This window comes from Perca fluviatilis, chromosome 6 (assembly GCF_010015445.1).
Source record: "Perca fluviatilis chromosome 6, GENO_Pfluv_1.0, whole genome shotgun sequence".
NCBI classification, from domain to species: Eukaryota; Metazoa; Chordata; class Actinopteri; order Perciformes; family Percidae; genus Perca; species Perca fluviatilis.
In genome coordinates, this window is record NC_053117.1 from 24002497 (window position 1) to 24117874 (window position 115378).

General features: G+C 39.3%; 6 protein-coding genes across 7 annotated transcripts; 3 read left to right on the plus strand and 3 right to left on the minus strand.

Moving 5' to 3' along the window:
• The first annotated feature begins 1585 nt into the window (after positions 1-1585).
• Positions 1586-10988, plus strand: rgs7bpa (regulator of G protein signaling 7 binding protein a). Of its 2 annotated transcripts, none has more exons than XM_039802040.1 (6): positions 1586-2557; positions 3582-3748; positions 8246-8376; positions 8624-8768; positions 9644-9714; positions 9932-10988. In XM_039802040.1, exons 1-6 carry the CDS (start codon positions 2408-2410, stop codon positions 10021-10023), a joined length of 756 nt encoding a protein of 251 aa, XP_039657974.1. In that variant the 5' UTR covers positions 1586-2407; the 3' UTR covers positions 10024-10988. The 2 variants fall into 2 exon arrangements, with proteins under 2 accessions (XP_039657974.1, XP_039657975.1); XM_039802041.1 differs by having other exon boundaries at positions 1589-2126.
• Positions 10989-12616: 1628 nt separating this feature from the next.
• Positions 12617-23401, minus strand: c7a (complement component 7a). The gene is made up of 18 exons (XM_039804337.1): positions 23259-23401; positions 23002-23060; positions 22809-22887; positions 22039-22180; positions 21807-21954; positions 21574-21712; positions 19422-19565; positions 19053-19296; positions 18247-18360; positions 17982-18151; positions 17623-17851; positions 16547-16718; positions 16297-16384; positions 14444-14576; positions 14176-14364; positions 13380-13476; positions 13102-13286; positions 12617-13009 (listed from the first exon to the last, which is right to left on the minus strand). The coding sequence occupies exons 1-18, from the start codon at positions 23262-23264 to the stop codon at positions 12825-12827; spliced, it is 2523 nt and encodes an 840-aa protein (XP_039660271.1). The 5' UTR covers positions 23265-23401; the 3' UTR covers positions 12617-12824.
• Positions 23402-29643: 6242 nt separating this feature from the next.
• Positions 29644-45258, minus strand: plcxd3 (phosphatidylinositol-specific phospholipase C, X domain containing 3). The gene is made up of 6 exons (XM_039804262.1): positions 45048-45258; positions 35435-35691; positions 35037-35210; positions 34404-34579; positions 33320-33421; positions 29644-32225 (listed from the first exon to the last, which is right to left on the minus strand). The coding sequence occupies exons 1-6, from the start codon at positions 45148-45150 to the stop codon at positions 32069-32071; spliced, it is 969 nt and encodes a 322-aa protein (XP_039660196.1). The 5' UTR covers positions 45151-45258; the 3' UTR covers positions 29644-32068.
• A 2188-nt stretch (positions 45259-47446) lies between these two features.
• Positions 47447-101612, minus strand: oxct1a (3-oxoacid CoA transferase 1a). Its single transcript, XM_039803775.1, has 17 exons — positions 101321-101612; positions 98923-99031; positions 98244-98334; positions 91322-91457; positions 90776-90925; positions 89948-90054; positions 89128-89188; positions 73897-74004; positions 73451-73565; positions 72961-73055; positions 72237-72285; positions 71763-71835; positions 70408-70483; positions 56916-57005; positions 55911-55991; positions 48328-48429; positions 47447-48225 (listed from the first exon to the last, which is right to left on the minus strand). The coding sequence occupies exons 1-17, from the start codon at positions 101423-101425 to the stop codon at positions 48190-48192; spliced, it is 1584 nt and encodes a 527-aa protein (XP_039659709.1). The 5' UTR covers positions 101426-101612; the 3' UTR covers positions 47447-48189.
• A 1881-nt stretch (positions 101613-103493) lies between these two features.
• c6h5orf51 (chromosome 6 C5orf51 homolog) lies at positions 103494-107693 on the plus strand. The gene is made up of 6 exons (XM_039803945.1): positions 103494-103635; positions 104587-104696; positions 105638-105784; positions 105978-106109; positions 106377-106491; positions 106618-107693. The coding sequence occupies exons 1-6, from the start codon at positions 103497-103499 to the stop codon at positions 106851-106853; spliced, it is 879 nt and encodes a 292-aa protein (XP_039659879.1). The 5' UTR covers positions 103494-103496; the 3' UTR covers positions 106854-107693.
• Positions 107694-107823: 130 nt separating this feature from the next.
• fbxo4 (F-box protein 4) lies at positions 107824-114687 on the plus strand. The gene is made up of 7 exons (XM_039803944.1): positions 107824-108073; positions 111181-111455; positions 111548-111768; positions 112139-112214; positions 112936-113108; positions 113241-113467; positions 113583-114687. Exons 1-7 carry the CDS (start codon positions 107909-107911, stop codon positions 113673-113675), a joined length of 1230 nt encoding a protein of 409 aa, XP_039659878.1. The 5' UTR covers positions 107824-107908; the 3' UTR covers positions 113676-114687.
• Positions 114688-115378: the final 691 nt, after the last annotated feature.

Consider the following 115378-nt stretch of genomic DNA (forward strand, 5'->3'; position numbering starts at 1 on the left):
TGGTAATGAAATCATGTGCTAGAGCCAAATAAATTGCTTTTTCCTGACACAATTGAAGTTGTTTAGTTGATACCTTTTTATGTGCTTTTGTTAGCTTTTCCAAAGGACTTCACTTTCATTTTCTACTTGCATCAGTGTAAAGTATGTGGGCTTCACTCAATGCATGTATTGTTCACAGTTTGGTATAACTTTACAATAACAATCAAGTGGTATGGTGTGTTGCCAGTTGGACAGCAGGCAGAGTCTCGAGCCTTGGTGGAATGACCTCTGGCTACAAATACTGGCACTTGGGACAGAAAGTGTCACCTAGATGGTCAGTAACTAGTATAGTGCAGGAAGTAAAGCAGTCCCAAAGAGATATATTTGGAGCTTACTATATGGAAAGCACACATGAGGCCCAATCGGAAACGTTTGGGGAGGATATGGAGAAAGACTTTCAATTGGCAGCACAGAAAGGCATTAGCATTTAAAATGTACTATTGTAACTATTGGCCAAGTTTAAATGTGTTTATTTGTAAAAAAAAAAATGGTATGCACATTTTGGAGTAAAAGCCATTTAAGAATAATTAATTGACATGTCATTGCTAAGAAACCAGGAGATGTGTTAGGGTGCCATCTCTTCTAAGAGATCAAGACCAAACATATGATCAGTGCAGAATCTTTCACATTTAAATAAACATAAAATTACACTGTACGTTTCCTGTGTCACTGGATGTGTGTCTCTTTGTGTTTATGCAGCTGTGTGCATCTGTGGGTGTATGTCACGTAGATGGATTTTGAAAGTCTTCCTGCATTCACAATTAAATAGTAATGCATGTTTAGAAAGAGCACTCACCATACACTGAAATGGATTCCTAATTTATTCAGAATATCTACCACATACTTTCGTCTTGTGGTTGTCAAAAGCAAGGAAGGGCAATTGTCACAGCTGAAAGCAGGCACATTCATAGCAAACTGTTGAAAGAAATGTTGAAAGAGTTTAGTTTTAGTGGTGTAACCATAGACAACAAATTATACATTTATATTCATATATACTGTATGTATTTTTTTATGCCACCGCTCTCCATTTGTGTGTGTGCATGAAGCTTCCTTCCAGTTTACAGCTTACTTCCTATTTACTTAAATTTTTTGTGGTTTTGTATTGGTCCGACTATTATGTTTTACACATAACATAACCTGGATTGCAAGATTACCCTTAGTAACTACCTTAACAACCTTAAAAATATATTTGGGTCTCTAATAAAGTAACACTTTTATGTTAAACACAATGTGTGTCTATAGGCATATGATTGCGGTTGAGAAAGGCATATGGATATAAAAATAATAATAATACCATAAAACACACTTTAAGTCACAATACAATGGGACTGCATAATTATTATAAATATACCGTAGTAGATGTGTATTTAAACTGTGATATTCAATACTAAAGTTTAAATGGACAAACATATAGTCTTTACTGCAATACTGAATTAATTTTAATGTACTCTTTTACTGTGGAGGCAAAGTGGCCAATAGCCTGAATTTCACACGTTTAGGATACAGCTCAGGGCGGGGGTCTGACTTGATGGGCCCTATTAGTATTCCCGTCCTTTGGGTGCGCAGTGTTGCCAGCCACAGAGCCACGTCAGGCCTGTAGCAACTGCTCGCCTTCTACTGCCTCTCCAAGGTTAGAGATAGGCCCGCCCGACCAGCTGGAGACACTCGAACAAACAGACCCTGGGAGCCGAATTGAGACCGCGATACCAGGAATTAAGTTTTTTTTTTTTTATCGTTTAGATTTTCTCCGGCACAGAGGAGTGTTCGCAGTGAAATTGTCAGCGGGGACATTGGTGGCGTTATTTTGTCTCTATAAGGAGATTCTGCAGCTAAGAAACGATCGTTATCGCCCGTCTTATTGGTGCTTAATGGAAACGCGCAATCATAAAAAATGGTTGCATTTGGAGAATATCCGTGAATGTGATCGTCTCCTTCCAACATCGGTGCGTCAGAGAAGACACCTCAGCTAGCTGGACTCCGGGTTGGGTGTGAAGTCTTCACTGTGCACCGTGTGCTGCTGGGGTGAAGGTGACTTGCGTCCCGCTGCAGTCAGAGCAATGCGGAGAGGAGTCGCAGACGCTCATCCGGTACTTTTTTTCTGCACTCTGAGGCTCGTCCGGGAAAATATTTGCTCCGTCTCTTACACTAGAGGGGAGGAACGTGAGAGATAGACAGAGAAATAACAGTAATCGAGATTCAACCCAGCCAGTAGTTGGCGAAGGTGAACTGAGCATATACAGAGGAGAGAATAAGGTGAACACTAAGGTGCAGGGTGGTGAGGCAGGAAGAGAGAAAGTGGTGAAGTTTGGTAGAGAAATAAGACAAAACCGTTCTGTATTAGGGCTGTTTTATTAGTGGATGTGTATGCATGAGTTCTGCATCGAATGGGCGCAAGAACCGCCCCAGATCCTCCGGGAACATCTTCCAGATTGGCAAGCCTCCTTGCCGAGACCCACAGAGGAGGGAGAGTACCGAAAGTACCCGCAAAGCCCAGCGCGCCGTGGCCGACTGCAGAATGGTAGGTTTGCGACGCGTCAATGACTGCATCGGTGCCTCTGATGTCTATGTTATTATCCCTAGCTTTCTTTGTTCTATAGGACGATCGACTATCCCGTGCATGCAGGGTGCAGAGGTGACAGCTGTTAATAGCTGCAAAAAAGACTGTAACTCAGTCTGGGAGCCTAAAAATAGATATATGCATTTGCATTGCTTTGTCGTCAGTGATGCCAAACAGATCATCTCGGCGTGCAGATTGACTGTGTGATTTGCATTTGGAGTGCTGATGATTTAGACTGATTTCAAAATTGCCCGAATTACAATATAATCTAGGTGTTCATAGCACAGATGTCCCGTGTTTTGACAGATGTTGGCAGGAATGATCATATGTAGGCTATAGCCTGCTTCACCCTTTCATTAGTGAACGTCATGGAGCCTCTCTGTTCATATAGCCTACAGGAGTGCAGCAGGATGCTATGCAGGAGTTGCACAAAATGAACGAAATATTTGTGTCCCGCAATCTCAAGCTCTGAGGTTGTGCAAACAACCAAATTTAGCATAATGGGACCCCTGTCAATAAAAGAAAAATACATTCATTTATCATCCACTTTGACTTTGCGGACAATTTTGATGGCAATGCTTCACTTTCACGTTTCTATTTCTATGGGCTTTTGACCGCATAGGTGCAAGGTTGCAAATTTTGAAATACTATTTCAATTGATGCCTATACCACAATGCACCTGCACTGGCACATTATTTGTCCTCAGTGTGTGTGTGTGTGTGTGTGTGTGTGTGTGTGTGTGTGTGTGTGTGTGTGTGTGTGTGTGTGTGTGTGTGTGTCTGTGTGTGTGTGTGTGTGTGGGGCTGACTCGTTTCATGTTGACAAGTCAATATATTGGCCAAGGATCAAGGCTATTCAACTGCAATAGCCAGAACAGGAAGCGATATTCAAGCAAATGTTGTTTGTTATATGTGTGTGGTGCTTACTTGACTAAGTCATTTAGGGAATAACTTATTTTTGTGTGATTTTATCGTCTCATTCACAGATCGTCCAAGAATTCAATACGCTTGTGGCTCTGTACCGTGAGCTGGTCATCTCCATTGGCGAAATCACTGTGGACTGTCCTTCCTTACGGGCCGAAATGTTGAAGACCCGAACTAAAGGCTGCGAAATGGCGAGAGCGGCACACCATAGTCTCTCCTTGATATCGGGGTAAGTTGGCAAAGACGCTGTCCATGGTGCTGACTATTAGTACCTCGCAAAGAGCTATCAGTGGTTCTGAAAGTGCACCAAATACGGCGCTCTGCAACACTGCTGCGCCTAAAGTTGTAAAGTAGCAAATTTTACCACTAATTTCTATAAGCATCCCCGTTTTAGGCACATGTATACTTAAGCCTAGTCCTCTACACTTCAAAGAAATCATTCAAGTGTCTGCCCCATTACTGTAAAACTAGTGAGCTTGAAGTGGGAAAAGAATTTGGGGAAAGCAGAACATGAGATCACTTTTTTTTTTAAACCATGATGGCTCTAATTGCTAGCGGTACAGCTTTACCAGGAAGCAATCACAACAACATGCTGTAACTGGCAGTTTCCCATTAGCTGGGGTCTAAAACGTTAATGCATGAAGTGAAATGCTTCTCAGAACAAAGAATTTCTGAGATAATATTATCAATAATGTGGAGCCAATAACTTTTGCATTGTTACTTTTAATGTATTGTGAGAGTGGTTTTGTGTTTTTTTTTGTGTGTGTGTGTGTGTGTGTGTGTGTGTGTGTGTGTGTGTGTGTGTGTGTGTGTGTGTGTGTGTGTTTTGTGTGCTGTGTTTCTGTTATGGCCATTTGAACATTTAGATACTAGCATGCTTTTCAACAATGGATGTTCATTGTTTTCTAGGGTACAGAATGTCTGCAAGAATCCAAAGCCTTGGCTCTTTCTTTTTAGCAAAAACAAATGATACCCTAACGAAACAGTCAATGCAAAATATATCACGATATAGGTTTGTTTATGATAGATGTTTGGGTTTAAGATAGAGAGAAAAAATGACAGAAGCCTGACATGTCTGTTGACTTGGCCTGCACTCTCCGTTGAGCACAACATCTACCCCGCATTGGTGCCAGTGGAAGAAGGGCAAAGTTAGGCTTGGGATTTGAAGGTCCTCTGTAAAGCTAAGATGCCAGCTGACTTGGAACCCTCAAACTTACTTAAATAACAATCAGACACTAAAGCCAGTGGTGAGAGAGATTTGGAGGACATTCTGCAGTGCTAACTACTTGACAAAGCCCTGGCAGCATTGGAACAATAACAGCATCAGGTTTACTCCTGGTATAGCTCATATTCCTCCTTATAACAGGCATCCACATTTGTTGGAGAACTGTGAAACCATTGAATGCTCTCCCATTAAATATTAGTCTGCCACATTTTTCATGAGGACGAGTTTAGAATATGTTAGGCTGTACTCTGCTCTGTAACCCATTTCCTGGCTAAATAATTAATCCACTTGTTATATCTCACAGCGATTTAAGAATGCATATATTTCACTGTCTGTTACATGCATGACAAAATCTTTCCATTTAATGTATGGAGGCTTTGAACCACATGTGTGTGCCACACTCCTATGGTTAGCCGGTAAGCATGTCTACTGCATTTTTCCTGTCATGCGGGGCCATGAGTCATACAACATCCATTGAACAATGCTTTAATAATATCATTTTATATAAAATTACTACTTTTTTTAATTTATGGCGTAATTATACAGCTAGATACAATTATACCTCCAAGACTACAAGTAGTATCTATTATAGTCCTGTGCTTGAATTTTCTGCTGCTGATATTGAAATAGGGACAGCGCAGCAGCTTTAGAGAGAACTCAGTTCCTACTGATAACAGCATCAACATCATTGTCATAATCATCACCAACACGTACTCTACGTCTCCTTCCCTAAAAGCTCTCCAGGCCATTTCAATGTCCGTCTCCACCACTAGAGACACAGAGCTTGAATTAGACAGCACAGATTAGTCCCCTTTAATCAAATAAAGCCAGTGTGTCTGAATGGTTTGAGTGATGTGAGGCCTCTCCAATGTGCTAGAGAAAAGCTGATAAGCAGGATAGCATTGATGACAGCTTTGCTTTAGCAACAGTACTGTAAAAGGCAGCACTTTGACAAAACAACGATGGGAAGGAGAAGCTTGCTGTTGGAAGACGGGAATGCAACAGCATGATTTGTGTGAGAAATAATTGTAACAGGTGCAAGTTTCACGCCTTTCATCACTGTCACTTTCCGCTGTGATATTACACCCACTGAATATCACCTGCTGAAGTTTCCCCTTAAACACCAGATGTATATGGTTGTGAAGCTACTGCGGTGTCTCATAAAAGCAAGTGATCAACTCTGGGTAAATGAAAAGTATTCAGATGGGGTTTTTATGTTTGAACTTCTCCAATGCATTTCATTCATACATTCTTAGACAGTTAAACATACTAAAAATGTGGACACATAACAACAATCATGCAAAATCCAGTCAGTAGCAATTTTGACCTTGTCTGCTTGTTGACATAAAGCAACAGAAACAGGTCTACAGAAATTGATAGCTCCCATTTCTTATCATTAATGCTAATTCCACAGCGTATCTCTTATCTGATGGCTTAAATTTGGTAAACTGTTTATAAGTATTTGAGTTTATAACCCCTTCTGGCATTAGCTGCTGCTATTAGTAACTGAATTGTTCAGGTTATTGGTCATATTAATGTAATCACAAGCAGGCAAAACTGTATTAAGAGGGCTGTTCTTCATTTTTGTTAATATATTTCAATGTTAGTAAGGGCTGTTAGAAGGTTATGATGTGACGTATACAAAAGTTAGACGTCAATTACGGTTTTCACCATTTTCTCTACACATGTAAGTGATCAACACATACTGCACTCAAACTTTGGCAATTTTTTCAATAATATTTCGAGACATCAATTAATCAAATAATTTAAAAAAATAAAATGGGGGGCAGTCTGTGGTATAATATTTAAGGAACTTTTATTTACTATTGTTTATTATTTTACTTTTGAAATCTTTTTAGTGGAACTGCTACTGCTAAGTAACTGAGCACAAGGCTAAACTCATGAATCAACCCAGGTGAAAAAAAAAGTATACTAAGTGTATTAAATTGTAGCATACGTGAATGTTTTTGAAGACAGACTAATCATCAGCATACTTGAAGTTTGTTAATAAATAGTTATCTTGAAGCATGCTATTTTGGAACAACTTTGTACTAAATATATTTTAGTTATAATTAAATTGTAGAAAATCACAATTTTAAGTGTATTAAGTGCAGGGTTGGGTCAGATTACTTTGAAATGTAATCCCTTACTGTTGTAATCAGTAACGTTATCAGTTGTATTACCCAAAACATTTAATGTAATCTGATTACTTTAGGATTACTCTTAGATCACTTCAATAAATATGCACCTTAAGTAAAAGACACCGTCACAGAATTTATCAATGAATTCTCATTTTATTTTTCTCTTCATTATTTCATTACATCTAAGAAATCCTTTTGTTTTCATTCAAGCATTCCTGTGTGTACTAACTAAAAACGTTATTAACTAAAAACTTTATATTTATTACTAAGTACTTTCTTTACTCTGAACATATCCGTTTCTCAGTACATATCCTCATATCAATCTGTTTAACTCTTTTCTCACATCATATTGAATGTTTTCTCATATCTCTCTCTGAACATTTCTCATAAGGAAATCAAATGAATCCCAGGATAATGTTTAGAGATCCATTAAAATAATCCAATATAACATTATGAGGGGTGAACATAACGTTTAGCCTAACCATCACTACCATGATCGATACTGATGTGGCAAATGCAAATTTAACCTTCACTAAATTATGACATAACTGAAACCATCACAAACTATCATCATTGGACCACCTGATAGCTAGTAATGTTTGAACGATGCCGAGCATGTTCCTGTAATGTTAATGTTAACGTTCAACTTACCTCCAAGTGTTTCTTCAGATTGGAAGTAGATGTTAGCACCATTGACAATACTTGCACTTTTGGTTTGCACAACTTAAACACAACATACACATTATTATTTTCCACTGTCTTTAAATCGAAATTGGGGCGATATTGCCAACTAGTAAGCGCATTTTTTTCCCAACTGAAACGGGTCTGTCTTTCGATGTCGACGGCTCCTCCAGCTTGAGTTTTGATTTGAACCTTTTTCTTGTCAAGAAACTACACAGGCAATTGGATGATAGTGATATCTAGTGGACAAACGAATGAACTGCTTGTCAAATTAAAACAGGCTATCATAAAAAAAGTTGCATTGTTTGCATGATAAAATGTAAAAAGGTAATCTCAACAATGTAACTGTAATCTGATTACACATTTTTTATTGTAATCTGGGTTGATTATAGTTACTTGATTTTTGTCATCTGATTACGTAATCCAGATTACCCAACCCTGATTAAGTGTACTGTGCTAAAGTGAAACAACTTCAGCTATACATTGTACACTTTAAGTTAAACTACTGTTAACTACTGTTTAACAGTACACAGAGACATTAAGAGGTTTTCTATGAACCTTTTTCTATAACGGGACTATGATTTTAATTTGTTTCCATAAAATTGGTGATTGTATCCGGAGTTTATTAAGTCCCAGCTAGCCAGTAACCTTGCTGTGTTCCAACTATGTGTCATTTTAGGCCGGAGGATGGGGAGATCCACCCTGAGATCTGTAGGCTATTCATCCAGCTGCAGTGCTGTCTGGAGATGTACATCACAGAGATGCTCAAATCTGTCTGCTTGCTGGGGTCCCTGCAGCTCCACAGGAAAGGTTAATACATGAATAAGCCTCATGGCATAGCTTTTGAGTTTGTGTATTTATGCATGTGTGCTAGTTTATATACAGCATGCTTTATTTCTCTTTTTAAAATTTTAATTTATTTAAAATAAACAACCAATAAAACAGAAGAAAATCACAACACTAGCAGATTTCAAAATATATGCACAGATGTAAGTATTTATTGACAGTGTTTAGTAGTGAGACGTATTTAAGGCTAGCTGCTCTCTGTTATCTTTAGGTAAGGATTCCTGTGGCCCCACCGGGGTTGACAGTAAGATAGAGGAGAGCTCAGATATCCCGATCCTGGAGGACACCTCTTCCTCCCCCACTGACTTTCCTCAGCTCTGCTGGCTGGTGGCCAATGACATAGAAAACATAGAAAGGTAGGTAGACAAAAAATGTCCTTCTGTGTGCATGTTTTTGTAGAATTCTACATGTTCCTCATTGGTCAAAGTACATGTGTCAGGAAACATAATGCAAATTATGCAATTACTATTAAAAGATTAGTGATCAATTAACATTTTGCATCATTTATCATTTCATTCACAGTACATTATTAGCAGCTAATGCTTTCTTTTAAATACACTCATACTGTATGTAGTTAAAATACTTTATTGAATTACATCAAACCCCAAGTGTTCCTCTTTCAACCTTACTAATGATGTAATGGTTGCTCCTTTACCCTTGGATTTGTTAAATATTTGATTTTATGAAATACGATTGCAAAAAAAAAGGTTTCTCTTCTGATAGGAAATCCTATAACAACTAAATTACATGCTTCTGACAATTTCCAGATATTTGTCTGTTATGCCAACCTACAGTATTTACAACCTACTAGGCAGAGTAGACACAAATGTAATGTTATGTAATGTGCCTGGTTGTTTTTGACAATTGGAACATTTTATTACACCACAGAATCACATTTTTAAAATGTTTTTTTTTTTACTTGGGATGTTTGCAAACTACTTACTAAACAACTGACACGTTTCATGTTGACAAGGCAGTATATTGGCCAAAGATTAAGTCTATTCAACTGCAATAGCCAGAACAGGAAGCGATATTCAAGCAAATGTTGTTTGTTATATATTTGTGTGTGAGTGAGTGAGTGAGTGAGTGAGTGAGTGAGTGAGTGAGTGAGTGAGTGAGTGAGTGAGTGAGTGAGTGAGTGAGTGAGTGATGAGTGAGTGAGTGAGAAAATATACCACATGATAGATGTTTCAGAAACACTACATAAAAGCCCTTATTTGTGTTATTGCAGGGATATGAGGGAGATGAAGAACCTTCTCAGTAAACTCAGGGAGACAATGCCTTTACCATTGAAGAACCAAGGTAAGATAGAAACAGAACACTTTATTAACCTTGACCCTCTTACATTCACATTCCCACACAAACCTCAACCCCATAGAGCAGTGACACTTTCAAAATCCTTTATAGGTAAAAAGTATAGAAGATTTATTTGGAAAAAGAGTGGCTTGAACCAACGCATTGCTAAATCTAGCAAAAATGTCTAACCTGGCAGTGGTCCGCTGTGTGTCCTTGTGTCTAGATGACAGCAGTTTGCTGAACCTGACTCCCTACCCACTGGTCCGACAGAGGAAGAGGAGGTTCTTTGGGCTCTGTTGCCTGGTAACCAGCTAAGGGCCCCGCCTTCGTGGGTAGGAGGCGGCAACAAAGACACCATTACCCACTGTCCTTCACCACTTGTGTCTCCCACCAATCTATTACTGCCATTTTCAAATAAATTGCCTCTTTCTCTTTTTTTTAAAGGCTGTCCATTTTATAATTTTATTTTGTAATACAAAGAACTGTAACTGCAATGTAATGAAAACAAAAGTCATGAACATATATTTTAAGATATTTTGCAACAGATTTTTCCTTTTTTGGTAAATTAAGTCTGATATCTGCTTGTCCAATATAAAAGAGAATGAGAGGCCATTTGGAATAATGTCAGTGTTCAATTACTTCCACAAACCTGAGTGAATGAAATGAGGATTCATGTTTTAAAAAAGGGAATATTATTGTCAGTTTCTGTTAGAAATAATGCAATAACTTATGAATAGACGCCAATCCGAATATTTCAGGATGGCGCATGCTAAGACAAAGTTAGTCCTTCGTATGTCTAAGCTGAGACGACAGGTTTGTGCAGAATAAGTTTGTTGTGTATTACAGTCTCTGTTTTCTGTTCCTTGCTGTTTTTTCTTCTTAATGTACTTAATTTAGTCTTCCATAAACCAAGTACCTGTATCCAACTTTAACTTTCCAGCATCAAAATGGAATATATCATACAATACTCAAAATGAAAAACTTCTTTGCACACAATATCTATCTATAAATTAAGACATTAGACTTGTATATACACACATACTCTTTACGCAATGCTCTCTTAATTATTTTCAAAGATGGTTAGCAAAGAATCTGTTGGTTGGTATAAGCAGGGAGGGTCTCTCTCTGCCTGAGGCAATCCGGTGCAGACAGAGGCCAGGCAGCATGGGTCTTGCGTATTATTGATAGTGATCAATGTTTAGCGCACAGTGAAGGTACAGTAGTCAAAGCTGATATAGGTCATTTTACATTGTTAATAAAACTTTTGTTATTGAAACTAATCAACTAGTCTCTGTAATTGTCTTGCATGTAATGCAATGAAGTGTCCACTGGGTGGAGACAAACTTTCAAAAAAGAAAATGTCAAAAAAGACACATTTAGGTATTTGAGAGGTTGAAAATTTTTTAACGTAAAACTAAATTCATTTAATGGAATGATAGTTAAAGGGTCAACTCTTCTAATTTATATTTGGGTTAAAAAAACATCCTAAACTTTGCTGTATACTATTTTGGTATTTTTTTCTGGTTTGCTATTGATTGTTCCACTCTTAAGCCTGTTTGTAGAGTAAACATTTCTATCTAGGAGGGTTAGACGGGAACAGAGATAGATGGAAATACAGAATGGGAGGGACAGAAAAGCAAGATAATCTTTTATTAAGTCCATGACAAGCATCTTTTGTTTATTTTTACAGAGGGCTGGAGAAATAGGTTGAAAAAGAGACAGAGAGAGAAAGACATCAGACAGGATTCAACTGGTCACCTACTTTTGCTGCTGGAATTAAGTATAGTTTTATCAGTAAAGGCAAAAACTTTAAAGTTTCCTCAGCATGTAGTGATCAGGGGCTGACATGGTTTATTTCATAAATCCCAATCATCCCGAAAATGGGCTGAATGTACAATACTAATTATAATTTAGAAAGCAGGTTAGGTGAATTTATAACTCTAAACTGCCTGCAGATGTGAATGTGAGCCCTTTAACAAACTGGTGACATGCCCAATGCATGCAAGGATAGAAACACCAGAACAGCACAATGGGATAAATTGATTCTATAATAGTTTTAAATAAACTGTTGTAAATTGTTCAGAATATACACATATTGTATAAATGTTTTGCTTTCCAGTGAAAACCAGATCAAATTAACCTATTTTTTAAGCTAAAAAAATTATTTCAAAAACAGAGTGTCTAAAAATGCATCTTCACAAAGCTAAAAACAGGGCTGCATTATAACCTGTAGATTCACTGTCCATCTCCCACTGACTAACAGAGAGGCTTTCGCCTAACACCGTACTGATGTTTATTTCTATTTTGTCACCATGTGTATATTTATTTAGAGTTCCTTGGACTTGGCTCATTGAGAGTTTTACCCAGTTTTACCCAGAGTTCTCTCACCCAAAAAACCTCTGTATGTCAGTTTGTGTGTTTCACGCCCTTAAGAGTGGACCATGTGTGTTAACTCTGGAGCATTTTCTAGAACCTTCCTCTCACCCACCAGCCTTTCTGTACAACACGGTGTAACTGAGGAATGCACATCTGCCAACAATAAGCATTTTGGTGTGATAAGGAGACATCAAGTAGCTGGTGTCTTCACACAGTTTCACAGGCAGATTCAGACACATGCACTCACACCGTGAGAGGGCAGCTAGCCAGAGGCTACAATACATTTTCAGCAAGGATTTGCTTGGCAGGCTGAGCGCTGTCTGGTTTAGTAAGCACATGACATCTTTTGAAATAAACTGTCTCAGGCCAGAACACAGGGCAATTAACAAAACTATTTCTTCTTTTTGCAGTGTACAAGCAGTATTTACTGTGACAGAAATATACATCTCAACATTTCTCTGGAATAATTATATTACATTATGCTTTTGGGTCATATCTCTGCCTCTCAATATGAAAAAGTACAATAATGAAGGCTGGTGTTATGCTATTTATTCCTTGTCTCAATACAGTTTTACATTATAGTTTTATACATGCATAAATGTGTACTTTTACAATGTGGTGAAGCAGTGACACTTGGTACAATACTAATTCACTGAAAAATATGAGGTTAAGTGTTAAGTGTTGAGGATTAATGTGTAAAGGAAGGTGAAGATATAAGGTCAATTCCTCCTCTTGCATCCTCAAGCAGCACAAGGCAAGATACTGACAACTGACACCTTTTGTCCCTTACATCGCTGTAGTCCTGCTTCACACTCGCTCATGGTCTGAGACGCTGCAGTCCCATCCTCCCCAACTTGAACGCATACATTTAATCCCGGGGTTAAGCAATCTGCAGAGTCCTTACAGCGACACTCGTTGGTTTGATCTTAAAGAATGGTGTGAAGACAAATAAGATCAATGACTACAAATTGCAAATACTGTTATCATGGATTGTTTGTAGCTTTGAGATGTCCCTACCGTCACAGGTCTCCCACATGTGACAGTTGGTGCAGCCTGTTGTGTTGTGCTCTGGCCACTTGCAGGTGCTGTCCTCTGCTATTGTGTAGTTCTTTCCAATACACTGCAGTGCATGCATTTTGCACACATTCAGAAGGACTGATTTTCTATTCACGAAAGTAGTGGCACACACCTCCAAAGATGAACTGGTGACAAAAATCATCATCAAACACAGTAACAAAATAATTCATCAAATCAGTCCATTTAGCAAAAAGTGATGATTGGTTGAGTAAACATACCTGCATTCAAATGGCATTTTGCAAACACATTTTCCTCTGGAAGACTTCTCCCACGGTTTACATTGCACCGAAGGAGAGGGTTGTTGTGGTGTACTGACTGTGGGATACATAGACATAATTTATCCACATTGATAACGGACTAATATCAATCAATTCAATGATAGAAATATAGTATATGAAACAGTAAAGAACAAATGAAGCTCAGCATAGGTTCATTCAGGAAGACTACTATGCTTCACATTTCTCTTTCCCATCTCCTCATCAGCTGCATTGTCAATAGCTGAATGTGGGCGTTTACTCTTTCGGTTAAACCAACCAGATTTTGCCACAATCTCTGCGAGCTATCGTGCTGTTGCATTCAAACTTTAAATCTGTCTACTCTTTGCTGCTGTCAATTGTCATTTCAGGCAAAATCGATGTGAACCTCCTCCACCCCATTCACCTCCAGTTCTCATCATTCCCAGCACCCAGGGTTCCTCCATCAGAAGCCTCGCTTCACATCACATCCATCCAGATCTTCTGGCTTCCTTTATCCCTTCATCACCTCCATCAGTGTCTAGACTCTATCGCGGGGGATATTCCTATATATCTACGGCCTCTATTCCCCTTAAAATGTAACATTGCGATGCAATCTAATCACCAAAGACTCTAACATATCAACCTGTCTCTCATGATTGAAAAGAAACGTTGAAAGTAAAATATACTGCAGTCCAATGTGTTACACAGCAGGTCCATGCCATCCATTGGACTACTTTTAATAGTCTTTTGTAGTTTTAAACCTTGAAGTAAAATGTACCTGGGCTGCATTTGATTCCTGCTGGGTCTGGTGAAAAATGCAGACTGGGGTCACAAATAATTGTTGCTTCTCCAAGTAGCTGTCTACCCACTGGACAGGACAAGGTGACTGTGTCCCCTATGGCATAGGCCTGCTGTAAAGGTGAGGCTATGACGTCTTTAGTGAGGGACTTAATGTTGCACCTTGAGACTGGGAGAAAAGTGGGACTTTAACAAAGTAACAAATTTGTTTTGATTGTAAATGTTACACTTTGGTTATGGGTATTCACCTGTGCACAGTCCAGGGCTGGTAGACCAGGATTGATTAGCAGTGCATTCTAGGGTGCTCTCACCAACAAGATAATAACCGGCAGTGCAGGTATACTCAACCTTACTACCCACAAGGTAAATGTCCTTAGGGACCTGTGGAGCATAGAGTGACAAAAAAGTGATTATGTTTAATTTTTCAGTTCTGATTTCTGTACAGAAACATCTTAAAAGGGAATAGAAATTAAGAGACAGAAATATGAATATTTCAATTAGGCTGACTGATAAAAAGTAAATTATTTAAGGAGTAACACTGAACTGTGGCCTTCTGGGTAATACTGACTGACCCAATACTGTAAAATCAATTAGTGTGATTGTAAAAACTAGTGCAGTGCACATTGAAAATGTGCCTGTTTGGAACGGGCGATTACTTGGCCTGTGGTATTGCTGCTTGTAGAATTCATCAAAACCAAATTGTAGCCTACCCCAAAATTACTTACAGAAGGACCCCAAACCACTTCAAATGCAACTCCCCTGTATACAGTACTACTAACTTACTGATTTACCTGACACAGAACGTTTCAGATTCAGAATGTTATCACAAAATATCACAATGAAAATGTGGAGTAATCAGACATTAGCATCATGGACTCATGGCAGTGCGCTACCCACCGGCCCGTTATGATCGTTAAAAAGCACATATCTGCGTTAATCACCACCAGAACCGGACCGTTTGTGTGTGTGCACAGAGAGAGAGTGCGCAGAGAGAGAGAGAGAGAGACCCTAGGTGGTACTCCTAACTTACAGATTTATCTGACAGAGAACGTTGCAGATTCAGAATTTAATCACAAAATATCACAATGAAAATGTGGAGTAATCAGACATTAGCGTCATAGCAGACATTAGCGTTATGGACTCATGGCAGTGCGCTACCCACCGGCCAGCTGCTAAACAGCACATATCTGCGTTCATCAACCACCAGAACCGGTGTGTGTGCGCGCTCGCACAGAGAGAGAGAGAGAGACGGTGTCGTCTCGTGTCGTATGAGCGCTAAACAGCACATATCTACGTTCATCAACCACCAGAACCGGACCGTTTGTGTGTGTGCACAGAGAGAGAAAGAGAGAGAGAGAGAGAGAGAGAGAGAGAGAGAGAGAGAGAGAGAGATGGTGTTGTCTCGTGTCGTATGAGGGGTCCAAGCCCGAGGCGGTAGGCCTGCTACTAACTTACAGATTTACCTGACAGAGAACGTTGCAGATTCAGAATGTAATTACAAAATATCACAATGAAAATGTGGACTAATTACTAACATTAGCGTCATGGACTCATGGCAGTGAGCTACCCACCGGCCCGTTATGAGAGCTAAACAGCACATATCTGCGAACATCAACCACCAGAACCTGTGTATGTGTGTGTGTGTGTGTGTGTGTGTGTGTGCGCGCGCGCGCAGAGAGAGAGAGAGAGAGAGAGAGAGACGGTGTAGAGTGAGTCACGACACAAACAGGTGCTCAGTCAGTGTTTGCATGCAGTGTGAGAGGGGGAGTGGCCAGCGGCTAGAGCGGCAAAAGCCAATGTGTGCTTCTTTTACCTATATATTTAACGATATCTTTTGCGTTTCTTATCCAAACAACGTTAAACTTGGCCCTGCACTTACTCGTGCCCGTAGCAAGACACCTGTCAAGTTTGAAATCCATCGGACTAACGGTTCGAGAGATATGCGCTTAACACCCACGCACACACACACCCACACACACACACTCACACACACACATCCACACACACACAGACAGACAGACGTTCCTTCAATTTATAGATAGATGATTGCAATAACTTGTTCCATAATTTACGGTAACTTCAAGTTTGTCTTCATCTTTACCAGGATGTAGCCATTGATGAGAACAGGTGGGTTTCCACACTTCTGACTTGCTGGGAGAGTTTGGTCAAAGCACTGAGGCTCCATGGTTCTGTAGAAAAATAGTTAAAAATAGGATGTTGTAGACTTGCATATTGATGAAAACCAGTGGGAAACTTCATCTTATTGTAAATTCAATGCAATGACTCCTGGTGCTTGTTACAAAAATGTTACAAAATTCATACTGCAAAATAAAACTTTAACTCTCTCTGACTTCAAGTATTGCAGGTCTTGGTCTTCACAGTCTGACGTCTCAGTGGGTTCTCCGATACATTGTAGTCCCCCGTTCTGAGGAGTGGGATTAGAGCAGGAACGACGTCTTGACCTTCGAACCCCAGAGCACGCTGACCAGGCTGACCAGCAGGCCCAACTACCGTGGATCACTCCTTAATGGGCAATAACAGAAAGAAAGAGGGAGAAAGTGAGAAATATAAAACAGTCTATGTGATATAATCCAATAAAGAGTGACTCACTTACTTAGGTACTGTATTGTAAAAAGCAAAAGAATTACCATTATTAGAGCATAAACCTACTACCTAGACAATTTGACTTAATAGGATAATATGCAGTTGTTTACTAAACAAAATTATAGACTAATACATAAATAATCTCTCTCAATCATCACTTATGTAGAAGTATGTGGCGGTGTCTGTTTCTGCAGAGACCCTGCCCTCTGCCTGTATTTCTCCTTTTTTATTTTGCTGTGTGGGACATTTATAGGCAAAGAGCCTTTGGGCCTCTTATGTGCAGCCCGTTCTCATTCCCAGGTACCTCTTCTTTTTCACGACCCTCAGAATTTCATACCAATGCACAAGTTTAACTGACACACACAGACACTTTGAAGCATTGCATTCACAAGAAATCCATCAATGTGGCACCTTCTCACCAAGGTTGAGGGGTGTTTATTTGTGGTTTGGATAGTAACTGCTGTGAAACATTCTGAAAATAATGTTTTATGCCACTGATTCACTGCTTTGTTTGGCGCTCCCTCTCTTCATTCACTCTCTAGTTCGCTCTACCACCGCTTCTCTATCTCTCCAATTCAAGCCAATTTATTATACTTAGCCATAGCCAGAAAAACACACCACTAGTTTTAGATAAGTTAAAGGAATAGTTCATGAAATGCACTTTTAAACTGAGAGTTAGATGAGAACACTGATCATATAACCCTCAGCACGAAAGCAAATAAGCCTATTTCCCAAAATGTCAAATAATTGCTTTAAACATATCAAACTACCTTAACCAAGACCAAAGTGACAATAAAAACCCTTTCTGAAATGCAACACCCACCCTGCTGACCCTCTGCTTCAGTTCCCTGCTCACAGGCCAGTCCTGTTGTGCCAGGCTTACAGATGCATGTGCATGTATCTCCATCCATGACAACCATGCCATTGTTTCTGCAGGGCCGGCAGTGGCATGTGTCACTCTCGGTAAGGTACTGTTCTATAGCCCTGCGGAGGTAGAGCCTCTTCACCCCAGCACACTGAACCTCCTTCACCAGTTCTGACAACGGACGCAGCTGCCAAAACAAGAGAGATGTGTAGGTGTTGTGATATTTAATAAGATGTCACACTAAAATGTATATAACTTAGTCCAACATTAAGTTTGTTCTTTTAAATTTAAGAGCAATTATTTTACTTTCCCCTCACCGTTTGTTTTATGACCTTTGGAAATGATCGGACAGACTCAGCCCAGTTTGAGTACATTTCCCAGTTTCTGTCCGGATCAGAGAGCCTCATGCTTTCCAGTGCTGCGATGTGTGCAATGCCTCCCCCCTGCACAGTCACCTTTTGCACATTATTGCGCCTGGAATGACCTCCTTTAAAAAGGTTTGCAGAGGATGACAAAACAATTCAGTAATATGAAGTGTTTTCATAAGCTGGTTTGTTTGTAATATTAACATAAAAATTGTACCAGTGGATGATCTTTGTGGAGAACCTCCTTTCTTGCAGTCCACATGGTAGATGGGGAATATAAGAAACCAACGTTTGGTCCTTGTACATTCATTATAGGCAGAACTTTCACTGACTTGAAAACAACAGAAAGTCAAAGGAAAAAGACAAACAAAAGTCAGTGTCAGAAATTAAGAGCAGAATTGAGGCAGCATTTTATGGATGGACTACTAATACTTCTAATAAATACTTCTAATACTTATAGTCTATACAGTAAAATATATATATATATATATATATATATATATATATATATATAAATCTACCCTTTTAATATTTAAAATCTAGTGTTAATTAGGAAAATTCTGTATGACTGCAAACAATTAGTTGTCATGTTGTGTTAAAAATAGTCTGATGCACATCTTTCAGCAGAATACATTAAATTATAGAGTAGGTTATTTGCTTTCATGAAATTATATTTCAGACATTTGATATTTTAAAATGCATTCTGATGATATATACTGGAAATTCCTGAATTGTTTTTTCTTTTAAAATGTATGTATTGCAAATACTCTTAGCTTAGCCGTGGTGTCAATTGTGAACAACATGGGCTAGTTCTATTTTTGTACTGTCAAGTTCATACATAAAACTTAAAATGACACAAAGACACAACCAGCCACCATCAGAAGAAATATGTATGTGAACCACCAGAATGTGAGGTAAAAGTACTTTGTTCCCTACATGTCACATCATGAATATTTAATATAATAAGTTTCTTTCTTCGATTTAGGCCTGTCATGAAACTGCTGATGATTTATGAATCCTCACCCATCGTTCTTTCAGTTTCTTCATCAATTTTGGCGATGATCTTAAAGGAGCCTCCAAGGCTTCCCTCAGACAGGTAATGTGTTCCAAACCTCTCTAAAACCTTCCTGTAGGCAGCGTAGTCATAGACGGATGGGAGTTTAACCAGTGCCTTCCAGAACACCTCAGATAATGGGAGGTACTGATGAGAGTTGCTCTGGAACTGAGCTACCTCTATGTCATTCTTTAAAACCAAAAGCTTTTGGGTCTGAAAGGAGTAAAATCACTGAGTAAGCTTAATTTTCTAGTTGGATTTTCCTCTTCCAATCGCATGCATTATCACAGGGATTTGCTGTCAAAGATGCAGAGATCAAATCTCTGGTTCCTACATACCTGAGTCTTGTCATGTGTCTCATGAAAGTCATAGTTTCTATATCCTGTTGTGGTCCCGGTCACTGTCTCTCTTTTGACAATGTCCTTTGCATAGTGCCATTTACTGGTGTATGTCTCATCACTGAAGTCATTCTGAGCTTTGACCTGAAACAGCACAGGTTTAACTATGTTAAATTAACTATTTAAATCAACAAATGTTTAAAAAATGAAATAAATGTGCACAGAACATGCACTAAACTGAGATGTTGAATCTTTAAAGGTATCCTGTGGAGTTTTTGACCACTAGTGCCATAGAGTAATGTTTTGACCACTAGTTTTGTGGCATTCACAGAATGACTTGCATACATACACACCACAAGACACCTGGAATAAACTGTATCTGTTTATCCGCATTAAGAAAAGATGTGATTTGATTCACCAGAGCACATCTGGAAGTGGTCTGGGTCACATTGTGACGTGTGTAAATCATTGTAAATGTAATACTGTACATACATTGTGACAACATACTTAAGAAAAAAAAATCCTCCCAGCAAGTTGAATAGGTCACCTGCGAAAAGTGATTTAGAAATGGATGATGCCTAAACTAGAAATCTAGACACACCCTAGCGGCAGCAAATGTAATTTGCAGCCAGGGTCAGTCTAGCAACTCTCCGTTGACTTGCGAGCTGGAAAAAAGTTATTCTGGTCAGGCCAATCATATCAGGTATAGAGTCGCTGGGCGGGCTTTACATAATGACGGTAGAGTTGCGACGGTTCCGCGTGAATTCCCTGCTACTTGAATACAAAGAAGATGGTTGCTGCTGCTGGCGAACAGCAGTCTTTCGAATCGGCTTTGGCCACGACTCTGAAAGACTTGGAGTTTAGCATGGAAGTCATTCTTTTTTTATAATTTTTTTGGCATTTTAGGCCTTTATTTGTATAGGACAGCTGAAGACATGAAGGGGGAAGATAGAGGGGGGAATGACATGCAGCAAAGGGCTGCAGGTCGGAGTCGAACCCGCTGCTGCTGCATCAAGGAGTAAACCTCTATATATGGGTGCCTGATCTACCAGGTGAGCTATCCAGGCGACTACTAAAGTCATTCTTAGACGTGGAAGATGTGTTCTGAGTTTTACCGACCAGATACTGCAAAAGTTTAATCTATCAACTAGGGTTGCTCTGGTTGGTTGTAGCGCTATCCTATTGCGTGCAGAGGGAATTTGAAAGACAGCCGTTTATCCCGCCCCTCGGATTGAGCCCTGAAAATGGTGAGTTCCCAGGCATCTTGATGTGGGTCTTGCTTTTTCTAACAAGTCTGCCTAACTGATTTACATATTGAGACTCAAGGATGGAGGTAATTAAAGGGTCATTAAAGTTGCTTTAAAGCGCTTTTTAGGCTACAACATTTTTTGTCACATCTTCAGCAAACATCTTCTTACTATCCGCTAGCTGCCTGTCCACTGAACACACTGTAAAAAAACGCGGTCTCTGTAGACAGCCCAGGCTCCACAAATGGCAACAAAAACAAACTGCGCCAACCTGCACAACGAAACATAAACAGTGTTCCAGCCAATAACCAACAAGGATTTGGGGTTGGGGGGTTAGTGCGCTGAAAGGAGGGGGAGGGGACGGGATGAGGAGGAGGGAGGGGCAAGCTAGCCTCCATTCTGTTTGACAATACTTCGAATGTCAACAAGAAATGACATCACCCAACATTGCTTAGAGCACCTTTTATTACCAGGTTTAAATGCAAATATGCAGATCAGATGTCATTATTCAGATATTTCCAAATACAGATCACATTTTAACACAGGGTGTAAATGGCGCCCTTGTGGATGGTTGGGTCAACTAACCTAGTGACTTCAACACCAGCGTAGTAGTTTTAGTTGCCAAAGATGAACCTCAAAAAATCATCATCACAGAACATCACAAAATGCGACGATAATGATAAATGAGCAAAAGAAGAAGAAGGCTGCAAGTTGATGTAACCAGTTCAATAGATTATAAATAGCTTTGAAAATGTTTTATCAAGTAGAAATAATGCCACGTGGTAATAGGATGTTAAGAAATGTTGAATGTAAACAAAGCTGTTCAAGAACAATCCAAACTCCACAGGGTACCTTTAAAGTAATATGTGACCAAGCGGAACAACTATGTTTCCAGAATGACCAACCATAAAGCTGTACTGGATAGTACTAAGAGGCAGTCTGTAGTGAGTGTTGTGGACACCGCTGTAGATGCTGCGACACTGTCCCCCAAAGCTCTTTGTGTTGATGACACTGCTCCTCTGCTTCCCTGACACCACATCAAACCTACAGAGGCAATAATAGTATCCCACTGGTAAGCATATGGTAGGCTACCTGCTTGTGTGTGCAAGAATGGGTACACAAAGAATTTGTCACTTGCCCGAGTCCTAGTTCTTCAATGTTTGGCGGGAGAACCGAGTTTTGACATAGGCCTGTGCGTTGATCCATGTCACAGCCACGTTCGTCGTGTCCATCCTCCTCACAGTCCTGATCTCCGTTACACTGCAGAGACTGGCTAATACACTTCCCTGTGGGTCAGAAGACAGACAGACAGCTCAGTGAATGTTATTTACAAGTATGATAATGGGAATGAACAGAGATTTATTTCTAACCCGATAAACAGCGAAACCAGTTTCCACATCCATCCTCTAGAGGGCAGCCTTGTGTGGTTTCGCAAGACCTGGTCTCAGTTCGCGCCCCATCGCAGGGGTTCCCTCCAAACTGAGCGTAGACAGCCATGGCTCGGCTTCTTGTCTGTAACCACAATGTGAAGAAATATGATAAAAAAGTATAGGCTACTAACAAGCAAATAAATAAAAACATAATCATAATTTTATAAAGTGTTACTTAAAGCTATAGTGCGTAGTTTCTGCCGCCCCCATGAGGAATTCTAAGTAATGACAACAAAACTGTCGGCGGTCCACATGATACAATCCTTCACATTACTTTTATTAAATGGTCATCATGTATGGCAATATTATAGTTAGAGTCACATTCCAATTTAAATAGATTTTTATTAATTATTAAGCATGTTCACAATAAAATAGAGGCAGCGTAAACTGAAACCCCTGTTTTTTTCTGTGAGGTAAAATTACTGTTTTTGTCAATAGATATACAGTAGCCTATATATATTCTAAATTTAGCGTACAAATACTATACTACTTTGCCGATTTTAAACCAGCTATGAACGGCATCCCTCCATGACAGCTATCAGTTCGTTTGACTAATGCTTTTTTTTCTCCGAAGGAGAGTGATACTTGTGCAAGGAATTAAACGTCATAGTCATAGCCATTGTATATGGTTTTTATATCACGGCTATGAGCCAATCAGATTGCTTGATGTGAGCTTCCCATTTTATAATACTAAAACAAATCCTTGTAACCTGCAATTTGGTGCAGCCATCACACTCTGACCAGTCACCGTATGGCCCCCACTGGCAATAAACTCTCTGGTCACAAAACCTTGGGAATGAAATTGAAATCAAATGATTCAATAAATGAAACTAAATAATCATTGCATATTTATGTCATTCATAATGTTTTTATGTTGAAACAGAAAAGCAAAAACACATGTACCCTTTGGGAGTGAACAGGAATAGCTGCCATGGCAAGGCTGCTAAAATGAGTGTAATGCTCTGAAGAAGTGAAGACAAACAGAGCGAAAGAGATGAAGAGAAAAGAAGATAAGATGCAGGGGATGAAGGGGTTTTAGGAGTAAACTGATGTAAATGCAAAAAAAACTCTAAGATGTCAGTTATACTGTATATCAAATGTGTAGAAATCGGAAATATGTGTTTGTTATTTCCCTGTTATTGAATGTAAAATCTACTTGCCTTCATGGTGAGCGAAGCGCAGCGAACAGAAGAGTCTTGAAGAGGCTTTGAGCGAGATGCTGTTTTAAATTAAGTTTTTTTTTTTTTTAGGGAGTCAACTTCTTGGAAAAACATTCCTTGGAACTCATTGGGTTTCATGCAGAAAAGGAAAGATTTGTGTGTGTGTGTGTGTGTGTGTGTGTGTGTGTGTGTGTGTGTGTGTGTGTGTGTGTGTGTGTGTGTGTGTGTGTGTGTGTGTGTGTGTGTGTGTGTGTGTGTGTCATTTGCTTTAGCGAAAAGATAATATTTGTGTAGCTACTCCTGCCAAAAAGCTCATTGTGAAACTGCAAGCAAAGTTTCCTTCTGGAGTGAGAATCTCTCATCTGCTGTTCTTCTTCTTCTGACTGTCACATTTGTTATTGAGCTGACAGCCCTTTCTCACAGCAGACACTTTTACCTGTCACAGCAGGAAAGCACAGGTGAAACTATTAACACTAAATAGTGCTGTGTTCCATTTAGGTGTGCCAGTAAGTAAGTAAGCTGTCATGCATGATACCAGTACTATTAGGCCTTTTTGACATATCACAGTAGGAAAAGCACAAATAAAAGTGTAAATAATCAAATTAATGATGGCTGAATTCCATTTAGTTTCAGAACCTGTTTACACGTAGGCCTACATGGTTATTTTTACAAACAGAGACATTTCCCTTTGTTTGTACCCTTCGTTTACACGCAAACGGAGAATTCGCCTCTGAAACCGAGTCTTTCTAAAAACTCCGGCCAGAGTGGAGATTTTTGAAATCTTCATTTGCACATTTGCATGTAAACTGAGACAAACGGAGGTTTAGGCAGCCGAAAGAGAGAAAGTGATTCGTTGCTGTTGTTGCTATTTTCGGGATTCTGATTGGCTAACGTGGGCTTGAGCTTCTCGTTGCACTGCCACCTACAGGTTTGGCATGTTCTTGGCTGCATTAACGGCATATATATACACGGGTACGTGTAAACGAACACTTTTCTGAAAACTGACAGCTGTGCACGATGTTATTTTTGAAAACGGAGAGGTTGAAATGTCCGTTTATGAAAATAGCCGGCCACGTGTAAACGTAGCATCAGGGTCCTGGTGGCTCACCTGACACACTGACATGGCTTACTGGGACACTTGAATAGAAGAGAGCCATCGTTAATGTAATTACTAACACCTATGCTTCTCTTATGGCCAGTCAAAGCCTATCAGCCTGTCTGCTGTGAGAAAAGGCTGTTCCCGAACAAGGTGAATGGAATGTCATGTTGGGTCCAGTGCCCCTTAATTTCAACCCATTGAGCACCTCCAGTACTTCTCATCCATGTTGGCTTAAAAGTTGATGCTGTTTCAAAGGTCAATCTCAATTTTTAAGCCAGCATAGACAGAATAATGGAGAGTTTGAACACAGTTTCACCACAAATGAGAAAACTCCATAAAGACTGTGGGATATTGCCAAAAGCCCCAGAACAAGCGATTAAGTGGACCTTGAGTTTTAATTGCTCCGGCAAACTGAAATCTCAAGCTCAAAGGTTTTACAGACATTGTTAACAGTTAAGCATTTATCTCACTGAACTCACATCACATGTCAAAACAATGACATTAGTTCAAACTTAACACCCTCTTTTTTAAATTTTTTAATTCTGTACAATTAGCTATGTAGCTTTTCAACTTGTCTTTTTCAATGACATATAACTATTTGTTTTATCTAAATGACTATTGTCTTTTTTATTTGTTCAGAGAGAGCTTTGCTGCAGATGAAAGCATGTATGAAGAAAAACTTTGACAGAGACACAAAATGAAAACTACTAGTATTGAGATGTGACACAGGAGGGCAATACAGATTTAAGAACCATTTTCTCTTCACTGCAGAAATGTGATTCAAGGCTGAGCAAATTTGTGGATATTGTAAATATTGTAGATTTTGGAGGAAAAACTGCATATGGTAAAGGATGTATTAAGACATTCCTAAAGGTTGAGCCGGATCATTTAAAATGTTGCACTTAATGAAATATGCATGTTAAGAGAGACAGAGAGGCTGGATGATGAAGTCCATGACAATCCGATGTAGGCTATGTCTGCAGTGACACATCTCTTACAGCCAAACTTGAGATTCTCTGCTATTTAATGAGGATGTGTTCCCATATTGGTATATCAAATCCACATCTCTGTCTAATTATGGGTATATATCTGCTGTCACAGCCAGAAAGGAGGCCAAACTGTGCATATCCATCACATACTGGCAGCTCAAGAGGAAATAACACTGAGTTTGAGTGTTTATATGAAATTATTTTCAGCAGCGGCAGGGCAGGTGAGGTTGTGTTGGTGAGCATTGATTACTGCTGCCTATCATTTATAGAAATAAGCAAGAGGCAATTTATCCTGCCCACAAATTTAGGATGTCAATAATGTACAGCTCAATTTAAAATTAGTTTCAAAACACAGAAAAGGTTATGTTTACCACTGTACAATGGCAATGAAGTTTTGGAAATGAGAATACATTTTCTGGTTCTGAATAAATAGCAGAGGCATACAATACAGAAAAAATACAAACCTCAAACAAATGCTTTGTGCCCACAATCTCAGCCCTACAGTACATTCACAGAAAAACAGAGCTCCCTCCAGGTAAGCATCATATTCGCAATTTCCAGCAATTTTAGAGCAATGCAGAAACTGCATTATATTTTCTACTTGACTGTCTTAAAGAACAAGTGCCTTCTATCTAACAATATACAGTAGTATAATTTATTATTGTACTGTACATATATCATATACAAGAAAGTGTCTAAATAACCACATTATTATAGTTCCTAATTACTGAAAGCTTTTATTTGAGTTACTGTAGTGTCTGAATGTCCTTAACTTTAAGCTTAGGTTTCTGTTAGGCTTTGCCCCATACTGCTGAAACATCTGGAAAGTGTTACCAGTGGGGCCCCCTAGAACAGAGGTTGGAACTACTCCATGTGTAGACAGCTCATTGGTTGACCTTTGTTCTTACCATACACCCCCACATCACCACGTCTTATGTTACACAATGCACGATTTCAACACATCATCACAGCATCGCAACTAAAGATACCACATTACCTCATAATACATAATACAAGTCATAATACAAATTCTAGATAATCAAAACATAAGTCATGCATACTTTGTGATTTCCTGTATTTCCAAAATGACCACCCAATGCTAAATGACTCGGCTACTATACAGCAGGGAGCCAAGTCCCAGCACCTCAGGCTACAATAACAGTTGGCTCAGACAATAGGCCACCAGACCATGCGCTCCATTAGTGCCGCTTCTGTGGGTCTCATGATGTTCAGAGGGCATCTTTGACCGCCATCTGCCCTGGAAGTTTGGTCTGCCAGAAAACGACAGGCTGTGAGGCTCCGAGAGAGACAGACTTAGTCAATAGATACGGAGCTTATGTGCTTACTCTACTCCAGAATAAACCGTATACCATATTTCAACATTTCTTTTTTCTGTCATTAAGGTGATATTTGTATCCTGATAGCCGGTTTAAACCCATATTGTATGTAACTGCAACATCCCTGGTTTGATTTCCACGGGGATCTTTGTTGCATTCCATCCCATGTTTCCTTTCTGTTTCTACCATCTGTCAATCAAGGAGAGGAATTATATTTAAAAAAAAGATAGGCTAGATAGGCTATATAAAATGTTTTGGATCTTATGAACAGTGAAATGGCCAAACTGTGAAGTCACACAGCGATTAACATAATTTAAAATGACTACATACTGTAAACCAATGTTTACCAATCTAGGGGTCTAGAGCTCTAGAGCCTGATTTTTTGTTTCTGATTTTTATCAAATATCAGTTTTTTTCTGAAATATTGGGTAATCTAAGGCATCTAAAAGCTATTTAAATTAAACTTGACATTTTTAGGACACATCACTTTTGTCACTCCTTAGTGGAAACTAAAGGATTAAATTCTCCTTTACAGGTTGAAAATGTTTTTCTATGTATTAGTCAAATATAACACTGTATAACACTGTTTTATATTTCATGAAAAGTTGACATTTTGGAAATATATGGTTTTCAGTGGAAAGTGTTGTGGTGGAGTGGAGATAGAGGACCCAAATGCAGAGAAAGAGGCAGGTAGGCAGGTGATGGTTGGAGCTCAGGGATTTATTTGTACCAAAACAGGGAGCAAACCAACGAAAGGGATCCAAAAAGCAAAGGCCAACACAAGGAGTCCAAACTAAGGCAGGCAGGCAAAAGGCCAAAATCCAAAAGTCCCCAGAGAAAAGGTTAACAAAAACCACAGGGGAGATTTCCAAAAACACATTCGACAGGATAAGACACAGGGCAAGGACACAAACAGATGCAAAATGATCTGACAGGAGACAAAGGGAACACAGAGGCTAAATACATGAGGTAATGAACAAATGAGGGACAGGTTAATCAACAAAGGTGGGAAAACACAGGAAGCAGAACTAGACATGACAAGACAGAAAACCAGACTATCAAAATAAAACAGGAAACAAAACAGAAAACAGAAAACAGAAAATCAACTAAACACAGAAATTTGACACAACACAAGGGAGAGCAGAAAACACAGGAATTAACCAAAACCTACACAATACAGAATAACCAACAAAAACATACATACAACATACAGGAAGCAACAGAAATAGCACAAAACACAAGGCAAAATGCTGAAACCATAACAGGAAAGCAGCAATCTCAAGGTATGAAGCCTGTGACAAGGGGTCACAAGTTGCTTCACATAAAGGGTCACAAGCCAAAAGGGTTTAAAATCACTTACATACTGTTGATCAAAATGAATTATTCTTCAGCAAATTATTGTGATGTCCATTTTAATATAGAGAAAGTAAAAATAGTGCCAAGGTTTTATGTAACTATATGATTTTATCTGTAACAAAGTGGTGATGATCTGTAATGAACAAGGTTGTTAAACACTAGTGGTCAGTTCTGACGGATGGCCCTTTCAGACAGCCTGACATGATTACAACAGGAACTCTCTCTTTCTGAGTGTTGGTGCCTCCCTTTGTCCATTTGCTGTTTTCATGTCTGACTGACTAAAAGAATCATTACAATTCCTAGTTTCCCTTCTGTAACCGATAATGACTCCATCTTTGTTGACTTTTAATAATAAACTGTGTATCCCGGCCTTTTATGTTGCTTTTAATGTTTCTCACTGTGATATTGTAGATTGCTGTGTAGCTTCTACTGACAGACAAATTGCCAGTGTCGTGTACCCCCTATAACTAGACACAAGCGTGCCTCGTGAAATTACTCTTCCTCCTCCTCACACTCCAAACTTTTCTGAAACTATGCATCTGGTTTCTGCCCCTATTTAAACGTCTGAATGCCATCATCCATCTCTACCTCCCACACCTCTTCCTCCTCCTCATCTATGTGTTTATCTGTGTGTGTTTGCCTGCTGTGTGTGTGTGTGTGTGTGTGTGTGTGTGTGTGTGTGTGAGTGACACAGAAAGACAGACACAAACATGCACACGCATAATCACATAATAACAATGTGCATTTGCATTTTCTCATTCCTCCAGCAAATGACTGTTTCAATAAATTTATCTTTCTTTCTTCTTTCCCTTGGAAAGCATTAATAATGACATGCAGTCCATTAATAAATGTAATAAAGCACATTAATATGCCACAAAAACCAAATACAACCCACATGATGGGAAGATTTAAAGAATCTTATCCTTATTCAAAGAAAATGAATAACTACTCAACTACTGTAATGTGCAAAGCAGTCAAAGCACTTACACTGCTGTTATACTGGGCAGCTTCCAGAGAAGTAGCCTATGTGTGCATGTGTGTGACATGACGTCAATTAACCCTGTGTTATAAGTGTAAAACGGCATATGAGAATATAGCATTTGATTTAGTGATTTGTAACAAACGGCTACATGGTTATTGTATGAGTCACTAACAGAAGGTTAGAATAACTCAACAAAATACTGATTTAGTTTTTTTACAAGACCTCGTATCTACAGTAAGATGCACATACACACACGAGCCACACTCTGTTTCCTGTTCAAGAGCAACACCTGGCTGCAGAACGGCAGATTATGAATTACAAAACACATCCTCAGTAAGGTCACCCTGAGTGCTGCCCACCCACCTCCATCCTCATCACCCTGGAAACTGGATGATTTTAGGATGCTTCTCTGCCCAGAAAGGGAATAAAAATACTGGTTTGTTAGCATAAAAGCTGAAAACCTACTTTAGATTTAGAGTACTGCAATTTAGTGATTGAATTAAATCACAATTGTATTATAATGGCTTAAATAATTATGTCTTTTAATCAAGCAACTAACTAACCAATCACAACTCAACAAGCCAGAAACTGGTAATGAAATGATATTTCACTTAGTCACTCATTAGTCATAGAAGCTTTATTTAATTTGATGTTTCCACTTAGAACAGTCATTTTTATACAAGTTGTTGTGAGTTTTACAACAGCAAAGGACTCTTTTTTACACAAGAACATAAAGGCAATGACAACAGTTTGGACCAGGGAAGAAACAAATGTTCTTACAACACAATTTGCAAGCCTTTTCAAGTCTGCTCATTTGTGTGGCTTCATTCTTCATTTGTATGGGGTAGTAGCAGTGAATCAAAAAAATGAATTAATTTGGAGATGTGTCTAAAAGGATTAAACATTTCCAGCTGAGATGCACCCATGCTTTTAAGAACAATATACAGAAAATAATTTAGTATATGCACATACCTAATGGACACTGTTGGTAAAAAAACAAAAGGTAGTATATGTAGAACAGTTTGGTTCATGCACAAAACTAAAATTATGAAAAAGAAGAAGCATTATGATAGCTCAGTTAAGGTATACATTAGGACATTATTATCAGTGACTCTGCAATAATTTAAATAATTTACAATTCATTGGCAGTATACTATTTGCAATTACAGTATGTACAAACTTTCCACGATATAAAACATTTTAACATGAAACCACACTGAAGTGAAGTAAATACTGTCTGAATTCCAAAACTTGAACTCAGCTGAACATTGAAGCGTACAATACAAAAATGACTTTCTAGCTGATACTCGGTCAATCGATCACATGAGACTTTTAAAGAAATGGCAGTTACTCACAAGACACATACATTCACAAATCCAAAGAGTTGAGTTTTCTGTTTTGGTTGTACATTACTTAACGAGACAACAATGTCTTTACAGAATACATTCTCAGTAGAAAATGCCACACTGATCATAAGGTGTGTAGATGTTTGATTTGTATGTGATTGTTTTCATGCATTATGTGTAAAACCTTGCAATAAAATATTCCCATTATCTTTCTGGGTGCCACTTCGAAGTATTTTTCCATCTTTAATGAAATACTGCAGGGTATAGAAGAAAACCCATTACACATAAATTAAAAGTGTACTAAATGATATAGCAGAAATCCAGGTATTTAGTATCGTTCAGAAACATCTAATAAGGTAGACACCAAAGAGTTACAGCTAGATATTAAACTAAACATTTATTGTATTATTTTCAAAAGTGTCAAAGCACTGTTGTCACATCAAGACCTCCTGACTTCAAATTGTGATGTTTAGCCTTTTCTGACTTGAAATACAAAGGGTCTCTGAGTGAGTGTTAAGCAACTTTATCACCTGTGATTATGAAAGACACAACACTGAGATACATCTCATGATGACTCACATATATATATATATATATAAACTGAACTACAGCAGTAAGTATAGTCGCACAGACAGATCGTGGATACACTCTTGTACCCAGATGTATTTTTATACTTGGCTATCACGAATCAGCACCCACCACAAAATCCAATACTTTTGTCACGTTTGATCCCTAACCATTAGAAATGACTAGTAGCATTGATTGCACTTCTAGCTGTCTTAAAGAAATTATTTTTTTGTAAGTACCTTGCAGCGACAGCCGATGATGGTCTTGAAATTTGAAACACACTGACATTGTTAAAACTATTGTTTAGTTTAGATGCACCAAAGATAAAGTACACATGGCGTGAATGGTACATTTTTCTCTGCTAGCCAAGCTGCACTCTTGCTCTCTATTTCTCTATGCTTTTAAATGAGTGAATCACAAAGATTTACAAAGATGTCTGATCAATGTCTGCAAGCTGACTTCAGAGGAGATTATTACTGGGAGAAAGCCCCTAGAGAGATAACTGCTGAGGAAACATATGGAAAATGGTTCATCTTCTTCTCATGTATTGGGTGAACACATTGTAATAACACTTTCTAAACACATTCTGCTCAAGGCGTTTTTCAGAAACAACCCCCAGTGATCTGACCCGGGATGCATATTGTAAATAAATAAAAAAACATCACTTTAAAAGAATCTCTGAAAAAAAACTGTCACCAGAGTACAAAAAAACTATGTACGAATACATTTAGCAGAAAGTTGATATGCTGTGAGAAATCTACCCATGGTGAAGTGATACCTGAAAACAGTTAATTTGATCAATGGACAAAGCAGTTATGTCTACAGCACAGGAAATAAAGAAAATGAACATCTCACTTGAATTAACTATTTTGATCCCCAACATAGGAAACAAAACAAAACCTCGTTCTCTGTGTGCTCCAACCAAACTAGTGTTGTTTCTTCCAATCCCAACTTCTGTTACCTAAACACTTTTTTGCCTTTTAAGCTCTCAATTCACTATAGGCCTAAATAAGGTAAAAAGAGCAGAGCAGCTCCTCTCCTGAAATAAATGCCAAAGAGAAAAGAGTGAGAGCACAGACCAAGCCTCTAGCAATAGTGGTGGTGACTGTGCTCCTTGACGCCCCCTGTGGGCTCTCAGGTGGCGTCATCTTCATCATCGTCCATGTGATAGTTGAGGGTGATGACGGCACTGATGAATTCCCCGAGCTCCACAAAGTCAGCTGTGATAATGTTGATGCCGCTTTCCCCGGGTCTCTGCGATCTGATCCACTGCATCATGCCTGGTAAGGCCCTGAGAGGACACACGAGAAACACACACAGACACATGTTAGAGGAAAGACCAAAAGGGGGAAGAAAAAAATCACAAAAGATCTAAAGAGGAGTAGAAGAAGGGATGACTCATGGTTGGCAGTTTTAACACAGAGAGGGGCACACAGTGATAAAAGATCTCTGTGACGCAGCATGGGATGTCTGCAAGCCAGACACCAGCTGTGAGAATGACACTCTGAATACTTGCTGGACATGTTTATGTGAGCCGTGCACCAGGGGGAGGGTGTAACTCCTGCAGATGCCTCGCCCAGCTTTCTGCTTGGCAAAATTCTATACGCTCGCTTTCTTGTTATGTCAAGTCCTACGCTGACAGTCTGTGTGGCAAAACAAATTGGTGGAATTTTGAAGGATGGCTACATCAAAGTAACCAAACGCCTGGTGAGAATGGCTGATAGTGGAGTTACCAAATTAATAACTCATGTCAGGAAAATGGATTGCTTGCTGCTGAGGCTTTTAACAAACTGGTGACATTAAGAGTATACAGACAAACCTGGGGGTAAATCAAGAAAAGAAAATCCTAAACCAGAACTGAGAAGGGGAGATAAAGAAAGAGGGAGGAGAAAGATGAGAAGCATTGCCACGGGTTTGTGACAGCTGTTAAAAAAACTTTAATGAGGTCAGTGTTAAACGCCAGGGGGTACCTGTAGAAACCAACATGCATGTGGATGTATTTAAAAAAGGCTAAGATGACTCACAAATGACTGTTTATGTGTGTGTGTGTGTGTGTGTGTGTGTATATGTGTGTGTGTGTGTGTGTGTGTGTGTGTGTGTGTGTGTGTGTGTGTGTGTGTGTGTGTGTGTGTGTGTGTGTGTGTGTGCACATTATTTTTTGTTTTCAGTTGTTTTGGGCAAACCATGTCATTTCTGTGGCCTCTGGTACCTAAGGTGTTGCGGTGTTTGGTGCCGTAGTGCCTGTGTATACGTTGAATAACACTGTGTGCCACCTATGGTGCTAACCTTGCATCTTTTCCAATCTTAGTGTTATACTGAACATAAACATAAAACATTTTTCCTATTATTTCTGTAAGTCTGTCACACATAAACAGTTGTACACACCTTTCAGTGATTGTCTCTCTCAGTCCGCTAGCCACGCCCTTCATCACAGTGCTGGCCTTCGGTGTTAGAACCACCTGGGAGACAAAGAAGGTCCCCTTCCTCCTGCAGGTTAAACATCAAGTATTTACAATTCATTTTTGCTGTATATTTATTAGTATTTTTTTTTTGCATTTGATCTATTTATCTATAAAGCACCTTAAGACATCGGCTGCAGAGAGGTGCAACATAAATAAATACACTTGGCCTTACTTTAGATTTAATTACTTTAAGTAGTATAGTGCGTAGTTTCTGTCGCCCCCATGAGGAATTCTAAGTAATGACAACAACACTGTCAGCGCGTCCACATGATACAAGCCTTACGTGATGGCGCACGCACCCCCACTCCTCCTCCATGCAGTTGCTAGCATTAAAAAAACATGATGGACTCTTCAGAAGAGGTAATTATCTTCACTGAAGTTTCTGCGCGGGATAGTCACCGGACGACACAATCTTCTGAACATAGCCATACTGAGAAATCCAGAGAGAGTTGTGTGGAGCTGATAGTCTTAATTAGCTTTGTAGCAACTTATTTGGCAATGGCTTGAATGTAACGGACGATTATTAATATCAAAAAGTTACGCACTAAAGTTTTAAGTTACCACAAAGAAACAAAAATATAGACAAAAAGATTTCAGATGCAAATTTATGTCAGATTCTAAGAATATGTTTTCCCATTACTGTCAGCAGTTTCCTTTAAATTCATGTATGAATGAGTTTTATAGGGGAAAGAATTTGGTTTTATCTTATTGTTGGATGGACTGCAGCAATGAGTGTCCAGACCTATAAACTTGGAAGTCTTTCCCTGACTTACTGAGTAGTGAGTGATTAAGTTACAGCCACAATATAGCACACTGACTATATACCATGCAGCCATATACCACAGATCAGCCTAGTATTGTTTACAAGTTAGCCTTTGATGTGTGTCGCATAGCCCAGATATTGTAATAACTTGTACATTTCACCCTAGATCCCATTCTCTTAGTTGGCAATTTAGTGGCAACTACAGCTTAAATTGTTAGCCATTTCTAGGTCAGTAGAGGCTGACCTGCGGTCAGTGACAGACGCCTGGAGAAACTGAACCAGCTTCTCTGGGTCGGTGGTGTTGGCCCAGGGAGAGGGCATCATCTGCCCTGGCCACAGGAAGGGCACTTCAAGGGCCATAGGGTGGTGATAGAAGACAAGCACCTGGTACTCCTTCTCCCACAGATATTGCAGAGACACCTGAGGATGGAGGGAGGTGTGTGTTCAGGGGAGCAGGAGGGAGAGATGGTAAAGGTGACGACAAAAAAAGATGGTGTGTGTTAAATAAACAAGTTCTACTCAACTTCTATGCATTAGGGCATACTATGAACAAACTAACAATGATTAGGGGTGTGATCACCATCTTTGTGCATCTCAAGAGTTCAAAACACAGCAATCACTGTTGTGCAATGCTGAGAAAACACACACACAGACGCAGACACACACATACACACACACACACACACACACACACACACACACACACACACACACACACACACACACACACACACACAATGTGTCTGATTTGTTTTCTGTTTTAATCAAGAGTTGTTAAGGTGAAAGAAGCTTTTGAAATAAATGTTTGAGGCCATCTTCTAGGTCACTTAATTCCTACTCACTGTGAAGTGTTAAATGTATTTCAATTCAACAGTACCTCCTGAGCGAAGACGACTGGGCAGAGTTTGTCTCCAAACACCTCTTTTAACATGGCCACCAGTTTCTCATGGTGCAGGTTCTGCACGCCGTAAAAGTGGTTGAAGTCCAGGAACACAACCTCTCTTGCATGAGCTGACAGGAAACTGCTGATCTGCTCAAGACCTTCTCTGACCTAAAAAACACAAATATGAACAATACACGTTCATAATTTCTTTCATGCCGTAATGATACGAAATATAGGCACACAAATGACTGTGATGTAGCCTACTTGAATGCGCTCAGTCTGCACTCTCACATTGAAATGCTGCCACATACACAGATATGTACATCACTTAGCAACCACAAGCATTGCAAAAGTATTTATCACATCAAAAACCTCCCAAACTCATTACTAACTGTGGCACTGAAGAGCCCGTGGGCGAAGAACAATTCGTTGTCGGGGTCGCGGGGCTTGGTGGAGATGCGCAGGTCGAAGAAGCGGATCCCAGCCTCCAGCTGGCTGGTGAAGTTCATAGTCTGTGTAGCTAACCACTTCCTCATTAGTTTCTTAGCCACCGTCCCAAAAACAGAAACAAAGTTCTGAACTGTTTCCGGCTGCTCGGGGCCAACTGGAGACGCCTCGTCGATGTAAAAACTGAAGGAATCATGGGAACCTGGGAAAACACAAACATGAGTCTGCATGCAGCTATATATGCAGGTTTTCTGTAGCCTATGTGGTGAGGACACAGGTGTAAGAGTGGGGTCAGTGCTGGAAAACAGCCCATTGCCATGGCAAAAACACTGACTGAATAATAGCATTCGTGGCCATAAGTTATGAACTCAGATAAAAGGAAAGGTTGTGCTCACACACACCACTGATATTTTTCATGGAGAATAGAGCTCACAGAGAACAATGTTGTGCATGTTAGTTTATATTTTCTGATAAAGCTTTTGGTACATATTTTATATAGTGCAATTGTCCATTGGTCATTTTTAACTATTTTGTACACCCGTTATGTTTTGCCTGGACATTTTGGTATGTTAGCTCAAAAAGTCTTAAACAAGTTATCTCAGTGTGAACTTTAAAGTTCATTCTTGACCTTGGAAACAGCAACTAACTTATTGTTGGCAAACATTTCAACAACATCTCATGGTCTTCCTCAGCAGATTGAGTTACTCAGTTGTTATATTGCACCTGATGCCGGTCTGATCCTAAGTTTCTGGTCTAGTCTAGTCCTCAATAACTCAATTTACAATTTCAGACCCTTGGAGATTTTCTAAACTCCTCAGAAAGGCTCATTTCTACCTTTCGCAGGTCTTCTACACTTGCAAATGTGTTTCGTATTTTCTTGTAGATAATAGGATCCTTCGATTTGTTTCATCATATTCATATAACACAATTGTTATATTCAAATGAAAATATAAAGTTTATTTCAGACAAACCTTTTCCCAAATTAATAATAATATCCTAGAGAGACATCTCTTCATCAATAAAATCAGACAGTGTTGAATGCATTTTCAATAAATCAAATAATGTTCTCTGGCTTTGACTCATCATATTTCTCAATTTTATCTCAGCTTTTTCACCCTCTTCTGAAAAAAGGACACCGCTCTACAAGTAGAATTGGATAGACCTTTAACAGACAGGGTCACTGAACTACTGCATGCATTGAAATGTACAGGCTATGAACAAGCTGACCTACCACTACAACTCTAGCACGCCAACTGTGGTGCTCATTATTGTCTCACTAAAATATAAAAAGATTCATAAATCTATTTCTTCTGCAGAAAATAGTCCTGATGAAAGCTGTTCTATAAATTATACTAAGAAACTGAAAGATATAATGTAATTTGTCAGTGCCTTTAGCCTTACAAACATATTCCCATTCACCACCATTGGAATGGCAGCAGAAATGTATATAAGCAGGTAAAATAAAACTTGAATAGATTAATACAGGTATTTTGTGAAAAAGTGTTTGAGAAAAATCCCATGCCATTAATGGCAGTAAAATATATATTGTATATATAATACAATATTTTGATGCTTTCCTATGTGACACTTGCAATTAATCATTGGTGATGTTAGGTCTGAGGGTCGTGTGCCCTTCCATGCTTGTTTGAAATGAGGCAAGAGTAAGTGTGTGTGTGTGTGTGTGTGTGTGTGTGTGTGTGTGTGTGTGTGTGTGTGTGTGTGTGTGTGTGTGTGTGTGTGTGTGTGTGTGTGTGTATGTGTGTGCACGTTATGCCAATTAGGCTGACAGTAATTCTAATATCTTGCTCCTGCTCTCATCAATGCAATCAAGTTATCATCCTCTTGTTATCTCTTCATCATGTTCCCTCAATCAAACAAACACCCTCCCCTCTTCAACCAACACACACACACACACACACACACACACACATACACACACACACACACACACACACACACACACACACACACACACACACACACACACACACACACACACACACACACACACACAGCCTAAATTGACCTTCAGCTATACTCCAGCGCCAGGTCTTCGCAGTCAGCCCAGAGAGTGACCATAAGCAGGGTAGACAGCTGAATCCTGGGGCAGGGTGGCAAACAGCATCTCTACAGGCTGAATCGTACCACCAGGGTCACAGCGTACAGAGTATGACCTTAACTAGTCGCAACAGCTGGCTATGCTGTAGTTGCAGAAAGATTTGTCTTTGGTTCTGAAGGTTGTGCAACAAAACATCATTACAATTATTTTCTCCTTTAATTGATTCAAAATGTCAAAACATGATGAAAAACACCCAATTACAACTTCTTAAAGCCCAAGGTAATTCCTTCAATTTTCTTTTTTAATTCAACCAACAGTCCAAAATCCAAAGATATTCAATTTAATATCACATAAATCAATGAAAAACATTCCTCACATTTGAGAAGCGGAAACTAGCAAATTCTTAAAAAATTATTCCATTAAATAGCTGAGGATCTTGCTGCACAATTAATAAGTATATGGTTCCTGTGATATTTATTGTCATAATATGTTAGGGAAAGAAGTGTAGCTAATATAAATTAAATTCAATAATCCAGTAGGATAATGCAACCCACTATATCTTAGCAGGTTTTAATGAAAGCTGAACACCCATATGGAATCATGTTTTTGCATTACTAACTAGCATTTCCTTGAATATGTATGACAGAATCCCTGTGCATTATGCTTTACTGCAGAGAAGAAAAATAGAGACTGAAGAACCAAACATTTTGCCACGTGTGTAGAACATCTATAAGAATCTCCAGAGAAAGCTGTGCAGAGAAGTACCTGAGCTTTGAATATGATTAAAAATAGTTTATGTTATGAAATAATTTGCAGACAACGGATTCCCATCCTTATACAACTATTAACAAATAATCTCAACACTGTGCCTCAGACTTGAATCATTTCCCTTTTTATTCTTGTCTACTGGAACTAAAACACCACATTTATTAGACAGTATAGAATGTTTACACGTTTCCTCTCTTAATATGTTTAACTGCCAGAAATTAACTAAGACTGTAATTAATACCACAGAGGTTACTAAAGGAAATCCAAATTACTGCTCCCCTCATGGCCTCAACCACACTGAACAAACATTTTCCTCTCTATCAAAAAAGACTAATTTGTTTGTAAAGATCTGCATCATAATTTATGCTTTGGGCCATAGTCAATCATTTGTAATGAGCTGCTTACTGCAAACAACATCTACACGGTATACTCTTATGCTGTTCAATAAACAATCATAACAATGTACTGCAATACCCAATCCTTGAATAACAATGGACGACAGCTTTGAACTGTGGGAACTCTTCTTCCCTCACATCAGCGGCATAAACACATCACTGGGGTAAAGAAGATGTGAGGAAAGTGGAAAGAAAGACAGAGCGCAAAAGAAAAACAGATAATGGTTTCAACAAGCTGAGATAATGACACAGCGATTCACTTGATGATGATGACGAGGTTGAGTGGTGGTGGGTGATGACTGTTCCCTTTCAGAATTGACCTGTGATAACTGAGTCATTCTGACTGAATGAGACCAGCCCATTCAGAGATACCACTGGTGGTTTGTGCCCTTTTCTCATGACAAATCATTACTGCTCACCATGGACTCCATTTTTGGAGGGAGAGGAGAGGAAATGACAAGGAAATTGGAAAGTAACAGGGTGGAGATGAGCTGATGATACTAAAAACATACATGTGCAGGATAGATATAAGCTCCAGACTCCTCCAGACTCCCCCATCTTCTCTCTTCTACACTTTCCTTGCATGGATCCTTCTGTTATGATGCTATAGAGATTCAAGTGCTGCTCCTTCCAGCCCTCTATTCTTCAAACACGAGATCAACTCGCTCCAGTCTTACTTTGTCTCCTCCTACCTTGCTAATCTCTTCCATCTTGTTCGAGTGGCAGTGCACACAAAGCACATACATTTCCGATGAGGCTGAACTATATGACTTTTAGAATCAAGATAAATGTCATCCTGCTGGAAAATCAATTAACTGCCAGTGGTGAGGCAATAGCAGCCATGTGGATAATCCATTTCTCATAATTTCTGCCCATATCTTAGATATTTTGAGAAAAGATTTACTCAAGAAAATTATAAAATTGAAAAGCTGATATGGTTTGTTATGAGTATCAGTAGCTATACCACAATATTTTGCTGTCAGTTGTAAAATCCACAGAACAGTAACAGCAGATTGGTGTCTGGTCAAACACAAGAACTTGTAAGGCTGGTTGTGACTTACAAGGGCATATCCATTACAGAAAATAGCTGTACTATTCCCACCTCTTACCACCCATTGCTTCATTAATCTAGGACAAATATCCTTTCTATCTTTGTCTTTCTCTCTCTACCAAACTATTTTCTTCTCCTTTGTTTGTTTTGAATTTCACATCCTCTGTTTTATAATGGCTTTTAAGCTGGTAGATTTCCTGCATCTCGCACTACCAGTGTTTATCCTGGCATCTAATACCATTTATCCTCCTTGTTCAGGGGCTTAAGTGGCAGCAGAATGGTCAAGTCAAGGGACTGATGGACAGATTAACTTCTCAAAGTCCTGGGCTGGCCTTTTCCTCTGCCCTGAGGGAGCCGGCAGACTGAAGATGCCTTTTCTGCAATGGATTTGTTTTATTGCCTGAGAGGCCATCTTAACTTAATACAATTGCCTTCACCCTTTCCCCCTGGCCTAAGGTATGCTATTCATTTCTTACCTCTGGGGAGGCCATAAGCTGCTACAGCCAGTTAGGAGAGGTTAGGTATGGCTCCCTTGAGCCCTCTCATGTAAACCTGACACTTTGGCTCTGTGTGGGCATTTTAGTATCTCTGAGGTAAAGTAATTTATCCCATCCAGTAGTTTGTCAGCTTTGAATGAAGACAAACAACATTTCTCTGATAGCAAATTAATTAATTTTAGGTAGATACAACCCACTGTCTAATTTTAATTAAGTACTTAATTTTTTCTGATACTAAAATAATTTGGTCACAACGCATGTGCTGATTATATCTTGGCCAAATCATTACAATAATGTATCAATTTTTTCATCATAAAACAAAAATAAAATTTGTGTATAAGGGGAATAATATGTCAGGGCAGTTTGTCTGTAGGCCTGTTTTGGAGTTGTCCTGCCTCTTAGTTGCCAAATATTCATGAATGGAGCTTTAAAAAAAACAGAAAGAAAAGGTGTGGATTATTTGATCCTCTACGACACTTAGTCAGAGAGTAAATGTAAACATTTTAGCCTGTTAAAAATAACCAGACCGTAGTTAATTAACATAAATAACATAGACCGCCAGGAATCTAGATTTACATTTAGTTAGTCACACCTGTAGGACACAGATACATGCTCATACCAGTCAGCACATACCCCACTTCATACGCCTACACCCATACTCAAAATCCAGTTTAATTAATATGGTAAGGAAACTCTGACAGCCATCCCCTTCCCTCCAGTAAAGCTTGTTTCATGGTGAGAGAACCACAGAGAAACAGGTTTACAGTATCTCTGGCAGCACACCTTTGCTGACTACCTCAGTCAGACAAACGTGCAGCCAGGCAGTCTGCAGCGCTCACCCAGCAGATCTAACAATAGCCACAGAAAACCAGCCCACCACTGATCAGCTTGGGGAAAGGAAAATGATAACTACTCCCTGCCTCTTTCCGTCCTCTCCCTGTAATGACCTCCATCTTTAACATGCTATCACTAGCCCTTTCTTTCCTCTGTGCTCATCCCATCACCCTTTCCCAAATTAGCCATGGGTAGAACTGGCTCAGGTCGTCTGACTTGTAGACTCAATTGACACAGTGTGAGACCCAAGTGACATATGGGATCAAACATAGAGAGCTGAGTTATGTCTAAAAGCAACCTTGTTTTTATTTCACAAACAAGGTGGTTCTGACCAGCAGAGGACTAGCAGAATTATGAGCATGAAAATATGTACCATTTTTATATAATAAATGATACAACCACAACTTGGCTGCTGTGCTGTCACAAGTCACAGCATCACAAACAACTCTATAACTCTGTAATAACTTTAAATAAACAACTCACAGCTTTAAAAAAATAAATAAAACCTGTCTTTTCACAGCTCTTCTTTTTTCTGGACACATTTCAATCAGGTTTCAACAGCACTGAGTCAGCTGTCCTCAGGGTGACAAATGATTAATTGGTGTCTTTGGACTCTGAAAACCATGCAATTTGAATTCAGTTGGAGTTCTCTAAGACAATTTGAAGAGAAAAGAATGATCAATTTAGTAAAATGTGGTTTGCCTCTTACTTACAACATTGATTAGGATAGGAGTGATAACCTTTTGTTTTCCTCTGCACCTCTCTCCCTGTGGTGCACCACAAGGTTCCATTTTAGAGCCCATTTTATATTTTACAAAATATGCTTTCAGTGGGATCTATTTGTTGAAAATGTTTGTAACATTTCTTATCCTGGTTACACTGAAAATATGCAGTGAAAATATGTAGCTCATTGAAACCTGCCGACCCTTAAAATTCCAACTGCGTCCTAAGAGGTAGCAGGTTTTTCCTCCTAAGAACTACTGAGAAATTAAAATAGTTTCCCTCATTTAGGGACCTGGCGACATGCCTTTAGCTCTTCACCTATTGATTACTGTAACTCTGTGTGGGAGTCAGTCAGTTGGCCTTGTCTTGCCTGCAGCAAGGCACCCGCAGAGATTCCTTATTTGTTTTTAAAGCACTACATGAATAGACAAGTGTATATCTCCACCTCCAGACCCCTTAGATTTTTTTTTTTTTTTTACCAATGTTTCAATCCATTCTAAAAAAAAGAAAAGTAAAAATCCAAAGATGGAGCATTTCCCATAGTTGACTAACAGTTTACCACACACTATACTTTTTATTAAGTACTTATTTATTTGTATTTATATTTTCTACATTTTTAACTTCTCTGTAAAGCACTTTGGTTAGCATTTGTTCTTTATATGTTCTGTACATAACATGGCTAAACTTTACTTAATATTTAATTGCCTGTAGATGGTATGTTACATACTGTATGGAGGTAGCTTTGCCTAGATTCGCTGGCACTTCACCTGTCCACCACCACCTCAGTCCACATGATGGACTGAGGCAATATTCTTCGGGCTATTAACTCCTATACCTTTGTGAAAATGTATCTGTTTTAATTGTCTCCTTTGGTTACACAAATAATAATACAAAAAATGAACTGACTAACCATTTAATCATTCTGGCAAAGGCAGTTTATCACAAGTGATCGTCCATGATTATTATTATGTATACTGTGGCTTTTAAACTGTTTTCACATAGAGACTGGCCAGGTAGATCTCAGCCAAAGGTAACAGCAGCAACGCATCCTCATGAGAGGGTTCGTATGATATCGTACAGAAATGTATGCACAACAATTTATATGATATCTAGCAGAAGTACATACAGATATCTGCCATACAGCAGCTGTTGTATCTGTCAAACGCATATGCTACCTTGAGAATATAACGTGTTGTGTGTATAGCTATATACAGTATTTGTATAACCTACATAGATCATTTGGCTGAATTAGCTCATATCCAATTACTTGAAACATGACAAATAGATGCCATTAAAAAAATCATAAAAAAATCAGATGGCCTACTAATTAAGACTTCTGTGTCACCATGACACCTTAAAACAAGTTAATTGCCAATCATACAGAAGAGTATGTATATCAATGAGTACTGCTATGCAATGCTGGTAACACAGACACAGTGGAGACTGTTAAGCTTTTTGGCAACAGCAGAGCACCATGCCATCACATCACCCATACTCCAAATTGCCAAAACACTTTGGCCTGGATCATTGAGGCTGTCGGCTGACAAACTTTCTTTTTTTTTCTCCTTAAAAAATAAATAGCATTACTGAATTACAAGCAACAGTGGGTGGATGCTGAGGATTTTATGTCAGGAATCTAACATTATTAACATAATATTTCAACTAAGAGGAAGAATGAAACTTGTGGAGGAAATAAAACAGTTGTCTCATTTGTTTTTTTTCTGCCAGTTTTATTGATCAAAGGATGGTAATGCTTCAAGATGAAACAAAGCGGTTGTGATAATCAGACACACTTTTGAAAGAAATTAGACATAAGCTCCAATTAGAACACATGGTTGTTGCTAAATAAACTAAAGAAAGTGAGTGAAGTCCGCACAACAACTTTACTGCGGACTTCACTTTGAACATTAATTATTTGTCCTGCACCAGCAACTACATGGATGTGCACAACATCATCTTTGTTGCAAAATAAACTCCTGTGGATTATGATGTATTTCTTGATAAACCTTATGCCAAATGTGTGCACAAAAACACAAGAAATGGCAAAACAGAAACTGAATCCAAATGGAGGATAGACAGAGAGCAGCTGAGCTGCAGGGCACATAATAAGAATAATTATAAGAAGTAATGATACCTTATTAAGTGGGACAGAACATGTTCCCATGCTGGCTTGGCATGGATGAACTGTGGTGTAACACAGCACATGTCACATGATTCAGCAAAATTACAAGCATGAGGTAATGCATGGCATGCTGCTTCTTCTGTCTTTCAGTCGGTATTTGATCAAATCTATGGATTGCCTGTGTAATATGCCACGCATCATTGGCCACTAAGGTCCAAGCTATCTGCATCTGAAAAGCCATCACTGCACATTCCACCTCTAAACACACCAGGTATCCTATAGTTCAACAGCGAGGGATGGAGAGAGAGGGAAAAAAGAGGGGGGAGCATGAAGGATTAGATTTGCAAGAAAATGAAGAATGAATGCGCTTTGTGTGGAGGTGTGATAATCATAGGCAACGGATATGGAATTAACTGGCTGCTAATAAGCCACCCCATCAGTCAGAGGTGGGCTTTACAACCAGCATTTCCAATTTGAATGGAGTTTAAGAAGACCTGCACACTGATTGGATAAAGGTCCAACAGTTCATGTTCTATGGGTATAGCTGTGATCAGACTGAACAGACTGAACCCATCCCACTCCCTGTCTCTTCTCCTCTGTGGCCACCACCACAGCACAAACGCCAAAGTCCTACACAAAACAGAGCAGCACGAGGCATCTGCCTATTCTGAATCTTTAGAGTGGTTCGTAGTGTTTTTTGTTTTTTTTTAACCTCAGGCCTCTCATCGTTTGGAATATTAGATGGATAAGCCATAAATCATCTTGGTGTTGTGTAGCCTTTCACCTTGAGACAGCAGACCATACCAAGAGGAAACTGAACTGTTGAAAATGCATGATACTTCTCACATTGCGCAACAGGTCTTACCCTTTGTTCTAATGAGGTACACGGAAACTAAAACCATATTTTGGGTTTTAGGAGTTGCACATGGTACACAATAAAACATCAAAGTATGCAAAGCAGTACAATATTTTTTTGATGTTGCAAATCATAGCCTAGTTATTTATTTATTTATATACTAGAATATCTACATGCAATGCGCGCGCGGATAGAAAGAGACGGACATAGTCCTCACCTGATTACACTGGGGCAACATAAAAGAAACACCTACCGGGGATAGCCAGGTTGGTGAGCGGAGTACTGTGCATGCTCTGAGGTAAACTTGCCATCCAGTCTGCAAACCGCATGTCGCTTCTCCCGTGAGACGAAGCCATGCTGCCGCCGTGCACAACGCTCCGTTCTCAAGGACCGCTGCCTGCGCCAACCGTGAATGCGCGCTCTCTCTCTTTCTCTCCACACACAAACCTTCGCGACAGAGAACCAGTCCACACCCCCCTTGAGCAGTACACATCAGCGGATGACTATTATAAAAATAGATTCGTTGGATTTATCAATAATGGCAACAGCTTTCCAATACGCAGCACTGTAACGAGGACGTTTCCGTTTTACAGTCACCTAATATGACAAAAATAGTACCATTTATAATTCTAGCTTTCAGTATTATTTCTCAAAACGAGGCAAGACTATACCCAAAATCCACGATTTTACTCCTGAAGGTTTTTGGCGGTCATAAATACCCAACACTGGCTGCATGTTTAACACAATATTTTGGGACAATGTAGTTTAATGCTAGCCTAGGATATCTCAATAGGTCTAGCTATTTTATACTACGACGTAGTCGTATTTTTAGTATTTTATACATTTTATTAACAACAACAAAAAAAACTTCAAAAAGGATCCTACTATATCCTACTTGATAAGGGGCTGGGATTTTAGCCAATTATGCAGGTATCCTCAGATTGACAGAGGTTTTACAGTATTATCTCATAATTTCTCTACAAGAACAGTATGAAGGCGCCTTCAGCAGTGGCTGATAATAACCTGTACATACTGAGGTTAAAACATAGTTCCCAATTGACCTAGAAACATTTCTGAGGTCATGCACTTGGATGACAAGAGAGCCATATGGCAGTGATTCATTATCACTGCAATGCATATGCCAGTGACAATGAATAGCTGACATTTTCACTGTGATGATAATCAGCTAGCTGTCTGGGCACCTTAAAATGAGTCATTCAACAAACTTGGTCACAATGGTATGAAGATGGATAATCTACCAAAAACTGCATATTTATCAAGGTACGTATCAGTGTTTTGCTGAACATTACATAGACCTTTTTCCCCATGGGAGCCATTTCAAACCTGCATCCAGCGCAAACTAGGCGAACGTCTACGGCTCTGCCAAGCTTGGTTTCCCACTTGGTTGTTTCTGCATTGATGTCTGAAGAGAAGCGACATAGGAGGAAGGGTTGATCATATAAAACCACTGTGGTCATACAAGATCAATATTTACATAACCATCCCTTAAGTTAAGAGAGGCTGTTAAATAATATGCTTTGCATTACATAGACCGAATATCACTATGGTTTATCATCATTAATTAACTGTGTTCCTGGTTCGAGGCACATCATACAAGTATACCTACCTTTTTCACGGCAGACATGTTGACATGTCATAGTAGGAAAAGCACAGGTGTATTCAAAACCATTAATGATGGCTGCATTCCACTTAGGAGAGGTCCTGGTATTGTGCATGCTGACTCACTGAAATAGCTTACTGGGACACTTGATGGAAGTGAGCCATCATTAAGGTTATCAATTTCAGCTGTACTTTTCCTACTATGACAATTCAAAATGTCTGCAAAAGGTCCATAACCAGTCTGGAGAAACCGGTCTAATCGGGTGGTTACAATAGGTAGGGCAAAAGCAAATCACACCAAGAATTGGGCCCAGATTTAAAAAAAAAGAAGCCCTGTTTGCTTTCCACCAACCTGAGTCCAAAACAGCCATCATGTACAGTAAGTATGGCTTCATGCTGTCCATACCGTCCTCAATTAACTCACTGTATCTATTCATATTTTAAGCAAAGCACAGTTACTCATGTTTTAATTTGTAATAAGTTATTGCACTGCTCATGTTCTAACCCATTTGTTTGTGTAAAAGCCTGTCGTGTTTCTCAAAATTCCTTTTTCATTGCATTTCAGTACCAGGATGGGAAATAGGTTACTAAATGTAGGCTTATAGGGCACCACTCTAGGTTGACTCATGAAGGGATGTGCTGGCATAACACCAACAGCCGGTGGCAAAAGCCCCTGTCACTTTCTTCCGTTTTTATGCTTGATGATCCAATCCAGTTGATCTTCTTGAACCCCAAAGCCCATTGGCTAAATTCCCCAGTTATGTAACAGCCCTCAGGTAATGGCAGCGCCACTCTACTTGAGTGGAGAAATCACATCAAGAATGTCAATGCAAGTGCACCATCCATATATAGAAAGCTCTAACCTGTAGAGGGTCAGAAGCCATCACTCTCCAAGCACTCATTTGCTTTCAATCATTGGGATTTGATGAATAATTTGAACACACAAGCTAGCTATTGATGGTTTTTAAGATACTTTTTATCCAGAAATCATACGATTTTGAGAAAAGAAACAAAAATAAAATAAAATTCGACTTGTTCCACTCAGCACACAAGGTTGTATTTTATTGTATATACAAAGCCAAGGGGACAGTAACAACCTGTGTAAAACATGTTAAATGTTAAAACATGTTAAAACTAAAATTTTCTGGCTGAATTGTATGGTATAGTCACCAAAAATATATAAAGGCTGAGGGGAAAAAAGACAGTCCATCAAACAATTTGACACTGTGACTGAGGTTATTATTACTAATGTGTCAGTCAGACCCGTATTATTACATCTCCCTTATTTTCCAAATGGACAAAATCATAACAAACTAAATTATCTATCAAGGACATTCTTTGTAACTTGGTGTAGCACAAATTTCAACAACTACAATACAAACATATTCCCTTCTGTGCCAAATGAAAAATCACCTGATGTACAGCACACAATTGTTTTCTAAATTAATTACAGCTCTCATATTCTTCTACAAAATATTGATCTACAGTAGATACTTTTTGGTTATACTACTAGTAAAGTTTCACTTATCTTAGAGAACATATTCCCAGTTTTTAAATGTCATTTTCACATGGATTATTTGATAATAGCTGCACAAACCGTAAAAAATTATAATTTCATCATGTCATAGGCAACAATGCATTTGGCTCATGTGATTCGCATTCAGTTAATATTAGTTAGGACTAAATCCTTCTAATATTCACATGCCAAACATTTGTGTTTTATAAGTTTATATGACCAGTCTCAGGCTGCTAATTCAGATCCGTTGCATGCTCCTCTAGATTTGCTGCATGGACCTCAGGTTGGGAGACACCTAGAAGACATCAGACAAATCACAAGGAAGAAAGAGATATTATGATACTTGAAGTTAGAAAATGAAATATAGAGCTAGTGGCCAAACTGTTTTGTTACTTACTTCAAAATCGGTGCCAGTGCATGCTTTGATATCCTCAGGAGTGAGCCCCTCCCATACTTCTATCAGAGTCAGGCCTTTTGTCTTATCCACATCAAACACAGCCTGGCAACAGGGCAGAAAGAGAGGGAGGGAGGGAAAGAAAAAAGGATGAGATGTTTCCAAATAGAGAGAGAGACAAAGACAAAATGGTAAGAATGAGTATTTCCTTAATAGATGGGTTTGAACCCTATGATGTGTGGTCACTGGGGTAACAGACAAGGATGTGTGGGCCTTCAATTATCAAAGTGACCTAAAAGAGTTGACAAAAAATATATAATTGGGGGGCCATCGAGATGACAAAATTGCTGTAATTACTGGTGAAAGAGCTCTGAGATTGGTGCTCAACTTTCTGAGGTTGGACTGCTACAAAGTAGAGAGCAATTACATTTTAATTGTGGCACTACTTTTTAGCAGTTGAAACATAACAGAAAATCAATTCAATTAAGAATGATGCCGTTCAAGTGTAAAAGTCCATCATCATTGCCGAATGATTCAAGCTAAATGTCATTAACAAATCCGTTGGATTTACAAGTCCATCGCTGGCTTTGACATCTGCGCCTGGTGCTGAAGTTGCTCTGTGATGTAGCACAAGTGAAGAATGATGAAATAGTCAGGCACGTTTCAAATCATTTACACTGGAGAGCCAAGTACCACAGACGCTGGAAATATATCTAAAGAAAAACTAATTAATGTTCTGCCTTCTAAAAAGTTGCAAGAACAAAAAAAATCAATCTCATACACTAATGCTTGTAAAGTACCTTTAGGCAACATACATGATATTACCTCTTTAAGCCTTCTTTTAGTATTCAAAATTATTATTTCCATTCTGGCCCATTTCTGTATGTACAACTTCAGAGTGATACAGTTTGTTCTGTCTAAAGTGTCACACAAATACCACGTATTTTTTATTTTTAAATGGCGTTTTGAAACAAAAACAATCTCCGTCCCCCAAGTGTTTAGGCGCCCTATCAGAAATGATCTCTGTCCATATTAACACGTCTTAAAACGCATATCACGTTACCATTCGCATACACTGGGCATGTGTGTGCTGATGTAAACAGGAAGCAGACTGTCTACTAATTCTATGGTTGAAAATCATGGCTGTATAAGTTGAAAATACCAAAAGTACTTTAGAGAAAGAACAACAATGGTGAAAAGTAAGATCAGGAATTTATTTGTTTGGGCCTACCTAACTGATAAGACTGACGAACAGGGGTGTCTGTGTTTGTGCTGACTCAGACTATAATGCAACCCCAGAGTTTTCAAACTTAAAAGGGGTCAGCAGCCTCTCCGTTTTATGGGGTTGGAAACGCCAAATTAGTGTGGACGTGAGGCATAAAACGTAGCAAATAATGTGGGGTTTTTTTTAACAAAAATGTATGTGTGGATGTAGCCTAAGATTGCCACGGATATCTGTTAACTGATACTATTATCAGATTCCATTTTAAATACCAACTGGCCAGGCACACTCAGCTGAGCTGGTTCCTGTTGCTTCTCTCAGCAGGGGCTGACGGGTAAGCCCCAGACACATCCAGGCAAAGCCTGTCAGGACTCTCAGCTCATTAGAACCACACACACAGTGACAGGGCAGTAGGCAGATATCTCACTCCAATATAGCAAGACAGATGGAATGTCACAAGGAGAAAGGATCTATGGATAACACAAGTGTTGCAAGTGATTTAGGTCAATTAAACATGTGCCAGAGGTGGTCAATATAGGTGCTGACAGTGTGCAGATATGGCAGGTGCTACTGTATGTAATGTCAATGTGAGCTCACAGTTTGATACTGCTTTAAAATGCACAATACCTTGAGACAAAAAGGACTGGGTAAGTAAATCTTAACGCAATGATCTAACTTAGTTTCTGATATCAAACTACTAAAAAACAAAAGTGTCTCCATTTGCAAAGCAGTTTTTTTTTTTTTGTGAAACTGTTGAGTCACCTTTCTTCACAGTCTACAGAGTTAGTCATTAAGAAGCTGCTAGTCTACCCCATGTGTTGTCTGGCGAGAAGTGGGCTGAACAACAATAAGCCACTGTCATTCAGCCCACTTCACGCTTTAAAAGAGATGGGAGTAAAAATGAATATTTTACCCTCCAACGAATCAACTTCAAAATCTCATCCAGTATCCTGTCAATGCATTACATCAATTACAAGAAGCAGATTTTGAGATGTGTTCAGATAAAAACTCACTGCCTGAGGCAGCAGGTTTCTTGTCACCCTGGGTCTCAAATCATAGCAGCACTATTTAGGACAACACTTTAATTACCATCTCTCCTGGCCACGCAAGCCAAGGAAGATGCTTGGTTTTGTGGGAATATATTGTATATGTCAGCATCTGTGCATGTGTCTGTGTGGAAGGAAAATTAAATGTTTTGGCTGGTTTGGAAGTCCCAGTTGTTGCTCTCATTTCAGAAACAAATTGGAGCAAAGAATTTAATCATGTGAGATAGAAAACAGTTAACAAATTTTGGATAACCATTACCAGGCTTATTAAAGGCACTGCTTGCCAGCAGGTTTATAGTCCCTCACTTTCGACTGATGGGAATTTCCTCTGGTGATCACAACATTAACAATTTTCTCACATCCCACAAGTAATTTGATCTATGGTGTTGTTGGCTAATAAAGAAAAAAAAGCTCAAATGTTAAGCTGCTGTGCTATATATGTGTATATATATGTGTGTATATATATATATATGTGTATATATATATATATATATATATATATATATATATATATATATATATATATATATATATATGTGTATATATATATATGTGTATATATATATGTGTATATATATATATATATATATATATATATATATATATATATATACAGGCCAAAAAGTTTGGACACACCTTCTCACTCAATGTGTTCCTTTATTTTCATGACTATTTACTTTGTAGATTCTCACTGAAGGCATAAAAACTATGAATGAACACATATGGAATTATGTACTTAACAAAAAAGTGTGAAATAACTGAAAACATGTCTTATATTTTAGATTCTTCAAAGTAGCCACCCTTTGCTTTTTTTGATAACTCTTCAAACCCTTGGTGTTCTCTCAATGAGCTTCATGAGGTAGTCACCTGAAATGGTTTTCACTTCACAGGTGTGCTTTGTCAGGGTTAATTAGTGGAATTGTATCCCTTATTAATAAAAAAGCAAAGGGTGGCTACTTTGAAGAATCTAAAATATAAGACATGTTTTCAGTTATTTCACACTTTTTTGTTAAGTACATAATTCCACTATGTCATTCATAGTTTTGATGCCTTCAGTGAGAATCTACAATGTAAATAGTCATGAAAATAAAAAGGAAACACACTGAATGAGAAGGTGTGTCCAAACTTTTGGCCTGTACTGTGTGTGTGTGTGTATATATATACACACACACACACACACACACACACTTCAAAAAGTCCTTGTGTGTGTGTGTGTGTGTGTGTGTGTGTGTGTGTGTGTGTGTGTGTGTGTGTGTGTGTATATATATATATATATATATATATACACAAGGACTTCAAAAATCTGTCATACACATGTTAAATGACACTGGCAATAAGTGGCTCATTGTGTGTCTGTTTTTCAATTTTAAAAGCAAGTTTAAAGGTCGATGCTTTCTGTCTGACCTAATGGCTGTGGATTCAAACGTTAAATTTTGAAGATGCAATTTCTTTCCACCTGTTTCAAAATAACATGACATGGCAGGAAAATGAAGCTTAATTGATTTAGCAAAAGCTAACACAAGCATTATGAAAAGAAAAGATGGCACAGATGAGGACAAAACATTTAAAGTGCTCATATTATGCTGTTTGGCTTTTTCCTTTTCCTTTATAGTGTTATATATCTTTTTTGTGCACGTTATAGGTTTACAAAGTGAAAAAGCCCAAAGTCCACCCCAAAGGGACTTACCATCTTCCAGAGAAAACACTGTTTAAACTGCTCCAAATAGCTCTAATGTAGTCCAGCCTTTTCTTCCGTTCGTCACTTTGTAACACACGTTATAATGCTCGCCTAGCTGCTAGCATGGCACTCCCTTATACTCTGCTTCTTATTAGCTAGCAGTGCTTACCTAGCTACTGCGCATGTGCGACTCCCAACAAAGGAACAGAAGTGAGATGCCTCACTATTCTGGTACAACCTCTAAAATGAGCATAATATGAGCACTTTAAGAAAATGGCTAACAAGCAGTGCAGGAAACAATACGACAAATGAAGCGATTAGAATCCACAATGAGAAGAAAGTGGGACAAATAGAGCTTTCAATGAGGAGATGGCTCCTTTGATGCTCTGCAGTACCTGCTGACACTGCTGATCGCTTTGTATAATACAACACAGACACAATTCAATGTTCTTTCACAGCACTAAAGTTACATAACAGCTATCTCTAGTGATTATTTGTGGTTTTAGAGACTACACAGCAGATTGTATTTGCTTTGGAGGTACTGCTATATAACACACACACACACACACACACACACACACACACACACACACACACACACACACACACACACACACACACACACACACACACACACACACACACACACACACACACACACACACACACACAGCATTTTCAAGTCTCTTAATGTTTATTGTTCACACGTATATGTTTAATAGCAACAAAATGGAATATTACCATTTGTCACTGACACAGTTTTCCATTTATGTTGTCTGTTGTCATCAACAGCACTTCACAAGTATAAAAATCATGATTGGACAACAGAAAAATAATGACATGTCGATGACAACAGCTTTCTTGACCTGTTCAGGACACTGATTTTAAAAACAAGCACCCACAGCGAGAGCTGGAGGTAGCCTAACACAAAGTTGGTTTATTAACATTGCTGCAAGGTAGGAGTATTTTGGCAATATCTGAGAGGCTGACAAGCTGACAGTCATATGTCAGCATTTTTGAAAAGCTCAGTTTCCTCTGTCCAAACTACAAAGAGAGACTGGCATTGTCAAAGGAAAGGCCTCTTCAAAATGTGAAGGACAATGCCTGTTTGGTGAGGATGGATGGCCAAATGGAGAGGAAAAAATATTTTTCAATTTATTCACAGCGCAACAGACATGGTATAGGAAGGATAGAGAGTGGAATAGAGAGAAGGAGAGGGATTGTTAGAGGTAAGAAAAGTGTAAGGAGGGCAGAGAAATAAGAGGAAAGTATGTGATAATAGAGATGGAAGGAAATGGAGAAAAAAAGATAATAAATGATAGTCATTGTACATCAGAGAATCATTACTAAGAAAAGAAAGCTGGGGATGTAATAAGAGAAGAGAGTACCAATTGATATAGAAGGGAGAGAAACAGCATAAGATAAAATGGGGAAGGTGGAGAGGAGGAGGAGGTGGTACTAGTGCTAGCAGGGCAGTAGAAAGAGCTTTAACCTTTATAAATATTGACAGAAATCTGCAAGCTGAGAAATGTTGCACAATCACAACAAAAGCCAGTTGAGCAGAAAAGAACAGACAGGGTGAGAAAAAAGCCATGGACACACTGCCTGACTTTGCTCCTGACAGGTCATGTTTTCAATGAGCGAGTTCCAAAGACAGTAACCACAAGAGGATTACAGAGAATTGACCAAAGTACAAGACAACATAAAAACTGCATCAGCACTAAGCTCTACTAGCTACTGGAAGCTCTCTCTAGACATTGTTTTTCTTTCTAACCGCCCCCATACCTTTCCTACTTCACCCATTCCCTTTAACTGCTATCTACCATCCATCTACACTGTTTTTTTGTTTTTTTTTACACATTTTTACCAACCCTGTACTTTTGCTTACTGTCTTATGTCCCCTTTAACAGAAAATTCCACGACTTGAACAACTGTAAACACTATTCCGACAAGATCATGTGTCATTAAAACCCCATTTGGCTGGATTTTCAATACCATATGAGCTACCAAGTATGACAACCTATTGCTGTAAATGTTTACCTTCTTCCATCTCACAAAGCAGAACTCAAACTGTGGGTAACTAATGAAATTCAAAAACCAAGCTGTTCACATTTGCCTTTAGGCTAAGCTCCATAAGCTTTCCAAGGGAGATTGAGCAGTAAGATTTTTTTAATTTATTTTTTTTCAATGGGAACCACCAGCCCCACCAGCCAGCCTGTCCCCAACTCCCATGCAACACTGAAGGTGTGTGGCAACCGCTACTCAACACTACCCAAAACCTCAGGCTAAATCTCTTGATCTCTTGAAATCTGTTCAGGTTCTTGACTACCGGACTACCTGGATGACCTCCTCTCTTAATTTTACTCCACCTCTACAGAGGATGGTTGCGTTCAGGGGTTTTTCCAAAAATATCCAAAAGAGAGTACAAAATATACTGCTGCAGATCAGCTGCGACTAATCATTGCACAAGCATCAACAACATTAGAAGCAGGGCCCTGAGGCAGGGATGGGAGTATCAACATAACACATAATAAAGGGAAACCCAACCCTAACCATGAAAATTAACAGACCATAACAAAATCAATAAGAAGCCTCCTTACCGAAATCAACTGATTGAATTAGTGATAATTGAATAAATGGAATTTCCATCTACCCGTGTCACTCTGTTGCATCAAAGCAGTCTATCAGTTGCAGTGTGATTGTTTTTGTATATTTTGTTCATGTGGGGGAGATGTAATTGAGAGATAAATATACAATGTGTGACTTGTAGTTATTCCATCTTGTAAAGAGTTCATTCATGGGTGGAATATGGTCTAAAAGACCCCTTCACAAGATGGAAAAAGCACAGTACACCTGGAATATCCAAAAAGCGATCACCACAAAAACCCAGCAGCACTTCTACTCCATTGTCTTCACAATTTCTGACTTGTGTTCCATTGTGTTTATTGTATTTGCTTATCGCTGAAATATTCAGGGAACTCATTTGCCGTGATAATGCACCCCTGACTGCCAAAGTTAACTTATACAATTATGGTTTCAGTCAATCACTCTTGACTGCAAGGTGGGGAATTGTTATACTTTGCAAAGTGAACAGCCAGCCCTCAATTTAAAACAAATTAGAGGTTTGAATTAATATTAAAGGAATAAACATGCCTTAAGCTAGTTGTAGAGGGAAGACGCCTGTAATTTTGGCCACAGGGTAAAGGTTTAGTATCTGTAGTTGTTAGACCAAGTCTTTAAGACTTAAGTAGTAGACAGTTTGGTGTCTTTGTCTGTGTATTTGTAGTTGAGTATTCATATTTTACAAGAACATAATTGGTTAACAAGGAATTAACTTAAAAGTCACAGGTATGCACTCATATGCACAATATGTCAAAAATCTGTTGAAAAATTCTAAATAAACTCCTTGCACAAAATCCTCTCATGCCTCGCAAATCCTGGTATTTTACAGGCCATCAGTACTGCACAGCCATAGCTTACTCATTGCCACCATCTATGTAGCACCTATGAGTAAGCAGCCTATGTTTATGACTAATGGCTTATACATTCATTCATGCATGCACTTCATTCTAAATTTGGGATGATGAGGACATATTGCATATATATAACCTGTATCTATAAATTAAACAAATAAACACACCTTTTCTGTGATGATCCGATCCACACACTGCTTCCCAGTTAAAGGCAGGATGCATTTGTCCAATATCTTGTGTTTTCCTCCCTGAAAGAAAAAGGGTATTTGGTTAGAACAAAAACTTAACTAGAGGCCAGTCACCTTCAGACTGTGTTAATACTTTCAGGAATGCAGCTTCAATTGTAATATATCCAGGGATGTAGCTTGTTATGTACACTCATTCTATCCCCTAAGGAAATACAGCACATATTCCAAGTGAGTCTGTCTCAGTTTCCCTGCCATTCATCTTAAAGAAAAGGCACACATCAAAATGCCTCTGATGCTGCCTCAAAAGCCCACATCATACATCATCCCCTCCCCGCTTCCACTTTATGAATGAAAGCAGACTTCAGGGCAGTAAATTTATGCTCACCTGCTGCACCATCTGGAATATAGCTGGGCGCCAGACAGGCTCCCATTAGCAAAAAAAAAAACAGCATGCTTCTGTAAATGCAGAATGTTACGTTGCCCTTGCCTTGCATCATTTCGGTCTGGAGTTTCCAAAAGTAAACCAATTCAGTTGGATTACCGGCTGCAATTGTCAGAAGCCCTGTGGGGTTACTCATTCCTAGCTACAGAACCAGTCTAACAAATCAGCTGTTCCCAATACACTGAGTCCAATGCCAGACTTTTATTCAAATTAGCCAAAGACGAACAAACAGGAGATGGTTTGTGTGCAAAACCTCATCAGGATGTGCTGGAGCTCTATGGTAGAAAGGAATTAGGCAATCCATTAACAGAATTATACTTAATCAGTTAGAACACTCGCACTCATTATTATAGGAAGCAGATACAAGGTACGCTGGTGAGGGTACCAACATGGGAAAGGAAAATTTGCCATTTCATTCAACCTCGATCCCTGGGAAAGGAAATTAGTCTTGTGGGGTAATTTGCAAAGGCTATGCTGGTTAGAACAAGCACAATACAAGCTTACATGCACACATAAACACACACTCTTATATGTATACACACCTTAGCTGAGTGCTCCATGGTGACCACCACCTTGGTTGCAGCGCTAGCCACCAAATCCATGGCTCCTCCCATTCCCTTCACCATCTTACCCTAAGTACAAAAGTTAATATTGGATTGAGGTTTAAGTTCTCATATTTATTTAAGGGAGGACAAAACAACAGAAACACCTTGCGATATAACACAATCCAATCTTAAACAGCCATTAACTATGGCCTTATATATATATATATATATATATATATATATATATATATATATATATATACACATACACACACACACATACATACAAAACATACACACATACATACACACACACTGTATATTGTTATAATACCATGAAGTTCAAACAACTCCTCCATCAAAAATACATAAAAGTTTTACAAAGCTTTGCTCCATCTTCAAAACAAGGAAATCTTCTTATGCTCTGTGCTTGGTAAAGAAAAATGTTATCCCTGTGTTAGTAAGACCCTGAAAAACTTCACAGACTGAGAGAGAACAAGAGAAAGAGTTCAGAATGGATCTTCAGCATTTGAGAAATGTGGTGAGAGCGCAGTGGCAACACCATAAAAGTTTTTCAATTAATATTATAATATGCACTAGTAACGTCCATCCCCTTAAAAATTCAGAGTATCGTATAGTATCGTAGAGTATAGTAATTTTCATTTAATATTTGGCTTTTGAATTTCAATTTAACATTGGATTTTCATTTGGATTTAATATTTGGCTTTTGAATTTCCATTTAACATTGCCTTTTCGTTTGGACTTGACACATGTCAATGTAAATGAGGAGGTGTGGCCCAAAGGCTGGTGGGAGGGTCTGAAACGAAAGGGGTGCAGAGGCACCTTATGAGTAGCAGGGGGAGCAGACTGCTGAGGAGCATCTGTCTGCAGCTTCACAACCAGGTTGGCTTGGCCTCTTATTTCACATGATAGAAAATAATTATGTAGGCTAAACACAAACGACATTTCATGCAACAACAGTGAAGTTTTCATGTAGTTACTATAATTGGGCCCGTGTTAGTGAGGACTAGATTAGGACTGTATTTAAAGCTGATTCTGGTTCCCAACTTCACCCCAGGTGTGTCTGTTTTAAACACGACTCCGACAACTTCTCTCTTTTGAGGTTATATTTAATTAAGCAAAAGTAGAAACATGGGTGTGGGTAGCTCTGCTTACGTGTGCTTGTGTGTGGTCAGATCTCGAGGACACACACACACACACACAATCTCAACTGGATAGTCATCGTCCAAACTGCGACCTCTCCTTTTTCTTTCTCTCACTTTTTTCTCCGGGTGGTGCGCGTGAGGTGCGTGTCCACGCTATTCTCCAACACGTAGCCTACTCACAACAATCACTCCTGATTGACAGCCTTTTGTACAGCCCATGTACTTTTTCAGACTTCCAGCTAATAGCGGTGTCTGTGAGCATCACTGGCCGGCCAGCAGGGAGGTGATCCCGGCCGCCACCAGCTGGCTGTCCCGTCAGCAGTTCGGACGATGACTATCCGGTTGAGATTGTGTGTGTGTGCGTCCTCGAGATCTGACCACACACAAACACACGTAAGCAGAGCTACTTACACCCATGTTTCTACTGTTGCTTAATTAAATATAACATCAAAAGAGAGAAGTTGTCTGAGTTGTGTTTTAAACAGACACACCTGGGGCCCTATTTTAACGATCTGAAACACAAGTATGAAACGCAAAACGCAAGTAGCTTTGTGGGCGGATCTCGACCGCTGTTGCTATTTTACCGGCGGGATAAATGACTCTTGCGCCCGACGCAAATCTAAAATGGGTTGGTCTGAAGTAGCTAGGTGTGGTTTGGGCGTAACGTGCATTAAACCAATCAGAGCGTCATCTCACATTCCCTTTTAAGAGCAGGGCGCTTGTTCCATGGCGGATTGCTATTATGACGGCGGATTTGCCTGGCGCACGCCAGCGGGAGCTGCCCGTCGCGAGATGCGGCAAAGTAATAAATGCCCGTCTTGGCCGGGTGGCGATGTTGCTCGCGACCCCCGGGCGCATCTCCTCAAGTCTGGAGAGGATTGCTGCAGCCATGGAGCGTGGGCCTCCAAACGCACCACCTGTACCTGTTGTGCCCCTTCCTCTTCCCCCCACTCCATCTCCGTCCACCCGCTCCATCAGGAGCGCATCGCGCATTACTCCCGGACCAGATCCCGCCGTAGTTCAACATCACGTCTCCTTAAGCCCTCTAATATTTCCTCATTTATGTCATCAACACATCCATGATTCATGGAAATGTTGTGTAAAACACAACAAGCCACAAAGAATGCTGCGACTTTTTGAGGACTGTACTGTAAAGTGCCTCCTGACCTATCCAAACACCTGAAGCGCATTTTCAGTAATATTTTCCTTTGTAATTATGTATGGTTTGCAAAAATGGGAACTGCTGCATCCATTTAGATGAGAGAAGTGTATGCGCGTTGTGCACACGCTACATTATGGCCAAGCATGTGCCCCTAAAATAGCATCTGAATAACGCGCTACTGACTTTAGACTAGCGCCACTGACTTTAGACCAGGTTTTTCCTGGTCAGTGGCGGAATTGTTTTCTGAAACTGCAGAATAGCACAAAGTAACGTTTGCGCCGGAACACGCCTCCTCTTTTCGCTGAACCGCCCCCAGGAGCGCAAATACATTCCCTAATTTACCGACGTGCGTCTGTGGAGGGAAAAGTCCGCTGTGCGTCGGGTGCAAAATAGGAATGATACATGCGTCGGTGTACAAAGGCAATTGCGCTGAGTGCAAGATAGGGCCCCTGGGGTGAAGTTGGGAACCAGAATCAGCTTTAAATACAGTCCTAATCTAGTCCTCACTAACACGGGCCCAATTATAGTAACTACATGAAAACTTCACTGTTGTTGCATGAAATGTCGTTTGTGTTTAGCCTACATCATCATTTTCTATCATGTGAAATAAGAGGCCAAGCCAACCTGGTTGTGAAGCTGCAGACAGATGCTCCTCAGCAGTCTGCTCCCCCTGCTACTCATAAGGTGCCTCTGCACCCCTTTCGTTTCAGACCCTCCCACCAGCCTTTGGGCCACGCCTCCTCATTTACATTGACATGTGTCAAGTCCAAACGAAAAGGCAATGTTAAATGGAAATTCAAAAGCAAATATTAAATCCAAATGAAAATCCAATGTTAAATTGAAATTCAAAAGCCAAATATTAAATGAAAATTAAAAGCCAATGTTAAATTGAAATTCAAAAGCCAAATATTAAATGAAAATTAAAAGCCAATGTTAAATTGAAATTCAAAAGCCAATTATTAAATGAAAATTAAAAGCCAATGTTAAATTCAAAAGCCAAAGAAAATAATAATATTTTTAATTTGATCTCGCTTTGTTTTCTCTTTGGACTTTCAATTTCTCTTTGGACTTTCAATTTGAATTATGAATAAATATTTCCTCCATAAAAATTCACCGCCTTTGTATTGGGGCACCGGCAAAATTGTCAAGGATAGATATCTCAAAACCTGAGCAAATTAAACCAAAGCTATCTGCATAAATAGATAGCAAAGGTGGTGAATGGGAAAATATGCTTTTTGTAATTGGGTGAGTCATGTGCTCAAAATTCTTGGTACAATTCGAGCAGCTGCAGTCTGAGTGTGTAAAAGGTATTAATGGTCGCACTAATATGCAGCATAACAGGACATCAATATTGAGAGGAATTTAGTACCATTATAAGAGCAATGTTGGTGCTGTGATTGGGCATTCACAGCTGCATCTTCAGAGAAGATAGCTGGACGTAAACCTAGGCTAACTGTACTAACTCTGTTAGTAACTGTTAAAGGCTTGTGTTGCTAGCAGACAGCAATAACATCATTCTATAAAGGCAGGGGTCTCTGTGAGTCTGGTTGTCCGACCAGCATGCACCAAAGACATCACATGCAGCACGCTGACGTACATACTGTAAGTAAACTGTATGCTATCGTTCAACATACTTTTGTGTGAATAAACTGCCCCCTGAATGTGATGGATTCAATAGTAATAATAAGGTTTAAAAAAAAAATGTGTGCGATTGCTGTGTGCAGCTGTGGTGGCTGTTCACAGCTCTTAGCTAGCATGTTGTCCGCAGCCAGCTACTGGTGATTAATACGCCTATTTGGAAAACAATACTTCTACAGTGCGTTTCTGACTGTGGCGCTGGATATACTAAATTTACAACCAAACTCTTCTAAACTTCCTTCAACGACCATGAGCTGTGTCGTCATTGCGCTGTTGCAAGTTGTCATGTAAGTTTGCTTTATACTAGCCTTATAACACTAATAACGTTAACGCCGGCAAAATACCTCCGCTACCTAAATCCATGCTGTTGGAACCGAAGCAGGGTGATTCTCTTTAAACAAAGAGAATCTCCTCAGACAGGTGACCTCCTAGACAAAATAAGGCCTCATGCCCCACATGAGACCTGAAGCACTTTTTCAGACAAAAGGAACTGGGCCTACCTGGGAAAGGACAAGCCTGAGAAATTAAGTTTGAACCAAAACACTGGTTTCTGATTGGCAGATAAACCCCCAAACCTCTAGGGGTTCCCGCTAACATGACCTGAGATATAAATACAACCACACAACATCCCTCATTGCTCTCCACTGCATCTCTGCTGAAGGAAGCACAGTCAAACATTTATACTTCAATTAAATTGTTTCATTTGCTGGACGAGTGGACTATTTTGGTGTTCCTGTAACCCTTGGATCACTTGGAACACTCTGGATCCTTTTGAAACACTGTCCACCAGTGCTCCATTTTAATCTGCAGAAGAAGAAATCAACGTTTCTCTAGAGAAGGACAACGTACACTGCTCTCTCGACTGAGCTGTTTTTCTTCACTGCCGCTGAAGAAAGATCAGCTTTTTCAGTTATCACTGACGAGTGATTAACAGATCCGTTTTGTTTTGACGGTGGAGCATCTGTGGTACCAAACGAACGGAAACACACCAACAGTAAGGAGGCAAGTAAGGCAGTAAGGAAGTTCTGGGCTGAGAAATTAAGTGTTCTTAATTTCAGTAACCGCTACTGTTGCAAAATGTTGCTACATCAAATGTGATTTTGACCGTGTGTTCTGTATTGCTGTGAAAGTACTATGATCACGGTACTTGTTGAATGTTTTTGTGTTTGATACTGTACATTGTATAACGTTACCTCCCACCGCGGCGACCACTGTCAGCGGAGTTTATAACTTACTTTCAGTCATTCCAAATGTTAAGACCATCGCGGCAACGCTGCAACGGAGCTCTCAAGTAGACTGAAAGAGAGATTATTTATACTAGTGGTGGGCGGATCGATTCAATGAGAAGGAGATCGATCGATGTAATGAGATCGATACTTCAGTTTCAGTTTCTCTCCAGTATGCACTGAGGCGGTTTCATCTTAGAGGGCACCTGGCCGTCTTTGTCTGTGTAAGTCCCTCTGCTTTAAAGTGCTGCTCGTGTCACAGCGCAGAGCAGGCACACTTTGCTCCTCCTCCCCTCTCTTGTGATTTGATGTTGTACCGTCACGTGACTCAGCGGCAGAAGGTAAACAAGCAAGCAAGCAGCCAGGCCTGGCGTCGGCGGCGGCGGCCAGCAGCACAGAGACGGAGCAGAAGAATGGCAGAGAGGAAGAGGAGTGCTGTGTGGCTATATTTTCAGGCCGAAAATGAAACGACAGCAAGCAGTATAATTTGTAAAAAGGCAAATTTATACAAGCATATGTAAATTCTGTCCTGGATTTTAACTTATTAATAATCCAAATGTAAAATCATAAAATCACTTAGGCTGAAGGTCTTGAAAATTCATCCACCTTAATTATTAAAAAGTATCGGTATCAGTGACACTGGGCCTGTATTTACTTTGTATCGGAGCAATACCAAATATTGCAGTATCGCACACCACTAATTTATACTGCTTGCCAGAAGTCAGAGGTTAGCCACCAGAGGTAGAATAATAAACATTCCTCTCGTTTGTCAAAATCTCTGACGTAGCGCCACGATGGGTCGGCCGCCTGAGTGAAAGAGGTGATTGGTTATTATTGCTCCGCCCGAAACCAAGATTCCCAGTGTGCTTTTCTGTCCTCTTTGATCATTAACCTAACACACACACACACACACTGCAGACACAAACACACACGATCACCAGTTCCCCTAGTCACGTGATAGTGCAACAAAGTTTCACTATCCGCCATCTTGGGGTTAAAAAGCCAGTTTTGCCTTTCCTTGAGTAGCCATTTTGTGCTCCTCTAAAGGAAATTATCCAAGTGAATTTCAGCTGGGCTTTTACAGTGAAGGGTAGAAATCCTTTTTTATTTTGTTTCGTCTTAGCAAAATGCTGATTGAATTTAAGATGGACCTTTATTGTGAAGGGTAGACAAGGAAGAGCCAGCATTATGGCAGTGCTTTTTTTCCTAAACCTTTTTTCCGCGGTCTTTTAGTTTTATTCACAGTAACTGAGTTTAATATCCAACGCTGTCACACTGCTCCAAATTCCAAGTTCATAGGGTGCCCAGGAAACCAACAAACACACACACACACACACACACACGTGTTGCTTTCGTCAACGAAAATTATGACTAAATATCGTCGTCAATGAACTTTTATCAAGTGACGAAAATGAGACGAGACGTAAATGCTGATCATGTGACGATGACTATAATTAAATGTATAATGCAATATAAAAACAAGACCAAATGTGGTTTACAAAATAAAAACTATGATAAAATGTCTCTTCATTTTTGTTGACCAAAACTAGATGAGACAAAATGTTATAACGTTATTTTGTCTTGTTTAGTCGCGTTATTATTATTTTGCAGTAGGTCTATTTCGGTTTCCTGTGTCTCACTTCAGCGGCTGCATCAGGTCGCACTGCGCAAACGCAGGCAACGTCACTTCCTCAAGCTATACTCGCGGCATTATTTAGAAGACGCAGCTGCGGTTAGCGTAAACGACAACAAACAAAATTAAGTCTGACACAGAGAAAGGGGCCAATGGCCGGCCAGCTGGGGTATGTCTTTGGGAGAAAAAGAAGAAACGACATTTGGAAAAACTTTTATTACATAAAACTGGAAAAGAAAACGGAATGTGTCGTGGAAAAAGATGGGGAGAAATGCGGCCACAAAATCACAGGAAAAAAACACCATGAACCTTAAGAAACATCTCAAGGCATTCCATAATGAAATTGAGGTAAGTCAAGACATTACTGTAATGTTGCTTTCTATTTTAGAAAGCTTATGCCAACTCATAAGGCTGTGGTTAATGTGTCTCATTTTAATGTTAGCTTTAGACGTTAGCTTTAAACATTAGCCACTGGAGCTGAAAACGACGGAGACAAACGTGTGTGACTAGTGTGTGTTTGTATATTTGTTTGTGAGAGAGTGTTAATTGGGTTAACATGTGAATAGTGTGTGTGTGTGTGTGTGTGTGTGTGTGTGTGTGTGTGTGTGTGTGTGTGTGTGTGTGTGTGTGTGTGTTTTGTGTGTGTGTGTGTGAAGGTGAAATAAAAGGTTTCCAAATAAGGAAGGCTGACATGCAGATATGGCCACTGGGTGACGGCTGAGTAGCTGAATTAAAATCCCATTTTCTCATCAGTCATGTAAAGAGCCTGCTTTGCTCTCTGCTTGATAACCAGAGGATATATATGCCAAGTGTGGTAGGGATACTGTCTGCCTCTGGAGAGGCCAGCTGTGTGGAGAAGATATCAACAAAGAGCGGAAGGAGGGTTGGGAGAGGGAAGGTGGAGTAGAGGAAGTAGAGAAAAGCATAGACTGAGGATATGGGAGAGGCTGCATTTAATTTCCTATACTTTATTGCATTAACTTATAGAACGCTAACTTAAAGTGGCCTAGTCTATATCCACGACATTCCACTTCCGGGATTGCTCCGGTGCAGACGGAAATTCCATCGGATATTCATTACCTTCCGCTTTCTTTGTGTTGGCATTCTAAACTCCGGTCGATTTATGAGGACTATGGTTAACTGCGTCTCAGATCTCTGCAGGGTGAATCGAGACAGCTAGCTAGACTGTCAAATCTGAGTTTTCTGTTGCACGACTAAATCAACTTTTGAACGTTCCACCAAAACAAGTTCCTTCCCGAGGCTATTTTGCAGCTTCAGCGGGGCTCCGTTCGGCGCCCCGACAATTGTGATTGGTTTAAAGACATGCCAATAAACCAGAGCACGTTTTTTTTTTTTCTCCTATACTGTGTGGACTAGCCAGACCCTCCTCCGCAGAGCTGTGGAGGACGGTCTGGCAATGCAAGACTTAACATAACATCCTTAAATAAAACCACCAAAATCTTTTTAATTTAAAATAGTATCCATTTTGACTTTTAACTTTCAAACACAATCTCCCCATCTTGTTTTTGTCCATGTTTTTGCTCAACACAAAGTGACGACACTCCAAAAGGAAACCTTGTCCTTTTTCACATGATCAATGGTAATGCATTTTCTGACAGTCAAGACAGTCAGACTGTCTAGGTGGTGTGTGCAGAGGCCCGAGGGGGATAACCCAGTCTGACCCGAAAGGAGCAAGTCTGGATTTCCAGGCTACTAATGTACTCCACCCAGCAACTAGGATATAGTTAATCAAAGAGGGCATCTACTTTTAAAATTAAACATCTGTTTTGAAATCCTAGTCTGGTTATGATCAATAAAGAGTCAATTACAAAATGATCTTGTTTTGCAGTGGGGGCAATGGAACCACCATTTACTAGGTAAAAAGAAAACATTGGTTGTGTGCGCTTCTGGCAACTGAAAATGCAGACATCAAGTGACTGGAACTGTTAAAGGCCATTGATTTTTAAATGAATTCTAGCTTTGAAATGAAATGATGCAGCCACAGTGCCTGTTTTGCATCGAGTGACGGCAGCCAAGCATACAGGAACAACAATTCAGTGTGTGTGCATGTGGTGAAACGTCTCACTAATGCTTATGACCTTGTTATGTAGAAAACACTATAATAAATTAACATTGCTGTGGAGATAGACAGTTGTGGGCTCTGTTGCTCACAGAGTATTGTCCACGACCTATATTGCTGTGAGGATTGGCATTTGCCTTTGTCTGATTTACAGCTTTACATGTGGTTATCTGAGGCCTCTTTGATCAGAGCGGTTTCATGTAGCAAAACTGTGTGACGAAGAACAAATGTATGAAATGGCACGATGGCATAAGCTAAAAACCTATTCCATCCTGCTCACTAAAGTGATTTTATTGAATATGATCAAGCCTCAACTTCTGGCTGGCTGTCAGTTAGACTTGTTTTCTCTGACTTAGCTTGGTTGCTAGGCTGCGTACCTATGACTGTGGAAAAAAATTGGACCTTTCTTGATTACTTGCCTCTAAATATTGGCATCCCATATTAAAAGACTGCTAGTTTGCCAAATAAACAGTTTTATGGAGACTGTTAAATATGGAGGTTGCCGTAGCATCTGGCTTTCCACCAGCATAATACACAAGAAAGCACTTAAATTGAACAAATAGATTCTCAGAACATCCACAGAAATGAATATCCTTTGTCTAACTCGCCTGGATAATTCAGCCATTTAATTACCACAGCTTTGATGATGATAACCTTGCTGGTCTAACCAAAGCCCCACAGGTTTTTAATTTCCTCACCACTCTGATTCTTATGGGACACCTGAAAGCGTGTATTTTGACACATTTGATTAGCTAGAACACAAAAAAAAGATGAAGCATTGTGATTAATTTTCAATGAGAGGCGAGTGGGCAGGTAAGGGGGCGCGGGCAATCTGACAGGAGGAACGACAAGCGGGCGCAATCCTGTGAAACTTTCGCAGCCGTGTACGTCACACGCACACAAGTGTGCAAGAGTTGAATTGTCTCAAACTTTTTCCAACGCAAGCAACGCACATTTCAAATTAAAGGACGAGAGACTGACTCTTGCTGTTTGTGAGTTCCCTAAAATAAATAATTGTTTTCTAAACAGCTATCTGGACATAAACAGTAGGGCTTTCACATGGCAGAGCATCGGCACAAGACAGGATGTATCTGGTAAAGTTTTGTTTAGTTTGAACTTAAATTAGACTATAGAATTACGACTATGCTAATTTAGCTAACTCTAGCTATCAACACGTCACATCAAGACTAGGATTGCCACTATAGAACACCTGGCGTTAACTTGCAGATTGTTGTCTATGTCTATTCACATCTATAGATCCATAGTGAATACGCAGGCAAAGTGTCACTTATTGCCATGAAAAAAGCATCATTGGAAGCATACTTTGTCTAGCACTGTATTTGTCTTGCTAGGCTTTGTGGTTGGATTGCATTTTTTTTGTTGCCATGACAACATAATAAGATTTCCTCTTTTTTGAGCAAGTGTTCACTTTTCAGTCAATGACAGAAAAACCACAGAAAATGACCCCCTTCACAATCCAAGAGTTCCCACTTACCAACTGGCTTCCTTTCTCTCCCCCACAAATTATCTGACAATCTCTGCTGTCTGATACAAATGGCTCTCTATTTAATAAGATAGCGATGGACTGCCAGAAACCTTCGTTACCCAGACATCTAATGACATGAATCAGAGGGATAGACGGGACTGACAGGAAGACAATGGCCACTGTGTTCAAAGTAACTGGAAAACATAACTATTTACGGTGTGTATCTGGTGTCATCAGTCACATACATGGGAGAACACAAATGTACACAATGACACTGAGGGCTTTGTGCTACTACAAATACAAATACCTAATAGGACATATTTCACTGATAAGCAGGCAACCAGGTGCATGAAAATCTTATTACAGCAGGAAACCAAGTGAAATTATAAGAAAAAAATGGAATATGCTCTTAAGCAGCTCCTTCATGAACGCTGCCATCAGGCCTTATTATGAGCACTTGAGCTAGTAACAGCATTTTAATAGTCAGTAGCTTGAGCTTTTGTAGCACTTTAGTTGCAGTTATACTGAACCTCCAGGGTTTTGGAATTAATGTCTGATGTTGCACTTGTTTTCTCCATTTACTGTAAAGTCAACAACTATCAAACTGAATTGTGCTTTAAAAATACACTGCTGGATTTGAGGTGACCAGATCTATTGTTTATTACTTTGGTCAACTTCAATAGGTTTTCCTTTTATTTACAATATCTGTTTATTCCTCTCAAGTGAAAACTGCTCTGGCAGCCAAAATCAATAAAAGTCAAATCCCGTTCTCATTTTGAAAACATTATGTGGGTGTCTGTTAGACATCTGTAAGGAGGAGCTTATGATAGGAAACATCAGTGTCTGCAAAGACCCCTACCTTTAGGATAGATTGATAAAGCTTCACCCTTTCCAGCTCATCTTTTATTCCATAACCCCTTTCTCTCCATCTATTGTTTTTTCGATGTTTCGGGCTGAGTGGACATGTAAAAGCATTTCAAAGCCCTCAACTGGAAAATGTTCATCTGCATTTTGCATAATCAACTATCACGCTGAGAGTTCTGCATCCCAAACTCCTACGTAAAACGTTTCCAATTTCACGCTATGTACCCAACCCATCTTTAGATAGTGAATAATTTCCAGTATCCTAGAAGGCGGGTAATTCTCCTCATCAATCCTTTCAAAATTGGGGATAATGAAGATTGAATGTGTAGGTGAGGACAGAGGTATTTGTGTTATTTTGCTGTTCAAACTGTCCAACACTTGAATGGCCAAACAAGATAAACTCCCTGCTTCTGAATAACAGCTCCACTGCAGGCCTTCAATATCTGCACAACATGTTTAATCAAGCACCAGTTAATTAGCAATTACCATGGACAAACAAGTACGATTAAAAGAAAATAAATGACATTTAGAGATCACCATCAACAACAGTATTCTTTTGCAAAGTGCTGCCTGACATAAATCATGTTTGATTATTAATGTTTTATTCTCAAGGTCTCTACATGTAAACATCCTCAAAACTCTGTATCCACTTGGCTGTTTAGATGAGATGCATCTATAAAATGATGCACTGGCTGAAGCAACTTTGCAAGTACACTTCTGTGAAGCTGTAAACTTTTGAGTTGAGCCCTCCCACATTGTGAACAGTCTTTTAATGGGTTCTTGACCTTCGTAATCACTGATTGACCTGATGACACATCTAGCAATAATGTCTGACAAACATTATACTGTAGCGCTATTATACTGTAACAACCCCTACCGCTTAGTCTCGCATTGCCAGACCTCACTCCGCAATGCTGTGGAGTGAGGTCTGGCTCATCCAGACATACATTCCAGGATAGGAAACACTCTGGGTTGTTTGCATTTCTTCTTTAAACCAATTACAATCGTCTTGGGCGGCGCTAAGCTCCAGATGCAGAGACGGTGGCTCTGCAAAATGGTCTCGGGAAGGAACTTGTTGAACATTTGCATCCCCGCAAAAGAAAACGCAACATACAATATTAAATGAAGTTAACGGTTTACAAAATATAGTAATGTGAGCTATATAAATTAGAATGGCCATACACAGAGAGTGGAAGATGAGGGGCATCCGGCGAACTGTCGTTGATCCAGACTACCTTGAACCCCTGACAAGCATATCCCTGTACTCGGTTCTTAAATAATAACAACCAAGGGTGCACCTTTGTGAATTTGTTTCAACAAAGAAATTTCTTATGATAAGAAATGCTGAAGGACACCATCCATAAAATATAGAAGAGATTACATTTAAAGGCAGGGTTGGTAACTATTTGTCTTTCCAATAAACACTTTGTCATATATTGTATGAAATGGTCTTTAGACCCCGACATCAATAAATAACTTATGTGCTCTAAAAAAGGAGCGAAAAATATCTGTCATCTGTAGCTGCTATAATCCTGTAAAAACACCCACCAATGACTGCCTCGCAGTCCGCTTGATGAACCAATGAAATGCCTCCTTCCCCCACTGCACATACTCTACCCCTCCTGTGAATGAGCCTGAGCTCAATGTGCGTTGTCGCCCCATTGCTAACAGTAGTCATGTTTGTTTTAAACATTCGGTATGATAATATTAGGTGTTTGCATACCAGTTAATGCCCGTCTGTGTGGGTCGGACCCCCGAGGGCAGGGGGAGGGGTTAGACGGAGCCCGAAGAGATGCTACTTTCAAATCTTGCTAGCTTTTCAACATTAACAACCCTGCTTTAAGTCTACTGTCAAAAAATAAATATATAATATTTTTGGGTTTTGGACTGATAGTCAGACAAATCAAGAAAATTGAAGATGCCACTTTTGGCTCTTGGAAATTGTGGTAAGTTTTGTAACCAATATTATGTTATAGATATAGATTATATAGTAGATTAATCAATAATGAAGGGAACTTTTAGATACAGCACTAATTCAGTTTCCCTTAATTTTTTGGGGGTAGATTCCAAATCCTCAAGTCAAGTAAGTAAATAAAGACTATTATAAGCTTCACAAAGCAGCATTTGGAGCATGCATATTGTACTGGTGTTGGTGTGGTGACCCCTAGCAGATAGCGCAGAAAGCATGAATTTGGAAAAAGGTAATGGATGTGAGTCATCTAAACCAAACTTACTGGGATCATCCAGTTGGCTAGGTCTCCATGTTTTGACACCTGCATGGCTCCCAGCATTGTCAGGTTGATGTGACCCCTAAAAAAAGAATGACACAACAGAAGAAGACAGCTGTCAACTTCAGAACCAGTTCAACTTATGAACTCATGAAGTCCCCTTGTCAAAAAATGCATTTAGTATTGCTATATTTAGCCCAGAGGGGTTGTGACGGGACACACAATACAAATGCAAACACTTGATACTTGACGATAGGATAGCTTCTCAATACAAACAAATAACCATCTTCCCATCTCTACAGTTTTCTTAATAACAGAACTTTTTTTGTTTTATTGTCATTCCTTTTTAAACTACTGCATCTTCTTACCAATGCTTTGTCTTGAAAATATTATCAGTATTTTGCATATTTAGTTTCTGCTTGGTAAATGCCAGTTATACATAAATGTACTGTAATAGCAGAATAAAGTCTGATTCTGTGGGCAAGTAGTTATTTCATCTTTCTAATAAGAGAGCATGTCCTTTTTTTGTTTCTCCTAAATAAGGAGTTCAAAGTCCTAAGTGAGGTTTCCAACAATGCCTTCAGAGCAGGTAGGAGCATTGTTAGGGTGCTTGCAGTTGGATAGATTTAAACCAAGATTTATGGCCCTGCTGTCCACAGTGGATTCCTCCTTGTTTCTTCATTGCATGTGGCAACAGATGGACAAAGACATACTGAGACTAAAGGTTTGTGATAAAGACATACAAGTCTTAATTCCAGTAAGAGAAGTAGCTGGAGTGGTATTTGAGGCAACATGGCTCACAATCCACCATACAGTATGTTGTAATTCTTTCTGACAGACTGGACTCTTAACTGTGGTTTCACAACAGCACACACAAACACACACGGTTACGTTTGGTCCCTGCCAGTGTGTGACTGAACAGCGCTATTTATGAGCACTATTGGATTTTCACTGGGTGGACAAGTAGAATGGCTGCTGCAAGGTGTGCGGGTGGGCAATCTCAGACAGCTGGCAAATCAATTTGGGACTTAGGGAATATGGCAAGGCGGCAGTCTAGCTGAACTGGTGACAATAGCTATTTGTTAATATCCAGTGTTGCAAAGTGTGGCTTTGTCCTGTGGTTAAATCCAATGGTTATAGCTGGCATACTGTGCTGGTGATAAACTATTGAATTAAGAAAATATTTGCTTTGTTGTTGTGGTTTTTGCATCAACTCCGCCAAGGACTTCAGAAAAGTGACTAATTTATTTCATTATTTTTGAGTATGAATATGCTGTCTATATGTGAATCCAGAAATGTCAGGCATATCAAACTCTGACTCAGACAAATGCGTTTTCAAAGCTAATGTGTTGTGGCCTCACCCTCGGATCATGGCAAATGACTCATCACTGGAGAAATAGGCAGCCCCTGGGAGAACAGTAACAGTTTCCTTCCCTGCGGAGCAGAGAGTTGCCCAAATATGGGATTCATTTATCATAGCAAAGTTAATTATAAAGTTAAGTATAAATCACAAAAATGGTAAATGAAATTACAAAATACATTAAAGAAATACAGAAATAAATAAATGGATGAATGAAAGAGAATTATGTCAACATTATGTTAATATCGTTTTAAAAGTGCATCTGAATAGAAACGTTGAGTGATCTTAACAGAGAATCCATTGTATTAAGCATGCATCTAAGTGTGTGTGTATAATGCAGGAAATCAGATAGAAATATGCAAAGTCACATTTTAGCCCGAAAGGCTCTCTTAATCCATCCATAATTTAGTTAGACCAGTGCTTTTACGTTTATATAAATGTATCATTGGGAAGTTCTGATTAGTATAAACCTCACCAGCATTAATCAGGTCTGCATCCACTGCATCCTCAGTGGGGTATGGGCCCTATGCAGAGACAAGTGAAGATATACAAGAATGAGCGCACAGGCGGGCAGCCACACATACACTCACACATCACTCAGCCTCACTGGCCATGATCTTTCAAAGGAGAGACAGACACAATCACATTTTGGTGATTTGATGAGACATTGATTTTCTCTGTGCTCAACAAAGGGAGCAATGGTTTTGGATGGAGAGGAGAGTAAAACAGGGGAGAGGAGATATAGGAGAAGTCGAGGGGAGAGGACAAGGTATCTTTAAAACTGGCACTCATAATAAAAACAACTTTGACAAACAGGGCATTAGCATAGGCCCTAACATTCTCCTGTCAACACAACTGATTGGAAATATACCCTAGTTGCAGCAGCAGCAGCCGCCTTTGTTAAAGTCTCAGCCAGCAAATAATGATTGTGAGAAAGAATAATGGAAGAGAAAGTGTCAAACTGCCACAATCTGTTCTATAACAAACCCAGCACATTTTAACCGAGGGCCCAAACTGGGATTGATACCGCTATTTATCTTGCTACATGCTCAGAGCACAATTCAGTTTCAAAACGTTTACTGCTGCTTAAAACGACCGTCTACAAACAGATCAGAAAATATGCTGCTCGTTAGCTTGTTCAGTTGAGATTGAGAGCACTGAAGCCTGAGTGGGAAGAAAGCTCTCTGTAGGCATCTTACCAGTCCCAAAATTCCATTTTCACTTTGGAGGTGTAGAGTGATGTCTGGTTTTATAAAGTTGCTGGCCAGCATGGGGATACCAATACCAAGGTTAGCTGATTGGAAGCTTTGTTAAAGATGGTAACTTTTACATTTGTAATCATGGAATGGAATTCAGTATTAAGATGAAGAGAAATGTATAATATTGTTGAAAGCTGCTATGACAGACAGATACACTGCACATCGTACTTGGACATTTGTCCCTCTCATTCTCATTATAACAGTCGTGTTGTGTGATTAAGTTCGAAAGATTTTTTGTGTGGACAATGCTCAAACCCACAGAAGTATAAAGTTGTGTGTGCTGAAAATAAAAGAGCCACGGCACAGCTTTCTTTTTGTTGTGGCTATTGGCCAACACCTGGTTTGGTTGGTAATTAAAGGGAGGAACCTAAAGAAAAAAAGTTATACGATTCCATAATTTGCTCACTCCTTGTATTCTTTAAAAGGATACCATACATCCCATCCTCAAACTCCAGAGCAGCCCGTCGAATGATCCTTTCCCGAACAATATCGGAGTCCTTCTTTGGTTTGGGCTTCTCATCTTGGCTTTTCTTTACTGTGCGTTTCTGGAACCATGCAGAGATATATGAGGCACAGGGGGACAGCATGTTGAGAGGCTATTTCTGGCTGAGTACAAGAACTCATATGCTAGTACACAGCTAGTATGTGTGTTTCAATGATGGAAATGTAAAACCCTGCTACAATAGCTTATGTCAGAAAGTGGTTGACTTTACATTAAATTGTTATCGGAATATTTTTATTAATTAAACCAATTGTTGAATGGAACATTTAATAGTGACTTTCACATAATTACATAATTCATAAACTACAGAGAAAACCGTTTCTATGTATAATCTCTCTTTATTCATTCATGCTCTAAAAGGCCACGTTTTGTACCTCAATCCTTTTCTCGTAGCTGGCTCCCTGGACAACCCTGTTGACGTAGATGCTGGGTATGTGGATGTCCTCTTCAGCAAAGGTCCCGACATCCACCACCTCCTCCACCTACACAGAGACAGAGAGTGATGAGCTCCACCTTCACCTGTACAATGTCTCACATTGAGATTGAAAGTTCAGATAAGGAAACCACACACTAATGGAACTGCGCTACCAGGATATAACCTCTGCCTACCCAGCTATGACATTTAACAGATTAACAGATAAAGACCACAAGAGTTTTTTGCCATCATGCGGGCTAATTTCAAGAAATTATTGAGTAATTGTGTAAAGGCCCAAAAAAAGAAAAGAGAATAGAAATGCTCAACTGTTATTTTACAGCAGATGTGCGTCTTATAATTAGTTTGATATTACATCCTAAATTTGAGCTACAAACAACAGTGAGTATGACGCACAAGCAGACATTTAGACTCCAGATATGATCTCACAGGTTTAAAAATTCTCTTTCACTGGGAAGAGAGCGTAAATATTTGTGGGAGAAGGTGTTGCATATATTCTTTTAGCAACTCCACAGAGTCCTCTGAAAGCTGTCTATGTACCCAAAGCCAGCTTGGCTGACTAAATACAGAAGACACAACAAGCCCAGCGAACATAGCTTGTATGGAGGAAATATTTATTCATAATTCAAATTGAAAGTCCAAAGAGAAATTGAAAGTCCAAAGAGAAAACAAAGCAAGATATAATTAAAAATATTATTATTATTTTTTTAATTTTCCATTTGGCTTTGGCTTTTGAATTTAATATTTGGCTTTTGAATTTCAATTTAACATTGGCTTTTAATTTTCATTTAATATTTGGCTTTTGAATTTCAATTTAACATTGGCTTTTAATTTTCATTTAATATTTGGCTTTTGAATTTCAATTTAACATTGGCTTTTAATTTTCCATTTAATATTTGGCATTTCAATTTCCATTTAACATTGCCTTTTCGTTTGGACTTGACACATGTCAATGTAATTGAGGAGGCGTGGCCCAAAGGCTGGTGGGAGGGTCTGAAACGAAAGAGTTGCAGAGGCACCTTATGAGCAGCAGGGGGAGCAGACTGCTGAGGAGCGTCTGTCTGCAGCTTCAGGCTTGATGGCCTCTTATTTCACATGGTAGAAAATGATGATGTAGGCTAAACACAAACGACATTTCATGCAACAACAGTGAAGTTTTCATGTAGTTACTATAATTGGCCCGTGTTAGTGAGGACTAGATTAGGACTGGATTTAAAGCTGATTCTGGTTCCCAACTTCGCCCCAGGTGTGTCTGTTTAAAACACGGACTCAGACAACTTTTCTCTTTTGATGTTTTATTTAATTAAGCAACAATAGAAACATGGGTGTGGGTAGCTCTGCGACGTGTGTTTGTGTGTGGTCAGATTTCGAGGACGCACACACACACACACACACACACACACACAATCTCAACCGGATAGTCATCGTCCGAACTGCGACCTCTCCTTTTTCTTTCTCTCACTTTTTTCTCCGGGTGGTGCGCGCGGTGTGTGTCCGCGCTATTTTCCAACATGTAGCCTACTCACAACAATCACTCCTGATTGACAGCCTTTTGTACAGCCCGTGTACTTTTTCAGACTTCCAGCTGTCAGTGGTGTCTGTGAAGGCATCACTGGCCGGCCGCAGGCGATCGCCGGCCGGCACCAGCTGGCTGTCCCTTCAGACTGAAGCTTCTGACAACATCGGAGAAAATGTGCAGTTGGCCATCAACGTTTGTAAAACTGCCCATGCTCAAACTCTACACAGTTAATTTATCGCATAAAAAAGTCTCAGAAGTGAATTTAGTGGTGAAAAAGCAGATGGAAATTATAAAAAAGCAATCGATTCTATAATCTAGATCGGGAGTTTGCAGTAGTAGCAGCAGCAAACAACTGGAAACTTTTTACAATTTTCATCTGCTTTTCACTCAAATTCACTTCTGAGACTTTTTTATGCGATAAATTAACTGTGTAGAGTTTGAATATGGGCAGTTTTACAAACGTTGATGGCCAACTGCACATTTTCTCCGATGTTGTCAAAGCTTCAGTCTGGCGGGACAGCCAGCTGGTGGCGGGCCCGGCCCCTGCTGGCCGGCCAGTGATGCTCACAGACACCGCTGTTAGCTGGAAGTCTGAAAACGTACATGGGCTGTACAAAAGGCCGTCAATCAGGAGTGATTGTTGTGAGTACATGTTGGAAAATAGCGCGGACACGCACCTCACACCACGTGCACCACCCAGAGAAAAAAGTGAGAGAAAGAAAAAGGAAAGGTTGCATTTCGGACGATGACTATCCGGTTGAGATTGTGTGTGTGTGTGTGTCCTCGAAATCTGACCAAACACATACACACGTCGCAGAGATACCCACACCCATGTTTCTACTGTTGCTTAATTAAATAAAACATCAAAAGAGAAAAGTTGCCTGAGTCGTGTTTTAAACAGACACACCTGGGGCGAAGTTGGGAACCAGAATCAGCTTTAAATACAGTCCTAATCTAGTCCTCACTAACACGGGCCCAATTATAGTAACTACATGAAAACTTCACTGTTGTTGCATGAAATGTCGTTTGTGTTTAGCCTACATCGTCATTTTCTAGCATGTGAAATAAGAGGCCATCAAGCCTGAAGCTGCAGACAGATGCTCCTCAGCAGTCTGCTCCCTCTGCTGCTCATAAGGTGCCTCTGCACCCCTTTCGTTTCAGACCCTCCCACCAGCCTTTGGGCCACGCCTCCTCATTTACATTGACATGTGTCAAGTCCAAACGAAAAGGCAATGTTAAATGGAAATTGAAATGCCAAATATTAAATGAAAATTAAAAGCCAATGTTAAATTGAAATTCAAAAGCCAAATATTAAATGAAAATTAAAAGCCAATGTTAAATTGAAATTCAAAAGCCAAATATTAAATGAAAGTTAAAAGCCAATGTTAAATTGAAATTCAAAAGCCAAATATTAAATTCAAAAGCCAAAGCCAAATGGAAAATTAAAAAAAAAAATAATAATATTTTTTATTTGATCTTGCTTTGTTTTCTCTTTGGACTTTCAATTTCTCTTTGGACTTTCAATTTGAATTATGAATAAATATTTCCTCCATAAGCTTGATCCTTGGATCATAGGCAATGGAGAGTAGGGGGTTCGTGGAGGATTTTGGTCTAACCAAACACAGAGGTCAAAAGACAAAAAAAACAAATACGTTTTACTTTTAGCTACATATCTTCTTTTAATTTATTTTTAGGTCTATTCCACAAGCCCCGTCCTCAAGACTCTCTTACAAGGTTTACATTTCAGCTCATCTTATTCTGTGAATCTCAGTGGAGCTGCTATAAAATTGGCCCCTTATATTCTCTAAATATACACTTTTATACATTTAATATGGTAGCATATGATAAGGTACACGTCTCAGATATCTACCAAATGATATGTTCCTGACTCTGAGACAAACGTGCACCTCCTTTATGTAGAAAGTGTCCAGCAGCAGAAGAGCATTGTATATAAAGAGTTATTTCTGTCTGACTAACTAGACACAGATGGAAATGGCTATTGATTGGAGCAGAGTTGGTTGAACATGTCCGGGATAGAAATCCCAGAATGAATGCACCTGCTCCCTCCTCCTTAGGTAACATAAGGAACTGCTATAAACTGAGCCTACAGCTTCCACTCATACAGGTGTTCAGGGACAGCACGTGTGGGCTCCACTAAATCTTGCTGCACATTTTAGCCTGCTCTAGCTCCTAAAACTCAGACGTCATGCTCATATTTGTAGGCTGTGTTATTAAACACAGTGGTCCCTGAGATTTAAGTCAGATAAGTCAACATAAGATTCAAACTAAGCTGGGAAGGTATAGTGGGCATTGTTTAAGAGGACTGATTTTCTCCCAAGAGGGAGGAGACACAATTTCGTTTTTCCTGAAGATTCTTCAAGGGGGAAAACCATTTGAAATGACACAACATTAAATGAAAAAAGAAGAGTGTTATCACCACATCTTTGGGGACCAAAAGGGGACTTAACCAAGGCAATATACTGTAATTCTCACCCTCCCTTACACATTTCTGTGCTTCACTCCTGTGTAGCTCAGAGTGTAACCTACTTATTCCATTTACATGGGGGCAGGCAGCCGTTCAGAGCAAATTCAATTGAAGCTCTCTTTATCTCCACTTCCTCCCTCAGCACTCAGCGCTGACTGAGAGGAGTCAATGGCTAAGAGTGGATCCCATCTTAGCGTTGTCATGGATACGTAGGCTTTGGTCTGTGGTGAGCTAGGGCCAGTCAGGACGAGTGGTTTTAGACTCTTTCTGGTTCCCTTGGTCGGGTTATGGTAAATCCTCTGATGCTCCACAGTGAAAACCAGGCCATGCAAGATGAGATTGGTAGCGCGAGAGAATTGATACAGCAGTCCCACACATCCACCTACATCTTTCTCTGGGGGCTCGATCTGTCTTTTGTGAGAATGATGATTTACATAGACATCTTCATCGTGCAAGATTGAGCTCATCACATTATAAAACAGTTAAAGTAATAAAATAGGGAAGACTCGGGTGCAAGGGAATCACGACAAATATTTGGTGGCATGAATTTTAAGACTTCAGATGAATTAATTTTATGAACGATGTCAATCCCTTATTTTGTCTTCTCAATCAAAGAGTGTCAAATAGTGTGCCCCATAAAAACCAACATCACTAAAAAAAGAAATCACACCTCAGAAATGGGTTTCTCCATGTCCGTTTGTTGGTCTCTCAAACACATGCAAACAAAGAATGTATTCAGCTCGATTTTCAATTAGCCTTCCAAAGCTAAGTCCCAGCACAATAACAAGCTCATACAATTTAAATGCGCTGTGTACATAAAATAAAAAAAAGCCTCCTGTTCCTTTCATCTAGGTGATGTGTCCCGCCTGCACCAGTGCTCAGATGCAGTTCAGACAGGATGATCAACGGACAGGGACGGATAGAAGTATGAAAATACAAAACACACTAGAATAACACACACACACACACACACACACACACACACACACACACACACACACACACACACACACACACACACACACACACACACACACACACACACACACACACACACACAGGTGTGTGGAGTAAGCAAACAGGCACACGCGCATTGATATTCCTGTATCTGTAGAGAACGATTTTCACAACAATGAGCCCAGAGCAAAGCATAAATTATACTGGCAAGAGAATAGAGGGAATCAAAGTGCCCTCTGGGGACAGAATAAGCATTTTTTCGAGGGTTTTTGCTTTTTTAGGCTTAAAGCCTTGTCAAATCTTGTTAATCTCAAACTGATTGGATCACAATGCTACCAGATTCCTAGAATACAGTAAACCCCCAACAGTGGCGTTGCATACAGTGTTTCCTCATTCCTTCATGTTTGTGTTTTGTTTGTGCGCGTGTCTTTGTGCGCATACTGAGATGGGACAGTCAGAAGAAAGAGATGGTGTGGCTACGGGTGACAGAGCACGAGGATAACAGTGACACCACACTCTAATTATCCTGTTTTTTTATAGCCTCTCCATCTTCCTCCCAGTGTGCGTATGTGTGTGTATGTGTGTGGGCACTTGGCCATGCTGTGCTGCCACTTTCTGGGCTTAGCTCCGACATTATCCTGTAACCCAGAATACTGACAACATGAACAATCTGTTTCCTCTCAGTGGAAACTTGCCTCACCTATGACAGCCGTCATGGTATCCAGAGAATGGGAGACAGCCAGCCAATACAAACCCTAACAATATTACAAGAACTAAAAATAAATTTTTCAAACGACACACACTGCACACCAAAGGACATTGTATCACAAGGATTTGGAACTCCACTCTATGCTCAAATGGTAAGGTTTAGATTTCAAAGAACACATACTGTAAGCCTCTGTGCAATGTGCTTCATATTCAGATGATAGTCATCAGGGGACTTTGAACTTATAGTCAGAGCGTAGAACATGCAAATTTGTCAATTCAAACATTCCGTTTATATGTTCAGCAAATCTGTCTTCCCTTTCTAATGGCTCCCATCATCTTTTTTTTAATCAATATTTACTTTCCCCTTTTCTGCCTATTTTAGTCTATGCCAAACGTACTCTTACACAAGTCAATGCCATCACCCAAAAGCTCAGTGCGTCCATTCAGGAAGATGTATTATAAACTGAAGCACTGCTTTAGCAAAAACTTTTTTGGCAGTGCATATGATTAAATACTGCCAGCAGTATCATTAAAAAGGTACCGTACGCTGTATGACACACTGGTTATTAAATATATTAATTAGCTTTTCTATTCAGCTTAACATGAGACTGGATCTTCAAATGTTTGAATTAATGCAGGAGAGGCCTGACCTTAGACTACATTCAGTCAACCACTTGACTGAATTCTTGACGCCAATATGAATTTTATGTTTATTATGTGCACAAAACCAGAAATGGACAAAAAAACGACCTAAACTTCATTTCAGAGAATGGTAGAATGGAGAATAGTATTTGGTCTTGTAACTCGGCTACGTTATCACGTTTTATTCCTTGGCTTACTAGATATGTGTAATATGTAATATATTTACTGTATTAAATCACAAAATGACCATGATATGTCATCAGATATTAAGGAAACATGGTAAATTGAAATACTTTCTTCTCGAACAACAATGCTAAAGCCAGTACTCCTAAAGCGTTCCCCTTAGAAATTTCCATTCTGGACCGGAATATCCGTTTTTGTTTTGGTCTGTGTGTTGTCGTTCCACTGCCCATTTTGACACACAGCGTGCTGCAGCAACCAAACAAACTGGATCAACAGAGATAGAGTCTACCCGACGTAAAAAACTCAGCATCTTTCTACAGTTGCATGACCATAGACATTGGAAAATATGGGGAAATATTGGAGATGCATTTGAAAGATGGCGACAGCTTAGAGCCTAGAAGGACTTTATAGCCCTATTCACACGGGAAAAGTATTACCTGGTGACCTCTTGTCATTTGTAGTAATTACGGAGGTTGTCTGTGATCTTAATCACGTGCGAATCGGCCATGTCTATAATTTGTAAAGTAAAAATTCCCCCGCAAATGACCTACTATATTTCGCCGAACACCGGGGTCCTTTGATAATATTATTCCCGTGCGAATCAACAGGTCTGTGATTTGGCGGGGTCGTATATCATTTTTTTTCAAGGTTTTTGTTTCTTGTGCGCCTTTTTGTCCCTCTTTCGCAAAGACAGATGGGATTGTGGGCCCCCATCCCCGCGTCAACGCGCTCCCTGCGGCTTCATCCTTCAGGGCTGACGGTGATGCTGTGTGGTTGGCGCCTCGGCGGGATAGGGTATTCAACTCTGGTAACTTCTACTGGCCCTGGGCCAAAAAGATACGCAACCTCAGTGAGGCGGCCTCGCCCTGCCCGTCCTCCGTGCGCCTCTGGGTACCCAACTCTCGGACTACATACAGGTATAAGTCCGTAAATTCGAGGAAAACCACATGAAACTCAGATGTGGGGGGGGGGGGTAATTTCTAAATCACAACGCTGTTATGCTAAAACCGCAAGTTTGACTTCCTAATAATGAAAACATACAATTTAACTTTGGCAAAACAACCATGTAGCCTTAATAACGTTCTCCACATGTTGCTCTGCAATGTATGGTATGTTACGTTATGGAATATTCTTGTGGCTACTATCATCAGCTTCACGGTTATGAAATGTTGGACAGTAACGTTAAGATGATTCCCACTTTGTTACAAACTGGCATGCAACTATAATGCGTTATGTGAAGTGTAAAGACAAGTTGCTTGTAGTAAATTAATTTGTTAATACAATGCAACAACAAATGTTTTTTATTCATCTACACATTAACTTAGACAAGGTTATCATCTTTATGGAAAAAAGGGTATATGTTCATTTAATTTGTATTGTTAACGGAGTCTGGAACATAGTAAGGCTGGCAGTCACTGAACCCCAACTGCAAAGTGTGTATTTTCAGAGCAGTGGGCTTTTGTTTTCGGGATAACGGATTAAGCTTTGGCTACCATCAACCATAGAGATATACACGTATATTTATCGATGAGAGTCAACATAGCCAACATCTAGCTAACATTGACGTCGACGGACGTTGGGTTCAGTGTTCTCAACCTGGCAACCCACGTGAGCTTTGAGTCTGCAAGGAAGGGCCGGGAGGGGAAGACGACTCTCTACAGTATTTTGAATTTGGACTGCAGTACCCATTTTAAACACTAGCTGTCAGTAGTACATATTGCTCCTTTAATTCATGAGCTCACCTCTTAGTGTAGTACACATTCATTTTATTGTCCTCTATTACTATCAAGGTTGCTAATTCATGAATTGATGTGTAGTCCCACATCTCAAATGGGGATCTAAATACAATGTCAATGCTATCAGTGTCATGATGACGCATTTTTGTCCTACAAAACGAGCACACACACTGTTAGGGGGAAAAAAAGGATGTCAAGAATGTCAAAGGCTTTTACACCCATCTGTCCATTGTTATTACAGACATTTGATGTGGTTGTAGCCTAGCCTGCCCTGCAATTACCACCGTTTGCTCTGGAGAGGTTTCAGCTAAAAGTCAAAAAAGAAAAAAGTGACTCAATACTGAGGACAATGTTAACTTTGCTGGTGTCACATACTAAAGTATATCAAAATGAGGACTCACTAGTGTGCAACCTTTATTGATATACTGCTCGAAAACAAGTGTCATTACTATATTGCACAATACAGATTTTTTTTTTATATCTAGCACATACGGATTCTATTAAATTAAGCTTTATATCACTTACAACATTGTGGTGGTAAACCAAAGAAGGGGTAAAAACGGGACAGACCTATGTGTCCATACCCACAAAACCCTTCCCCACAAGTTTCTGCAGACAGAAATTATGACATTAATTACACATCTTATGTACAGTAGCTAATTGATAAACATCTTTAGGCAGGAAATGATGGGGAAAATGAGAAGATTTATAATTATTTGCCAACAGAAGCTTGAGCAATGGAATTAGTCAAGGGTCAAAAACAAGGCAAGAAAACTCAACAAGGCATAAAAAGTGCTGATAAACGCATTCAACGTGTGGGCTGTGATAAACAGTTCAAATTCCAGCAGGGACCAACAAAGCATTACACACCACGATGATAACAACTATCATTCCGAGGCCAAACATTTAAAAAAAACAACAACAAAAAAACACACATTTTATGCAAATGTGTAGGTTTTTTGTAGCTATTTTTGTTTCAACACATATGTACAGTGGGAGGCTAAGGCTTTACCCTGGGGGATGGAGGTCATTTATATGCAATTAGACCTCTAGCTTGGTTAAACCAACACAACATACTGAAAAATACATTAATTTAATTAATGCATGACTGGTTGGTTGTTCATGCACAACAACACCCACGCCACTATACTACATTGCCACAGTAACAGAATACAGTTGAGTCTTTTACTGTGACTGATAGTCCAACTGCTTTGATTCAGTCTCTGGTGTATGCTATCCCACAATGCAACAGGGGCCTTTTACTGTAAATGCGATAAGGGAATAACTAAACCAGCTGGATAGCGTGGAGCATTCAACAATTGAATAGCAGGGTTTGGTTGCCTAGTAACCATGGCAGGAGCTGGTGATGATCTGGTAATTTTCAAAGTGCTTTTGTGTTATCTCGTTTTCTGACACCCTTTGTCCCTCTTGTAGTTTAGAATAAGTACAAAATAAATAGTAAATGTATGTATCAGGATTTGGACGTGGACTACAATGATGCGCCAGTGGTAACTGACCTGAGGGAATGAAGCTGCAGTGGTGGGTATCGTCAAAGTTTAATCTGTTAATAATGGCACATGGCTTATCATTATTCTTCCCAGAATTTGCCGTTAATGTCATGCAGAAGTCAAGTCACCACGTTACATAGCTACACATCTGTTAGCACCTGATGGCTTGAATGCAATGCACACACTTACTGAGCCTCAAGCTGGGCTCAGACTACAGGAGTTTTAAAATCCGAACAGATTTTGAATCAGGTTGCAACACGCACGTAAGGAGAATCTTCACAGATATTCTTTTCTCAAATCTCTAAGGGCGTGAATCTCTTGGCACCTCACGATTCGATTCTGATTCAGAGGCCAACGATTCAATTCTAAACCGATAATTAATGCATCTCGATGCAACCAATTTTTATTGTACATTTCCATGTGTGATTTTTAAAAATATACATATAAATCCGAGTTTGCTACTCAGAGTTACTACTACTCAAGCAGCTAGACAAAGCTTAGATTTTGACATATACACTATTTGTCACACAAGTTTTAATGAAATGTTTTGTCTACTGAGGTTTTTATTTTGTAGTCATTCCATGCTTAAGCCTTAAACATGCTTGTGAAAGTCACCTTCTCTCACAGTAATCTTCCATGCCAGAGGCTCAGTCATGTTTAAAGGTGGATAATTGGCTTCTTAGAAGATGAAACATGAGGTGGCCAGATGTAACGTGATAAAGTAGATGAACAGCCTACATGTGTTTTGCCTAATTATTTTATGTATTGTCTTATATCATTACATTACACCACCACCACCACAAACACACAACATATACTATATATATATGCTACACATACATACATATATATATATATATATATATATATATATATACATATATACATACACACACATATATATATATATATATATACACATATATATATATACATACACATATATATATATATACATATATACATATATATACATACACATACATATATATATATATACACATATATATATATACAATATATATATATATATACACACATATATATATACACACACACATATATATATATATATACACATACATATATATATATATATATATATATATATATATATACATACACACACACACAGTATATATATATATATATATATATATATATACACACACTGTATATATACATAAAAATTAAAAAATATTCTCCCTTTTGGCCATTTTTGTGTCTTATTTTTTCTGCACTCTTTGTACTTGTCTGGAGACTTTTTTTATCGATTATTAACTTATCAGAATCGAGCATCGAATCGTTCTAGAGCGAATCGCGATGCATCTAAGAATCGATTATTTTTCCCACCCCTACTAATCTCAAACATGCACACACTAAAACATTAGAAAATAATTGGCACATTACATACTACAGGATATTAAGATTTTAAGATATTAAGCCAGAGGGAGCAATGCTCCGCCTCATGTGATCTCTCTCACGTGATCCCATGGGGAAGCAAATGTAAACAAAACGGAGACTGACGTGTGGTGACAACTTGCTTTAGCGGTAATAATGCTTTCCAGTGACAAAACAGAAACGGAGGCAAAATGAGTGTGGATTAAAAAGTGGTTAGGGAGACGCAATCACCACAGTCTGTCTGTTCTTGGTTCTTTAGCAAGAACTGGAGGTGAGTTTAACCATTTCTGTCTTCCGTCTCCACCAATGTGTTGATATTCTATGACCAGATATACTCATACGGGGATTTTGGAGTTTCCTTAGTCTCGCTTTGTCAGACCATCCACACGCTGCGGAGCGGAGGAGAGTCTGGGTAGTCCACATAGCATTCCGGGATGGGAGAAAAACGTGCTCTGGTTTATTGGCATTTCTTTAAACCAATCTCAATCGTCATGGGCGGCACTAAGCACCGCACCGAGCCACTGTAAAATATTACAAAAGGATTTGACAGATAGTCTAGCTAGCTGTCTCAATGTACCCTCCAGAGATCAGTCAACCATAGTCCTCATAAATCCACCGGAGTTTAAAATTCCAACACAAAGAAAGCGCAAGGAAACGGACATCGGCGAAGATACATGCATCCGGCGGAATTTCCTGCGGCACCGGAGCAATCCTGGAAGTGGAACGTCAAGGATATAGACTAAAGTTTCCTTGACTCTGATTAGAGGAATTAAAAAGTTAAAAGTTTTCAACTAATCTAATAAATCAACATAGTTGTTAAACAGTAACTGCTGTTGCTACCCTTTCACAGAAACTGAGAAGTGCATAATATTTATTCTACTCAATTTGCCCTTGTCCTGTCAGTCGCCCGGCACGATGTTCTGACATTTTTGCCCTTTGATAACAATGAATTGCTTCGCCCCTGAACAGCTTCAGCCTTCTGGGCTGCATGTAGGCTACAGAGAAAGAAATCTGGTACAGCCGACATGCAGCTCACTGTGTCACATGATCGTCAGAGAGCTTGCGGCACACTGGCTTCAACCGCCAAGCCGTGCTGCAAGTTAAATGAATAGCTTCAAAAACACCTGAACCTGTCGGTTTGTTCTTTAACAAGCCTTAACTAGTGCACCAAGACAGCAGGGTCAATATTGACACCATATCACCAGATTTATGACTAAGAATGAATCCTCAAGATACATTTATTTTCAGAGAGATGGTAATTGCTTCAGCATCAGAGATAAAAATGTTCTTAATGGGTATTGTGTATCATTTTATTGTCACCAATAAGTAGGCCTGTCATAGATAATGTTCATACATTATGTTACCCGCACTGCCATAAAAAAGGCACCATGAAAAAAAAATGGCAGGTACAATCTGACACCTGACCTGATAAGAAGATAAGATAAAACTCTAATGGGATTCCAAGTACTTAAACACACGCCTAATGAATGTCATTCCAAATACATATTTAAAATACGATTTTATTATTTATTTGGCATTTATTTTACATTTGGATACATGTTTATTCATTATTTTAATTTCGGAATTTGAAGTGTATCAAATAAGGAAGAGACTTCACAATTGTTAAAGTTTTCAAAAAAGCAAGTAAAAACAAATGAATAACCACTGAATGTGAGGAAGATAGTTTTGAAATGTACTAAATTCCCATTTAACATTTGAAAATCCTGTTTGATATAATTTGTCAGACTGCAGCACATTTCACACTGAATGCCCCACCGGGAAAAAAAGCATTTAGTTCATCCGTGGATGACAAGTGTCTGAAAGTAGTATTTGTGATTAGAACATGACATGAAAATGGAGTGAAATGCTAAATCTTCAAAGACTAGGCTGAAACAGACACATTTGTCTGACACAGTCTGGTTTTGGTGCTGGCAAGGAACATAACATTACATTTGAAATAGATTAATTTAAGTTCAGATGCAAACGCAAAGCTTTCCTTTCCCAGAATAAAATGATCTGTGTCAGGTTCTGGAATGTTTTTGGGGTAAGGTTAATTGATTGAGATATTAATTCTTTTCACAAATAGGAAATTTCTAATAACATTTCTTTAGGCAAAATACTTATGTCTAGTACTCTATTAAAAAACTGTATATACTGTGTCCTTGTTTGAAAAATGAAGCCAAGCTATTTGTTCTGAATACATGAGAGTTTGCAGAAGCTGTTTGTGTTTATAACTTCTCTCAGTCCTTAACTGAAGTATGTCAGGTGGATCCTGGAAGTCAACTTGTCATGTCATGTCTCTCTCTCTCTCTCTCTCTCTCTCTCTCTCTCTCTCTCTCTCTCTCTCTCTCTCTCTCTCTCTCTCTCTCTCTCTCTCTCTCTCTCTCTCTCTCTCTCTCTCTCATCATTCCAGCCACTCTCCACTGTATGCGAGAAAGAAATACCACGCAAACAATCTTAGAAATGCACCTGGGAGTTGGAAAAACCACACTTCTGTTACTCAGTCCAAATACAGCCTGGGTCTCTAAACCCATTAAACTAATTAAAACTCACCAAAAATACCCTGAGCAGATGATTCTGGGTAAACAAAGGTTAAGGCAGACAGTTCAATATTAAATCCAACCAATTATGCTTGCATCTCATAAAGCAGCTCTCTAAGCAAAGCAGCTTTATCATTCATGTCACTTCTGTCTACATCACAACTCCAGCAGACGTCACACAGACACATTTGTTGGTGGCATCCCTGCTATCAGAGTGACTAGTCTCATTATCCCTTTAGAAGAAAATAGGCTAATTCCTAGTTTACCATAGCACTGATTCCCCATAATTCATTGATATCCATCATTGGCATCATGAGCTTTGTCCAAACACATACACTGAGTTAGGCATGATGCAAAATAGTACAATGTCTTAAAACTCATTAAATACCTGTGCTTACCAATATAAACCAAATTTCAGTGATCAATCAACTGTAAAGCCTCCGCAACGGCTCTGTAGTGAGGAAATTTAGTCTCCCCATTTGGCCCCAGACATTTCTAATCAACAAAAGACTAAATTTCAGGTCTGGCAACCGTGGAATAATTGAAAATGTGCTTTGTGGAACCCAGTTAGATTTACAAGTGACCCCTTCGCTACCGATTTATTTTTCAGAAAGAGCCAAGCACCTGTGTTTTATAAGGCTTTCATATGCAGTTTTTCTCCCTGCTGCACTCTTAATCAAGTGGTTTCTATATGGGAGGTGTGAAGCCCTTTGTGTGTTGGATGGGTGGAGAGGGAGACACACACACACACACACAGAGGGAATAGATAGAGCGATCACATTTCTTGACGATCGAATGCTAGACAGATAAGTAACCAGACAGATAAAATGACACAAGGTATGACACAGACAGCCCAAAGATAGCAGGACATTCTTACTTTATTTTTGGCCATACAGACTGAGGTTAAGATCTTTAAACTTCTAAGTTATTAATATCTGACTATTCCCAATTCAAGGTGATCTTATCAGCCTACAAGCATAAAACACCTGCCTGACCACCTGTAAGATGCCTGTCTCACATTTCTGCTTCTGACCTTCAGTGTAAAGAATAGGATTTTACTTTTTTTCCGACCTTGTCCCTTTGAGGGTGGTTTGATGATGACTGTGCTGTTGCTCTATAGCTAAAGGGTGTATATGAGACTACTGGCGTTATGTGGTTGGGTTCAAATGCCAAATGGCTGTTTTATTAACCCCATTTTCTTCATGGCCTACAGTTAAACGTAATTAAAATGTTATATCCATAGGTTATTTGTAGATTTAGGTGGTGGGGCAATTTTAGTTGGTTGAAAGACAATTTTACATGCTCGTTACATTCACATGCTCATTCTATCATCACTACATAATGCATGAAAACCATTAAAAAGAACGGTGAAGTCTAGATGTTGAGATAGTGACTTCACTGATAGATATGTACTGATAGCTATGTGTCTATCATGTACATGTTCCAGGCAGACATCAGGTTTACAAGCAAATCATTGTGTTGTGAATGCATACCTCAACTATGGTGGTTTTGGCTGCCTTGCACATAGGTTGGTTGAAGTTCCTGGCTGTTTTCCTGACATAGAAAAGGAAGACAGAGATGATATGAAAACAAATACGAAATAATAATTATTATAATATTTCAACCAAAAGCAGAGATACGCAATAAACTCAAAAAACTCTCAGTGTAACATTCAATATCTAATATCCAGTATAGCATGTTAGTTAACTGGAAGAGACTGCACTCTTGTGGAGAAAGACTTTACTACATCTACTAATTTCTATACAGCAGTTTGGTTCAAACTACCACACTGATTCTAGATGGAGGGTCAATACTTAATTAAATTGCATTAGACCTGGAATTAAATTAGTAATGATCAGTGATGATCCCAACCCTATCCTGGAATGAGTGTGCTGTCTTAATAATTCAAGATATAGAAGCTAATGGAAATACTGTGAGATGTTCACAAAGTTAGAACAAACAAAAGAAAACCATGTAGCTTAAATTGATTAGAATCAGCCCATATAGCACATCCCACAAAGATTTTATAAAAAATAAGGTCAAGGTTCAAATAATTGAATTTCCATTGCTAAGAACATCTCAAAATGAAAAACAAATCAAACATTTTCTTAAATTACTGTTTCACTCTCACCACATGACATCAGAAGCATGTTGTGCAAACACAGGCAAGGTGATTAAGACAAGTCTAATGAGCTTTGAGGCAGGAAGAAGCTGAAACCTTTACTAGATACATACTGGTATTGTCACAATACAAAAGGTCTGTGCTACTGATGTGTGACCAGTAAGCTGCTTGAATTCCATTTCATCTGTTACCTGAAAATAATATTTCCAGCTTTGTCAGATTTCCATGCCTTGACCAGTGCAAAGTCTCCAGTGATGGCCTTTTCCATGATGTAGTGCCTGCCATTGAACTCCCGCACCTGAACATTATCAACACAATTCATGGAGTCAGTGGCACTGGATGCAGTTGAGGATGAACATGTTGATCTGTTTACAGCATTTCCACCTTTGGCCCAGATACTTGACTCCAGACTCCAGATTAGTCATTACTGCTGATTTTTTTCTTTCACACAAGAAAATCAATAGCGCAACAAACATTCATGGCAAGGCATTACGCCATCTGTGAAAAGCATTATTTTGAGCATGAAGAACTTCAGATTTTTTCTCTCATTATTTAATGCAGTTAACTGGGGCCTGCTACAACAACGGAACCAAACCAGACAAACAAGTTGCAATTTTCATTTGAAAATTTTCATAACATTGCAGGATTTTCCCCAGACATGAGTTTTGCTCTGTGCTCTAAATGCATATATTGACATGGCAAACATGAACTCATTTCAGCGGTCAGTCCTCCTTCGGCATGTTTTTATAATGTAAAGCCTATACCGATTCATTTATCCAAAGCATGGAGTGGAAGTTGGCTTTCACTTCTGCCAAAAACTACAACACACCACACCCAAGCTTTTGGGAAGCAAATAAGGATATGGGCCATTAAGGCGTGGATTCAAGACTACTTTAAAGTACCACACCTAAGTTTGACAGCAGCTCTCAACCCACTAAACAAACTTTCAGGAAAAGTGGCCATGGATCTGGAAAAATATACAGTAAGCTAAAGAAAGTTTGCATTGGCAACACTCTCACCTCTCTCTTCTCACTGGAGATGGCAATGCTGCCATCTTTGTTGTACTTAATAGGGGAGCCTCCCTCTTGGATCAGTGTGCCATAGCCAGTGGCTGTGAAGAAGGCTGGAACCCCAGCTCCCCCAGCCCTGATCCTCTCTGCAAGGGTTCCCTGTGGGGAAAGGGTGTCAGGTTAAAAGATTAGTACAACATATAAATGTCAACTGCATGACTTTGCTTATACATCATTTGGATGTTAGAATTTAACATGTCAAGACTTCTTGACTGGGTTTGTGAATATGTGTTTTCATATGCAACATAATTTGTACTTATGGAGAAAATTCATGTATGATCGTCTGTGAAGGTTCTCAGTCACTGAGGTCATAGTTATCCAAGGAAGATTAAAATCAAGGGCAACTGGGCTTGGTTAAAGGGGCACGAAGACGTTTCGAACAAACTGAAGAGAGACGAAACAGCTTCAAGCACCTTAAACCAAGTCCATTTGCCCTTGATGTTGACCTTCCCGGAATTAATGTATAAATCTTTCCAAATGTTTTTTCTGACTAACCTGTGGCGTAAGTTCCACTTCCAACTCCCCTGTCAGATACTGTCGCTCAAACTCTGCATTCTCCCCGACATATGAAGAGATCATCCTCTTGATCTGCTTAGTCTTAAGCAGCAGGCCCAGGCCAAAGTTATCCACGCTGAAGAAAACATACACATGGTATTTTGAACCTTAAAATAAGTGCAATTAGGCTACAGTATATTGAACAAAGCAGTGTGGCTTTATTAGGGTTGGGACGATATGCTTTGTCCCGATTTGATTCTTTTACGATGCATGGGTGCCGATTCGATTTTTAATGTTATTTTCATTTATTGCAATTCTATAAATATTGTGATTTTCTTTTCATTCTTTAACAAAAACAAAAGGGGGGGGGGTTTTGTTTTTTTTTTTTTTCCTCTTCTTTTTTTGTTTTTTTTTTGTTTTTTTTTTTTTTTTTTTTTCCCCTCCTTTTTTTCCCCCCCCCCCCCCACACTCTAGTTGCTCCAGAGGCGTGCGACCTCTGACATATATATAGCAATTGTAAGTCGCTTTGGAGAAAAGCGTCTGCTAAATGACATGATGATGAATAATACACTTCTAGAGACAATATATCATGATACATTTCTACAAACTAATTGTTTTCTAAAACAAATGCACATCACATTCACATTATTTTATTTGTAAAGAAGAACATAACATGGATTTTCTGCATTTTCTGCTTTAGGTCTGTTTTGCTGGAAACGGATATGATGTAGTCGCCATTGGCGGTACCGTATAAACAGAAAATATTAGGGTGAATCATTGGTAAAAATAAATTCTAGGGAAAAGAATCAATGAAAAAATCATCGCAAAAAATAAATCACGATACATACATATACTCAAATTTTCAATACATAACTCATCATCTCCATGCAACTTGCCAGAGCTTATAGAGCAGTTTGACAAAGAAGAACGGGAGGAAATTGTAGTGTTCAGAAGCGCAAAGCTGATATATAGACTCAAGGCTGCTAAATTTGCCTCTACTCTTAAAAGGGTTATTATTTTGTGTTTCATATTGTCAAGTAGCGTGGCCAGAGTGTCAAAAAATGATAAGAAAGCAGACTTCTTGAATTCCAGTGACTGCGTACTTGACAGTGTGGCCAAATTCACATATAAATGAGGCAAAGTTTAAAATAAAACAAATTTGAAACTATCAAAAGAAAACTTGAGCAAAATAAAAATAAATGTACTGGTACCAAATGAAACAAAGCACATGCTAATCGTCTATACTCTGTATGATGAATCAATTCTTTCCAAAACACGTGTTTATAGCAGCACGGCTTCTCGTCTATACTCTGTACAACTAAGCAATCAATCAATCATTCAATTCTTACCTAAGCACGTGTTTGTGGCAGCACGGCTTCTCGTCTCTGTACAACTAATCAATTCTTTCCTCTCTTCAGCAGCGAAATGCCACTGCCTTTATAGGGCTCTCAATCTACCCTGGACTGCACCACTATATCTCAGAGGTGAGCCTACAAAACATTTCTAACATTACAAAATCTCCACAAAGCTAGACTCACCATGTGCTCCTCCACACAATTAAAGGACACTTTACGAGGTAAGTAGCGCTGTGGAATAAGGTCTGGCAAGCGAGACTATGAGGTAAGTAACTCCCCCAATTTCCCATCAAATGCATCAAACAAAACTATGTTTTTTTATTTTATCACCACAAGGTGTCAATAGAGGAGTGACTGCACTTCATGTTGGTCTCAAGTCTGGGTTACACCTGCTTCACATGATACTATATGATGTCAACCATGGACATTTGAAAGACATGTAATTTAATTTATTGCAATTCTATAAGTATTGTGATTTTCTTTTCATTCTTTAACAAAAACAAAAGTTGAATAATACACTTCTAGAGCTAGTGGCCAAATCCCAAAGTGAGCCCTGAGGACTAAGGTGTAAGGACTCACAGACTTAATTGATCTCAGGTACTAAGTGAGTGAGTGTGTGAGGCCATATGGGCTCAGATAGGTAGAAATGGGATCGGGACAGCACTTCACGAGATCACATGTTACCTTGGCGACGTTTAATAACAAAGATGTTGCTGACACTTGCCGGTTTGGGAATTTTCATTTTAAGTTTGTTGCTTTCCACAGCGCCAAGGCCCAGGAGACGGCTACCTGATTCCAAACTCTTGTTTTACGAACGGACAACAGGTTGGTCCGTTCCGTGGTGGGTTGTCGTGCTGTTGTTTACCTTCGTAATTTCCAGTTCCATATCGTCTCCGTGAAACGGCGTCAACGCTTTGAACTGTGGGTAATTCCCTTTGGTGAAGTCTGCATTGATGCAGACTCACGGAAAGGGCTCGGTAAGTGTGTACTCAAACCCTCACGCCCTTTGAAATTCCACATTGGGACAACCCTAAGCCCTTACAAATTTCGCGAGAACGCGCACCAAAGTCCGTGAGTCTGTGAGTCCGGACTTTGGGATTGGGCCAATATATCATGATACATTTCTAAAAACTAATCGTTTTCTAAAACAAATGCAAATCACATGCACATTATTGTATTTGTAAAGAAGAACTTAACATGGATTTTCTGCATTTTCAGCTTTAGGTCTGTTTTGCTGGAAACGGATATGATCATTGGCGGTACCGTATAAAAAGACAATATTAGGGTGAATCATTGGTAAAAAAAAATAAAATAAAAAAATATCGATTCTAGGGAAAAGAATTGATAAAAAAATCGTCGCAAAAAATAAATCATGATACATACATACACTAAAATTTTCAATACTTACTTAGAAACATCACTCATCATCTCCATGCAACTTTCCAGAGCTTATAAAGCAGTTTGACAAAGAAGAATGGGAGGAAATTGTAGTGTTCAGATGTGCAAAGCTGAACACTACAAGCTGTCATTTGAAAGCAATAAAAACATTCTAAAACCTAGTGCTGTGACTACTCCTTTCTAACTTTCTGTGACCAATGAAAGTTATTGTGTTACTAGGGTTGTTAAAATACTCATGAAATGGTACTGTATCTGAGATGACTGACTTTATCTGGCTGGTCAGTCATTAACCTATGAAGGCATAGTCTTTATAAACCTTTTTAAAAACATATAAAGCCGTTTTAAACAGGATATTGTCTTGTGATACAAGATAAAAGTACTTGACTCTAATCTCTGATCAGCTGACAATCAATAATTTTGTATTTGTTACATGAAATCGTACGAGGTACAATTCCAGTGAAATGTAATCCCATCAGCCTCTACAACGTGTGCGTGAGTCATAGATAACAATATATCTAAGCCATGTGCTCTCAGAATACCAAAAACAGATGACTGAAAAGCACCCTGTCACACACGCCTCTAATGTTACAGCCATAGACTATACAGTCTATGGTTGTAACACATTGTAGGTAGTCTATAAGAGGATTTGACTAATGCTAAAATGTTGTGATCTTGTGCATGGCCATGTGTTTGAAGACAAAAACCTTGTCAAACTCAAGTGAGTGGACTCTTCTATCAGGGCACACAATATATCGGTAGAATCAAAATGCAAGCATGTCATGCTAAATGTTCATTGATCAGAGCAGACTCCAGCATTGAACATCATTTCTGCCTTTTATACGGAATCTGTACTGTTTGTGTAACATTACTGAAGCAGCTGATTAACAAATGAATATAACGCTGCAGGGGGTTGAGTTCTGTCACAGCTCAATGATATCCTTGTGTACAGCTGAATCTCTCTCATCTAGTATTACAGTGCTTAAAGAGCCCACTGAGTCAGTGAGTGTTCTACAAAGTTTCCCCGTTATGCTATTTCAAAGAGCAGAACTTCAGTACCCCAGGGTAATGTTCATGATTACTGTATAGAGATGAATAGACACAAACCATATTTTTGGCTATTTACCAAATAAAAGCAATTTTTAATTCTCCTAACTAAGACTTGTGTAAAGAAGTAAGGAATGCCCTGTCCATTATCATGTACACGTAACACAAAGTTGAGACTTGAAGAGGATTAACAACCCATTCAGGCATTTAAAAAGTAGCAAGCGGAGGAAGTGGAATTTTTAGCTTTAGGAGACTTCACTCTAAAATTACATTACATAACTACTTCTTTCCCCTTCCAAACCTCTTCCCTACAGAGCCAGGACATGTCAACACGCTTTTGCTACAACCAAGAAAACAGTGGATATACTGTACAGTACACAGGCTTTAGCTTTTATAAAACAAGAATAAATCAGTCATGTCACGTGTAACACATTCCTGCTAACGTCAAAGTATCTCTCAAATTTCAACTCCCCTCGTTGTAATACAAGCTAGATGCAAGGCATGTTGTTGAGAGTGCTATATGTACTATAGTTCCTACTAAATAAATGTGTAGACTGTAATATGCATAAAATGTTCCACTGTGTAGGAACTGGCTCAGAAATGCTCAGAAACTAAACAAAAGACAAAATATGGCCACTATTTGCAAGTGGTTAGAATCTTACCCAACAACTACTGTCTGCACAGGGAAAACATTTAGGGGGAGCATTGATTGTTCAGAGGGATTCCATGGCTCAAGCAAATACGTTGAGTACCTGTTCCAATAATCAATATTTACCAAAAATCAAAGTCCACAAGAAAAGAGTAAAATCTGTGAAGCACACTAACATACTTCATAGGACTGTTTCTGGCTAAAACAACTACTGGCATGGAGACATGTATCCACAAAGTATGTGCAGAGACTTAAAAGCCATTTGGATCTTCCTACTGCAATAAGTATCACTGTGTGCTACCAAGTATGTGATTCTAAATCTCAATTTTGCAGTTTTATCAGCATAGACAAGTTATTTTTTAAGTCGAGAGTGCATTTTATTACAGGAACTGTATACTGCAATTACAGTAGCTGATCCCTACCGTTAGTTTTAAAAAAAAGGCAAAAAAGTAATTAGTTCCTGTAAGTTCCTTAAAATAGCCGCCATCAAGTTGGCAATACCAATCCACGGATAGTTTATATATTATAAGAAGTAGAGATGCAATGCAATTCTCCAAAATAAAAAGAATATCAGACCACATTGTAATTGATTTCAGAGTTGATCACAGAGTAATATTAAGCTTTTTTAATGACAAAAGTAACAAAATACACAATTAGAGTTTGTACCTGCAAATTAAATTTAGGTTAAAGTTAAATATTTTTGTAAGCCAGTGGCAGCGCTTTCAAAGTAAAAATAAAAGAATTTGTGTGTGAGGTGTTGAAAAATATATTATTTTAAATTGCAGTCTGTAGTCAGAGGAGAAAAGAGGTAAATTATTTTTCTGTTTCATAATTAAGTAGATAAGATCACGTTTTGGTCACTGTCTCAAGTTGCAGTGTTGCTATGTAAACAATTCAGTTTACGTTTACTGCGTAGCTGCACAGTGGTACTCAATTACGGAAAAAAGACATGAAAACTGACAAGACAAAGACTGTTTCCTAGTGTGCAAGAGAGACATCAACATTGTGCTAAACAATGTCCAGGAAAATTGAAGTGAGAAGCTCAGCTGCCAGTGCATGGGTAAATGTTGCATTTAGGTCTTGAATATGGTTTTTCTTTGCACAACTTTCTACTGAGAAATGTATTCTTCAGTCTTATATGGGTTTACAGCTTGTCTTATTCCTATATAACTGAAAATTTTAAAAGGTTACCTCGCCTTTTATTTTTGCAATTTGTATTCCCTTAATATTAAATGTGTGTGTCTGGGATTATCACAATTCAGATTTATCCTAAAATATTGAGCCATGAACCCAGTGTATAGCAGAAACAATGACTAAATATATAGCTTGAGATACTGCATATCAAGGTATGCAAAACAATACATAATAAAGGGCATTGAGGTCAGCAACTTATTGCCAAGAGCCAGAAGGGAAGTTATCTGAGGTCTATCTCACTAAGAGCAAAGGCACACATCACACGCAATATCACCTGACCACTGAAGGAGTGGCAGTCACTGCAACAGACCTTTTTCCTTGAAAAATCTGATAACTTATCCGAAGCTAACTTCAGGTCATCTCTCCGATTATGATTAACACTGCTTGTTTGACAGCAGTGACAAGGTCACCAATACGAGTTTAAAACAGGTCTGTAAGGTGATGAAGTGACAGACTTCTTCATGAGTCCAATCAGGATTTCCCGTTCACTAGCTGGAGAGCTACACAGGAGTGACAGGGGCCAGCCAGGGGGGAGTCTCACTCACTCAGGGTTTCTACAGGTTTCACAAAGTCAAATTTAACAATTGTTAAGACCTTTTCAAGACCATTATGAATGAAAAGTAAGCCCTATATCATGACATAAAAAAAAAAAAAAAAGAGTCAGATGTGAGAGTCCGGAAACATTGTCTGAAACAATTCTCCGATTTCCTCATTGGCATTATAGGACTGGTGTCTAGACTAGACTGCAAAATACGTTGCATGTTGGTCTCATTTGTAGTCGTAATACAGTGAATTATATTTGCACTAGCGACAGAAATAACTACAGAATAAAAAATAAAATTAAAAAAAAACAAAACATTCTAAAGCACTGCGGGAACGTTTCAATGAGAATTAGAGGTAGCCGTTACATTGACATAGAAAAATTGAAACCTGTTTAAAATATTTTAAGACCTAGAACACAATACTTCAGGGAATTTAAGACTTTTTAAAGGCCTAAAATTTTGATTTTGAAATTTTAGACTTTTTAAGACCCTGCGGAAATCCTGCTCACTGACCTTGTGAACTTTTGTTGTCACAAAATATCACTTGCATTCAGGACATCCTTGGAGTGGTGATGGTGTTAAACTAATATTAAAATCAAGCCCCACCATGGAATGCACTGCATGGTTTAAGCACACAGTTACATGTAGGCATCTGCATGTTTGCTAAGCATGCATGTACTGTATGGTAAATACAGTACATGCATACCTGTGCATGCTTCCTCCCCTCCACACACACTTACCCTGCATTGTTGCTGACTGCAGTGAGACCGGTAACGCCGGTCTTCAGTAAACTGTTGATAAGATTCTCTGGGATACCACATAATCCAAAGCCTGTGTTGGAACACAAAAAAAGAGAGTAATGCATAATAAACAAAAACAAATGGAAGCAACCAATAAGTGATTGGTGGTGAAGGGTTAACTATGATAATATAAGATGGAACTTTCACCTAGTAGTAGATAAGAGACGTGGCAGATTTGGAAAGTAGTTACAAATCACACAGAAAAACCCCAAAGTCCAATAATATGGTCAACACTGGATCAAGCAGCAGGCAATCCTAGTCTTGTGTGGATAGGGTGTTTCTAATATTACACTGAGTGATGCAGATTCCTGTTTGTCTGTGTTTCTTCCCTCAGATAGAGGTGTGACACAATGGAAAATGTGTAACAAAGTCACTCCAAACTTGACTATTTTAAGAGCTGTGGAATTTACATGTGCTCTTTTTGTGGATGGTAATTAACCACCATGCCACAAAGAGTTTTGCTGGTAAGTGGTTATTGAACATACATTGTTGAACATGTTTTTGTACTTTTCGTCCGTTAACAAAACTTGTTGAAAACTAATGTAATTGGCCAGCACTGTCATTGAAGTGTGCATTTAACCATCCGACAATCTTCGTGTTTGTTTATTGTATATCTTACCTCCCACAAGAATGGTAGCTCCACTTGGGATATCTTTGACTGCCTCTATAGGATCTGAGAAGAACTGAGAACTTCTATTGCTGGAGGTAGAAAAGTAACAGCCGCAGGTCTGTAAAAAGCAGAACAAGAGATGCATAAAATGCTTTAATTTATTTTAAGAGCTCCAACCAGAAAAATAAACTAACTAGCCTAAGTGATTCTGGATAAAAAAAAACACATTAGTATAATGCTTAAAAATGTAAAATGTTGCTAGTTAAAACAAATCTGACTGATTCCTGAGGGCAGCTAATATGTTTGTACAGCTTAAATGGTTGATTCAGTTTATTTAGTTGAGGAAGGGAAAGATATACAAAACTGTTGAACAAATCCGACAACAAAAGAAGCAGAGCTTTGGGGTAGCCCACAGACAAGAGTCCCAACGCAACAGTTAGCTGAGGACTCAAATCTGAAATCCTCTGTGTCAACACTTATCCACTCTAACTGTACCTGTGGTGCCAAGACCAATTTTTCAAAAATTATTTTACAGGACCATTTGCCACTATTAATTTCCCAGACAGTGGCTACAATGGATTGGAACCATGATGAACTTCACCATACCCATTATATTCACTCTTTAGTATTATGGTGCGGATTAGAGCTGGGCTCGTGATATGAGACTAGATATTGTCTTAGATTTTGGATATCGTTCTATGACATAAGTGTTGTCTTTTCCTGGTTTTAATGGCTGCATTACAGTAAAGTGATGCAATTTTCTGAACTTACCAGACTGTTGTAACTGTTCTATTATTTGCCTTTACCAATTTAGACATTATGTCCACATTACTGATGATTATTTATCAAAAAGCTCATTGTGTAAATATTTTGTGAAAGCACCAATAGTCAACACTTCAATATCGTTGTGGTATCGATAGCGAGGTATTTGGTAAAAAATATTGTGATATTTGATTTTCTCCATATCGCCCAGCCCTAGTGCTGATTCTGTATGCGTAATGCAATTGCATTGTAAACCTGTAATACTGACATTGGATATTTACATATGTGTGATTTCTGACTGCTTTTAAAATATCGAACTATTTCAAACACCGTTGGTCTGACTTGGAGGAGGAAACTCAACATCACTTTGCATTGGGATGTTCCTAGTCGTCTCCTCATTCATAATTTCCCTTTATGTACAAATGAAGTGCCATACTGTATACACCTTGTTATGCAATATTGCTTATTTAACAAAATGAAACATACACCTGTCTATTTCATTATCTGTGTATTACAAGAAAAAAGGCATCAAGTCATGATCAGTTAATGGAAAGCTAGTTCTTATCTGTCATTCAGATGGTTTACAATTGGTCTAAAGCAGGGGTCTTCAACATTTTTTAAACCAAGGACCCCTTAACTGAAGAGAGATGGAGCAGGGACCCCCAACTACATATATTGGACAATTAAGTTGCATATTAAACTGGGCCTACAAAAGCGTGTAGGGCGGCCAAAAGCCTTTATACACACCCTTTTTTTGCTTAGAATACTAAGCTATTAAAATAATAATTGTTGGCATGATTTTATAAATCATCTTTTAATGTTAAACATACCTGTGGCACAGTGAAGCCTTATTAACTGTATCTGTGGATGGCTACCTTAGTGACTACTTTACCTATAGACCAGTAAGCAGAGATTTCTATTTGCTAATAATATGTTGGATTCATGTTAAGACATTTAAATAAAAAAAATAATTAAAAAAAGGAGGCCCCCCTGCAGTGACTCTGAGGACCCCCTAGGGGTCCCGGAACTCCTGTTGAAGATACCTGTTCTAAAGGTTTAAATTAGTATAATCAATTTCAGTAAAATCAGTAACACTGATTCAAGATAATGCTCAAAGGGCCATGTTACCTCGAGCATTTCCTAAATTTGCTTTCCCCATTTATTCTAATTTCAGACATCACGTTGATTTCCGAAACCATACTATTAATAGACATGACTAACTTGTACAATGTCATGACTGTGGGGTGGAATATGCAAGCACTTTTCATTTCACCTACAACACACCTTGACATTGGACCTAACTGCTGCATGTAGAGCTGCGGGTTTGACTAATGTGACATGTGATGTGTCTTGTCACTGACACACTGCAAAGTCATATTGTGCGTTACTGTTAATAATATGGTTTCGATTTTCTGTTGACGAAAATATTGAGAATCCCCGCCGTAGCCATCAGTTTGAGGTCAATTCACAATAGCATCGAAAAGTCTAATTAAATAAATCCAAAAGGATATGTGAAGACTGTTAACTTTCCCTTACTATATTCACGTTATTTGCACGACACATCTTCATAATATTATGACCTTTTAATCTTGCATCATGCTATTTCTACAACCAATTAACGTTAACGTAACCGTTTAATACCAACCTTGGTCAACTGGAGATTAGCCAAATTTAATTGGGTTCTGCAGGGTTTTGAGACGTTTTTGTAGAATAAACTCTGCGCTCTGTACAAAGCTTTGTAGGCCGCCATGTTTAGGGGCTATACACGGAGGATGAGCCGATGAGCAGAGTGAAAGCTCCAGCCGGTGGAAGACAGATGATGTATTCTGAAAGGTCGCAAAATGTGGCTACCAGCAGTGCACACACCAAAAAGTCAGAGCCACGATGACATTGGCTGGTGTCTCAATGGGCTGGACCAGGGGCTGGACCAAGCAGTAGAGGATAGAGGGGGCTCGGCAAGCTAATTTGAATTTAACCCTTTCACCACAACCACAATACGGTGGCCTACCAGGGCAAACGCGCTTCAACGGCCCCCTAGTGGCTGGCTGCAATATAAGTCATGAAACCCGTCCCCTCCATGTTAGCGGATGGGCAAAACAAATGTATTCAAAATACACGTCAATAATTTCCCACCAAAATGGTTTGTGTCATTTTTGATAGTTCTGTTCACCCTGATGTTTGTTCAAGTGTTATTTTTTTCTCATACGTTTGGTTTTCATTAGTTATTTGATGCAATAAAAACGAGGCTGAAACGTCATGATTGGCAGCTATTGACTCGCGATTGGTCGGGCGCGACTTCGATACCGCGACTCCGGTTCCACCATTGACATGGGTTCCACCTATGGGTTCCGGGTTCCGGTCCCACCAAAGAATTTCTAAGTAGACCGGCTTTGGTTAGGCTTAGAAATTCTTTGGTTCTACCCACCACCCATCACCTGATCACTACTACAGAGGGTCTGGCAAAGTGAGCCTACGACTGTAGAGATGGCAGCCCTGTCAGTTTGGGCTTTACTTTAGTACAGTGGTAGAAACTGGAGGAACATTGGAGAAGTGTCGTCCTTTTTATACAGTCTACACTTAAACGTGCTGCAAAATTTGCAGTGCAAATACAGAGATGAAACATTGTACAAAAATAAATAAATACTCAAACACGTGCAACAGAAACACTGCAAATACAGAAAATATGCAAAGTAAAAGACTCCTACTAATTATGTTAACCTACTAAATAAATGGGGAAAGGGAATGATAACGTAACGTTTCCATACTGTAGTCGATCCACTTTTTGCATTGCTGTCTTTGCTGCTGGATATATACGGTATACAGCCCCACGGGGGGTGGGAGGGGGGGGTTCATACGGGGTGTTCTGTATTTGCAGCACGTTTGGTTTCTCCTAATGGAAGTACCATGGATGTATTAAGATAACGTACATGTTGCGTAACGTTAAAGTCATTAATATAAACTCAAGGCTGTACGTATTGGTGAAGATTGCACGGTACCTGTTGTTTTTAAAGCTAGGCGCACGCCGCACACACAGAAACATTTTTATGGAAACAGACATGACATAGCTACACACGTGAGTAATGCTGCATCCATGTCGTATAAGAATAATCGGACAAATTATTTTCGGAATGCCTCCTCGATATACAACTCAGAACAACAACTCGGAAACTCGGCGAAAAATCTTGCTACATGAATATGATTGGCGTCATATTACGCACAAACATGGCGGATGAGCGTACGTTCTCTTAATACATCCATCACATTTTGGGTTATTGGCATGGATGTATTATAAGAATATTGGTAAGAAACCTTTTATTAATTCACATATTGTATTTTGGCAAATAGCTAGGTTACAGTTGGAAGTTTTTCACGTAGAGTGACCTAGATAAAGTTGGAAAGGTTATTTGTTATCATTAACCCTGATAACAAGTAAGTTAAAGCAATATTTTAGTGGTTTTAGGGAATGTAACGTTGACGTTACATGGTGCAGCAACACGTATGGGACAAAATCACGAATAGCATCAAACTGGAAATAAATGGGGCCCCGTATAGGTCAATCGGTATAGCGGGAGCCCATATAGAGAGGTAGTCCTGGACGCAGCGGCTCGACTCCAACCTGCGGCACTTTGCTACATGTCACTCCCCTCTCTCTCTTCCCTTTAATTTCTTCAAAAACTGGAAATAAATGCAGAAGACGCTCTTGTTTAAAATACAACAATGTTCTCTGTAGCGTCCATTTCTTTTCCACATTACGACTCGTGAACACACCAAAGTCGGAAAACTACTTCACAAATCGGGAAAAGGCACCATCCCAGGAGCACATGAATGCAGCATCATCCCTAGCTCACGTGACGCATACTTTAGTCATGGCCGACGACTACAGGCGACAAGGTTTTGAGTTGGAGAGAAGGATATTTGAGTTAGATATCAAGTGTTCCAGTCTCAGAGCTGAAAAGCAAGGTATCGATAAGGCGTTGTTCATTTGTTTCGTCTTGTGGCCAGTCTTGGCACCTCGTATGCGTGGCTATCATTCTTGTTCAGTTCATTCAGAGATAAATATATACGCAGTTTATTAGCCAACTAGCAAGCTAGCTAACGTTATCTAGCTAGCTAACAGCTTGCAACTATAACAACAGTTGCTGCCTGATGGACATTTCATGTTGACAAATAATACTTGCCCTACGGTTAGTTAACAGGTGGTAAAGTGTTGACTTAGTAGCGTTATAGTAACATTTACTCACTGACCGATGGTTGTTTTTAAATATCCGGGTGCTAGCGTAACATTAAGTTGGCTAACGTTAGCTAAAATGCAGTATTGTTGACAAACGTTTAGCTGACCATGAAACACGATGTTGCGTAGTGTAACCGAGTGTAACTAAGCGTCATAGTAAATTATCTAAAGTTGAGTTAATTATTTGATATTATACATTAGTCACTTTATTTCTATTTTATTTTTCTGATTGATTTTACCCTTTTTATTTTCAATTGTCTCTACTATATGTTGCGTCTTTTGTCTACTTGTTTTAGTAACCCAATTTGTGTCATGCTATTGTTTGGCACCACTGTTTAGCTCTCTGTTATATTCACCTCTGGATATCCTGCTTTTGGCTTGCATTGTCTGTTAAAGCCCTTTGCAAACTGTTTTTAAAGGTGCTATATAAATAAAGACATGTATTATTATATTTAAACATTGGCAAACGCTTAAAATGTTAGTTCGCATTTTATGCCTTAATTGTTAATTACTATGTTGCTGCATAGTCACATTGCTTTTAACTTTGGAACGTTAAAACTTGTTCTAGCGTCAGTCGAATTGTTTTTGTATTAACATGTAAATAACAAGCGACACATTGGAGACCAGTTTTATTTATAGATTTGTAATTGGTAACCTGTTAACATATCGTTCTTCCATAGATGATGACTATTTACAGAATGCGTCTGCCATACTAGACAAGTTGAAAAGCTATTACAGGCAAGGAGGGGAGAGTAGCAACCTTTCCAAGGTGCTTCAGGATTACACACAGGTACTTCATTACATTGAATGTCTAGAGCTGCAATTAATCATTATTTTCATTAGTTTTTAATATTTGACTCTGTTTTCAATTAATCATTTTGTTGAACAAAACATCAGGAAATAGTACATATGCCCATCTCAATTTCCCCAAACTCAGGGTGATCTTCAAGTCTGCATACCTACTACTAAAGTATCATGGTTGATTGTATAAAACAAGGAAAAGCATCCTCAAATTTGAGAAGGCGTAACCAGCAAATGCTTGGCATTTTGCTTGATAAGTGACAATCAGTCAACCAAAATTGCTGTGGGTTATTTTTTTCATTCTTCCCCTATAAACAGCAAACCTGCAGAGGACCCTCAGTTTAGCCTTTTGAGTTCAAAACCATATGCTATACAATATGTACTTTTTGGAAACTGATATCATGGCTGTAAGAATGTTGGAGTGGAAATGTAGTCCCAAGCTGTGAAAGAAGTTGGTACCAAGCCTTAAGAAATGCTTAGGTCAAGGAACATTAAAAACAAGTGTACTGGAGTCGTTGGCTAGTTGGAGGTCGTTATGGTTGTCTTGGTGAAGTGGTCCAAACCCTGACTGAAAAGGCTTTTAGTCTCAAATTGCCAGTAATCAAGCAACATGTTGCTACTGAATACTTGATACATTGGGAGTTAATTAGATATTAGTAATGATACTTGGTTAGCTTTTCAGAAGGGATAAATAAGAGTTTTGGAGAAGAGGCTATAGCTGTGGCTTCCACTTCCTGGCAGGTATATTATCAGTTTCATTCTTGATTTGGTCTACCTTTTTTATTGATGGGAGAACTCAAAGTAATTTAGTGAGAAGAGGGAGTTAATTGTTTCTGATGACTTGTAGCATATTTTGAAAATGTTGCTTAGTTTTCTTGCACCTTGTATTCAGTGTCCGTTGTGGGTATATATTTGTTTTTCATCATTTAGGTGATCCTAGACATCACATTTTATGAAGAGAATAAACTGGTGGACCAGGAGTTCCCTGAGGACTGTTCACCATTTAAAATCCAGCAGCTCCTGCAAGACCTGACCGAACCAGAAGTTTTGGCAGGGAGGCTAGCACCAGCACAAGAAGTGTGTATATGTGTGTCTCAACATGATTTTGTCTGCATGTTCTGTACATGTTTTTTTCTGGTTGATTATCAAGTATTTCCAGTCTAGATCCACTTCAATGTTCTCTTTGGTTTATAGTTTTGCAAAAAAACATTTACATTTACTTCCATGTCATTGTCTTACAATACTATTCATGTCTTTTGGTTTATAACAGGTGCAGTCTGTTTTGGGCCTAGAGCTGTTGGAATGCCTCTATTGGAGACGTGGAGCTCTGCTGTACATGTACTGCCACACCCTTCATCAACGAAAACAGTGGATTAAGAAAAACAAGGACACATTCCTTAAGGTGCCACATTGTATTTGTGAACTTTGTATTTGTGCCAGACAAATGTACTTTGTTTTGGTAAAAACAGCCGTTTAGTATTAGGGCTGCATAGTTAATTAAAATTTTATTTAAATCCCAATATGGACTTGGCAACATCTAAAACACGGGGTGGGGGTAAATTGTTGGCATATGCAGTTTGTTTGTTTATTAAGATCTGCATTAGCTTCTGTCTGTCTTAAATGGTTTGATTAGGCCTAATGCTCATTAGACTCTGATATTTTAATCCAGTGTATTCAGGAAGGGGTGCGCTACCTAATGCGGATGCTGCAGGTGAGAAACTCTGTGAAGCTCAACGATGGGGTAGTGCTTCATGACACTGCTACAGCAAGCTTCCTATCTGAAGGTAAATATGCCTGCAGTTAATACTGTTGTCCTGCTTCAGTCCAATGTAAGACAATTCTTCAGTTAAAGAAAACCATTCAAGTGGACCATGTGATCATACTCAACCACCTTCTTATGTTTCGGCCAGGCATCTTCTCAGACACACACCTGTTGACAATGATGTACATCGGGGAAATGTGTTTCTGGGCAGTCAAGTATGAGGACTGCAGCGCTGACACTATGGATCGCAAAGAAGATCGCCTCCAGTTTCGGGACATTGGCACACAGATCCTCAACAAATATGTGCTTGCATGTGAGGGCCCTCTGCAGGGCCAGGGCTGGAACACAGAGAATGCCAAGGAAATCCTTAGTATTTTACAGTGAACCAAGCTGCTCCTGTGTTGAAGATGCCTTCGGCACAGATCTAAGTTCAGTATTCAAATGTGTGTCAACCCCAAATAAAAATGGAATCCATCAGGTGGGGTGTAATGTTGTGGAAGGTTTAGGGGGAGCATGGGAAGAAAATGTTTGAAGAAAAGATTCTTTGGATCAGTGTCTACAGGCAATCTCATCCCATGCCAAACGGCCCAGGCCAAAGCAGGTGAAAGAGAGGTTAGAAAGGATAAGGTAGGTGGTGTAAAACTGGCAGGGGCTGCAGAGTTGAATATTTTTTTGCCCTGTCCTGCTGAAAAAGCAGTTATCATCTTGATTCCAGACTGTTGCCCAGGGCACTTATTTTGCCCTGAGAATGTGTTATAATAACATTAATATGAATATAAAAAGGGTATTAATAAAATTGACCTTTTTACTTTCATTTTTTTTAAGATTAAAAGTTTGAAGATAATCCAGCTGGAAATGAGACATTGCACAGTAACATTTTATTTATTGTTTTGTTGCCATTTTGTTATGCTTTTAATATATTATAATTGCATATACATTATATATGTATGTGTGTATAAAAATGTGCACACTTGAGGCAAAGAAAAGGTGTTCAAAAACTGTTTGACAATGATGTATTAATGACTATTTGAAGTATGTTCAGATTTGTTCATACCAGCTTTGTAATGCGCCACTTGTATCCCCATCTATTGCAAGTTCCATTTTCTGCCACTTCAATAATCTTGATAGTATAACTATTAGAGAACCTGTGTTGTTTGGACGAAAATCATTTTCTGTTTTTTATGTCCTCGTTGACAATAAACACGCGCGTTGTTTTAAGAAAAACACGTTTATTTTACATTGTAACTTAAACTTGCAGTTTGCAAGCTCAGATTTTTAGCTATCCATTATTGTGGAACTACAATACCCATAATGCCCTACTGCCGCCAGCAACAAGGAAGTACGACAGACAGGTACATGTCAAATATGGTGTTGTCGTCATCTCTCTAGGTCCGTATTATAGTGTAATGTAGGCTATATTATCACTCATACTTGGAGTCATGGCAGGAAAGATCGAGCAGCTCAACCAGTCCGTTGTGATCGGCAGGCTCAGGCGGTTCAGAGAGAGATACTTTTCAAACAGTGGCAAAGTTGTCAAAGACGACTTGACACGGGATGTAGACACGGGAGAAGAGCCACTACCGGGATTTATGGATAGTTTACCGGTGAGTCAAATCATTCATGGAAATGTTTTTCATTTGTTCAACTGTGCAAAACTATTGCGGTGAATTTGGATAAAAAAACACTAGGATAATGCGCAGACCGCGGCCAAGGCCATTCCCTACCTCGCAAAGAAAGTGAAAACATTTTGTCCCCCCCCCCCCTGTGATTCGGATCTGCTGCTAAATGTAATGGTCCCTTCCCTTGCCCATATCTTCCACCAAGTTTCATTAAACCGCAGCCTGTGTGTTTTAGCGCCATCCTGTGGTGTTCAGAGGACGAGTTGGAAATAATAAATTCAAATATCCTTTTTGATTTAATGTTGCGCATTCATTTAGAACAGTAAACAGTCAGTTTCACCGGAACTCCTTTAGTAGGTGTCATACATCAGTTTTTAATGGACACCCTGCAGCCAATCAGAATCGAGTATTCACCCAGACCATGGTATAATACCTGACAATGGACACCTCGTCGGGCATTAACCCTTACATATAGTCTTTTCAAGCATTCTACTCAAGAACAGAATTTGTAGCCTACTTAAAGTGACTAAGTCATGGTAGGCTACTTACGCATTGTCTGATCTGATTGTACACTTGGGTCCATTTGGATATATTGTGGTTGATTTGACAAGTAGTAGTGGAGAAAGTTTGGTGCTTTTATGCCACCTTGTGATTTTCCATTTATAACGGCGTTTTTCGACCGAAACATAAAGGTTACTCTCAAACCTTTATGGATTGATTCGTCTCCCAGCACTGACAGAAAAAGATGAAAGCTGTTTTAAAAATCTTACGAAGTATGCCTGCTGTCTTATATATTTCATCCAGAGGCAGTTTTCCAATGAAGATAAGAGCTTCTCACAGTAATTGAAGAAGATGCTTTGATTTAAGGTCTCTGCACACAAAGGCCTAGTAAATGTATGTAAATGCATCTGAATTAACAATAGGTTTGGGTATCGTATTTTTTTTTTCGATTCCGGTGCTAAATCGATACTTTTAAAACGGTGCCGGTGCCTGAACCGGTACTTTTCAATAAAGTTAAAAAAAAGAAGAAGAAAAAAAATAAGGGTAGTAAACAACAGTCAGTGACTTGTTTATTGCTAAGGCCATGGTCAAAATTAAAGATTTAATAATAATGTAATAACTATAACAATAACAATAACTTATTTCACCAGTATATTGCTTTTGAACCCCAGATGGGAAAAGGGTATTTTACAATTACTGTGAATGCACCACGAGGCTACCTGTTTTAAAGGAATATTTCACCACTGGAAAGCTGAATATATCTTTAAATTGGGTCACTTATGTAGTAGAAATGTGAAAAAAAAATTGAAATTGGTGCCTTCTAGGCCGAGAAAAGCCAGAAAATGTGTTTTGGTCTTATATGGATGAAAAACACCAAATCCCAGAATGCACCTGCTTCGTTGCTTTGAGTCCACTCCCAAGCCACGCCTACCGCTTGACAGACCGACAGAGGCATTCAACTCAACTCAAGCGTGTTTTATTGTCATTTCAACCATATACACGAAACAACGTTTCATCGTGACTCAAGTGGTGTTACACATTTAACATATATAAAAACGACATTATATAATAAAACGACATACCAAAACAGGCTACATTTAGTACACACACTTTATAGGCTCCGAAAGTTCAGCTAACGATACTAGCATTAGCGCTTGGTGGGCTGTAAACACTCGAGCATAAACACATCCGTGAATTAGTGTGTAATGTAGATTGGTCGGCATTTAACAGTCACAAACTCCACCAGCAGTTAGCAGTTAAATGGATACAAATCACCACATTTCTACGCCACTGGTGTTAACACAGCCCACCTCTTTTACCTGGCGACAGAGCATCTCTAGCTCGGAGGGCTAGCAGGCCTGGTAGCTGGACAGTCCGGTACACTATTCAGGCAGGTTTCCACAACAACAAAAACACGGCAGTCTCTGAACTCACGTTTGGAGCGTCGTTGAAGTTGGATGTAGTCCAGTTTGTGGTCTAAATGAGCGGACACTTGCAAGCAGGATCCGTAAAGTTCAGCTAACGCATACTAGCATTGGTGTAGCTAAACACAGAGTATAAACACAGCCGTGAATTAGCGTGGAATGTCGAATGGTTGGCATTTAACAGTCACAAGCTCCACCACCAGTTAGCAGTAGCTAGTTGGATACGGAAGTAGATCCTACTACTGGCTGTAGTCCTTTGCCTCTGGCCCAAAAATCTTCCAATGACGCAAAAATCGTCATTTTACGTCATCGGAAGATTTTTTCCAGGCCCCAAATGCAGAAATCTCTCGTCTCAGGGGGACATGAGGGAGGGAGGCACGGTCATTCAGAAATACTATCGGGTTTCTACTGATACAAAGCTGAATGCTAAATCGGTGAAGTATCCCTTTAAGTGAATGCATCCTCTGTGTTGTTTAATTCCGACAATGGCAGCTGCAAGTGAACGCACCGTCTGTGTTGTTTAATTCCGACGACGGCAGCTGCAAGTGAACGCACCGTCTGTGTTGTTTAATTCCGACCATATAAACATACTGTATATCTATGAATTCCGACAACGGCAGCTGCTGCGCTGCATTGCAGACTGTTACATCCCGCTGTTGAAGTCCTCCACAGTGAAATACAGTCACACTTTACACTGTTTAACGTTAGCTGTCAGCATTTTACCGGTGTTTAATCCAGCTGCTAGCTGTACTGTAAAGCACCGAAATGAGGCACCGAAACTTTCGTTCTTATTCGGTCTCGTTACTACCGTTTACGTCGGCAGCGGTTCCCTATTGGCACCGAGTTTCGGTACCCAACCCTAATTAACAATACAATAATATAGATTATAACTGACAGAGACCATTCTGCCTTTATAATGAATACTTTTTACTTTGATAATTTAGGTACGTTTTCCTGATAATACAATGTACTTTTTACATAACATTTTCAATGCAAGACTTTTCCTATCCTTTTTTTGAATTTTAATTGATAATAGATTTGCTGGTGTTAGTGATTGTCCACCTTTTTTTTCCCTCCCTGTCTCCATCTCTTAACTGGTTCTTGATACTCTTCTGTATTACTTTCTTGAAATCATCATCATATCAAATCATATCCTCCCTGCTTAAGGTGGACTTACAGTTTCGGATCATGACCCTTCTGTCTCCTGCGGATATCTGCTGCCTTGGAGCCACCAGTCGGTACTGGAGGGCCATGGTTAGAGATCCATTACTGTGGAGATACTTCCTGCTCAGGGACATGCCATACTGGCCCTCCATTGATCATGTGAGCATGCCCCAGCTGGAGTTGTTGGATGCCCCACTAATCAATGAAGATGAGAGCCTGGATGATAGAGAAGAGGGGGATGACAAAGTGATGGAATTGAAATTTGACTACATGTCAGAGTGAGTACATTTTTCTGTTGTCCTGTATCGAGGTCAGTTGGTAACAATTTGTTAGACAGAAACATTTTTGACCACCATTTTTGTCTCATCAGATACCTGAAAGGCTGTCCATCTTGCAGACAACAATGGCTTCCTTCGCGGCCGGCATATGAGGTTGTAACCTCATTTCTTCAGTCTCTGGTGCCCTCATCTGAACCACGTTATGCCATGTTTGGCCCTGGCATGGAGCAGCTGGATGTCTCTTTAGTCACAAGGCTCATGCATGCCCCAGATGTGCTTCCTGTGTCAGGAACTCCTCACAGACAGATAAATGGTGAGATAACATGGATGTTGAGCGCTAATGATGAAGGATCGATAACCTTCTCCCGGTCCTTTCTCATCATTTATAACACAGTGACAAATCTTCCCATAGATCAGTTCAAAAGTCTAGCTTCTTCTTAAGCTGAAAGGAGCTGTCACTGGAATCAGATTGCTGTCTACCCAAACTACAAATATTGCATTAGTGCATTTCAATTGCACATTGACTCAAACAGGATACAAAGTGTTTTTAAAAAAATCACAGTTTATCTTGGTTGTTGTAGGTTTATTTGCCCACCACTAGGTGGCAGTATTGGCCCACAAGTGTTATCTCACTCAGCTGAGATGCCCCAAGAATGTAACCACCAAACCTTTTTTTATTCTAGGTATTGGCTCAGGGATCAGTTACATGTTCAACAACCAACACAAATTGAATATCCTGACGCTGTACTCAACCAATAGGTGAGCACTTTGTATTTAAAGTGATGGTTCGGAGTAATTTCACCCTAGGGTCCTTTGCACCATGACCGCGAAACTATCACTGAAAAAATTGACCTTAAAAATAAAAACAATATAAGTTGGTTTCTGGTGTAGGCTAATACAACACCAAAAAATACAAAAAATAATTTAAATAAGGTAATGTCTCCAAACTTACATCAATTATAACTTGTCTCCTTATACTACAGCACTTACTTTAAAAAAAAAGTTAAATTAATAAATATTTTTGTTGTATCTCTTTTCGGTGTTGTAATTTATAGACGTCCTTAAGCACTCGTCTTACTGCCGGCAGCAGCAGCAGCAGCAGCAGCAACAACAACAACAGCAGCAGAGAGCAGAAGCCAGCTGGCAAGTGTTATTTACATAAACTTATGGTGTACTTACAAACTTTCGAATCCATCGTTTTATGAATGCATAACCTATTTGTACTAGTGTAGAAATTTGGTATCATTTCGGGCATTATTGGTGGGGTCATTTACGAGATACAAGCCTGGATCCATTAGCCCCTGCGCTAAGCTATTCAGCTGATAACGCTAACTTGTCCAATATTTGACCCAGGTGAAAAGGCTCGAGGTCATGGTGCAAAGGACCCTAGGGTGAAATTACTCCGAACCATCACTTGCAATTATCTTTTTCTGCATATTATTGTGAATACGGCCACAGTCATTTAACTTTGTGTGTGCAGGGCCGAGAGGGAAATAGCCAGAGTGCAGCAGCAGAGCATCAGTAATAAACTTTTTAGCTTTGAAGGATCAGATGACTCAGGCTATCCAGTCTACAGCCCTGCTCCTCAGGTCCAGCAAGTGTGCCAGGTGGTGGATGGTTTCATCTATGTAGCCAATGCAGAGCCTGGGAGAGGTGGGATGAGAGGACATTTCTATTTACAGCTTTTGCTCCTCTGTTACCAACATGTCACATCATGCATGTTTCTTGCCATATGAATCCTCAGCACAGAACCTTTTACATAAAAAAAAAACATGTCTTCAATAGGTGACAGGGATTCTGAGGGGGCTCAGATTCGGGCTGTGCTGAGCTCTGCCGAGGGTTCAGCATCCAGGCCTCTGCTGGTGCTCTCCTGTGTCTCCAGAGAAGAAACGGAAGAGGTCAGGATAACCAGTCTGCAAACTTTTACCAGCAGAAACAGGGCAAGGTGTCGCACTCCCTGTGTCGACGTAGCAAAGAGACTCGGCCTACCCCAGCTGGCTAACCCCTGGATGGTAATTGTCGGATATTTGATCAACTGAAAGCCTTCCAATGCATATATACTGTATCCACCCAGTTTCAGTTTGAGGAGATTTTCAGCCTGTGTTTGTGTTTCTCTCTCTTATTCAGGTGCAGGATACCGTAGCCGAATCCCTGTCAGGTCTTCTGGATGGCATTTCCTGGTTGCTGAGATGTTCTGGAGTCAAGCTCTATGGTAGCTAGTATCCAGCTTCTGCTGCTGCCGCCAGATGAATGAAAGCCACAAATTGCATTACTGCGTCATCCTAACACCAAGACTACAGAATTTCCTGAGTAATGTATACCACATGTGCGCTGAACGTCTCATGATTGGAGCACTGCCTTTGGGATTTCATGAACTGGATCTGCAACAGAACTAATGGGTTTCTAACTATAACTATGACTTGCATTTCCGTGACCATCGGACACTGCGTGCACTTGTTAGACGTTATTTCCTGCGTGGAGTGTGCTGCGCTGATAAAAAAGACGTATATAAAATGTTGTGCCACTTCCTGTGTCCACTATTTGGCACTAGACAACACACACTATCACTACGTCAAATTTAAAGGTGGGGGCACTATCAAGCCAATTTGCTACACCAAAGCCTGAGACCCATATCACATATAATTTTTTTCACCACTTCTGATAGGTATGCATAGTTCCATGCGTTTTCGAGCACCTTTAGCCCCTCAAAAATGTGATTTAGTTCTAAAATTAATAATATAGGGATTTCAGGGCCTGAGGACTGCCCTAGAAAGTGGTGAAATCCATCCATGTAAAACCTCACTTTGACTATTACTACCCTACTTATCTTATATGCTACTTATATATGTAATAAGTATGTGGTACTTTAATTTATGTGCCATATCATGATGAGGTTTACAATCGGTGAAAGAATCTGGTGGCCCACTGTTTGGTTTAAAATGGGTAAGAGATTGTAAATTTTTTGACATGGCATTTTCAGTGTTTTTTTAAGGCTCATAATGACCTGATTTACCACATTTTTACAGTTAGGCATATGTGCCAACAATCCTCCTACAAAAAGTCAGCTTGGATAACTCACACAAAATTCACTGCTTTCGGATCAATGATTTACAATCATATACTGCAAATATATGACTTTTAGAGCTAAACTGTAATACAAGCAATTGAATAAAATATTTTATGTTTATGCAATTAAGAACTGTTGCCTTTTGATACATGCTGCATATTTATACTTTTTATGTTGCATATATATAAATATTTTGAAATATATATATATATATATATATATATATATATTTCAAAATGTGTTTGTAAAAATGTTTACATATTACATTTTTTTTTGCACAATTTGTTCTCTAAAAGGTTTGAGATTTACAGATTTTTCTTGTGGTGGATGAGTCACACTTTCAGTCGCTTACATCACTGAACTCACTAAATGTCTGTTAGATAACTAGTAAATCACTGTTAAGTAATCACAATGACAAAACTGTATGAGTCACGTTTTTTGTCTTCTCCTTTTTACTTCTTTCCTTTCTGCGTTCGTTGGGATATCTCATGCACATATTCACAAGTCTAAATTCTGTGAGCAGTGAAAGATAATTCCTTTCCTTTCCTTTCCTTTCCTCTGAGGCCAGCCCTGGCATGAAAAGTTGAGCTTACATCTGTATGTCAGAAAGCATGGAAGAATATCCTGTTTTGGCCACCAGGGAGAGCTACTAGTAGCTGTGTGATTCAGTGCTTGCTTACCGAAAGCGCTGACTTTCTAACTTCCTTGAGTGTTTGACTAGCAAGTGAAAAGCTGAAAAGAGGTAAAAATCTGAGAAAAAAAATCTGTGAACGTTCTACTGCAAATAATTCAGATGCACAGTTGGACCTGAAAATTAATCTTCACTTGGCTTTTTTCAAGCAAGTATGAAAAATCC

Bases quoted from the DNA above. Each gene is read 5' to 3' on its own strand.
- rgs7bpa (XM_039802040.1), top strand. From the start codon at position 2,408: ATGAGTTCTGCATCGAATGGGCGCAAGAACCGCCCCAGATCCTCCGGG. The intron at 8,377-8,623 runs GTTAATACATGA...TGTTATCTTTAG, and splicing joins CCTGCAGCTCCACAGGAAAG to GTAAGGATTCCTGTGGCCCC. The intron at 9,715-9,931 runs GTAAGATAGAAA...CCTTGTGTCTAG, and splicing joins TTTACCATTGAAGAACCAAG to ATGACAGCAGTTTGCTGAAC.
- c7a (XM_039804337.1), bottom strand. The intron at 19,566-21,573 runs GTTGGTCATTCT...GTGCTGTTTCAG, and splicing joins CTATCCAGTACAGCTTTATG to GTCAAAGCTCAGAATGACTT. The intron at 17,852-17,981 runs GTGAGGGGAAAG...TTGTTTTGGCAG, and splicing joins CAAAGGTCATAAAACAAACG to CTGCGTCCGTTGTCAGAACT.
- plcxd3 (XM_039804262.1), bottom strand. From the start codon at position 45,150: ATGGCTTCGTCTCACGGGAGAAGCGACATGCGGTTTGCAGACTGGATG. The intron at 35,692-45,047 runs GTAGGTGTTTCT...GTGTTTTCCCAG, and splicing joins CACCAACCTGGCTATCCCCG to GTTCCCATGATTCCTTCAGT. The intron at 34,580-35,036 runs GTACTGTTGAAT...CTCCATCCTCAG, and splicing joins CAGTCGTCTTCGCTCAGGAG to GTGTCTCTGCAATATCTGTG.
- oxct1a (XM_039803775.1), bottom strand. From the start codon at position 101,425: ATGGCGGCCTACAAAGCTTTGTACAGAGCGCAGAGTTTATTCTACAAA. The intron at 74,005-89,127 runs GTATGCATTCAC...GTCTCTGTGTAG, and splicing joins CCAAAACCACCATAGTTGAG to GTGGAGGAGGTGGTGGATGT. The intron at 48,430-55,910 runs GTGTGTTTATTT...CCCTGTTGCCAG, and splicing joins ATCGGATCATCACAGAAAAG to GCTGTGTTTGATGTGGATAA.
- c6h5orf51 (XM_039803945.1), top strand. From the start codon at position 103,497: ATGAATGCAGCATCATCCCTAGCTCACGTGACGCATACTTTAGTCATG. The intron at 103,636-104,586 runs GTATCGATAAGG...GTTCTTCCATAG, and splicing joins TCTCAGAGCTGAAAAGCAAG to ATGATGACTATTTACAGAAT. The intron at 105,785-105,977 runs GTGTGTATATGT...GGTTTATAACAG, and splicing joins GGCTAGCACCAGCACAAGAA to GTGCAGTCTGTTTTGGGCCT.
- fbxo4 (XM_039803944.1), top strand. From the start codon at position 107,909: ATGGCAGGAAAGATCGAGCAGCTCAACCAGTCCGTTGTGATCGGCAGG. The intron at 108,074-111,180 runs GTGAGTCAAATC...TCCCTGCTTAAG, and splicing joins GATTTATGGATAGTTTACCG to GTGGACTTACAGTTTCGGAT. The intron at 113,468-113,582 runs GTAATTGTCGGA...TCTCTTATTCAG, and splicing joins AGCTGGCTAACCCCTGGATG to GTGCAGGATACCGTAGCCGA.